This window comes from Heptranchias perlo, chromosome 25, assembly GCF_035084215.1.
Source record: "Heptranchias perlo isolate sHepPer1 chromosome 25, sHepPer1.hap1, whole genome shotgun sequence".
Taxonomy (NCBI): Eukaryota; Metazoa; Chordata; class Chondrichthyes; order Hexanchiformes; family Hexanchidae; genus Heptranchias; species Heptranchias perlo.
In genome coordinates, this window is record NC_090349.1 from 5695910 (window position 1) to 5807510 (window position 111601).

Here is a 111601-nt window from a genome sequence, read left to right on the forward strand (position 1 = left end):
GCTGCCAATTTGCTATGGGCCCATTTCGTCCTACTTGCAGAGACCAATTTCACTTTCTCTGTATCTACTCTATTGAATCCCTTAATCATTTTAAGGACTTTGATTAGATCTTCTCTCAACCATCTAAACTCAAGGGAATGCAAGTCAAGTTAATGCAACCTTGCCTCATAATTTAACCCTTTAAGCCCCTGTATTGTTCTGGTGATGTAGGCCAATGTATCCTTCCTGATGTTCAGTGCCCAAAACTGAATGCAGCACTCCAGATGGGGTCTGACCAAGGCTCTGTATAACTGAAGCATAACTTCCACCCCTTTGTATTACAGCCCCCTTGAAATATAGGCCAACATTCCAGTAGAACATAAGAACACAAGAAATAGGAACAGGAGTAGGCCATATGGCCCCTTGAGCCTGCTCTGCCATTCAATAATATCATGGCTGATCTTCTACCTCAACTCCACTTTCCCGCCCTATCCCCATATCCCTTGATTCCCCTAGAGTCCAACAATCTATTGCTTTCAATCTTGGATATACTCAACAACCGAGCATCCACAGCCCTCTGAGGGAGAGAATTCCAAAGATTCACAACCCTCTGAGTGAAGAATTTTTTTTTTCTCATCTCGGTCCTAAATGGCCGACCTCTTATCTTGAGACTATGACCCCCTAGTTCTAGACTCTCCAACTAGGAGAAACAGCCTCACTGCAACTGTCAAGCCCTCTAAGAATTTTATACGTTTCAATGAGATCACCTCTCATTCTTCTAAACTCCAAAGAGTATAGGCCCATTCTACTCAATCTCTCCTCATAGGACAACCCTCTCATCCCAGGAATCAATCTACTGAACCTTTGTTGCATCCCCTCTAAGTCAAGCATATCCTTCCTTAGGTAAGGAGACCAAAACTGGACACAGTACTCCAAATGTGGGCTCACCAGAGCCCTATATAATTGCAGCAAGACTTCCTTACTCTTATACTCCAACCCCCTTGCCTTCCTAATTGCTTGCTGTACCTGCATGTTAACTTTCTGTGATTCATGTACAAGGACACCCAAATCCCTCTGAATATCAACCTCTCTTTGTCTCTCACCTTTTAAAAAATATTCTGCTTTTCTATTCTTCCTACCAAAATGGGTAATTTCACATTTCTCCACATTATACTGCATCTGCCACCTTCTTGCCCACTCACTTAACCTGCCTATATCCTTTTGCAGCCTCTTTATATCCTCCTCACAGCTTACTTTCCCACCTAGCTTTGTATCATCAGCAAACTTAGATACATTACACTCGGTCCCCTCATCTAAGTTATTATATTGTAAACAGCTGAGGCCCAAACACTGATCCTTGCCGCACCCCACTAGTTTCAACCTGCCAACCTGAAAATGACCTTTTTATTCCTACTCTCTGTTTTCTGTCCATTAACCAATCCTCAATCCATGCTAATATATTACCCCCAATCCCATGAGCCCTAATCTTGTGCAACAAGAAACCAGGGGGCATAGATTTAAAGTAATTGGTAGAAGGAATAGAGGGGAGTTGAGAAGAATTTTTTTCACCCAGAGGGTGGTGGGGGTCTGGAACTCACTGCCTGTAAGGATGGTCGAGGCAGAAACCCTCATCACATTTAAAAAGTACTTGGATGTGCTCTTGAAGTGCCGTAACCCACAAGGCTGCAGACCAAGAGCTGGAAAGTGGGATTAGGCCGGATGGCTGTTTTTCGGCCAGTACAGACACGATGGGCCGAATGGCCTCCTTCTGTGCTGTAAATCTCTATGATTTTATGATTCTATAACAAACTCTTGTGTGGCATCTTATCGAATGCCTTTTGAAAATCCAAATATGCTTCATCCACTGGTTTCCCCTTTATCTACCCTGCTAGTTACATCCTCAAAAAACTCTAATAGATTTGTCAAACACGATTTCCCTTTCATAAAACTGTGTTGGCTCTGCCTAATCATATTATGATTTTCTAAGTGCCCTGTTATTATGTCCTTAATAATTGATTCTAGCATTTTCCCTACTACTGATATCAGGCTAACTGGCCTGTAGTTCCCTGTTTTCTCTCTCCCTCCTTTCTTGAATAGCGGGGTTACATTCGCTGTCTTCCAATCCACAGGGACCGTTCTAGAATCTAGAGAATTCTGGAAGATCAAAACCAATGCATCCACTATCTCTGCAGCCACCTCTTTTAAAACCCTAGGATGTAGGCCATCAGGTCCAGGGGATTTGTCGGCTTTTAGTCCCATTAATTTCTCCAATACTTTTTCTTTACTAATCTTAATTTCTTTAAGTTCCTCACTCTCATTGGACCCTTGGTTCCCCACTGTTTCCGGTATGTTTTTTGTGTCCTCTACTGTGAAGACAGATACAAAATATTTGTTTAACGTCTCTGTCATTTCCTTATTCCCCATTATAATTTCTCCTGTCTCTGCCTATAAGGGACCCACGTTTACTTTCACTAATCTCTTCCTTTTTACATATTTGTAGAAGCTCTTACAATCTTGCTTTTATATTTTTTTGCTAGTTTACTCTCATATTCTATTTTCTCCCTCTTTATCAATTTCTTGATCATCCTTTGCTGATTTCTAAAACCCTCCCAATCCTCAGGCTTACTAATCTTTTCGGCAACATCGCAAGCATCTTCTTTTAATCTAATACTATCCTTAACTTCTCTAGTTAGCCATGGTTGACTTTTCCCGTGGAATTTTTATTCCTCAAGGGAATGTATATTTGTTGAGAATTATGAATTATTTCTTTAAATGTTTGCCATTGCTTATCTACCTTCATATTTTTAAATCTAATTTCCCAATCTACCTTAGCCAACTCACCCCTCAAAACTATGTAATTGGCTTTGTTTAAATTTAAGATCCGAGTTTCGGACTTAACTACATCACTCTCAAACTCATTATGAAATTCTATCATACCCCAGAGGATCCTTAACTATAATGTTATGAATTAACCCTGTCTCATTACACAATAGTAGATCTAAAATAGCCTGTTCCCGAGTTGGTTCCTCGACATATTGTTCTAGAAAACTGTCTCCATGAACTCGTCCTCCAAACTACTTTTGCCAATTTGGTTTGCCCAGTCTATGTGAAGATTAAACTCCCCCATGATTATTGCATTAACCTTGTTACATGCTCCTCTAATTTCCTGATTTATACTCTGTCAAACTCTATAACTATTGTTAGGGAGCCTGTAAACTACTCCCACCAGTGTTTTCTGCCCCTTGTTATTTCTTAGCTCCGCCTATACTGATTCTACATCCTGATTTTCTGAGCTAAGATCCTTTCTCACCACTGCCTTCATCTCATCCTTTATTATCAGGGCTGCCCCTCCCTCCTTTTCCATTTTGCCTATCTTTTCTCAGAGTCAAGTAATATTTAGTTCTCAACCTTGGTCACCCTGCAACCATGTCTCATTAATAGTTACCAGATCAAACCCATTTATCTCTATTTGTGCCATTAATTCATCTATCTTGTTATGAATGCTTTGTACATTCAGATATAGCGGAGGGAAAATTGGATAGGGCCTGTTTTTGTGCGGGAGTAACACAATCCGCTATTACCCCGCGCCCAGTGGTCACTGCGCAGGCAGGACGAGATTTTCGTCAGGCCTGAGGACTCACCTGCAATCTGCGTTGGAAATCAGCGTTGAACGAGGATTCCATGCAATTTGCACTTTCCAACAGCAGAGGGAGCTCCAATCTCTTAAAGGCAGGCTGTCTGTTAGAAATCTCTTAAAGGTAGCTGGTGCCTGTTATTTGCTGAATATAACTGCACGGAGTCTGAACTGAGATCAGACATCACACACTTAAAGGATGCAGATCCCATCCCTATGCTTACATACTGATAAGTTATGTAAACATAAGGGTAACATTGAATAAAGGTTGCACACCACTAAATCCCACATCTTCCAATCTGCACGCCAGACCTCACCAATCTGCTGATCTGAGTTGGTACCAGGCCTGCGAGAGTGCGTGCACCAAGGTTCTCTGCTGGTGCACTAGAAACCTTGGGTGCAAAAGCTGGACAGAAGGAGGGACATCCTATATCCACAGGGGGGGCAAGAGGCCCTCCAGACATACACTCAAAAGGCAGTGGGAGGCAGCAGGGGACGAAGTCAATGCTAGGCGCACAGCATCATAGACATGGATGCAGTGCAGGAAGAAGTTCAATGCTTTGACATGAGTGGTCAAGGTGAGTGAGGTCAACTGTCAAGTGGTGTCTCCTACCAACTGCAGCATGCACTACACACCCCCTCACCCACATACCAATAAACTCTTTCCATCAGTACTCAACTCTTCCAATCAAATGCTTCCTCTCACTCTTACACATTACCACTGTTGCAAGCCGCCCACCCATAACTCACAGGCCACACACACTGGCAGCTATTCAACATGACAGGCAAATCACCCAGACACACGTCCCACTTTCTTGCAGGAGAAGGTGGCGCATATCAAGAGGCAGCAAGTGGCCTTTAGCCCCTCGAGCCTGTTCCGTCATTCAATGAGATCATGGTGGACCTGTGCCCTCACTCCATATATCCGCCTTAGCCCCATATCCCTTAATACCCTTGGTTCACAGAAATCTATTAATCTCAGATTTAACATTCACAAGTGAGCTAGCATCAACTGCCGTCTGTAGAAGAGCGTTTCAAACGTCTCCCACCCTTTGCGTGTAGAAGCATTTCCTAACTTCACTCCTGCACGTCCTGGCTCTAAATATTAAGCTATGATCCCGCATCCTAGTATTCAAGTATAGGAGACCTCCAAAAAAAGTTGTAAATGTCTTGGCAGCCAGAAGCAATAATCCAGCCACTAACCTGAATAATCCTGCATGGTCCCTTTAAATAGCGCAGGTGGGGGGTCCTCCAGGCACTCTGAGACACGTGCAGATGGTTGGGGTTAAGACTGTGCGTTGAGTTGAGCGTTAAGTCACAAAATGGTGTCTATCACTTTAAATTAACGTTGCACACTGATTAAAGCCATTTTCTCCCTACTTTACATGATTCCAGTATTCGTTATCTGCGCCTGTGCTAACTCCTATACCAAGATGGCGTCTGGCGCATGTCATGCTGGAAACGTGCGTGCGCATCCAAGACGCCATCTTGGACGTCAGAGAGGCTGAGTAACACCGAAACAACGGGCGCTACATGGCCCAATTTAGCGCCCAGCATCTTTAATTTTAACTTTTTGCTATCTTTCCATGATGTGACCTTAGTCACTAATACCCTATTACCTTTGTTAAACTCTCTGTCCCTTCCTGACGCACTCTGATTATTTTTACCAAAATCACTACTCTGCTCTACAGCCTTGACTTTTCTCTTTAGACTTATAAATTTACCCTTACCTGAACCCTTCCCCCGCTCATTTTAGTTTAAAGTCCCATCTACCGCCCTAGTTATTTGATTTGCCAGGACACTGGTCCCAGCCCGCTAAGTGGAGCCCATCCCAACGGAACAGTTCCCGCTTTCCCCAGTACTGGTGCCAGTGCCCTAGGATTTAAAAAAAATTTATTCATTCATGGGATGTGGGCATCACTGGCGAGGCCGGCATTTATTGCCCATCCCTAATTGCCCTTGAGAAGGTGGTGGTGAGCCGCCCTCTTGAACCGCTGCAGTCCGTGTGGTAAATGTTCTCCCATTTGAATTGAAACACCTGCCTCCTACACCACTCTTTCAGCCATGCATTTAACCATCTAATCTGTTTGTTCCTATGCCAATTTGCGCGTGGCTCAGGTAGTAATCCAGAGATTATTACCTTTGAGGTTCTGCTTTTTAATTTTGACCCTAGCTCCTCAAACTCCCTCAGCAGAACCTCATTCCTAGTTCTACCTATGTAGTTGGTTCCTAAGTGGACCACGACAACTGGATCCACCCCTCCTGCTTCAAGTTCTTCTCCAACCACGAAGAGATGTGCTTAACCCTGGCACCGGGCAGGCAACACAGCCTTCGGGACTCCTGGTTGCACTGCAAAGAACAGTATCTATCCCCTGGCTATACTATCCCCTAATGCTGCCACATTCCTTTTCACTCCCCCCACTTGAATGGCCTCCTGTATCACAGTGCTGTGATCAATTTGCTCATCCTCCCTGCAGTCTTTATTCTCATCCACACATGTAGCAAGTACCTTGTACCTGTTTCACAAGGGAAAAGGCTGAGGCTTCTCCATCACTGTATCTGGGGTTTCCTTACCTGCCTGACTTGTGGTCACATCCTCCTGTAGCCTTTTTGATTACTTTTTGTATCTGTGCACTAGCTTTTAGTGATTTTTGTACATGGACACCTAAATCCTTCTGCTCCTCCACAGTTTCTCACCATTAAGAAAATATTCCAATTTGTCTTTCTCAGATCCAAAGTGGATGACCTCACACCTCCCCACATTGAACTCCATCTGTCATAGTTTTGCTCACTCACTTAATCTTAATTTGTAACTTTCTGCTCCCATCCACACAACTTACTGTGCTTCCTAACATAGTACCATCTGCAAACTTGAATATACAACTCTCTATTCCTTCATCCAAGTCATTAATATATATGGTGAAAAGCTGAGGCCCAGTACAGATCCCTGGGGAAGTCCATTTGTCACATCCCTCCAATCAGAGCACATTCCCTTTATCCCCAGTCTGTGTCTCCTACCTCCTAACCAGTTACCAACCCATATCTCAAGGTTACCTCCCATTACGTGCGCTTTCATTTTTGCTAATAATCTCTTTTGCGGGCCCTTACCATATGCCTTCTGGAAGCCCATATAGACAACATCCATACACACTCCCCTATTCACCATGCTAGTGATCTCCTCAAAAAATTCAACTGGATTAGTTAGGCATGACCTACTCTTCCCAAATCCATGCTGAATCTCCTTGATCGACTGTCACTAGTGCTCAGTTACTGAGTCTGAGTAACTTCCCCACAACTGATGCTAAACTGACATGTCTGTAGTTACCTGGTTTCTATCTCCCTCCCTTCTCAAATAATGGAGTGAGATTTGCAATTTTCCAATCTAAAGGCATAATTCCTGAATCTAGAGAGCTTTGAAAATTTATTGCATCTTCACCTATTTCTTTAGTACCCTGGGGTGGAAACTACCAGGTGCTGGAAAGTTGTCTATATTAAGTCCCATTATTTCCTGCATTGCCATTTTTTAAAACTTATATTAAATCCACTAAATCCATCCCCTTATTTTTAGGTTCCCTTTTACAGCTGGTATTTTGTCTACTGCGAAAACAGATACAAAGTACTCATTTAATGTCTGCCTTTTTCATATTATCCAGTCTCGCCTGCATCTGTCTTTAATAGGCTCAAATTCCCCTTTACCACTCTCTCTGAATATATTTATAAACACCTTCGCTGTTAGCTTTGATATCTGTGGCAAGCTTTTTTTCATATTCCTTTTTAGCCTGCCCCACACCATTAAGGCCAGACCATCATGGCTTAACACTTCTTCCCTCCCCTGACCTCCCCCCTCACACCATCCTCTCCCCCATGCCCCCGCAGCCATGTAATCTCCTGGGAGAGACAAAAAAACAGAAAATACCCAGGGCCAATAAGGGAAAAAATACACTGTAAAATTCATCTCCGACCCCCTCAGGCGATCAAAACCATTCCAGGAGATCACATGGACCAAGTGTTATCCTCTATATGATGCAATCTCTGCCCCAGTCAGAAACCGGTCCAGCTCCGTCTTGAAGGCAGAGAGTCAGTACCCACCAGACCAGCCGGCAATGTATTCTAGAGGCTCACAATTCTCTGAGAAAAGAAGAACCGTCTAATATCCAGTCTATTCCTCCTCTTCCATAGTAAACTCGTGTCCCCTGGTCCTCACCCACCTGTTAAACTGGAAAAATCTATCAATAGGGACGTTATCCATCCCCTTAATTATTTTATAGACCTCTATCAGGTCACCTCTAAGTCTACGCTGCTCAAAGTAAATAGACCAAGATCCTTGAGCCTATCTGAGTAGCTAGGAATCATTTGTAGCTCTTCTTTGGACCTTTTCCAAAGCCGCTTTCACCCACCATGTGGGGGGACCAAAACTGGGCACAGTACTCCAGATGTGGACTGACCAATGACCTGTAAAGTGTCAACATGGTGTCCTTTGATTTATACTGATTGGTTCTATTAATACAACCCAATACCTTATTAGCTTTAGCTATAGTTCTCTACTTTGGTCATGAACCACACTTGGACGAGTGTGGATTGATTAGGGAAAGCCAGCACGGATTTGTTAAGGGCAAATCATGTTGAACTAACCTGATAGAGTTTTTTGATGAGGTAACAGAGAGGGTAGATGAGGGCAATGCAGTTGATATGGTGTATATGGACTTTCAAAAGGCATTTGATTAAGTGTCGCATGGTAGGCTTATCATCAAGATTGCGGCCCATGGAATAAAGGGGACAATAGCAACATGGACACAGAATTGGCTAAATGACAGGGAACAGAGAGTAGTGGTGAATGGTTGTTTTTCAGACTGGAGGGAGGTGTACAGTGATGTTCCCCAGGGGTCGGTGCTGGGACCACTGCTTGACATATATTAATTACTGGGACTTGGGTGTAGAGGGCACAATTTCTAAATTTGCAGATGACACAAAACTTGGAAGGGTAGTAAACAGTGAGGAGGATAGTGATAGACTTCAAGATGATATAGACAGGCTGGTGGCATGGGCGGACACATGGCAGATGAAATTTAACGCAGAAAAATGCGAAGTGATACATTTCAGTAGGAAGAATGAGGAGAGGCAATATAAACTAGAGGGCACAACTCTAAAAGGGGTACAGGAACAGAGAAATCCGGGGGTATATGTGCACAAATTGTTGAAGGTGGCAGGGCAGGTTGAGAAAGCGGTTAAAAAAGCATACAGGATCCTGGGCTTTATAAATAGAGGCATAGAATACAAAAGTATGGAAGTCATGATGAACCTTTATAAAACACTGGTTTGGCCACAACTGGAGTATTGTGTCCAGTTCTGGGCACTGCACTTTAGGAAAGATGTGAAGGCCTTAGAGAGGGTGCAGGAGAGATTTACTGGAATAGAGTCATAGAGTCATAGAGTTATACAGCACGGATAGAGGCCCTTCGGCCCATCGTGTCCACGCCGGCCATCAAGCCCTGTCGACTCTAATCCCATATTCCAGCATTTGGTCCGTAGCCTTGTATGCTATGGCATTTCAAGTGCTCATCCAAATGCTTCTTGAATGTTGTGAGGGTTCCTACCTCCACAACCCTTTCAGGCAGTGAGTTCCAGACTCCAACCACCCTCTGGGTGAAAAAGTTATTTCTCAAATCCCCTCTAAACCGCCCGCCTTTTACCTTGAATCTATGTCCCCTTGTTATAGAACCCTCAACGAAGGGAAAAAGCTCCTTCGTATCCATCCTATCTGTGCCCCTCATAATTTTGTACACCTCAATCATGTCCCCCCTCAGCCTCCTCTGCTCCAAGGAAAACAAACCCAATCTTCCCAGTCTCTCTTCATAGCTGAAGCGCTCCAGCCCTGGTAACATCCTGGTGAATCTCCTCTGCACCCTCTCCAAAGCGATCACATCCTTCCTGTAGTGTGGCGACCAGAACTGCACACAGTACTCCAGCTGTGGCCTAACCAGTGTTTTATACAGCTCCATCATAACCTCCTTGCTCTTATATTCTATGCCTCGGCTAATAAAGGCAAGTATCCCATATGCCTTCTTTACCACCTTATCTACCTGTTCCGCCGCCTTCAGGGATCTGTGAACTTGACACCAAGATCCCTCTGACCCTCTGTCTTGCCTAGGGTCCTCCCATTCATTGTGTATTCCCTTGCCTTGTTAGTCCCTCCAAAGTGCATCACCTCGCACTTTTCCGGGTTAAATTCCATTTGCCACTGTTCTGCCCATCTGACCAACCCATCTATATCGTCCTGCAGACTGAGGCTATCCTCCTCGCTATTTACCACCCTACCAATTTTTGTATCATCAGCGAACTTACTGATCATACCTTTTACATTCATATCCAAGTCGTTAATGTAGACCACAAACAGCAAGGGACCCAGCACCGATCCCTGTGGTACCCCACTGGCCACAGGCTTCCAGTCACAAAAACAACCTTCGACCATCACCCTCTGCCTTCTGCCACTAAGCCAGTTTTGTATCCAAAGTGCCAAGGCACCCTGGATTCCATGGGCTCGTACCTTCTTGACCAGTCTCCTGTGGGGGACTTTATCGAAGGCCTTACTGAAATCCATGTATACCACATCCACTGCGTTACCCTCATCCACACGCCTAGTCACCCCCTCAAAAAATTCAATCAAATTAGTCAGACATGATCTTCCCTTGACAAAGCCATGTTGACTATCCCTGATTAATCCTTGCTTCTCCAAGTGGAGACTAATTTTGTCCTTCAGAATTTTTTCCAATAATTTTCCTACCACTGATGTTAGGCTCACTGGCCTGTAGTTCCCCGGTTTTTCCCTACTCCCCTTCTTGAATAATGGTACTACATTAGCGGTTCTCCAGTCCTCTGGCACATCCCCTGTGGCCAGAGAGGTTCTGAATATATGTGTTAGAGCCCCCGCAATCTCCTCCTTTGCCTCACACAGTAGCCTGGGATACATTTCGTCCGGGCCTGGGGATTTATCCATTTTTAGGCCTGCTAAAACCGCCAATACCTCCTCCCGCTCGATGTTAATATGCTCGAGTATATCACAGTCCCCCTGCCGTATTTCTATGTCTACATCGTCCTTCTCCATAGTGAAAACAGATGCAAAAAATTCATTTAGAACCCCTCCTACAGCTGCCGGCTCCACACACAGATTGCCATTTTTGTCCCTAATGGGCCCTATTTTTTCCCTAGTCATCCTCTTATCCTTAATATACTTATAAAACATCTTAGGATTTTCCTTTATTTTGCTCGCCAGTGTTATTTCATGGCCCCTCCTTGATCTCCTAATTTCTTTTTTAAGTATCCCCCTGCACTTTTTGTACTCCTCTAGGGCTTCCTCCGTCTTTAGCCTTTTGTATCTGCCAAAAGCCCTCCTTTTTTTCCTAATCCATTCTCGTATATCCCCTGACATCCAAGGTTCCCTGGAGTTCTTGGAACCACCCTTGACCTTTACGGGAACATGTTGCCATTGTATGGTCTCAATCTCCCTTCTGAAAGACTCCCATTGCTCCGATGCGGATTTTCCTACAAGCAGCTGATCCCAGTCCATTTTGGCCAGATCCTGCCTTATCCTATTAAAATCAGCCTTCCCCCAATTTAGAACCTTTATTTCCGGCCCCTCCCTGTCCTTTTCCATGACCACCTTAAATCTCACCGAATTATGGTCACTGTCACCAAAGTGCTCACCGACTAGCACTTCTTCCACTTGGCCGGCCACATTCCCTAGAATTAGGTCCAGTACCGCCCCCTCTCTTGTAGGACTTTCTACATGCTGGCTCAAAAAGCTCTCTTGGATGCACGTTAAGAATTTTGTACCCTCTAAGCCTTTTACACTCTGAGTATCCCAGTTAATATTGGGGAAGTTGAAATCCCCCACTATTATTACCCTATTATTTGCACAATTTTCTGAGATTTGCCTACATATCTGTTCCTCTATCTCCCCCTGACTGTTTGGGGGCCTATAGTACACTCCCATCAAAGTGCTTGCCCCCTTTTTGTTTTTAAGCTCCACCCATATGGCCTCATTAGAGGAACCTGCTAATATATCATCCCTCCTTATGGCAGTAATTGATTCTTTAATTAATATTGCGACCCCCCCTCCTCTTATACCTCCCCCTCTGTCTCGCCTGAAGATTCTGTACCCCGGAATATTGAGCTGCCAGTCTTGCCCCTCCCTCAACCATGTCTCTGTGACAGCAACAATATCATACTCCCATGTGTTTATCAACACCTTCAGTTCATCCACCTTATTCGCAAGACTCCTTGCATTAAAATAGATGCCATCCAGCCTTGCCCTCACATATTTGCCCTGTCTTCCAAGCTGACTTGTTTTTTTCTCTATATTTGGCTGCACATCACCCCCTATTGTAGCTCCACTCTGTATCCCATCCCCCTGCCAAGTTAGTTTAAACCCCCCCCAACAGTGCTAGCAAACCTCCCCGCAAGGATATTTGTCCCGCTCTGGTTCAGGTGCAACCCGTCCGACTTGTACAAGTCCCACCTTCCCCAAAAGCAGGCCCAGTGATCCAGGAAACTGAAACCCTCCCTCCTGCACCAACTCTTTAGCCACGCATTCATCTGTTCTATCCTCCTATTTCTATACTCACTAGCCCGTGGCACTGGGAATGATTCCTAGTTGTGGATAGACTGGAGAAGCTGGGGTTGTTCTCCTTGGAGCAGACGGTTGCAAGGAGATTTGATAGAGGTATTCAAAATCATGAATGGTCTAGACAGAGTAGATAGAGAGAAACTGTTTCCATTGGCAGAAGGGTCAAGGACCAGAGGACATAGATTGAAGGTGATTGGCAAAAGAACCAAAGGTGACACAAGGAAAAACCTTTTTACACAGCGAGTGGTTAGGCTCTGGAATGCACTGCCCGAGGGGATGGTGGAGGCAGATTTAATCATGGCTTTCAAAAGGGAACTGGATAAGTACTTGAAAGGAAAAAATTTGCAGGGCTACGGGGATAGGGCAGGGGAGCGGGATTGCTGTTGCATAGAGCCGGCATGGACTAGATGGGCCGAATGGCCTCCTTCTGTGCTGTAACCTTTCTATGATTCTATGATTCTATGAACCTTTAGTGATCTGTGCACAATAACAGCAAGATCGTTTTGACACTCAACCTCTTTCAGCATTGTTCCCTGCAACTGATACGTGTATTCTGTGTTGGCCCTACCAACATGCATAACACGACATTTATCTAAATTAAATGCCATTTGCCAATGTGTGGCCCAATCCCATAGTACCTCATTACTTTATTTGTATCCCTTTAATGCTTCAGATGTTATGGTCGTATTGCTGAGAGAGGCTTCCCTGATGCTGTCACCATTTAAACATAGAATTACATAGAATTTACAGCACAGAAACAGGCCATTCGGCTCAACAGGTCTATGTTGGTGTTTATGCTCCACACGAGCTTCCGCCCATCTTATTTTTCAACAGTCTAATGAGAATGACTGATAAAAGCAGGGTTTATTATGTAGGAGTTTCCCATCACCTGCACTTCCAGTCTCAGATTAAAATATTTATTACAATGCTCTTCTGCTTTTTTTAATATTGTGTTTCAGCATTAGGACACGGATTTAAGGTAATTGGCAAAAGAACCAGAGGAGAGATGAGGAGAATTTTTTTTATGCAGCGAGTTGTTATGATCTGGATTGCACTGCCTGAAAGGGCAGTGGAAGCAAATTCATTAAGAACTTTCAAAAGGGAATTGGATAAATAGGAAAAGAAAAACTTTGCAGGGCTATGGGGAAAGAGCAGGGGAGTGGGACTAATTGGATAGCTCTTTCAAAGAGCTGGCACAGGCACGATGGGCCTCCTTCTGTGCTGTACGATTCTATGGTTCCATGAGGATATGAGGATATGTTGAGGATATGAGTAGTATCAACAGGCCTCAGCCTCCATTATTGCTAACAGTAGGGTGGGACTATATACATTGCAATACCCCAGAGGTGGCAACAGGAGCTTGAGAATTAGGCTGATCCCTAAGAGTGGAGAACTGTGGCTTTGTACCCATTGAGAGACAATACCGTGTATATGGCTACAAGAGGGTCAGAAGCCCAATTCTGGATTTAGTTTCAGTGGGAGTTGACGGGCACATAGAGAGAAAGAGAAAGAGACGTACAGGAGAGAGGAGACAGAAGGAAGGAGAACTTTACAGATTGAATGATAGAGATACAGTGAATAAAAGACATGATGTGGAGATGCCGGTGATGGACTGGGGTGGACAAATGTAAGGAGTCGCACAACACCAGGTTATAGTCCAACAGCTTTATTTGGAATCACAAGCTTTCGGCTTTCACCTGACGAAGGAGCAAAGCTCCGAAAGCTTGTGATTTCAAATAAAGCTGTTGGACTATAACCTGGTGTTGTGCGACTCCTTACATGAATAAAAGAGTCAGAGATGGAGAGGCAGAGATAACAAGAGAAAGTGTGCGAGAACCATAAAGAAAGAGAGAGACAAAGAGGAAGACAGTTACAGAAAGAGACACAAATATTATTTTCTTTTTATCTGTGTGCAATGCCTAGCATTAATTATAATTTCAAGCATTATTAAATTTTTGGCTAATTTATTTGTTTTTTCTGTCACCAAATCACCAGGACTTATTTAGCTATATTTTGTATATGTATAGTAGTGGGTTTTCCATGACAATGTTTTTATTTGTTTTTGAAATGTAGGTGACATGAGCAGGGCAGCATTTATTGCCCTTCTCTAGTTACCCTGAGGGCATCAATAGTCAACCATGAAGTGTGGGACTGGAGTCACATGTAGGCCCAGACCGGGCAGGTGTGGCAGGCTCCCTTCCCTGAAGGACTTTACTGAACCAGTTGGAGTTTTACAACAGTCTTGCAGCTTTGGTGGTCATTTTTTTTCTGGTGCGGTCGTCTGGAGCACTGTCATGATAATTAGCTGCTAACCTGGCCTGACCATTTATGGTTAGATCTCAAATATTCTCTGTCAGGAGATGCTTTAAAATAGCCAAATGCAGTTAATTGCAGCTGCTAAGGTCAATCAGAGGGCAATTGTAACTGACTATAGAATTCTAATTCCAGGTCAGAAAAAAAATCTTCTTTCCCTTGTTTTTAAAAAAATTTGATGTGTGATGTCTGGAGTGTGATATCTTGGGTGTGACATCTGGAGTTATATGTGTATATTTGCCATGATATTGCTCATGGTAAGTCTGATAATATGCTGTTTTATAAAGATGCCAATGCTATACTATATAATGGACAATGTATTATTCTGCTAAGTGTCCCATTTTCCAAAATGACAAAGTCTAACTGTTGTTACTAAAACAGAGGTCAACCAGCACCTAGTTATTGCTAGTTATTGTTTGGTCAGGGAGCTTTGCGAGTTGGAATGCACTTGTCAGTTTCAGGCTGCAGATCATAAACACCCAGCATTTTAATATTATTTTGTTTCTGTAACAAAACATGGTGTATCTATGTTCCATCTGAAGTGTGGCATCTGGGCTTGCTAAATGTACCTTTTTAATAAATTACTAGCATAACTCCTCTGTCTTTGCTTATAGTAAGTTGGATGATGCAATGTTTCATAAAACTAAAAGAAAAAGCATACAAAAATGCAAAAAAGAGCACAGATCCTGGTGACTGGGGGAGATATAAAGAACAGCAAAGGGTGACAAAACAGATAGTAGGAGCTACAAAAAGGGAGTATGAAAAGAAACTTGCAAGGGCTATCAAAATGAACACAAAAAATTTTTTACAATTATATTAGGAAAAAGAGGGTGGTCAAAAGCAATGTGGGCCCCTTAAAAACTGATAATGGTGATATTGTAAATGAAAATAAGGAAATGGCGGACATGTTAAATAATTATTTTGCATCAGTATTTACGGTAGAGGAAGAGGATAGCATGCCAGACACCCCAAGGAAACTAATTTTGAATCAGGGACGGGGACTCTCCATAATTAATGTAAGCAAATTAACAGTAATGAAGAAAATAATGGCAATAAAGAGTGACAAATCCCCAGGACCAGATGGTTTCCATTCCAGGGTTTTAAATGAAGTAGGTGAGAACATTGCAGAATCCCTAACTATAATCTTCCAAAGTTTTCTCGATTCAGGAATTGTTCCTTTAGATTGGAAAATTGCACATGCCACTCCGTTATTTAAGAAAGGTGAGAGAGGGAAACCAAGGAATTTTTATACACCAGTTAGCCTAACATCTGTTGTCGGGAAATTACTAGAGTCTATAATTAAAGATAGGGTGACTGAACACCTTGAAAATTTTCAGCTGATCAGAGAGAGCCAGCATGGATTTGTAAAGGGTAGGTCATGCCTGACAAATCTGATTGAATTTTTTGAAGAGGTGACTAAAGTAGTGGGCAGGGGAATGTCTATGGATGTTGTTTATATGGACTTCCAGAAGGCATTCAATAAAGTCCCTCATAAGAGACTGTTGCTAAAGTTGAAGCTCATGGAATTGAGGGCAAATTATTGACTTGGTTAGAAAAGTGGCTGAGTGGCAGGAGACAGAGAGTAGGGATAATGGGCAGGTACTCAAATTGGCAGGATGTGACTAGTGGTGTCCCACAGGGATCTGTGTTGGCGCCTCAACAATTCACCGTATTTACGACATAGATGACAGGATAGAGAGCCATATATTCAAGTTTGCCAATGACACAAAGACAGGCAGCATTGTAAGCAGTGTAGATGGAAGCATAAAATTACAGAGATATTTTAATAGATTAAGTGAATGGGCAAAACTGTGGCAAATGGATTTCAATGTAGACAAGTGTGAAGTCATCCACTTTGGACCTAAAAAGGATAGATCAGAGTACTCTGTAAATGGTGAAAAGCTCCAAACAGTGGAGGTCCAAAGAGACTTAGGAGTCCATGTACATAGATCATTAAAATGTCATGGACAGGTACAGAAAATAATCAAAAAGGCTAATGGAATGCTGGCCTTATATCTAGAGGACTAGAGTACAAGTGAGTAGAAGTTATGCTACAGCTATACAAAGCCCTGGTTAGACCACACCTGGAGTAATGTGTTCAGTTCTGGGCACCGCATGTTAGGAAGGATATATTGGCCTTGGAGGGAGTGCAGTGCAGATTTACTAGAATGAGACCTGGACTCCAAGGGTTAAATTATGAGGAGAGATTACACAAACTAGGGTTGTATTCACTGGAATTTAGAAGATTAAGGGGTGATTTGATCGAAGTTTTCAAGATATTAAGGGGAACTGATAGGGTAGATAGAGAGAAGCTATTTCTGCTGGTTGGGGAGTCTAGGACGAGGGGACATAGCCTAAAAATTAGAACCAGGAGTTTCAGGAGTGAAGTTAGGAAACACTTCTACACGCAAAGGACGGTAGAAGTTTGGAACTCTCTTCCGCAAATGGCAGTTGATTCCAGCTCAGTTGTTAATTTTAAATCTGGGATTGATAGATTTTTGTTAATCAAAGATATTAAGGAATATGACAGGTCTCATTGGCGGGTATATGGAGTTAGGTCACAGATCAGCCACGGTCTCATTGAATGGTGGAACAGGCTTGAGGGGCTGAATGGCCTACTCCTGTTCCTATGCTCCTATAAGAAGAGGAGCATTATACCACGTAATGCACAATACTCTGCTGCTGAGGTGAAGCTATGTCCCTTTATGTCTAATTGATGTTAAATAAACACCGGGTGAGTTCATTCAAAAGTTAATTAGCATTCAGACTGGCTATCAGAAGCCTTGCTTTATATGTGAATTAGGGTAGATAGAAGCAGATTGTTTCCAGTAGTTATGGGGTCTAGAATGAGGAGCCATGGATACAAGATTAAATGTAAGAGATTTAGAACAGAGGGCAGGAGAAACTTCTTCACTGCACCCCCTCCAAGGTCAATAGATCCTTCCTGAGGTGCGGTGCCCAGAACTGAATACAGTACTCCAGATGGGGTCTAACCAGAGCTCCGTACAGCTGTAACATAACTTCCATCCCTTTGTATTCCAAACACCCTTGAGATAAAGGCCAACATTAATTATTTTTTGTACTTGTCCACTAGCTTTTAGAGATTTCTGTACTTGGACCCCTAAATCTCTCTGCTCATCCACAGTTCCTAGCTTCTCACCATTTAGAAAATACTCTGATCTATCTTTCTTAGGTCCAAAGTGGATGACCTCACACTTTCCCACATTGTACTCCATCTGCCACATTTTGCCCAATCACCTAATCCATCAATGTGTCTTTGCAATTTTCTGCTCCCATCTACACTATTTACTGTGCCATCTAACTTAGTGTCATCAGCAAACTTAGATCTATGGCTCTCTATTCCTTCATCTAAGTCATTCTAAATATAGTGAAAAGCTGCGGCCCCAATACAGATCCCTGGAGGACACCACTAGTCACATTCTGCCAATTTGAGTAATTCATTATCCCTACTCTCTGTCTCCTACCTCCTAACCAATTCCTTATCCAAGCCAATAGGTTGTCTCCAATTCCATGCCTCTCATTTTTGTTAACAGTCTCTTATGTGGAACCTTGTCAAATGCCTTCTGGAAGTCCATATAAATAACATCCACAGACACTCCCTTATCCACGTTAGTTACCGCCTCAAAAAAATTCAATTAGGTGCATTGGTCATGAATTACCCTTTACAAATCCATGCTGGCTCTCTCTGATCAGCTCATATTTGTCCAAATGTTCAGTCACTCTGTCCCTAATAATAAATTCTAGTAACTGCCCCACAACTGACGTTAGACTAATAGGCTTTAATTTCCTATTTATCTCTGTTAACCTTGTTAAATAGTGGAGTGACATTGGCAATTTTTCAATCCAAGGGGACAATTCCTGAATCGAGAGAGTTTTGGAAGACCATGACTAACACATCAACAATTTCTTTACCTACTTCTTTTAATATCCTGGGGTGGAAGCTATCGGGTCCTGGAGATTTGTCTCTTAATAACATTAGTTTCTGCATCATCATGTTTTTACTTATATTGAATCTATTTAATTCCTCCCCTTGATTTATTTTTAGTTTTCCTTGTGTCTCTGGTATTTTATTCTCATCCGCTAGTGAAGACCGATACAAAGTAGCTGTTTAGTAAGTCAGCCATTTGCAATTACAATGTCTCATTGCGGCTTGTGGAATCTTTCTATGTGCAATTTGGCAGCTGTGTTTGCCTACATAACCGCAACAACACTTCAAAAAAGTAATCTATTGGCTATAAAGCACTTTGGGATGTCCTGAGGATGTGGTAAGGTGCTATATTAAATGTTTCTTTATTGCCTACAGTGCTATTGTGATTCATGATTTGTTGATTAATATTACTGACTTTTAAAATAGTTGGCTACGTATTAACATTTTCATTTAAAAATTCTCTTATTGTGCTGGAGAGGGTGGCAATAAGTGGTTGTCCCTTTAAGAGATTGCACCATATGATCTGGTGCAGCCAAACAAAGTGCATCTTTGGGCGAAGCACAGCGCGTGCGCGGCTAAGCCCCACCCACCGGGCTACAAAGTCCCGTTGAACGGTTAATCTCGCGAGAGTTTCGTTGCATTGAGTGAGAGTCCGGATCGGCCGGCCCCTGTGGCTGAGGAGAAAATTAAATTAAATTAAATTAAAGCGGATCATCGGCCGGGGCTCGGGACTGGGAGCACGGGGCGGCCGAGATGAGCATCCTACAGAAAATATCGGAGATCGAGGCCGAGGTAAGGCCGGGTGGGCCGGGCTCGGAGTGTCTGTCGGGGAGCGAGGCTGTCAACGTGCGCCCAGCGGTGGGCCGCAGCCTGGTTCAGCCTTACAGAGAGAGGCTGGGGCCTGTCACTGGGCAACCCCGGGAGTGAGGGCCGACCCGTCACTGAGGAGGAGCCCCCGCCCCCCCCCCCCCCTTCCCGGTCACTGAGGAGGAGCACCCGCCCCCCCCCCCCCCCTTCCCGGTCACTGAGGAGGAGCACCCGCCCCCCCCCCCCCCCCCCTTCCCGGTCACTGAGGAGGAGCAGCCCCCCCCCCTTCCCGGTCACTGAGGAGGAGCAGCCCCCCCCCCCTTCCCGGTCACTGAGGAGGAGCAGCCCCCCCCCCCCCCCCCTTCCCGGTCACTGAGGAGGAGCAGCCCCCCCCCCCCCCCCCTTCCCGGTCACTGAGGAGGAGCAGCCCCCCCCCCCCCCCCTTCCCGGTCACTGAGGAGGAGCCGCCGCCCCCCCCCCCCCCCTTCCCGGTCACTGAGGAGGAGCAGCCCCCCCCCCCCCCCCCCCTTCCCGGTCACTGAGGAGGAGCCCCGCCCCCCCCCTTCCCGGTCACTGAGGAGGAGCCGCCCCCCCCCCCCCCCCCTTCCCGGTCACTGAGGAGGAGCCCCCCCCCCCCCTTCCCGGTCACTGAGGAGGAGCCCCCCCCCCCCCCTTCCCGGTCACTGAGGAGGAGCCCCCCCCCCCCCTTCCCGGTCACTGAGGAGGAGCCCCCCCCCCCCCCCCCCTTCCCGGTCACTGAGGAGGAGCCCCCCCCCCCCCCCTTCCCGGTCACTGAGGAGGAGCCCCCCCCCCCCCTTCCCGGTCACTGAGGAGGAGCCCCCCCCCCCCTTCCCGGTCACTGAGGAGGAGCCCCCCCCCCCCCTTCCCGGTCACTGAGGAGGAGCCCCCCCCCTTCCCGGTCACTGAGGAGGAGCCCCCCCCCTTCCCGGTCACTGAGGAGGAGCCCCCCCCCTTCCCGGTCACTGAGGAGGAGCCCCCCCCGCCCCCCCCGCCCCCCCCTTCCCGGTCACTGAGGAGGAGCCCCCCCCGCCCCCCCCTTCCCGGTCACTGAGGAGGAGCCCCCCCCGCCCCCCCCTTCCCGGTCACTGAGGAGGAGCCCCCCCCCGCCCCCCCCCTTCCCGGTCACTGAGGAGGAGCCCCCCCCCGCCCCCCCCTTCCCGGTCACTGAGGAGGAGCCCCCCCCCGCCCCCCCCTTCCCGGTCACTGAGGAGGAGCCCCCCCCCGCCCCCCCCCTTCCCGGTCACTGAGGAGGAGCCCCCCCCCGCCCCCCCCTTCCCGGTCACTGAGGAGGAGCCCCCCCCCGCCCCCCCCTTCCCGGTCACTGAGGAGGAGCCCCCGCCCCCCCCTTCCCGGTCACTGAGGAGGAGCCCCCCCCCCCCTTCCCGGTCACTGAGGAGGAGCCCCCCCGCCCCCTTCCCGGTCACTGAGGAGGAGCCCCCCCGCCCCCTTCCCGGTCACTGAGGAGGAGCCCCCCCCCGCCCCCCCCTTCCCGGTCACTGAGGAGGAGCCCCCCCCCGCCCCCCCCTTCCCGGTCACTGAGGAGGAGCCCCCCCCCGCCCCCCCCTTCCCGGTCACTGAGGAGGAGCCCCCCCCCGCCCCCCCCTTCCCGGTCACTGAGGAGGAGCCCCCGCCCCCCCCTTCCCGGTCACTGAGGAGGAGCCCCCCCCCCCCCTTCCCGGTCACTGAGGAGGAGCCCCCCCGCCCCCTTCCCGGTCACTGAGGAGGAGCCCCCGCCCCCGCCCCCCCCTTCCCGGTCACTGAGGAGGAGCCCCCCCCCCTTCCCGGTCACTGAGGAGGAGCCCCCCCCCCTTCCCGGTCACTGAGGAGGAGCCCCCGCCCCCCCCCCCTTCCCGGTCACTGAGGAGGAGCCCCCGCCCCCCCCCCCTTCCCGGTCACTGAGGAGGAGCCCCCGCCCCCCCCCCTTCCCGGTCACTGAGGAGGAGCCCCCCCCCCCCCTTCCCGGTCACTGAGGAGGAGCCCCCCCGCCCCCTTCCCGGTCACTGAGGAGGAGCCCCCGCCCCCGCCCCCCCTTCCCGGTCACTGAGGAGGAGCCCCCGCCCCCCCCCCTTCCCGGTCACTGAGGAGGAGCCCCCGCCCCCTTCCCCTCCCTTCCCGGTCACTGAGGAGGAGCCCCCGCCCCCCCCTTCCCGGTCACTGAGGAGGAGCCCCCGCCCCCCCCTTCCCGGTCACTGAGGAGGAGCCCCCGCCCCCCCCCTTCCCGGTCACTGAGGAGGAGCCCCCGCCCCTTCCCCCCCTTCCCGGTCACTGAGGAGGAGCCCCCCCGCCCCCTTCCCGGTCACTGAGGAGGAGCCCCCCCCCCCCCTTCCCGGTCACTGAGGAGGAGCCCCCCCCCCCCCTTCCCGGTCACTGAGGAGGAGCCCCCCCCCCCCCTTCCCGGTCACTGAGGAGGAGCCCCCCCCCCCCCTTCCCGGTCACTGAGGAGGAGCCCCCCCCCCCCCTTCCCGGTCACTGAGGAGGAGCCCGCCCCCCCCCTTCCCGGTCACTGAGGAGGAGCCCCCGCCCCCCTCCTTCCCGGTCACTGAGGAGGAGCCCCCGCCCCCTTCCCCTCCCTTCCCGGTCACTGAGGAGGAGCCCCCGCCCCCCCCTTCCCGGTCACTGAGGAGGAGCCCCCCCTTCCCGGTCACTGAGGAGGAGCCCCCCCTTCCCGGTCACTGAGGAGGAGCCCCCGCCCCCCCCCTTCCCGGTCACTGAGGAGGAGCCCCCGCCCCCTTCCCCCCCTTCCCGGTCACTGAGGAGGAGCCCCCCCCCTTCCCGGTCACTGAGGAGGAGCCCCCCGCCCCCTTCCCGGTCACTGAGGAGGAGCCCCCCCGCCCCCTTCCCGGTCACTGAGGAGGAGCCCCCGCTCCCCCCTTCCCGGTCACTGAGGAGGAGCCCCCCGCCCCCCCTCCCCCCCCTTCCCGGTCACTGAGGAGGAGCCCCCGCCCCCCCTCCCCCCCTTCCCGGTCACTGAGGAGGAGCCCCCGCCCTCCCCCCCCCCCCCCCCTTCCCGGTCACTGAGGAGGAGCCCCCGCCCCCCCCCCCTCCCCCCCTTCCCGGTCACTGAGGAGGAGCCCCCGCCCCCCTTCCCGGTCACTGAGGAGGAGCCCCCCCCCCCCCTTCCCGGTCACTGAGGAGGAGCCCCCCCCCCCCCTTCCCGGTCACTGAGGAGGAGCCCCCCCCCCCCCCCCCCTTCCCGGTCACTGAGGAGGAGCCCCCCCCCCCCCCTTCCCGGTCACTGAGGAGGAGCCCCCGCCCTCCCCCCCCCCCCCCCCCCTTCCCGGTCACTGAGGAGGAGCCCCCGCCCCCCCCCCTCCCCCCCTTCCCGGTCACTGAGGAGGAGCCCCCGCCCCCCTTCCCGGTCACTGAGGAGGAGCCCCCGCCCCCTCCCCCCTTCCCGGTCACTGAGGAGGAGCCCCCGCCCCCCCCCCTCCTTCCCGGTCACTGAGGACGGAGTGTGGGTCCTCTTCCCTCCTCCCGGCCTGGTCTCCAGCCTCCATACAATTCCCAGCTTCTGTATTATTTTCTCTCCCATCTCCTCGGGTACACTTCCATGGGAGTTGGGTGCCTCCGGTACCTCAATCTGTGCCTGCTCAGTGCTTGTGCCTAGACAGTGTGTGAGCCAAGCCTGATCCTCACTTCAAAGCACTTTTACTTTCCAGTAGAGGTCATGGTATAGCAATCAGGCCTATGAAACCGGGCTAATTTTATCCTTCCTTGACCTGAGGATGATGAGGTCAATTGTCGCACCCCTCATAGTATCATAGTAGGTACACCAGATGGCATGTGCCGGGTCTTTGAAAGATCTATCCATTTAGGCCCATTCCCCTGAAAGTTACTATTGAATTTGTTTCCCCCCACCCTTTCAGGCATTGCATTCTAGTTCATAACAACTCGCTGCGTTAAAAAAAAAGTTTCCTCATGTCGCTTCTGGCTCTTTTGCCAATCACCTTAAATCTGTGTCCTCTGATTACCGATCCTCCTGCCACTGGAAACAGTTTCTCCCTATTTACTCTATCAAAACCCTTCATGATTTTGAACACCTCTCAAATCTCCCCTTACCCCTTGCTAAGATCTGCTAACTCAATGTAAACCTGGCATCTTCTGGTGTGACTCAATACAGTACCACATAGTGTATTAAGCTCTTGGTGAGCCCCAGCTAATGCATATATAATGCTGCACATTGCAGCTGTCAGTGTAGAACTAGCTTAATTGGAGTATGCACAGAATTCTAACACATGGCTCTATCTTTCTAAAGATTTTTAAAATTGAGGTCTCAAAAGGTACATTCGTGTATATACTTTATGAAGCCTTGTGCTGTTAAATGTATATTCACCTATATTTTGAGACCACTTTACATTTAGCTGTACATTAACATGCATCATGAAAGTGTACATTCTTGTATAGTGTAAGGTGTCAACCTTTGTTCAGTGGTAGCACTCTCCTCTTGAGTCAGATGGATGTGGATGAGTGCTGTATTGTCGGAGGTGCCGTTTTTCGGATGAGACTTTAAACAGAGGCCCCATCTGTGCACTCGGGTAGATGTAAAAGGTCCCAAGGCACAATTTCGAAGATGAGCAGGGGAGTTCTCCCTGGTGTCCTGGCCAATATTTATCCCTCAAACTAACATCACTAAAACAGATTATCTGGTCGTTATCTCATTGCTGTTTGTGGGACCTTGTGTGCAAGTTGGCTGCCACGCTTCTTACAAAACAACAGTGACTACACTTCAAAATATTTCCAAAGTTGGGACCATAACGTTGGAACTAAACTGAGGATTTCTGTTTATTACCTATTAGCCATAATGAATAATTAATGCATAAACAACCCAGTCTGGCTGTGGTTGTTGGATAAATATTGTTTTGTGTTTCTAGTTTATACCATGACTACAAACACAGTTGTATTTCAAATGGTATAAATACTGTGAAATTACACTTGAGATCCTAGAGATCTTTGTTTCTTTTTGGGGAAGGGGACTGTGGGAACTGTTATGTTGTATCATACAATTCTAAATCTGGTGGTGTTTAAAAACAGATGAAGTTCATATTGTGCTCTTGTACCAGAATGATAACGGGGATGAGGGACTTCAGTTATGTGGTGAGACTAGAGAAGCTAAGATTACTCTTAGAGCAGATAAGGAGAAGCTGAGATTGCTCTCCTTAGAGCAGAAAAGGATAAGGGGAGATTTAAGAGGTGAACAAAATGATGAGGGGTTTTGTTAGAGTAAAAAGGGAGAAACTGTTTCCACGGGCAGGAGGGTCGGTAACCAGAGGACACAGATTTAAAATTAATTGGCAAAAGAACCAGAGGAGATGAGAATTTTTTTTAACGCAGTTAGTTATGATCGGGAATGCACTGCCTGAAAGGGTGGTGGAAGCAGATTCAATAGTAACATTGGAAGCAGATTCAATAGTAACATTCAAAAGGGAATTGGATATATATTTGAAAGGAAAAATTCACAGGGCTATGGGGAAAGGGCAGGGAGTGGGGCTATTGGATAGTTCTTTCAAAGAGCTGCCACAGGCTCGATGGGCCAAATGGCATAGGAAAATAGTGGTTGAAGTGCAATTCATGAATGTCATTATTCTGGGAGTTATGAATCGTCAGTGCTTCTGGTCAGAAGTGATTTCAGATGTTGTATGAGTGGAGAGTTCCAAATGGATGTGTTTTCCTCATCACAATGGCCAAGTGAGATCACAGTGGTCTTCACTGACTCTCCTGGTATATAGAAAGCAATGTCAATTTTCTCAGTTGAAAATGTCCTGCAGGTTCATAAGTGGAGGACATGTCATGGCCAGCAGTATTTTCACTTGTAAAGCAGACTGCACCTCTCTTGTGACTCTTCTCACTTGTGGAAATATTTCTCGCGTCACACTGCCAGGTCGTGGCATACTCTTTATTACACACAGTGTACCTGATCTGATTCGAGTTAATTAAATTAGAGGATTGTTGAAATTAATGGGATACACTGCAGGGAAAACTTCTCGAGGGATGATTAATTAGACTTGGCTTAATAATCCAGCAATAAGACACCTCTGCATCACAGGTCTCTTCTTCATGAGATGTTGTCGGTAACACTTGTGGAGAACAGCCTGGATGATTGTGGGCTTTTCTTCGCAACAGCAAAGAACAAGGAGCCTTGAGAGTTAATTTATTAGGTACAGTAGGTATGAAAAAACTTGCTCCATTTCTCACTGTGCTGGATCAATTTGTGATTGATGTACACAGCAAGTTGATCACAACAGATGAATGGGGGGCGGGGGGGTGATGTTTACTAAAAGCAGATGTATTCTGAACATAGGTGTGTTTTAATCTTTGGAGAATTTAATAATTGTATGTGGACGTAAGAGTATTCAGACCCTTCGATCTGAAGAACGATCTTTCTCTTCATGTGCACGGGTTGCTGTGTACTCTTGAGTGCACGATAAGAAAACAGTTCAGCAATTTGTGATTTTCAATTTATCTTAATATTTGAGTGAGTGAGCTAAGATAACATGGCTGCCAGATGTTCTAATTAAACGAAAACAGTAAACATGGATGTTTGCATTGACGAAAAGCCTTAGATTTATACCAATATGTTCCCAAATTGCTGACTGTGATCCATGGGGAGTGGTGACTCAGGATATGGAAACCGCTGTTTGATATGCCAGCATCCTTTCATGGGTTAATTTCAAAGTGTGGTTGCGCCAAGTACCAACCACTTCATACAGCATTCAGCTGTCCCAATATAACATGATTGACTCTTAACTGCCCTCTGAAGTGGCCTGGCAAGCTATTCAGTTGTATTGCCACCTTTTCAAGAGCAACCAGAGATGGGCAATAAATGCCAGCATTGCATGTGATGCCCACATCCTGAGAGAGAATTTTAAAAAAATTCAGCAGAGCTTATAAAATCTCATTTTGTGACTAGGTTTAGTGTATTATACAAAAAAAACAGGAGCTCTTGTCAAATAGCAGCCTATTTTAAATCAGGAGCTTTTTATAATCTTTAATTCAGGTGAGGAATATTCGTCAATGTTCTTTTGGCTTATATGGATTGATATTTTCTTGCAAGTAGTTGATTTTCTTTGATGCACACGGAGTCAAGGCCAAGTGCAGTACTTGGAACAAGCAGAATTAGAGGGTTGGAAGGATAATAGACCCATCTCTCTATCTTCCAATGTTAGGAGGCGTGGGAGATTGAGATACACTCCTCGTAAGGCACCTACTGTGTGTGACACCAGGTATGGGAAAATTTGTGACTCCCTTTGACATTCAAACTCCTACCACAGCACCATCTACTGTTGTAACTGGTATTATAGACACAATAAATGAGTTTACTGTCATTTGTCTCATCACCTCTGTGCAAGTAAGCAAGTATGATATGGTGCAATGGTTCAAAAAATCTCTTTCTTGGTCAGATGGCCCGCACTCAGAAGAACAAAGCAACAGCTCACCACTTGGGGCTCCTGAAAGCCCGTCTGGCCAAACTACGGCGAGAACTTATCACTCCTAAGGGCGGAGGCGGAGGAGGCCCCGGTGAAGGTACAGTGACTGGATTTATGTGGGATCGTCTGAAATACAATGAATGAACAAGGAGTACTCTAATCTTCGGATGGCGGGGGTGAGGGCGGGGGTGAGGGCGGGGGTGAGGGCGGGGGTGAGGGCGGGGGTGAGGGCGGGGGTGAGGGCGGGGGTGAGGGCGGGGGTGAGGGCGGGGGTGAGGGCGGGGGTGAGGGCGGGGGTGAGGGCGGGGGTGAGGGCGGGGGTGAGGGCGGGGGTGAGGGCGGGGGTGAGGGCGGGGGTGAGGGCGGGGGTGAGGGCGGGGGTGAGGGCGGGGGTGAGGGCGGGGGTGAGGGCGGGGGTGAGGGCGGGGGTGGGGGCGGGGGTGGGGGCGGGGGCGGGGCGAGGGGGGGGCGGGGGAGGGGGCGGGGCGGAGGGGGGCGGGGCAGGGGAGGGGAGGGGCGGGGCGGGGGGAGAGGCGGAGAGGGGGGGCAGGCGGGGGCGGTGGACTCATCAATCTTATTAGTTTGAGGGTTGGGAGGAGACACTGGGGAATGGGGGGAGTAGTGGCTAATTTGGGAAAAGGCAGGGGAAGGGCTGGAAGTTGTCGGACAGGGGAGGCAGATGCAGCTGTGTAGAGCGTCCTGATTTTGGGTGATGTGGTAATGGCAGAGTAGCTTGATCTGACACTGGCATAAAGTTGCGAATATGTAGACCACTTCTACTATCACAGTAAAACTCCCAGTTAAAATGTAGAGTGGCATATCTTTAGGTTTAAAATGAAACAAACAAATCAACTTGCTCACAAAAGATCCATTGCCTGTAGACCAGGTTTTTCGGTGTGCCACGTTTCTATACTGTAATTACAAGAAGAAAACCTGAGGGGAAAGAATGCAACTTCAAAATTGGGTGTTAATTCTTCGTGTAGGGTCCTCATTTGTAATATTAACTGGAGTCTGTGGTCGTAGAATACATTGTTTATTGATGCATACTGTGCAGTTATATTCTGTTTAGTGCAATGTTCATTGGTACACAGTGCAGTTATGTTAAACTTATTTTTGCGATGTGTGTTTTCAAAATGCTTGCTGTGAAAATCAATGGCTTTTTAAATAAAATATTTAATAGTTGAAGGTATTTACTGTTTTGTACGTGATCCTGTTTTTTATTACAATTCATCCTCCACTATTATGGAATATTCCCTCTAAATAATGTTTGCCGATCCTCTACCATGATGTGATATTTATTGTTTTTCCCCCCTTGGTGCTAGGGTTTGATGTTGCCAAGACTGGGGACGCCCGGATTGGGTTTGTGGGCTTCCCTTCTGTTGGGAAATCGACATTACTAAGTAACCTGGCTGGAGTGTACTCTGAAGTTGCAGCCTATGAGTTTACCACTTTGACCACAGTGCCAGGTGTGATTCGCTATAAAGGAGCCAAAATACAGGTATGAGGTGGAAACAGACCTGGGGCACCACAGGCAGAGTTAGGCTGTGCAAAGTTAGACAAAAACGTCTCTTGCTTTTCCTTCCAGATTTGCTAACTCTACTCGTAGAGTACGAGCTTGGTATTGTGAGTCAGTTAGCCCCATTCCCTCTCTGATTACAGTGTGTGTAGGGAGCCTCCATTCACTGCAGCCAACAGTAAACACATCGTTCTCCCTTATTCGACTGCAATCCACAGTGTAGACAGTCCGACGTTTGGGCATCCAGTAGCTTTGTACACCCATGAAAATATCGGTCTAAGAACGTGCTGTCAGGTTAATGCCACTTAAAAAAAAAAGTAAAAAAGCAGTGTATAGAGGCCCATAAACACTAAAAAAGCAATGTATAGAATTGCCATAAACACACCATATGAAAGCAATGTATAGAGATTACTCCTGAAAAATTCAGTAAGTGTAAAGGCGTGGTTAAAGGTTTAACAGTACAGACTGTGGAAATGCATTATCTCGAAGTTAACAGGAGGCCTGAGCTGGGGAACAGGGTAGTGAATAATGAAAGGAACGGTGGATTTGGAGTTTCCATTCCTGGAAATGGGGCAAGAGGTGGTTGGTTGGAAGAGACCGAGAAAGGAGAATGATTACGAAGAGGAGGCTGTATGCGATGGTGAAATGCCGTGTCAGTGTGGAATTTGAAAGCTTTTTAATTAATTTCAGCTGTTGTTTGGCCACCGATGCTTTATATGTGCTTGTATTTCCTGTCCAGCTGCTTGACCTTCCTGGTATCATTGAGGGAGCCAAAGATGGCAAAGGCCGAGGGCGACAGGTTATTGCCGGTAAGTTGTACACTTCAACTGGTGTTGTATGTTTAAAAATTAAATGTAATTATTTTGAGTAAAGGACTGTTATGAACCCTTAAGTATTTGTCACTGCACACCCTCTATGCAGAGTGAGGCACCAATAACCAGTGATTCTCTGTTTTCTGGGAGGAGGGATGACGAAGATAAACCTCTGCATTTTTTTTGGAGGACCAGTTGATTAAACTTGACCAATCCTCGCCTCTTTCAGTGGCTCGAACCTGCAACCTGATCCTGATCATACTGGACGTGCTAAAGCCACTGGGACACAAGAAGATAATTGAGAACGAGGTGGAAGGGTTTGGAATCCGGCTCAACAAGCAGCCACCCAACATTGGGTTCAGGAAGAAGGACAAAGGAGGCATTAACCTGACATCCACAGTGAGTGAGAAAAATTGGAGAGGGCAGCAGGTTGAAATTAGATCAAAATTGCACAAATCTATGACCCAGTTTGATCAGTAAGGTGCAGTGAGGGAGTTGCTGGAAATCAATCTAAGCAATTGCTTAGTGATGGGTTGTGCTGTGCTGTAGGGTTGGGATGTGGTGCGGTGCAGTGTGTTTGTGCTGTATTATCTAAGAATATTCTGGCCTTTAAATTATGTGGTGTGATATTAGTGTGTGAACACTTAATGAGTTCATTTGAAGTTTCTTTGCTATTTTAAAATGCATTAAATGGGTGAAAATAGCAGGCCAAAGGAATTTTACACAAACACATCATAGGAAGTTAAGGCACAGAGGAGGCCATTTGGCCCATCATGTCCATGCTGGCCAAAAAAGAGCTATCCAGCTTTATCTCACTTTTCAGCATTTGGTCACTGACCCCACTGCTAAGGGAAATAGATCCTTCTTATCCACTCTATCTAGTCCCGTCATAATTTTATATACCTCAATTAAATCACCCCTCCGTCTCCTTTGTTCCAAAGAAAACAATCCCAGCCTATCCAATCTTTTGTCCTAGCTAAAATTCTCCAGCCCTGGCAACATCCTCGTAAATCTCCTCTGTACTCTCTCTAGTGCAATCACATCTTTCCTGTAATGTGACCAGAACTGTACGCAGTACTCAAGCTGTGGCCTAACCAGCATTTTATACAGTACTAGCATAACCTCCCTACTCTTATATTCTGTGCCTTGGCTAATAAAGGAAAGTATCCCGTATGACTTTTTAACCACCTTATCTACCTGTCCTGCTACCTTCAGGGATCTGTGGACATGCACTCCAAGGTCCCTTTGTTCCTCCCATTTATTGTGTACTCCCTTGCCTTGTTTGCCCTCCCCAAATGCATTACCTCACACTTCTCTGGATTTAACTCCATTTGCCACTTATCCGCCCATCTGACCAGTCCATTGATATCTTCCTGCAGTCTACAGCTTTCCTCCTTACTATCAACCACACGACCAATTTTTGTATCATCTGCAAACTTCTTGATCCAGCCCCCCACATTCAAGTCCAACTCATTAATATATACCACAAAAAGCCTAGCGGGACCCCACTGGAAACGGCCTTCCAGTCGCAAAATCACCCGTCAATCATTACCCTTTGCTTTCTGCCACTGACCCAATTTTGGATCCAACTCGCCACTTTTCCTTGGATCCCATGGGATTTTACTTTTTTGATCAGTTTGCCATGTGGGACCTTGTCAAAAGCTTTTCTAAAATCCATGTACACTACATCAAATGCGTTACCCTCATCGACCTTCCCTGTTATCTGCTCAAAAAATTCAATTAAGTTAGTTAGATGTGACCTTCCCTTAACAAATCCATGCTGACTGGTCTTTCTTAATGACTATTTATCCTGTCCCTCAGAACGGATTCCAATAATTTGCCCACCAGCGAGGTTAGACTGACTGGCCTATAATTACTCGCTGTATCTCTTCCTTTTTTAAACAACTTCTAGATCACCTGAAGTAACCAAGAACACTGAATATTCCATATAAACTAAAGGGTACAATTCTAAAAGGGGTGCAGGAACAGAGAGATCTGGGGGTATATGTGCACAAATCTCCAATTAGCGGTGGGGGGGGGGGGGGGGGGAGAGAGAGGAGGAGGAGGAGGAGGAGGAGTGTAGTTAATACAAAGGAAGAGGACATTAGTAAACTTGTAGAATGGGTGTAAGATGGTGCATTTTGGTAGGAAGAGTCAGGAGGCAACATACTGCTTGGATAATAAGAGTCTAAATGGGATAGAGGAGCAAAGGAATCTAGGGTTACAGTTACACATCACAAAGTAGCGATGCAGGTTAATAAGGCCATAAAAAAGGCAAATCAAGCACTAGGGTTCATTCTAGAGGGATGGAATTGAAAAGCAAAGAAGTTATGTTAAACTTGTATAGAACCTTAGTTAGACTACACTTGGAGTATTGTGTGCATTTCTGGTCTCCATATTATAGAAAGAATATAGAGGCATTGGAGAGGGTGCAAAAAAGATTCACAGGGATGATACCAGAACAGAGGATATACTTATCAGGAAAGACTGAACAGGCTGGGGCTTTTTTCTCTAGAAAAGAGAAGTCTGGGGGGTGACCTGAGGGTAGATGTAGAGAAAATGTTTCCATTTGTGGGGAGTTCAAAACTAGAGGTTATAAATGTAAAATAGTTGCTAATAAATCCAATAGGGAATTTAGGGGAATCAAAATCATAGAAAGTTACAGCATAGAAGGAGGCCGTTTGGCCCATCTTGTCCGTGCTGGAATAAGGACAGTGGTAAGAATGTGGAACGTGCTACCACAAGGAGTAGTTGAAGTAAATAGCACAGATGCATTTAAGGGGCAGCTGGATAAGCACATAACTGAGAAAGGAATAGAAGGGTATCCTGATTGGGTTAGATGAAGTAGGGAAGGAGGAGGTTCGTGTAGAGTATAAACATTGGCATCGACCAGTTGGGCCGAATGGCCCGTTTCTGTGCTGCAGTTTTGATGTAACTCTATGTAATCTGTTCTCCACTTCTCCCTGCCATAGCCAGGGGCCTGTAGCCAATTTGCAAGGGACCCCAGTGTCACTGTTGGCCAGCCTGCAGGATGTGCACATTTTACATGAAGACTTCCTATCTCTCTCCTTGTCCCCTTCCTCCTGTGTGGAGCATTTGCACCTCTCTCTCTCCAGTGGAGTTTGAGATCAACCCTTCAGTCCACTAATCTGCAGTGTTAAGTGTTGGTGCTGCAGCATATGTCACTATTCTGATTCTAAGGAGTTCAATCAGTGTGACACATGCTGCCTTCAGATGTAAATATATTGTTAGGGATCAGAATCAGCCTGTGTTTGTAATCCTCCTGTTTGGAGCCCCCTGATGCTAAAGCATGTGCTCTGTAAGCAAAGTTTTACTCAAAATGATTATGGTTGATTAGCATTAAAGTTTAAAGATGGCCACAACAGCAAGTCTCTACGATCGACCAGCCTCTTTTTTTTGTGTGGAGTCTTGGTTCTTTGTAGAAACCTATTGTTCCTGTGACTATACAGAACAATCTCTTTTGGGCTCCCCTGATGTCTCATTGATAAATGCATTGCTTGGTGTAGTACTGAACTACACTGACCAGAAAGGTTCTGGGTTCCATCCACCAGCTGCTGAGTTAGTTGACCTCGGCTGGGGGGACTGTGGAGCCTTTGCTGTGGTCCTGAGAGGGGAAGTAGCAGCCCTGGCTACTATTTAGTGTCCCCTTGGTGAAGGCTGGTTTCTGCCTTGGATACCCTGCCAACTTGTGCCGTCTAAGCTCACACATGGACAGCAACTTTGGTGAGGTACTGGAGGACGCCTGCTGGAAAGTAGGAACATGAGGAGGCCATTCAGCCCCTCGAGCCTGCTCTGCCACTCAGTTAGATCATGTCTGATCTGTTCCTCAACTCCATTTACCTGCCTCTGCTTCATATTGCTTGATACCCTTACCCAACAAAAAGCTATCGATCTCCGTCTTGAAAGCTCCAATTGACCTAGTATCAACAGCCTATTGGGGGAGAGAATTCCAGATTCCCATTACCCTTTTTGTGTGAAAAAGTGCTTCCTGATTTCACTCCTGAATGGCCTTGCTCTAATTTTAAGATTGTGCCCCCTTGTTCTCGATTTCCCCCACTAGAGGAAATAGTTTCTCTGCATCTACCCTATCGAAGCCTTTTATTATTTAAAACAACCCAATTAGATCATCCCGCAATCTTCCAAACGCGAGGCAATACAAGCCGTTTATGCAACCTGTCCTCATAATTTAACCCTTTTATACCTGTTACCATTCTGGTGTATCTACACTGTACCTCCTCCAAGGCCAATATATCCTTCCTGAGGTTCAGTGCCTAAAACTGAAATCAATAATCCAGATGGGGTCTAACTAAGGCTCTAGACAGCTGAAACATAACTTCCTCCCCATTTGTAATCCAACCCCTTTGAGATAAAGGCCAACTTTCCATCAGTGTTTTTGATTACTTTTTGTACCTGTAATTTGGTGTCTTTGGAACCAAACCTCAGTAAGAGTCTGTGCTTTTGATAGGGGGGGAGAGCTAGGCCATGTTCTTGTATAGAATGTGCTGGAAGTAGTAAGAAAGTGGTAGTGACTAAGTGAAGTTCTAAAAAAAAAGTTTGCGCTGTCCGAATACTTAAAGGAAAATTTGTGGCATGATTCGAAAACAGACTCAAATAGCAATACCAGTAGAAAGCAGTGTCTCAGACTGGAGAAGAGAAGGGCAAATCTGCAGCATCTGTACTGGTCATGCAAACGGGTTGAACGATTGACTGATCTAATGTTTGATCTTCAGGTGTTTAGCTTATCACTTGGCAAAACTATGCACGCTTAATCTCTGGATACGTTGTGTTTAAAGTCCTGTGTATAATCTGGCAATATTTGCGTTTCTGTCGCTCTAGTCTGCTGATCTCATGTGATCTCTCTCTCTCTCTACAGTGTGTGCAGACTGAGTTGGACATAGAAACTGTGAAAAGTATCCTTGCTGAATATAAAATCCACAATGCTGACATCACATTACGCAGTGATTCGACAGCAGACGACCTGATTGATGTGGTTGAGGGTAATCGGTAAGTTCTCTGTGACAGTGTCTGCACCAGGTGCTGCCCTGTTAATTACTAGGGCTGGTAATCTAATTAAGTACCCATCTCTATCTAGAAATAGATTATTACATGTGGCCCTTACTGTACAGCTGTTTTTGCTGAGATTAAGTGTTCTCAGAATACAATAGAGCAGCATAGCCCATCCTGTAGTCTTTTGTGTACCATGCTGGAATAGGGTAGCAATTTAGTTGATTGGTCTCTGTCAGTAGCTCATTTACCTGGCTGCTGGGAGGTGCCTGGGGCAACTGGTCCTCTGGTTCCTCCTTTCTTCCCTTGCTTACTGGGAACCAGAGGTAATCCTACATCTGCCTACTCTGTGAAGTTGCAGCTTGCTGTGCCACTGTGCTGCTGTCAACATTTAAATTAACTTGTCAACCTCCTGTGGCATTGCAAACAGGGGCAGTAAGGCGGCGGGGGAAAACAAGTGTAACTTTCAGGTGAAGTTTGGGGATTAGAGGTCAGATAATTTAATGAGGGTAGACAGATATAATTTGGTCCCCATTTTAAAACTTACATTCTGACCTTATCTTATGTTTCCATTATAAATTCTTATGTCCCCATTATAAATTCTTATGTCCCCATTTATAACAGAAACTGTCTACATAAACATGTCATGCTGCACTCCTGGTACTTCAGCTCCTCTACTGGCAAGAGGGTGCAATTACAGTGTGATGAGTTTACATAGGCAGTATCCATTGTAAATGTGGATATTGGAATTTATAATAGGAAAAGGTTGAAAGGAATTGTGTGTGGATGTAAGTTTTTATTTAATCTAGATATTTTATTTAAAAAAATCTATATCCTTGCTGCCTCAGCACCATGATACTTTGTGTAGTAATGGGAATGTTGATGCTTCCAGATGTTCAGCTGGTGACTTTCATTCTTTATAATTTATACATCCTTCACTGCAAAGATCTTTCAGTTCAAAGTGAGGTCGACATCAGTTATACCAGGATCAAGAACCTCAATGTCCAGTTCTTGAAATAAATTAAGAGGTGTTAGTCAATTAGAATGAGGAGTAAAATATCCATTGACTAAAATTAGTATTTGAAGTAAATTTTCTTCTGAAGATAAGTTTAAAATTTGAGATCAAGATGAACCTAAAACCATAAATGGACTTGTATTGGCTGATACTATCAAACACTATGAAAGTATATTTCAGCTTTTCTCACGCATTACGGTTTGGATAACATGCTGACTCACTATCCTGTTTTATGTGCTGCAGGGTGTACATCCCCTGTATTTATGTTCTAAACAAAATTGACCAGATCTCTCTGGAGGAGCTGGACGTCATTTACAAAATACCACACTGTGTGCCAATCTCTGCACACCACCGCTGGAACTTTGATGATCTCTTGGAAAAAATATGGGACTACTTGCAACTTGTACGCATGTAGGTATCAGCTGAATGAGGATGGTGATTCATCAACTCTTCTGTTTTGTTGAGATTCTTTGCCAACTATGGTCTGAACTTTTATTGTTGCAGTTACACCAAACCCAAGGGTCAGTTACCTGACTACACTTCCCCAGTTGTGTTACCGCATCGAAGAACTGCTGTAGAGGATTTCTGCATGAAAATTCATAAAAACCTTATGAAAGAGTTCAAATAGTAAGTTACTCTTCTAGCTTTGTCCATGTACAGTTCCCTGCTCTCCAGTTCCGTTGTAAACTGCAGGCTCCTGGCACCTTATCCAAGGTAGTTGGTGAGTGGTCTGGGACTAAGAAAACAGATGTGGTGAGTAACAATTGTCTTTTTTGTTCCAGTGCTTTGGTGTGGGGTTCCTCTGTGAAATACAATCCACAGAAGGTTGGCAAGGACCATGTGATGGAAGATGAGGATGTAATTCAGATAGTCAAGAAGTAAAATAGGACACGTGATTTCCATTCTTGATCGAAGCTCCTTTATCCTGTTTCCCTGGTGGTTCTAATCTCCATCGTACCTTGCAAGATGAACTGCTATAAATTAGACGAGAAATCATTTAATAGGGAACTCTTGCAAAAGTGAAGAACTGGACTGAAAATCCCACCGATTTAAACTGCAGCCAATTGTTTCATCCAAAATTGTTGCAAAAGAAAGTGGAGACAGCAGAATCTTGCCTTTTATCAACCAGTTGCTATTGTATATTCAGCTAATAAAAATCCAGGGAGACATTGTGTCTGAGGACTAGGATGGAACATTACTGCTGAAACATTGTGAAGTTATTGAAATTAATTAGCAGCAATAATCTTTTTATGGCTCCTTAAAGACAGTGGTAGTAGTATGCTGAATTTATCATTCCTGCTGGTCTCTTGGTAAATAGAGGTTGGTTGTGGAGGAAATTGACATCCTGAACATACGCCAAATCCCTTAACTTCTTGTAGAGTAGTTGAGGGGTATCTACATTGCAAACCCTGGCTCCTCGGTTCCAGTTATGGTTTAATTGCTGATTTACCCTGCCTGAATGTCGTGGCCATGGAGGTTTAGAAAAGAGCCTCAATGGTGGATAAATCCTAAATTACAACACTGAGATTAATATCAGTAACTTAGAGTGGATGCAACTTAATGGGAACATGGATTTAAACTTGTCACTCCCATGAATGGAAGTGGCCCACCCAGCCAAACTAAAATACTCCTGTAGTAATCTGCCAAAAGCAGGCAGGGATCCTTTTTGTATTTTTGCTGCATTTAGCTGTTTGGTTCACATTATCCCTCCTCTCTTCCCCACTCCCTCTAAACAGTGTTCCTTTGTGCCTTCCCATTGTAAACATTCTGCTGTTCCTGTTTTGCATATTTCTAGCCTGAGCATTAGTGTCAGAGGCTGCATGCTCAGGCTGCTTAGAACCTTGCAACATTTAGTAATTCTTATTTTAGTACAGAAATCCTTAGCCAGGAGGATACATAACTTTGGCAAAAACAAGCACTCACAGGGCCAGTAGTGCTTGGTCTAACTGAGCAGGGACCACATGTAATTGGGCTTGTACAGAACCAAAGTTGGCTAAGAACATAAAACTCCATTTAATAAGACAATAATAAAGCAACCCACACCTCTTAGAAACAAGTGGAAATGAACACTAGACCATAGGAACAAAGCCAATCTACTCTGGTATATTATAATCTAGAAAGCAGGAGTAATGTTGAGATTGCCTTGTGACAAAAGCACAGCTATGGAACTCAGCCTGTGAAAAGTCCATTAGTGATCAATCTATATATGAGTCATCATTAGAATCTTTACCATTGTTGTTAAAGTGTATCGAGGCTCTATTAACATACTGAAGAAGCAAAAGAAGTAAATGAGGGATATGTGAGGGTGAAATGAAGTAAGGTGGTAGGAGCATAGACCTGTTTATTCTGTAAAAGTCTCTAAGCTAGGCTAAAAGCCTATAGACAAACTCCCCCATGGAGCATCTCAACAAACTGCATTTGGTGGCACTTGATAAATTATTAGACTAATAGGATATACTGCATAGCATTTATCACAAACCCTAGCACCTGCTGCTAGGAGTCATTACCAGGGTGCTCCCAAATACCCCAATCTATTCAAAAATCAGCACAAATGGCAGATACCTGTAACTGCAGAATTTGTGCTAAGGTAGCTGCCCTGAGCAAGGGTCTTGCTGTCCATTGGTTCAGAAGAAAAGTACACCAAGGTACTGACTTCTAGTTACTGTGCAGAAACCCTTACTGTTAAAAGGTATGAAGACAGCAGATTGAGCTGTGCTGCCTTCAACAGTTAAATAGTTTGCTGACACTGTCAAGACTGGCACCTACAGAATGTTCACTGGAGCATGATGGCAGCAGCACTAATGGAACTGTACCTTAGCAAGAAACAGGAGAAAGTTCATGAAGATGAAACTGTCTCAATCATTTCAACTTCAATCCAGGGCTGGTCTCATACTTCCATTGAGTGATAGACCCACTCTACTCTAAGACAGTTGTGGTGCTGGCCCTCTTGCAAGAAACCTGGCAAGGTCCCTATCAGAATCTCAGCTCTCCCCAGAAATTAGGGAGCCAGAATTTCTTCTACCACCTCATTGCTCCAAAGGTTGATTATGGGATCATAGAACCAAAGCAGGCTAAGTTAAGACAACTGTTAAACTATATGGGATCATGGGCTGTATTAATAGAGACAGAACAAAAGTAAAAATTATGGTAAACCTTTATAAAACACTGGTTAGGCCTTAGCTGGAGAATTGAGTTCAATTCTAGGAACCACACTTTAGGAAGGATGTCAAGGCCTTAGAGAGGGTACAGAGGAGGGTGCCAGGGAGGAGGGACTTCAGTTATGTGGACAGTGGAGAAGCTGGTGTGTTCTTAGAACAGAGGTGGTGAAATTTGATAGGTGCTCAAAAATCAAAACGGTTTTGACAGTAAATAAGGAGAAACTGTTTCCAGCAGCAGAAGGGTCAGTAATGAGAGGACACAGATTTAAAAGGTAAATCAACCAAAGAGCCAGAGCCGACAAGGAAATATTTTTTTATTCAATGAGTTGTAATGATGTGGAATGTACTGCAGATTCAAAAGCAACTTTCATAAAAAAGGGATTTGGATAAATACTTGGAAAGGAAAAAAATTACAGGATTATTGGGGGAAAGAGTAGGGGGATGAGATTATTTAGATAGTTCTTTCAAAGAGCCTGCACAATGGGCCGAATGGCCTCCTGTGCTGTACATACTATGACTTAAGTTTTTAAAATCTCTGAACAAAAACAAACTTCCCACTTCAAAGCTACCTTACAACCACCTCCACTGTCATTTGTCACGTTGCTAGTTCGATATCAGTACTGGATGGGCAAAAATTTCCTCCAACTAAAATACTGTGACGACCGAAGCCATTGTCTTTAGTCCCCACCTCAAACTCCATTCCCTACCAACCAACTCTCACCTGGCCACTGAGGCTGAACCAGACTGTTTGCAATCTTGGTGTCCTATTTGATGGAGATAAGCTTCCGACAACATATCCTCTCCATCACCAAGACTACCAACTTCCACCTCCGTAACATCGCCCATCTCCGCCCCTGAAACCCTCATCCATGCCTTTGGTTACCTCTAGACTTCTGTTCCAATGCTCTCCTGGCTAGCGCCACCCCCAATCTTCCATACTCAACTCTGCTGCCCGTATCCTAACTCACACCAAGTCCTGTTCTCCCAGACCTATATTTGCTCCCGATTTGGAAACACATTGTAAAATTCTCATCCCGGTTTTCAAATCCCTCACTCCTCCCTATCGCTAACCTCCGATTCTTGCCTCTTGCACATCCCCGATTTTAAAACCACTCCACCATTGATGGTTATGCCTTCAGTTGCCTCGACCTGAAGCTTTGGAATTCCCTCCCTAAACCTCTTCACCTCTATCCTCCTTAAAACCTACCTCTGACCAAGCTCTTGGTCACCGGTCCTAATACCTCATTGTGGCTCGGTGTCAAATTGTGTTTGATAATGCTGCCACGAAGCACCTTGAGACATTATTCTATGTTAAAAATGCTATATAAATGCCAGTTATTGTACGAGAAGATTTAGAAACAAAGTAAAAGAATATTCAAAGGAATGGTGGGGCCGATTAGGGACAAAAAAAAGGAAATCTTGGAGGCAGAGGGCAGGACAGAGGTACTGAATGAATACATTGCCTGTCTTCACAAAAAAGGATGAAGTTGATGTTGCAGTAGAGATATTGGATAGATAGGAGGATCTAAATAGGTTGGCATCACCGAGCTAACAAGACACTGTCAAGATTGGATGCATCCGAAGTTGCAGAGGGAAGCTCGGGTGGAGCTACTTGAAGCTCTGACCACAATCTTTCAATCCTTCTTGGATATGGGAGTGGTGCCAGAGAAATGGAGGATTGCAAATGTTACACCCCTGTTCAAAATAGGAGGGAGCTGGATCTGTTAACTACAGGTCAGTCGAACGTCAGTGGTGGGAAAACTACGAGACCCCGTTGTCAAGGACAAAATTCATTCTCTCCAAGAAGCATGGGTTAATATGGGACAGCCAGTATGGATTTGTTAAAGGCAAATAGTGTCTGACTAACCTGATTGAGTTCTTTGATGAAGTAATAGAGGGTTGGAGGAGGTAGTGCAGTAGATGTTGTATATAAATACTTTCAAAAAATGATAAAGTACCACAACACACTTATTCAGAAAATAGAAGCACATGGGATTAAAGGGATGGTGGTAACTTGGGTATGTAATTGACTAAGGGATAGGAGGCAGAGAGTAGTGGTGAACAGATGTTTTTCTGACTGGAGAGAAGTATGCATTGGGATCCCCCAGTGGTTAGTATTAGGACCATTGCTTTTCTTATCTATAATGACCTGGACTTGGGTATAGGGAGCATAATTTCAAAGTTTGTGGATGATACAAAACTTTGCAATGTAGTAAATAATGAGCAGAATAGTAACAGACTTCAGGAGGATGTAGCCAGACTATTGAAATGGGCAGACAATTTCACACAGGTAAGTATGAATTGATGCACTTTGGGAGGAACATGGAGAGGCAGTATAATCTAAAAATGGTACTATTTTAAGGGGAGTGCAAGAGCAGAGGGACCTGGGGGTATATAAGTCACAAATCTTAAGGTGGCAGGGCAAGTTGATAAGTATCCCATACACTTAACTGTCTTAACATTGTGAAGGTTTAGCATAACATCCTTGTTTACAAACACTAGTTAGGCCTCAGCTGGAGTATTGTGTACAATTCTGGGCACCACACTTTAGAAAGGATGTCAAGGCCTTGGAGAGGGTACAGAGGATGATACCAGGGATGAGCGGCTTCAGTTATGTGGAGAAGCTGGGATTGTTCTTAGAGCAGAGGAGGTTAAGGGAAGACCCAGTAGAGGCATTCAAAATTAAAGGGTTTTCATAGAGCAAGTAGCAAGAAACTTTCCTTTGGCAAGTGGGTCAGTATCCAGGAGGCAAGAACATAAATAGTAAGCCAGATGGTCCCTCAAGCCTGCTTTGCCATTCAATATCATGGCTGATCTACCTTAACTCCACTTTCTCACCCTCTCTCCATATCCCTTGATTCCCTTAGTGTCCAAAAATCTATCAATCTCAGTCTTGAATATACTCAACGACTGAGCATCTACAGCCCTTGGGTAGAGAATTCCAAAGATTCACAACCCTCAGTGAAGAAATTTCTCATCTCAGTCCTAAATGGCCAACCCCTTAGAGACTATGCCCCCTAGTTCTAGATTCACCAGGCAGGGGAAACAACCTCAGCATCTATCCTATCAGGCCCTCTTAGAATCTTGTGTTTCAATGAGATCACCTCATTCTTCTAAACTCGAGAATATAGACCCATTCTCTTCAATCTCAGAACACTAAGATTTGAAATAATTGACAAAAGAACTAGATGTGAAATGAACCCCCCTGCCCCCCCCCCAAACACAGAGGGTTGTTAAGATCTGCAATGCACCAGTTGAGTGCATGGTGGAATCAGATTCTATAGGAACTTTCAAAAGGCAATTGGACATGTACTTCAAGACCAATTTGCAGGTTATGGGAAAAAGCCAGGGTGTGGGACTAAATTGGACAGCTCTTTCAAAGATCCGACACAGGCATGACAGGGCAAATGGCCTCCTGTGCTGTAAGATTCTAAGCAAGCTGCAGGTACTAGTTGGGGCAGTAATGTTGGAATGAAGAATCCCAGGGGTATGTGCCAGGATGGAGATTACAGAAACATTGCAAGTTGGTCAAATTCATTACTCAAGTGGAGGGGGCAAGGGAGGTGAAAGATTAAAAGTCAAGCCTGAAGTAGCCAAGGAACCACAGCACAGCCAGAGGCAAAATTAACATGTGGGTAGAACCACAGCACATGAAATTCAATACAGATTAAGTACAAATAGTTGCATGTTGCAAGAAAGAAATGGGGGTCCTACTTACTGAATTGAGTGTAATCCAGGAGTCAGACTAAACACCCTTCATGTCCAGTGCAGCAAAGCAAACAGGACCCAAAAATCAGCTAGGGCCATAGGAATTACTGGACAAAAGACCAAGGTCCATCTAGTTCTTCTACCATCTTGATACAATAATGGAATTGTTGACTAATCATAGCAAGTGATCCCTCTGTTAGTCTACAACAGACTAAAGAGGGTAAACCCTAGTGGTGGAGCACTTTGGGAACCAGAGATCCAAAGTCACCTTTTTCCTCCTAAGCCTGTTACACTTGCAAGTCATGTCTCATTACTTATGCTGAATCCCAAAATTGTTTGAAAATCTAATTTGCATTTACATTATCAGGTTCCACAGATTCACCACTCAAATATTGTTCCCAGATTAATTTTGAATTTACCTCCACCTCCCAGTGCAAACCATGTCCTCTGGGTCTTGACAAGGTGAAACGGATTATCCCTTTAAAATTCTAAAAAACAATCATACCATCTCTCAACCTTCTCATCCAGGTGAGAACTTGCCAACCATGTCACTTCAAAATATTGAATTCTGGTTAGCAAGGTACAAGGAAAACATCCAGGCCCTGGAAGCAGTGCAGAGAAGGGCCACAAGGGTGTTAGAGAACAGAGCTGTAAGGAAAACTTGGGACTAGTCAGCCTTGAAAAGGAGATAAAGTGAAGGGTGGGTCCTGCAAGGGTATACAAGATACAAATACAGCAGGAACCAGTTGACATGGAGCACTAAAGTTAAACCATAACTGCAAGATAAGATAGCACAAAAAAAAAACTAGTAAAATGGCAAATTCAGCATGGAGATTAGAAGGAACTTCAGTGATTACTGTCCAGTCCATCCCAGGCATTAGAAGCAAAAACTTTAATCATTCAAGAGGCACTTAAAATGCTGAGTTCGGGAATGAGGAAGAATAAATACTTCCACAAAAAGGTGAGCTTATCGCCACTTATGTTGAAGAGCTAGCCTCATTAGACTCAGCTGTAGATTTATACAGATGAGCTTTCAGACCAGGTTCCTTGCACACATGCTAGCATGTTATGAGATCTGTAGGTGACAGGAGTAGAATAGTAACTCCTGTTGAGAAGTGAGAAAACCAATGACCCGGGCTGGGTTGTATTTACCTGCAACATTAGTTAGATAGTGAGCCTTCAGCTCCGTTCTCCTGGCTGGAGAGTCTAGAACTAGGGGGCATAGTCTCAAGGTAAGGGGTCAGCCATGTAGGACTGAGATGAGGAATTTCTTCAAAGGGTTTGTGAATCTTTGAGCATCCACAGCCCTCAGGGATAGAGAATTCCAGTTGTTGAGTACATTCACAACAGATAGATTTTTGGACACTAAGGGAATCAAGGGATATGGGATAGGGCAGGAAAGTGGAGTTCAGGTAGATGACCAGCCATGATCTGATTGAATGGCAGAGCAGGCTTGAGGGGCTGTATGGCCTACTCCTGCTCCTATTCATGTTCATGTTAGTGAGCATTCCTGCTTTGGAGTCAGAAGCTGTAGGGTTTGAACCTCACTCCAGCAAGTAGAGACTGGAGCTCTGGCTCTGAATTCTGGGTTGACATCCAGTGGGGATACTCACATCTGGTAGGTGTGGTCCCATGGCACTATTGAGAAAAAGCAGGAGTGTCCTGGCCAATATTTATCCCTCAACCAACATTATCACATTGCTGTTTGTGGGAGCTTGCTGTGCACAAATTGGCTGCCACATTGCCTACATTACAACAGTGCTCGGGGACATCCTGAGACTATGAAAGGTGCTACAGAAATGCAAGTCTTCCTTCATTTTCACCCAATTTCAGCAATTCCCATCCCAGAGTTTCTTGTATGGGGGCATGTGAAAGTTGGCAGCTGTGAGAATTTTATTGAACTAAATGTATACAAAGATAGGGCTATAAAGATTTCCAAGCTCAGTCGACTATAATACAACTGCTTCAGATCAGTGTAAACTGCCATTTCCCAAAACACTGCTTTAATGCAGAGTTCCAATTGGAAGTGCAGCATTTCTGGCAACATGGATATTTCAGCAGTTTACATGCAGTTAAAGAAAAAAGCAGCAAAACATTGTGATGTGAAATTTTATTCAGTCTTCATTTTGTAAATCACCTTTGTGCTTTTCCCTTCCCTAAAACAGCAAATTCTTGTTTAGACAATTCCTAAAAAGTCAGGGGTCACATTTCTGGACAATACAAAGCAGTGCTTTCAGCGTGGTAAAGGGGCAGTACATATTAAATTGACAGGGGGGGGGGGGGGGGGTCAGAAAGAGAAAAAGGAGGGAGAGGAAAGGAAAAAAAAAGAAAGCATTTCAGCCACAGAACAGAAAGGCACACAAAGTTACTTCCTGTCAGTTAATGAGCACAAGAGGCAACACATTGTGTGTACTGGTGCTATGGGGGAATAGCACCCCCTACTGGTAAGCAAGTGTAGGATTCCAGAGCCTTCAGCCATCCATTTGCAAAAACAGTTACTGAAATCTAGCCCCACACTGTCCCTTTTTGTGGACATCAGGGTCAAGTAGCAGAGTTGAAGACTTCATGCTGAAGGCCTTCAGTTCCCAGCCCAACAGCGATGTAAACCTGATCCAGTCCGACCTAATTTCTCCAAAATAATTTACATACAGGGGTTTGGTTTTTTTTGCCTTTTCCTGCTCCCAGTATTAAAACAAATCTAGTATATACACAAACACTCCCAGTACAGCACTGCCTGCTTAATTCCTACCTACTGGTCACCCGGCCGACAGACTTGCTCAGGAACCATGTAGTGCATCGGAAATTTAAAAAAAAAACTTTCCAAGTTGCTCATGCTGCAAATTCCAAAAAAACTTACAAAATATATTTCAGCTAAACTGGAGTACAAGTATCATTGCATTCATCCTTCCAGCAGTGTTTTATGTACACAGTCATAGTCAACAAAGTCAGCCACTGCAGATGCTTATGTACAGATGTAAGCAGTGTTATTTTACACGAGTTTCTGTACACAAGGGTCTATACAATTCTCATGGCGGCTTATAATGTTCATAAAGTCAAAAAAAACAAAAACAAACCTTTTTTGCTGCTTTTTCACTAGAACATTAAATAAAAGTATCCAATGTTTATTGCAGGCATTTGCCCCACACAATAACTGACTGATCAGACCATTCCCCACCTTCTGTTCGACTGGTACGATTTAGTTATGATCCCCAGGTGGTGCTGCTCCCAAGTAGCTTTGCCTCCTCAGTCAGGAGAAGTCAGAATAAGGGCCAAGAAACACTGGGGTAACAAAAAAAAAAATCCATTCTCAGGGCCACCCCCCCAGTACTTGGATGCCTGCAGGTACCTTATTAAAACTGTCCTTCCAAATATTGTGTTCTATATTGCCACACTTCTATTGATGGAGCTCAAGTTCATCCACACTAATTACTTTGCTGGGCATAGACGGTAGGGGCTGCTGAAGAACGTCATTGCCGAACCACTTGGAGAGATTGACAGGGGACCCGCTTCTCTGATGGAGGGGCCGCAGTGTGGAATTCTGCTGGTTCAGGTGCAGATGGGCTCCAGGTCCTTGGGCACTTGCACTGGGAGACTGCAGCACTGAGGGAGAGAGAGGAAGCAAGAGTTACACTTTCAAAACAAGACACATGAACTTGGGTGATGCAAAGTAACTTCACCTTTCTACAAATTGATGGCTAACTTAAATCAGGTGTCTAGAAACAGGTCACCTTTACAAGTGACCTGAAATTCCCACTTCCCTGCAAGTGATATTCCCCAAGTGTTGCACTATTATAGCAGTGATAGGATGCAGGTTCAGCTCCAAGGTCCTGCAGGGAAACACTAAGGAGGCAAGAAAGGCAGTGTTCAAGCCACTCATGTACCATTATCAGGAGCAAGTACCCATCACCCCAGTGCACGTATGGCTGAAGTGGACAGTGGCCTTGCAGCTTGAGCAGATTACTTGAGGGCTAGGAGAAAGTAACTTTACAAACTGCATCAAACACTACTTTGATTTTTCAGTCGACAGAGGCGGATTCAGTTTCAGTTTTAACTGATACAGGTCAAGTTAGTATGTCAACTGGAGAATAGTCTGAATTGTGCTTCAATTTAATAGGACATTGCTTCAGCATCTCTTTTGCTTTGCCAAGTGAACTTCTGACTGAAGAGTGTTGGGATTCATGGAGCCAGAGGGCTTGGATAGAGCACTGCTGTGATATTCCACACTGAGTTTCTAGTGACAAATGGAACACGAGGCAGAACTGCTGTGGGACTCAGCTTTCCTGCAGAAGCCAACTTGTTACAAAACATGCCTATCCCATCAAGAGAAAGCAGGAGCGCAAATGTAGAATGGCAAGGCCAAAGTAAAGAGAACCAGCACCTGTTCTAGTCCCCATAAAGCCCAGTTACATTGCAATGGCTCCCTGAGCATTTTATAAACATTAGAAACAGTAGAAGAGGGTAGCATGCCAGAAATCCCAAGAAAACATGTTGAATTGGGGACAGGGACTCGATAAAATTAACACAAGTAAAGCAACAGTAACAAAGAAAATAATAGCACTAAAGAGTAACAAATCCCCAAGACCAGATGGTTTCCATCCCAGGGTTTTAAAAGGAAGGGGAGCAGATTGCAGATGCCCGAACTATATCTTTCAAAGTTCTCTAGATTCAGGAACTATCCCTCTAGATTGGAAAATTGCACATCACTCCGCTTTAAGAAAGGAGGGAAACTGGGGAATTATAGACCAGTTAGCTTAACATCTGTTGTGGGGAAATTGCTGGAGTTTATAATTAAGGATAGGGTGACTGAACACTGAGCATTTTCAGTTAATCAGGGAGAGCCAGCATGGATTTGTGAAAGGTAGGTCATGCCTGACAAACCTGATTGAATTTTTTGAAGAGGTGACTAAAGTAGTGGACAGGGGAATGTCAATGGATGTTATTTATATGGACTTCCAGAAGGCATTTGATAAGGTCCCACATAAGAGACTGTTAGCTAAGATAGAAGCCCATGGAATAGAGGGAAAAATATGGACTTGGTCAGGAAACTGGCTGAGCGAAAGGCGACAGTCGGGATAATGGGTAGGTACTCACATTGGCAATATGTGACTAATGGAGTCCCGCAGGGATCTGTCTTGGGGCCTCAATTATTCACAATATTTATTAACGACTTAGATGAAGGCATAGAAAGTCTCAGATCTAAGTTTGCCGATGATACAAAGATTGGTGGCATTGTAAGCAGTGTAGATGAAAACACAAAATTACAAAGGGATATTGATAGATTAGGTGAATGGGCAAAACTGTGGCAAATGGAATTCAATGTAGACAAATGTGAGGTCATCCACTTTAGATCAAAAAAAGGATAGAACAGGGTACTTTCTAAATGGTAAAAAGTTAAAAACAATGGATGTCCAAAGGGACCTAGGGGTTCAGATACATAGATCATTGAAGTGTCATGAACAGGTGCAGAAAATAATCAAGGCGGTTAATGGAATGCTGGCCTTTATATCTAGAGGACTAGAGTACAAGGGGGCAGAAGTTATGCTGCAGCTATACAAAACCCTGGTTAGACCACACCTGGAGTATTGAGAGCAGTTCTGGGCACCGCACCTTCGGAAGGACATATTGGCCTTGGAGGGAGTGCAGCGTAGGTTTACTAGAATGATACCCGGACTTCAAGGGTTAAGTTACGAGGAGAGATTACACAAATTGGGGTTGTATTCTCTGGAGTTTAAGGTTAAGGGGTGATCTGATCGAAGTTTATAAGATATTAAGGGGAACAGATAGGGTGGATAGAGAGAAACTATTTCCGCTGGTTGGGGATTTTAGGAGTAGGGGGCACAGTCTAAAAATTAGAGCCAGACCCCTCAGGAGTGAGATTAGAAAATATCTACACAGAAAGGGTGGTAGAAGTTTGGAACTCTTCCGCAAACGGCAATTGATAATTTAAATGAGATAGCTTTTTGGCAACCAAAGGTATTAAGGGATATGGGCCAAAGGCGGGTATATGGAGTTAGATCACAGATCAGCTATGATCTTATCAAATGGCAAGGCAGGCACGAGGGGCTGAATGGCCGACTCCTGTTCCTATGAAAGTTTGTCCGTTTCAGGAAAATACAGATTTTGCCCCATTAGCAGTTAAAATGAAAGGTCAAGTCACTTCAGTGCACCACCACCCTGTTCAAGTGGCAGTGAAAACCTGGCTCCAGACTAGATACTTGGGTGAGCAAGTGAAGAGGGAGAAAATGAGGTAGACTGGGAACAAAGCAGAACACTGCTCTTAGTGAATGCTTATATACATTTTTCAGGTGCCAAACACTTCATGCCTTTATCTTCATGTTTGACATATTGGTTGAAAGTACATCAGTGTCCAAACATTCTGCAACAGAATCACAAAAGCAGTTCATACAGGGTTTTTTTTTGGGGGGGGGGGGGGGGGGGGAGGAAATCTGGGACTCAGCAGAGGTCATGATGGATGGGATGTGCTCTCAGGCTAAAGTCAGTTCAAAATCTGGGTGAGAGCAGGAGGATCAATGAAGGTAGAACTATTTCCAAGTTCTACCACTAACTCATTACTTGTGTCAGCCATTTATTCTTTCATTTAAATTTACAGCAGCAGCATCCAAGCTAAACCCACCCTTCAGTCCCTTGCTTCACACAGCACTGGTGTTCAGCCTCAGCTCTTCAAACTTAGAGGATTCGAAAAGGTTGTGGGATTCAGACCAGAAGGAGCAGTCTCGTTCTACCAGTCAAGCAGCAGCCTTTACTGGTCCTCCAGGCCTCAAACTGCATACAGCAGAGGGGTCAAGCTTTTTGAGAGGGCACAGCAGCAGAAAGAGAAGATGGCAGTGAAGGAAAATAGCAGAGATCACAATGGAGGGCCGATAACACTGGAGAATAACTGACAGCACTGGACCAAGCCAAGACAGGTGTGAAGCCATGGTCTTGGGCCCTGCCACAAAATGCTCCCTAGCCACCGATTCCATCCTCCTCAGTCTATTGCCTCAGGCTGAACTGAATGTTCATGACCTCTGCATCCTACTTGATCCTGAGCTAAGCTTTCAACCTCATATCCTCTCCATCACAAAGACAGCTTACTTCCACCTCCGTAATATTGCCTGTCTCTGCTCCTAAACCCTCATCCATGCTTCTGTTACCTCTAGTCTCGACTATTCTGATGGTCTCCTGGCCGGCCTCCCATCTTCCACCCTCCATAAACTTGAGCTCATTCAGAACTCTGCTGCCTGTATCCTAACTCACACCAAATCCCGTTCACCCATCACCCCATGTTTGCTGACCTACACTGGCTCCCAGTCCAGCTTGCCCAGAGTTTAAAATTCTAATCCCTCCATGGCCTCTCCCTTCCCTATCTCTAACCTCCTCCAGCCCAACAATCCTCAGGATCTCTGCTCCTCCAATTCTGGCCTCCTGTGCATCCCTGCTTTCCAACACTCCACCATTGGCAGCCGTGCCTTTAGCTGCCTAGGCCCTAAGCTCTGGAATTTTCTCCCTAAACCCATCTACCTCTCTTCTAAACACTCCTTAAAGCCTACCTCTTTGACCAAGCTTTTGGTCACCTGTCCTAATACCTCTTCTATGGCTGTCAAATTTTGTTTGTTAACACTCCTGTGAAGCACCTTGGGATTTTTACTATATTAAAAAGGTGCTATATAAAAGCAAGTTGTTGAATGGGAACAGTGTAGCAGAGCATGCTGACAAAAAGTGAAGAGAAACTAAGTGAGGCACAGGCAGTCAGCTACTGCTTCTCCTCCCCTCCAAGGGGGAGGGCTTGGACGTGTGTTTGGAGGTAAAGAGGCTGTGTTACATATAATAAGCAGCCTCCCCTTGGGTTGTGACACAAATACCCATTCCAGAGTTTGGCCATCTTGGTGCTTTAGTAGAGTCTAGTACTGCAGACTGGATGAGGATAGAGGTTTTAAACAAGCAAACACTATTAGAATATGCATTTAAAAGTTGTTGGGATTTGTAAAAGTAGGTTTTAAGACATGTTTCGCACAGCTACAATTACTTCAGTTGGCTGAAGGAGGCAACAGTTCAACGGAAGAACTTCTAATGAGCAACTTACACATGACTTGTGAAATGGCTACTGAGCCACAGGCACTTCCTGTACTGAGCCCAAATGCCTATTCATGTGGATAGGCATGCTCTTCAACCATGGGGGCATCAGATCCCAGCCACACTTCAGCAAGAGACATTCCATAGCGATCAGGAGAATTGGCAGTTTGTCCCCTCCTCCCCCAACCCCCAAGGCCAGAGGCATTGAGGCCAACTGTTGCCCTCCTACAGCTAAAGTCACCCAACAGAGCACCAACCCAAAACCTTAAACGGAGTAGCCTCGAACTCCAACACAGCTGTTGGGGGAAGCTCTCATTTCACACAGCCCTTTGGTTTTAAACAAACACATTCATAGCCAAGAGGCTCGAAGCCTCGAGTTAAGTGCAAACTGGACTCATTACCTTGTCTCATCATGGCCAGGTGCTGTAGGGATGTTCCTGATGCCTGAATTTGTGCTGCAGAGAGCGTAGCTCGAGGATTCAGCAGAGGGAGCCCACTTGTTGGAAGAGGGTAGAAAGTCTGCCCAAGGAGGGTTGGAGGGATGTTCTGCAAATGGGACAGATCCACACCTGAAGGAAACAAACCTGCCAAGGTAGATTCAGGAGACAAGTGTTAAAAGGTTTCAGATTACCTAGTCAGTATACAGTTCTCCCTTACATTTAGCATAGATTACTGGAGGCTACAGCTGTTCCCACAGAGCAGTAAGCTGCATTCAGACGTGGAGCAGTCAGTCCTCCACTCAGACATCAAATGTACACACGACACCTCCAGCTTAAAAGCACTGCTCTGGATCAACAAGCGAGTTAATGCAAGTTCTTAAACATGCTGCTGGGCATTGCAGTTTTTAAACCAATGCAACTCATTTGCCACTGGGGAAGACTCACCTCCCCATCCAACCCCACTGACTAACCTGACTGCTGGTCAGCTCAAGGAACCCCAGGTGCCTCCAGGCTGGCTGATTTTACCATGAATTATGAAGCTGCTCAAAAATGAGGAATCACCATAGTAACCCTTGTGACAAAATTACATCAACATTTCTTAACTCCATATGTGCTCACTCTGGCTTTTTAAATCTACTCAAACGTTAGTTTTAATTTTACTCTTCTGTACCAATAATTCCTCCTCCATTCTTAACTCTCATTCCTTCTGCCTCTGCTCCCATTGATTTAAGGTGGTAGGACTTCAAAAAGGTGTTTCCAGTCAGTGAACAGAGAGGCTGGCTTTCTAGTCAGATTGTAAAAATTCAGTCACATCACAGATGCAGCAATACAGATCTGAAACATCTTAACCAAGAGGCTCACAACACTGGCAAATGTTAATCAGCAGTCCAAAAGCTCCCAGATATAACTAAGGTTTTACAGTGCTGTAATTCTGTGGAAAGCATTTGGAAATCTGGATTGCAAGCCTTCAAATTCTCATTTAATCCACTAGATTTGGAGCAGTAATTTAGCAGCAAATCCTGGATAATATGCAGTGTTGATTTACATACAAACTCTTCAGTGCTTGGAACTGCTACATAAAGTGGTTTTGAAGAGACGCAGCACTTCAGGACATGTTCTGAGATTTCTTCCTGCTGAAGGGAACAAGGTCAGTGTTGGGAATTTCTTTCTTGCCATTCACATCACTAGGGACACACTTCTGGGTGAGTTACAGCAAAGGCTGAAGGAGACCAAAGCTGTGTCCAAAATGTCTGCACCTAAAAATAACACTGAACTCATCTTCCTTTCTCCCAGCTGTAGCCAATTGGTGGTAAATTAAGGGTAGTTTTGTACTGTATGGTCACAGAATTGAAGGAAGCATAGCAGGTGGGGTAGTATCTGGAAGAGGGATTATAGTTTCAAGTGGAACCACATCAGAACATTGTGCCTTGCATCATAGGGAACATAACCAGCCATTAGACCCATTGATGAAAGGTTAGCAGATTGGAACTAGATAGGTTCTCTTTTTGCTTTGCATTTTGGTAAGGAACATAGAAAATAGTGGGCCATTCAGCCCTTCGAGCCTGTTCCGCCATTCAATATAATGGCTGATTCTCTCAATACCATATTCCCACTCTTTCCCCATACCCCTTGATGCCTTGTGTCTGGAAATCTATCTAGTTCCTTAAATATATTCAGTGACTTAGCCTCCACAGCCTTCCGTGAGAGAATTCCACAGGTTCACCACCCTCAGTGAAGAAATTTCTCCTCATCTCAGTCCTAAATGTCCTATCCCATATCCTGAGACTGTGACCCCCTCGTTCTGGACCCCCCCCCAGCCAGGGACAACATCCTCCCTGCATCCAGTCCGTCTCGCCCTGCCAGAATTTTATACGTTTTAATGAGATCCCCTCTCATTCTTCTGAACTCAAATGAATACAGGCAGAGTCTACCCAATCTCTCATGACAGTCCTGCCATCCCAGGAATCGGTTGGGTGAACCTTCGCTGCACTCCCTCTATGGCAAGTATATCCTCTTAGGTAACGAGACCAAAACTGCACACAATAATCCAGGTGTGGTCTCACCAAGGCCCTGTATAACTGCAGTAGACTTCCTTGCTCCTGTACTCAAATCCTCTTGCAATGAAGGCCAACATACCATTTGCCTTCCTATCTGCTTGCTGCACCTGCACGTTTGCTTTCAGTGACTGGTGTACAAGGACACCCAGGTTGATGTACAAAGGGACATTTCCCAATCTACCACCATTAAATTGTGTTTTTCCTTCCGAAGTGGATAACTTCACATTTATCCACATTATACTGCATCTGCTATGTATTTGCCCACTCTCAACTTGTCTAAATCGCCTTGAAGCCTCTCTGCATCCTCCTCACAACTCTCAATAGTTTTGTGTAGTCAGCAAACTTGGAAATATTACATATGGTTCCTTCATCCAAATCATTGATGTGTTTAGCTGGGGCCCAAGCACTGATCCCTGCAGTACCCCAGTAGTCACTGCCTGCCACCCTGAAAGAACGATTTATTCCTACTGTTTCCTGTTTTAATCAATTTTCAATCCTTGCCAGTATATTACCACCAATCCCATGTGCTTCAATTTTGCACACTAACCTCTTGTGGGACTTTATCAAAGACCTTCTGAAAATCCAAATAAACCACATCCACTGGTTCTCCCTTATCTATTCTACTAGTTACATCCTCAAAAATCTCCAGTAGGTTTGTCAAACATGATTTCCCTTTCATAAATCCATGTTGACTTTGTCTAATCCCATTGATATTTTCTAAGTGTCCTGTTATCACATCCTTTACAATAGATTCCAGCATTTTCCCAACTACTGATGTTAGGCTAACTGGTCTGTAGTTCCTCGTTTTCTCCTTTTTAAAAAAAAGTGGCGTCACATCTGCCACCCTCCAATCTGCAGGAATTGTTCTAGAATCTCTCGAATTTTGGAAAACAACTAATGCATCCATTATTTCCATGGCTACCTCTTTTAGTACTCTGGGATGCAGACTATCAGGCCCTGGAGATTTAGCAGCTTTCAGTCCCATTAATTTCTCCAGCACTTTAAAAAAAACTAATACTAATTTCCTCCTTCTCACTAGTCCCTTGGTTCCCTAGCATTTCTGGGGAGTTATTTGTGTCCTTTTCCATGAAGGCAGAACCAAAGTATTTGTTTAAATTGCTCTATTTCTCTGTTCCCTATAAGGCCATAAGAGACAGGAGCAGGAGTAGGCCATTTGGCCCCTCGAGCCTGCTCAGTCATTTAACTAGATCATGACTGATCTGATTTTTAACCTCAACTCCACTTCCTGCCCTTTTCCCCATATCCTTGGACTCCCTTGCTGATCAAAAATGTGTCTAACTCAGCCTTGAATGTAAATCAATGACTCAGCCTCCACAGCTTTTTGGGGTAAAGAATTCCAAAAGATTCACGACCCTCTGGGAGAAGAAATTCCTCCTTATTTCTGTCTTAAACAGGCGACCCCTTATTCAGAGACGATGCCCCCTAGTTTTAGATTCCCCCATGAGGGGTAACATCCTCTCAGCATCAACCCTATCGAGTCCCCTCAGAATCTTGTACGTTTCAATAAGATCTCCTCTCATTCTTCTAAACACCAATGAGTATAGACCCAACCTGTTCAATCTTTCCACATAAGACAACCCTTCCATACCTGGAATCAACCTAATGAACCTTCTCTGAACTGCCTCCAATGCAAGCAGGTCCTTAAATAAGGGCACCAGAACTGTATGCAGTACTCCAGGTGTGGTCTCACCAGCACGACTTCCCTGCTTTTATACTCCATCCCTCTAGAAAAAGGCCAATATTCCATTTGTCTTCTGGATTACCTGCTGCACCTGTATGTTGACTGTTTCATGTACAAGGACACCCAGATCCCTACCATCACATCATTTTGTAGTATTTCTCCATTCAAATAATATTTTGCTTTTTTATTTTTCCTCCCAAAGTGGGTGACTTCACATTTTCCCACATTATATTCCATCTGCCAAATTTTTGCCCATTCGCTTAACCTGTCAATATCCCTTTGCAGACACTGTGTCCTCCTCGCAACTTGCTTTTCCACCTTTGTATCAGCAGCAAATTTGGCCACAAGACACTGTTCCTTCATGCAAGTCATTGATATATATTGTAAATAGTTGAGGCCCCAGCACTGAGCCCTGCGGCACCCCACTAGTTACAGATTGCCATATTTGAAAATGGCCCTTTTATCCCGACTCTGTTTTCTGTTAGTTAGCCAATCCTCTATCCATGCCAATATATTACCCCCAACACCATAAGCTCTTGTGCAGTAATCTTTTATGTGGCACCTTATCGAATGCCTTTTGGAAATCCAAATATACTGCATCCTTTGGTTCCCCTTTATCCACCCTGCCCGTTACTTCCTCAAAGAACTCTAATAAATTTGTCAGACATGATTTCCCCTTCATAAAACCATGTGGACTCTCCTCAATTGTATTATGAGTCTCCAAATTTCCTGCTACGACTTACTTAATGGATTCTAGCATTTTCCCAATGACAGATGTTAGGCTAACTGGTCTATAGTTACCTGCTTTCTGTCTCACTCCCTTCTTGAATAAATTCTCCTGTTTGACTAAGGGACCTACATTTGTCTTATGTTCCTTGCAAGTTTACTATTTTTCCCCTCTTAAAATCGATCTCTTGGTCCTTTCTTGCTGAATTCTAAACTGCTCCCAATTCTCAGGCTTGTTACTCTTTCTGGCAACTTTATAAGACTCCTCTTTGGATCTAGTACTATCCTTAATTTCTTTTGTTAGCCATGGTTGGACCGCTTTTCCTGTGTTTTTGCGCCCGAAAGGAATATATAATTGTTGCAATTCATGCATTCGTTCCTTAAATGTTAGCCATTGCCTATCTACCGTCATGCCTTTTAATGAAGCTTCCCAATCTATTATAGCCAACTCACTCCTCATACCTTCATAGAATTTATTAAGATGGAAAGTGAAGTAGTCCAATCTGAAACTAGGATCCTAAATCTAAAAAACTGTTAAGGTGACTCTTCCCTAAAGGACCCCACACATAATAATTAACCCCTTCTCATTGCACAATACCCAATTGAGGATAGCTGGTTCCCTGGTTGGCTCCTCAACATACTAGTCCACAAAACCATCTTGTGTACACTCCAGGAATTCATCCACTATAGTATTGTTGCTAATTTAGTTTGGCCAGTCTATGCAGATTAAAGTCCCCCATGATTACTGTAGTACCCTTGTTACATGCATCTCTAATTTCCTGTTTGATGCCATCCCCTACATTACCACTACTGTTTGGAGGCCTATAGACAACTCCCACCAGTGTTTTCTGCCCCTTGGTGCTTAACTCCACCCAGACTGATTCTACATCTTGATTTTCTGAGCCAATATCCTCTCAGTATTGCTCTGATTTCATCCTTTACTAACGCCACCCCACCTCCTTTTCCTTTTTGCTTGTCCTTCCTAAATATCGAATACCCTTGGATATTCAGCTCCCAGCCTTGGACACCCTGCAGCCATGTCTCTAATTGCTATATCATATCAGTTTACATCTATTTGTACTGTTAATTCATCTACCTTATTACGAATGCTTCATGCATTCAGACAGTGCCTTTAGATTTGTCTAACATTTTTAGACAACAACTTTTTTTTGTACTATGGCCCTATTTTTTTTATTACCATTCGCAACCCCTCAGATAATGAAGCAGTCCGTGCCTGCGTGCAGCAAGACCTGGACAAGTAACATTCGCCCCAGACAAGTGCCAGGCAATGATTATCTCCAAGAGAGTCTAACCACCTCCCCTTGACATTCAACAGCATTACCATCACTGAATCCCCCACCAACATCCTGGGGGGTCACCATAGACCAGAAACTTAACTGGACCAGCCACATAATTACTGTGGCTACAAGAGCAGGTCAGAGGCTGGGTATTCTGTGGTGAGTGACTCACCTCCTGACTCCCCAAAGCCTTTCCACCATCTACAAGGCACAAGTCAGGGGTGTGATGCAATATTCTACACTTGCCTGGATGAGTGCAGCTCCAACACCACAAGCTCCACACCATCCAGAACAAAGCAGCCCGCTTGATTGGCACCCCATCCACTCTCTCCCTTCACCACCGGCACACTGTGGCTGAAGTGTGCCCCTCCCAAACCAGTGACCTCTACCACCTAGAAGGGCAGCAGGCACATGGGACCACCTGCACGTTCCCCTCCAAGTCACACACCATCCAGACTTGGAAATATATCACCGTTCCTTCATAGTCGCTGGGTCAAAATCCTGGAACTCCCTTCCTAATAGCACTGTGGGAGAACCTTCACCACATGGACTGCAGTGGTTCAAGAAGGCAGCTCACCACCTTCTCAAAGGGCAATTAGGGATGGGCAATAAATGCTGGCCTTGCCAATGACGCCCACATCCCATGAACGAATAAAAAAATTTCTAGTTCTGAAAACATTCTATCCAAATGACCTTCATTTTTAGGTACTGAGTGACATTATATTTGCTGTTTATTTACACCAGGAATTGGGCTCAGAGACTCCAAATATTCGACACAGGTCTGCTTTATCCTGTTTTTTTTTGAGGGGGGTGGCAAGGGGAAGAAAAAATTCCCCCCCCCCAAATATAACAATGAACAAGAACTAAAGAGCTGTGATCCAAGATTAAAATACTAAATTGCTCAGACACTCACCTGTGTGTAGAAGTGCTGGATGCAACTGCTGTGGCGACATGCCCTGTGCCAGCATCCTCTGAACTACACCTGGTGGTAGGTGAGGGGGTGACTGACGCACAAGTGGTACATGTGACATCAGGGGTACAGGACAAATGGGACGAGGAAAGGGAGACCCAGGAACTGGAGAAGCCCTGGTGGGAGTTTTCCTTCCTGCGGACCTGGGTCTATAGTCTTGGTCTTTGGTGAAACGCATCTGGTTTAACTGGGGAGTCGTACAAGCAGATCTGTGGTAGGTTGACCTTGTCCCTCCTATTGGAGATGCCCCTCGGTCTGCGTTTTCCAGTGAAGAGCCAGGAGACAGGTGGCCTGCAAGAGTAGTTATAGTGTAGTGTGAAGTAACAAAATATAATTGGCTGTAAACTCATCTCTACAATAGTTAACACATTGTAGCTCTCCAATATGTGCAAGGAATCTTACAACACCAGGTTTATAGTCCAACAAATTTATTTTAAAATCACAAGCTTTCGGAGATTATCCCCTTCGTCAGGTGAATGAGTGAAAAGGTTCTCAAATCGCATATCTTATATTAGGCTGGGACAGCATCACACCAATCAAAAGGTGTCGTTGGTGTTCAGACAGATTAGTCTGAGAGAACAGTACGTCCCAGTACACTGAATATACATTGTGTCCAATTACACAGACAGAATTAAAAACAGATAACTTTTTTTCCCCCTTGCTGGTGGGGTTACGTGTAGCGTGACATGAACCCAAGATCCCGGTTGAGGCCGTCCTCATGGGTTAATTGATAGCCAAGTTCCGCACCCATGAGGACGGCCTCAACCGGGATCTTGGGTTCATGTCACACTACACGTAACCCCACCAGCAAGGGGGAGAAAAAGTTCTGTTTTTAATATTCTCTCTCTGCCATTTGGGTCTCTTTCTGTCTGTGTAATTTGACACAATGTATATTCAGTGTACTGGGACGTACTGTTCTCTGTGGCTAATCTGTCTGAACACCAATGACACCTTTTGATTGGTGTGATGGTGTCCCAGCCTAATATAAGATATGCGATTTGAGAACCTTTTCACTCATTCACCTGACGAAGGGGATAATCTCCGAAAGCTTGTGATTTTAAAATAAATTTGTTGGACTATAACCTGGTGTTGTAAGATTCCTTACATTTGTCCACCCCAGTCCATCACCGGCATCTCCACATCATGGCTCCAATATGTGGTAAGAGAAGTTGAAGGAACCAAGACTGAAATCAAATTTAGTGGTGTGGTCAGTCTACTCAATTATAGAGAAGCTAGACTGGGAGTGCTTCATATCCATCTAAACTGGGTAAGAGGCAACATGCCCAGACCAGATTAGATGGATAATTGTATAATTTAGAAGTTAGATAGCTGCACCAATAAACTCAGCATGAACTTGCACAAACAGAAGGTACCAGGTCTGTGCTGAGTTAACTGACAGCCAAGGGGTAAAAGCACAGCAACTGGCTTTAGTGCATTAGGCAAAGGAACATCAGCTGGAGTTCCCACTCACTCAGCAGTCTGCTTTTTTGGGGGGGGCGGGGAATTAAGAAAAACAAAATAAAACTCATAACAGAAATTACTGCGATTAGTGTTCTGCTATCCAATACCTTCAATTAAGTTGTGTCCATCCTCGGCACAGTCTTTAGCAGGATGGTTCTCCTTCCCATCCTTGCCCTTGTCTTTGCTTTCAAACATCTTCCGGATTACTGAGGTAGGGGTGAACGATGGAGAAAGCTAAATAAAAAGGGCAAAAATGAAAGTCACAAGGACTTCAATTCTTTTACATAGAAATAACAGGCCATTTGGCCCAGTCTGTGTTGGTGCTCATCTTCCACATTAGTCATATACCCATGTGTCCCTGTTCCCATTTCCCTTGATTCCTTTTCATTCAACCACCTATCCAACCTATTAGAATGTTGACATGGTCTCTGCTTCAACCACTAACTAGTAGCTCATTCCACAGATTCACAACCCTCCAAAAACAAAGTTTCTCACACTCTGTCCTAAATCTTAGATATCTTGTGCCTGTGTCCATGTTCCAGACCCCCTCATCATTGGAAGCAGTCTGTTTCCATCTACCTTGTCCCATCTCAGCAGTGCATCCAAGTGGAAAAAAGTCAGCTGTAAACTCTTACCATGTTTGTAAATGAGGAGGCTTGTGATGGCGATGCTGCATTTAGTCTGTGCTGACTGGCTGGCCCAGGTGATCGGCTAATTCGCTGCGGCCTAGAACCAGGATAGATTGTTAGAACATGACCCAATACAGGTTGCTACCTGAAAGTGGTAATTGGTACAGCAGTCGAGACAATTAGTTATTTAAAAAAAAACTTAGTATCAAGGAATACTTCAGGCACAGGACAAAGTGGAACCACTTCAATTATAGTGTCATGGAATGATGTACAGAGGGCAGCTATTATCCCATGCCTGCTCTTTGAAAGAGTTCTCTCATTAGTCCCCTCACCCTTTCCCCACAGCCCTGCAAATTTTTCCCCTTCCAGGTATTTATCCAATTCCATTATTGAATCTGCTTCCACCACCCTTTCAGGCAGTGCACTCCAGATCATAACTCATTGGGTAAATCATTTTTTCCTCATGTCATCTGAGCAGAACCACTTATGTACAAATAATTAACTATTCACCAATTTATCATATGTAAATTTAAGAAATTTGATGACAAACCTATTTGCTGACTTTTTAAAATCATATCAAGGAACTTGCAGGTTAATAGAGTTGCATATTGATTGCAAATAACTCAGCTTTCAAATTATGCCAAGTGAAAGATGGCACTTGTGACCAATAATTAAATGCCCATTTCAGTTTAGCCTTCATGAAACAGATCGATATGGTGGCTCAAAGCAGAATTTATACAAATTCCAACTAGGAAATTTAGGGCTGAGATTAGAGATCGAGGGGATCATTGTTTCCACAGGTTTTTTGGGTTATCTTTTGCATTAATGATTTCACATACAGCTGGCTATCACACAGCAATTGTGCATTCTGAATTCCATACCTGACCCGATAGCCATCTCTGCTGTGGTCATAGTGCATCTTTCCATATCCGGGTTGGTAAACATCCCCACCTGGCATGTGCAAATCCTGTGCGAAGGGAAGGCCTTCCATGGCCCCCTGTCGCATATCCAGTTGGGACGGACTAACAGCCTGGAAGAATACATCAGGAATGTATTTAAAATACTGGTCACAAACTGGATGGAAAAAAAGTGGCATTTAGTAGCATAGACCAAAACTGATCATCTCTTCCAAACTTAGCTGGTTAGATATTGTAGCAATTTTGTACAACACCACCAGATTCAGAAATAGGTTGGAAGGAAATGTACATATTACACAAGTTACTGACAACTCATTACTGCAAGTAGGCAGAACAGTTACCTAAATATTTCAATCTTAGTTTGCAAAGTGCTAATCATGCAAAATTATCTGGTCATTGTGGAAAGTAGTTCATTATGGGCCTTTAATAAATCAACCTACTGTTCCACACTAATGGTAACGAGAGTCTCTCCTCAGCCAGGTCAATTAGTTGCTTCCAATCATACAGAAGCAACAACAAATTTGGAGTAAAAGATCAGGAGTCACATTATGCTTTGGAGCACCTGTCTGGCAGTTTTGCCTTGGGGAGGGGGTTTGAAAGAACCAAGTTTGAATGTGCAGCAAGGGTGGGGGGGAAAACAAAAATCAGCTAATCGACCAGAATGATGGATGCAGGTCCTATGTGCAGTTATTAATCTGAAGTCTATTCCTCATGGGAGGAAGTGCATGATCCAACTTAATTGAATAATGGGGCAGTGGCAGCATGGATATGAAATTGGCTAAGTGACAGGAAACAGTAGTGGTAAATGTGTTTTTTGTACTGGAGGAAGGTGTACAGTGGTGTTCCCCAGGGGTCAGTACTAGGATCCCTGCTTTTCTTGATATATATTAATGACTTGGACTGGTGTACAGGGCACAATTTCAAAATCTGCAGAAAGAACTTGGAAGGGTAGTAAACAGTGAAGAGGCTCGTGAGACTTCAAAAGGACATACAGACTGGTGGAATGGGCAGACACATGGCAGATGAAATTTAACAGAAGTGTGAAGGGATACATTTTGGTAGGAAGAATGAGAGGCAGCAATATAAACTAATGGTACAATTCTAAAGGGGGTGCAGGAACAGATCTGGGAATATATGTGCACAAAATCACTGAAGGTGGCAGGGCAGGTTGAGAAAGCAGTTAAAAAGCATATGTGATCCTGGGTTTTATAACTAGAGGCAGAGAGCACAAATGCAAGGAGGTTATGAAGAACCTTTATAAAACACTGGTGCGGCCACAACTGGAATGTTGTGTCCAATTCTGGGCACTGCACTTTAGGAAGGATGTGAAGGCCTTAGAGGGGGTGCCGAAGAGATTTGCTAGAATGGTTCAAGGGATGAGGGACCTCAGTTACATGGATCGACTGGAGAAGCTGGGGCTGGTCTCCTTAGAGCAGAGAAGGTTGAGAGGAGATTTGAGTGTTCAAAATCATGATGGGTTTAGATAAAGTAAAGAAAGAGAAACAGTTCTCATTGTTGGAAGGATTGAGAACCAGAAGACAGATTTAAGGTGATTGGCAAAACAACCAAAGGCGACAGGAGGAAAAACATTTTTACACAAGTAGTTATGATCTGGAATGCACTGCCTGAAAGGGTGCTGGAAGCAGATTCAATCGTGACTTTAAAAAGGAATTGGATAAATACTTAGAAAAATTTGTAGGGCTACAGAGAGGGAATGGGTCTAACTGGATTGATCTTAAAGAGCAGACATAGGCCCGATGGGCCAAAATGGCCTCCTTCTGTGCTATAACCATTTGATGATTCTCGGAGGTCAAGAACTTTCTATGATGGAAAATTCAAAAGGAAAACTACAAATTCAGCAATATCACATCAGGATAGGCTAGTTGGCTGTTGCACTCCCTAAGTCACAATGAATTTTGAAGAGTCAAGTCAAACCAAAACCTGGTCATTATTTTATCAGGGTAAGGACACCAATAAGTTGGTCAAATTATGTCCCCAGCAACATTTTGAATCATTGACTGGACACACTTGAACATTAGTCAACTTCCTGGAGAAAAAAAAGTCAGATTTCATAGAATCAGAAGTTACAACATGGAAACAGGCCCTTCGGCCCAACATGTCCATGTCGCCCAGTTTATACCACTAAGCTAGTCCCAATTGCCTGCACTTGGCCCATATCCCTCTATACCCATCTTACCCATGTAACTGTCCAAATGCTTTTTAAAAAGACAAAATTGTACCCGCCTCTACTACTGCCTCTGGCAGCTCGTTCCAGACACTCACCACCCTTTGAGTGAAAAAATTGCCCCTCTGGACCCTTTTGTATCTCTCCCCTCTCACCTTAAATCTATGCCCCCTCGTTATAGACTCCCCGACCTTTGGGAAAAGATTTTGACTATCTACCTTATCTATGCCCCTCATTATTTTATAGACTTCTATAAGATCACCCCTTAACCTCCTACTCTCCAGGGAAAAAAGTCCCAGTCTGTCTAACCTCTCCCTGTAAGTCAAACCATCAAGTCCCGGTAGCATCCTAGTAAATCTTTTCTGCACTCTTTCTAGTTTAATAATATCCTTTCTATAATAGGGTGACCAGAACTGTACACAGTATTCCAAGTGTGGCCTTACTAATGTCTTGTACAACTTCAACAAGACATCCCAACTCCTGCATTCAATGTTCTGACCAATGAAACCAAGCATGCCGAATGCCTTCTTCACCACCCTATCCACCTGTGACTCCACTTTCAAGGAGCTATGAATCTGTACTCCCAGATCTCTTTGTTCTATAACTCTCCCCAACGCCCTACCATTAACGGAGTAGGTCCTGGCCCGATTCGATCTACCAAAATGCATCACCTCACATTTATCTAAATTAAACTCCATCTGCCATTCATCGGCCCACTGGCCCAATTGATCAAGATCCCGTTGCAATCCCAGATAACCTTCTTCACTGTCCACAATGCCGCCAATCTTGGTGTCATCTGCAAACTTACTAACCATGCCTCCTAAATTCTCATCCAAATCATTAATATAAATAACAAATAACAGCGGACCCAGCACCGATCCCTGAGGCACACCGCTGGACACAGGCATCCAGTTTGAAAAACAACCCTCTACAACCACCCTCTGTCTTCTGTCGTCAAGCCAATTTTGTATCCAATTGGCTACCTCACCTTGGATCCCATGAGATTTAACCTTATTGACAAAACCATAGTTTGAAGTCAGGTTCCTCATACCTGTGGAGCTGGAATAGGAGATACATTTTTGGGCAATGGCATTCCTTGAAAGTGATCTCGCATATGCGGAGCGTTTTGAGCATAACCTACAAAACAGAACAAGTAAAATTGGAAGGGGAACATATCTGTTCATGTATTGACAGCAGGTAGTTTTTAAAAAATCTTGTCTAATTAGTTTCACAAAAGTACAAAATCCACAAGACACATTTATGTTGGAGCTGTGGGACACAGCAGAGGGAGATGGATTTACTTGCAATTTTCCACAACAGGTTTTCCCATCTCAACTGTGCCATTATAGGAACTGCAATGCACGTATGGAATAAAACTTGCCTTCAGGATAGCAAAGGACCCCACAACCTAGCTCCTTCATGAGAGGAAATGAGAAGGCCATTGAGCTTCTAGCTCATTTCTTTCCAACCACGTGCTTTTTAGGGCAAGCTCTACTCCAAATATTTTGAAGAAATTCTGCAAAACTTCACCCCAATGGGTAACTTGATTTGTCCTTAAATCTCATTCACCAGCTTGTTCTGAAGTTCTTTGTTCCATGGAATATTTGACAGTCTACTTGTCCCTAACCAGTTGTTATAGAAAAGACATGATCTCAATCTATTCTAAGGAATGATTACTGTGGGAAGCTTCCATTTCGGATGCACTTCAACCTCAGTTTGTGCTTGTATCCTCTATTTATCAAGCTATTAATGGCAATTGTGCTCACTAGAACAGAGTGAAAAGAAATTCAAAGAATGGAAGGCCCTTTTAAATTGATCAGTACAATTACTGAATTGTAAATAGGAACTCAAGCAAGGGATTACAGACAAAGTGGGGGTTAACATTTATTTGCTTAGATGAAGGTATTCCAGTACTGTATACTGAAGCATCTTCAATGTTAGCCCTACAAGATTAGAGATGTTTTATACACCAAATTCCATTTAAATACCTAAGTAACTTTGTAAGTTATGTCCGAGTACAGATTGACTGTTACAAGAGTAGAACAAATGTTAATCTCAGCTGGATTAGTAGGTTCTTCAGAACCTTTGTCATCTCTGTTAAAGGCACAAATACTTTGAACTGGTTTCAGATGCTACTATTGTAATCATAAATTGAGGATTTTACACTCACCGATTGGCGACTTGACTCTGAAGAATTCTGAAGGGGACGGCTGCCGGAATGTTGGTATCGGGGAGGAGCGGCCTCGCTGACTTAGTAAAGCTGATGCATGATGATTCTGACTGCCAAGCAGGTCACCTAGAATATCTGGCGATGGAGGCCCCATTACATGAGGCGGCAGAACCTCCTGTACAAAAACGCAAAGTTTGATCCAAGCGGATGCACAACATGGAACTCTTTAAAAACCAGGCCGAGAATGGGCCACAGACCATTTCCAACAGAAGAGTAACAAGACTGCCAGATCACAGAAGGGGAAAGTCAGCAGCTGACTTTAGAAGTGGTCACATTCTGAAATTCCCCATGCTTCCTTGTAGCCACTACAGTGGTTGAGAAATGTATGTTCAGAGCTTGCCTGCATCACATGCAATGGTGCTTGATTTTACTTCTAAAAATTAGTATGAATTTAGCATGCTGAATGAGACAGTTAAAACCCCACAGGGCTTAGTGAAAGAGTGTTTCTGCATCCAAGCAGTGCAACAAATACCTCAAAGGCAAGAACCTTATTAACAACCTTTGCCTCATTTAAAAAAAAATCAGGAATAATTCTGCAAATTGAGCAACAGCATCTATTTCAGCAGTGCCAATTATATTCGAAAGTCTGTACAACACAATAGCCAGCAATTTCCAAAACTAAGTCTGGAGAAAAAAAAACACAATCTCCATTTTGTATACAATTCTCCCCCCATCCCCATTACTGGTCAGACATATCCATAAGGAAAACCAAAAGCATTAATGAACTGTGGCAAAAATAGTAAGTCATGAGAAATTGGGTTGCATTTCAATTCCAGACAATGGAATGATTCTCAGCTTTTACATGTTGATAAGCACATATCCAAGACGACTTTGAACACATTGCAACTACAGCTATATTCTGGCCAGATTGCAATTTTGCTCACTTACAGCAACCTAAGTAGAACATGCAAAGACAAGCCAACATTCAGTAATAAACTGGACTGGCTTAGCACACTGCCCTCCCATCTCTGCAACCCAGGTTTCAATTATAACAAGAAAGTTGGGATGAAAGTCTACCAGCTACAAGGGTCACATGCTCCAGCTCAAGACAGTCCCAACCCAGTTCCTGGGTGCACAAAGATCCACAGCACAGATTCACCTACTATAAATAGGGGACAACCAAAAAGTCATAAGGTAATGGGAGTGGAACACTGAGGCCTTGGGCAATGCACAGAGAAACACTAGGCAGAATACAACTAAACAACCTACATGGTCAGTCTGCACAGCAAAGGAATGCCCAAAGTTGATACTAGGCATCACATTCAAGACCACTAATCCTGAATCCTCTGTGCATTGAAATTCCCACTCCAAATATAGAATACAATAGATGTTGCAAACAGTGGATTCATGAGGAGCCACATTTTAAGAAAGTATCTCAGCAGGAAAAACATCTTCCATGCAGGATATCTTTATAGGAAATTAAAGTTACAAAGCAGCTGCACATCAGAGAAAGGGCTGAATATAAGGGCTACATCACCAGGGCAGAAGGTTCTCCCATGAAGTTGCAAGATTGTTCTGCATGCATACTACCACTACCTACCTTTAAATATAGATGCCTCTAGGTGCTTCAGGGAGGCATGTGAAAAAATGAATGCCAAGCCACAGAAGATTAGTGACTAAAGGTTAGTTTTTAAAGGGTCTTAAAGGAATTGAGGATGGACAGGCAGAGGGGTTCAGGGAGACAATTCCAGAACACAGGGCCTAGATGACTGAAGGCACAGCTGCATATGGTGAGGAAATAGAAGGAGAAGAGTTTATGGGGGTGGGTGGGGGGGGAGGGAGAGAGAAGAGAGAAAGGGGAAGTATTTAAAATCTGAGGCAGGGGAGCCAGGAGTCAAGTGCAGATCAGCAAGGGTAGGAGTGATTGCTGATCAGGACTTGAGGGATTGGGTCTGGACAGTAGTGTTTTGGATGAGCTGAAGTTCACAGAGGCAGGCCAGGAGCACATTGGAAATTTGGGGGTGACAAAAGCATGGATGAGGATTTCAGTAATAGATGAGCTGAAATAGGGTGGAGGCAGGTGTTGATCAGGGTGGAAGTTAGGCAGTCTGTGTGATAGATACAAGGTCAGCAGCTCAGGTCAAAAATTATGAGGGGCCCAGATAGAGTAGACAGGAAGTACCTGTTGCCCCTAGCGGAGAGTTCAAGAACTCGAGGACATAGATTTAAGCTGCTTGGCGGAAGGATTGGAGGGGACATTAGGAAAAACCTTTTTACCCAGAGGGTGGTGGGTGTATGGAATTCGCTGCCTGAATTGGTGGAAGAGGCAGGGACCCTCAACTCTTGAAAAGTACCTGGACTTGCACCTAAAGTGCTGTAAACTGCAGGGCTACAGACCAGGTGCTGGAAGGTGGAATTAGAATGGGCACCTGGTTGTTCTTTGAGCCAGCACGAACATGGGCTGAATGGCCCCCTTCTGTGCTGTATCTTTTCTTTGGTTCCAAATTGCCTAGTCACAAAGACTATGGAAAGAGGCGCCATGGGGGGGGGGGGGGGGAAGGGAAGACAACAGAAGGGCGATGAATTTCGAAGACAGGAAAAGGAGAGACAAGTTGAAGATTGACATCACAAAAAATGTGTTGCTGCTCAGTGCGGAGGAAGGATATCTTGAACAAACAGGACGGGGCAGTAGACAGGATTTTTTTAAAAATGGAATGAGGGCGAAATGCTCAAAAGGGGGAAGGTGCAATGAGTCAGGGGAGGTGGAAACCAAAAAGGTGTGACTTGGTGATGTGTCACAAGGGTACTGTGGCAGGGAAGAAACCAGAGTCAGGGTAAGAGGCTTCAGTAACTAGCAAGGTGTCACCACCCATGAGCTAAGTTTGTCAAAGCTACAAAGTCAACACAAACATCCACAAGATTGTGGATACTAAGGGACTCACGACAGCACAGACATTTGGGAGGGAATTGCAGAGAGGGACAGTGATTGTTGATCCATTGGCAGAGTCTGAGAGGACAGTATTGGGCAAGGTGAGTGAGGCAGGAAGGAGGTTGTCAGCTCACAATGGACGAGAAAGATAGGTTGCTGCTTGTAAGGAAGCAGCACTGGGTGTCTTGATAGACCCTTCGGTGAATGCTGAGAGGCACACAGTCAGCTGTTGATAAAGGGATGGATTGAAGAGCTGTTCGAGGGGGAAACCTGCTGCAGAGGTGCCGGTGGAGGTTGTCCAGTGGAATCAGGGGGCTGAGGAGCAGAGCGATGACCGTGAGCCAGCAGAGGTTGATCCTGGGGTCCAACAGGGAAAAAAGGCCCATCTTATCCACTGTTATGCACCCTGGTGGACCAGCATAGTGGGAATGAAACCACAACATGAAGGGTAAAGGGCACATCCACAGAATCAGTGGATATAAAAGAGCTGGTGAGGAACTGCTGCAGAGCAGCAAGGAGCATGCACAATCTGGAGCAGCAGCTCGAAGAGCTGGTCCAAGCCAGGCAAGCAAATGGTTGAGTACTTCTGAGGGATGAGTGGAGCAGAAACTGCAGTCCCAGAAGCATGCAGACAACAGCAAAGCAGTGATCACTCAGCAGCAAGGGAGCAGCCCAGTGAAAAGTCCCAGCTGAGACACAGAAACTGAGCCCACAAGCACAGCCAGGTGGTGGAAAAGAGGCAGTCCAGCAGAGAACAGTCTCAGTAGAAAGCAGCAAAAGTTGAAGTCACAGTAAGGCCCAGGAGCCAGTAGAGAAATGGGATTTAGCCCAGATCCAGGACCCAAAACAGCAACAGACTAAAGTGAGAAGCCAGGAGTGCATTGGCGTAGTCCTGAAGCCCAGTAGTTAAGACAAGCATGGTCACCTAGGCTGGAACAGGTTACTTTAAACTCGGAGTGGTAGAGCAGAATTATGGAAGCCAAGGCATACTGTGCAGTTCCAATAGCAGGAGTCCAGGACATCAAAGTATGATTATAGAGTTCCAGCTAAAAGTGGTGCTGATGTCAAAGAGGTTGGTTTATGCCAATTTTTTCCACTCATACATTTGCCATGTTACAGTACATTTTTGATCCAACTACAGCCTATTTCAATTTGACCTTCAATACAAGTGTGAACAAATTCATTGCCCAACTTGGTAAATTAGTGAATGCCTCTGAACATTTAAAAGTCTATCTTCAGAGACATTCTTCAACTATGCACCTCAATGAGTTACAGAACATAGTTACTATTTAGTAATCAGATTCAGTGATCAGAGTTAGAAAATCAGCTATCCATCACCTTGAACAGTCTCAAACAGAACTCCAGAAAGATCACCCATCTGAATTGGGTCAAAAGTATCTTCACAGCTGAATCTCATTGCAAAAGTAACAGGCTTGCAACTAAGGCCTGACATTTCAAAGAACACCTGCTGTTCTGAGCCCCATTCTAATCTGAACTAGTTTCAACAGATGAATTCACAACACCTGGGTCTTACTAAAAAAAACATGTATATACAAGTCACCAGGAAGCAATGATTTAAATAGTTTCCATATTATTTTGGTTTTCACAGTGACCTTGCATTTCTTGTCACAATATTCAAATATTGTTATGCCTTTAGTATGAAGAGACATTTAAGAAAACATTTGGTTAACACTAGACAGTGACTGTTCAAATATTGCAAAACCAAAAAAGGAACAAAAAAATGGTACTGGCTAATAAGTTCAATGTCACAGATGCCAGGTTAGAGTCAGACCTAAAGTTAGCTTAAAAGCAATAACCCAGCCCAGTGTTGAGGGTTCATAGCCACAACTCAAATAGTGAGGTTCTGTTCAATTTTTCTACTAAGATATCAACCTTTCATTATGCCCATCACTACATGAACTATGAAATACATAACCACTACAAAAACCAAGATCTTCAATTCAAAGACTTGGATCTACAGTCAAGCTTCTACTTACAGGGGGTTTTGGTTGCGAAGGCAGAGTCCCACTTGCCTTCATACTGTTAACCAGTTTATTGAAAGCAGTCATATCAGTGTCTCTCTTTTGTACTGGTTTGGGGCCTGACGACGCAGTCAAAGCCTGTTCTAGATGTTCCACCATGAATGGGGTGGCAAGCTTCCTTTCTGGTTCCACTTTGAGACCTTTTAGCCCTGCCTCCACCTCCTCTACAGACAACACCACTCCAGTCTGTGCTGTAAAGCAGAAAAAGATGATTATACACATACATCTAGAGACAACTTTGTGTTAACATTTGTAGCAATTTAAATCAATCGTTTGAGTTAGAGGGTGGACACCTCAGTTCATGCTACAATAGAAACATGCAATTTTCACAAATATGAGTGCCAAAACAGACAAAAAGTCTGTGAATCCTGAAAAGGCCACAAATTTTCACTTCAATCTTATTCAAAACAAAATGTCCAAAAGAACCAATGCTGGACATAACCTTAAATAGGGAGACAAGTTTGAGTTGTCAAGACTTCTTTCCACTATAACCGACAGGAGTAGTTATTTCTGATTTTCCGCACTGATTTTTAAAACCTTGTTAGGCAGTTTATTCTTACAATTAGCTTGTTCTACCCCACCACATTTTTCCAGGATCATTCATATTCTGATTTGTAGTCAAGTCTATTCACAATGCATTTGGCTTCAGTTAGCACATTCAAACTAATGAAAATATGTACACCTATATTAGCGATCACAAGGGATGGCTAAACTGTAGGCCATGCTAAAGTCTTTGGATACAAGAGAGCTTTTGAATAAGTCACAACCTACTTTAGGTGGACGCTTATCCCAATAGCTACTAGAAGCTTGGCATTTTCATGATTCTCAAAAGGTTTCCACAAAACACTACAAAGCAATAGAAACATTTGCCAGAAAAGGCTTCAATAACTGGCTGCAAAAACAGACCCAGTGTCTTTGCATGATCACTGAAACTGCCTGTAAAGTGTATTGCATTGACAAACGAGCCAAAATATCTCCACAACACAACTCAGCAGGAGTACCAAGAGGTCTTTTCACAGATACCATCTTCAAGAAAGCAACAGATAACTAATCAGCTCATTTTTGGAAGGTGTGGTTGGCAACTCAAATTCAAAACAGTTATGAAGAGCCACTGGGTCGGTTTAAGTGACTGCCTTAATGCAACCATTAAAATTGTCACAACTAAGAATCAAGTACAAAAATAGACACGTACAACTCTCCTTTAGTTTCTCCTTGTTGGCAGTGAGACTGGACAGCAGTGGTTTCACATCCACATTTGCTTTTCGCAATATCTCTAGAATATCAACTTTTTTATTAACCTCCTTATTATCTTCTCTCGACTGAATGGGAGCAAAGTAGTTCCCGAGCTGTGAAACAGGTGTTGGGATCCTCTGCTCCAGACCTGTCCAAAGCAAGAAGAATGCTTAGGGTTCTTTCCAAGGACAAAAAGGTTTACCTATCCACAGACTAATTCAAAACTCGAACACAAATACAGCACGTTTAACAATACAAACTGCACAGTGTATCTATTACAACTTGAGGTATTGCATAGTCAGAGTGGGTTGGGCAGGTATCTAATCAACAGGAGTTGAGGATTCTCTATACATCAGCACTGCCAAAGCTAGGGCAGCAATGCTGCAAAAATATGTTGGGGGGGGGGGGGGGGGGGGAAGAAAAGAGGGGAAGGAAGGTGGGGCCTTCTCACCTCTGGAAGCACAGAGCCACCCATAGTAGCCATTTCCAACACCTCAGGAGGCAGCAGCATTGGAGTGATAACAGGCATCACTGGTTTGCCTTATAAGTTATCACTTTCGTCCCTGGCTGCAGGCAAACTAGTCAGTGTCCACAACAGAAACTGCAGCATTTCTATTCCTGACCTATACTGCTCCTCCCTAAACACTGCAACTGTCAAACAATAGCACGTACAGTCATTTGCTGCCTGTGCTGTGAAACACAACCTGCCATGCACCAGTGAATTTTGCAGCATCAGAAGTCCTGCAACCTAGCTGTAATGAGCTGAAAGGCTCGGACAGTTGAAAAAAGTCCTTAATTGGAAGTAAAGTGCTTTGGGACATCTGAAGTCACGACAAGCGCTATATAAATGCAAGTCTTCCTTCTTTCCTTAAATTGGTGAACTGCTTCAATTTAAAAGTAGGTTCTTAATATCCTGGACCTGTCAGTTTTGTGGCATTCACCTCACTGACTTGAACTGGTGTTTAAATTGTGCTGATGAGGTCAGTGTACACTAAAGTGCTTTATCAGTTAGGCAAATATGGCAGCCAACTTGAGAACATGGTCCCAAAAGTGAGTGACCAGATAACCTGTGTTTGTGGTTGAGATGGTCAAGAAGGGAATGTTGACCAGAACAGTGGTGAACTCCCTGCTCCTCTTCAAAATAGTGCCATGGGATCTTATGTCCAGTTTAATGTTAGATTAAAAAAGGCACCTTTTGTCAATGCAACACTCCCTCACTACAGCATTGGAATTATCAGTCTAGATTATGTGCTCAAGTTCTGGAGTGGGGCTTGAACCCACAACCTTCTGCCTGAACTTAAACTCAACCTGTTAACTACTGGTGGAGGAAAGTCCATGTGGACCAAAGAGACAACTTGTTTGCATGGCAGGTTGAGTGCTCACCCACATTCAGCACTTATGTCAGCTATTGACATTCACCAGCACTAACAGGGTGGCCCAAATGTTAGGTGAAAATTTGGTTAGCAATGAATTGAGCCCTACACTTTTAGAACATGGTAAAATCAGGAGCACCCAAGTGTGATGTGGTAATATAAGTAACAAAAATCAGTGCCAGCTTACCCCTTCAATCCCATTACAGTTACATTAAACCTGGCATTTAGCATTTTAACCAGCTGAACTTCATCCACAGATTTCTTCAGTTGAGCTTTACTAGAATCATTGGCAACAGGACAAGAGCAATTTTGTATTCAGTCCTTTGCAAAAATGGTGTGAAGTTTGACCCCCTTCCCCCAACTCCTTTTACAGTTGGGCTGTGAAAAACAAAGGTTTGCTTCTTCATGCCACAGGCAAGGTGGCTCAATATTTGAGAGAAATTAAAGGGAGGATCAGATTCAATCTTTCCCAATGCATGAGATTTAGTACAGCAGCTACCAAAAATGCTAGCATTAAAAAGGTTAAGCTTCAAAGTGGGTACAAAATGTTCACAAAGTCCAGCACCTGGGGATCAAAATCTCAGTAACTTGAGTAAACTCCATTAGATGAGTCCTAGGAACACCATCATCTTTGCCTAGTTTTTCTGGATGATATTTTGTAACAGGATACCTTTGCAACAGTTACAAGTTCTATCTAGAACATGTGGCGTGAATAAACCCAAATGTTTAAGTGGAGTTCGACTGCTTTATACTGGTGTTAATTCTGAAAGAGAAATACTCTCCTAAAACAGGACAACTGCATCTTGATTAAAACTTAATTTTCCAGTCCAGAAGTGGTAGCACATATTCTGTGAGCATTGAATGAGCGAATTTTAAAATGGGCAAGTTTGGGGGGGGGGGGGGGGGGCGGGGAGAAAAATGCTAATTTCAGCACAAATTCTAGAAGCTGAGCAAAGAGTGTACTGGATTAATTCGATAGGTAGTTAAATGTGTTCCTCCCTCTCCCCCTCCAAAAAGAGGGGGCAGGGTGAATTAGGATACTTTTTTCTCCATAGTAATTCAAGTGAACTCTAGTCAACGACCTCGCTTGTAACATTCTACTTTTCCTTGAAACTGGCTTCATACAAGGGGTTCTTCAATAGACTTAGAGAAAAGGGATCAGAGAACCCTCAAAGCTTGTAAAACATCTATGCAAAGTCTTAAAGTTATGGTTTTAGTTTGATGCTTCACAATTCACTATTAAGGGATTGACACTTAAATTTGGATTTGGTGAGGACTAGCATAATGAACTGCAGAATGTAGTTTTAGTTGCTCTATACTGAACTAGAGGATACTTTTGGAAAGCATCAATAATCCTCCACATCTCAGTGCCAGAATATTATCCTCTTTAAAACTGAGACACCAAGGCAGGACACCAAGGTTAAAAAGGACAAATGAGGAATTAGACCTGTAAATATTACAACCTGACCATTGTAGTTAAACAGATTAGATGTTGCATAAAATCAAAGCACCCATGTACAAGAGAAGGATCCAGTTCTCAACAGTTATGGCACACTTTCTGACCATGTACAAGATGAACTAGCACCACAGTGACAATGAAGCATGCCAAGATAAATCATATGGCATCTTTAGGTAGAAGGGAACGGAATAAACCTAAGTCCCAATTAAACGCAACCACTGCCAAAAGCAGTTTCACATTAAGGTTCTACAAAGATCTCATTCAATCTGGACCTGTATAACAAGCAGTCAAAAGGTCATTGAACCCAACTCTTCCACCCATCAACTGCATTTTGAACACCATGTTTTTGGAAAAATCCACCATGAAGTACACATTCATTCATCACCCATTTGCTGAAAACAACCTAAATTTTTGTCCTCTGCTTCCACTAACCTTGTGAAATATTCCAGGTTTTTAGTCTATACAAGAAATCCCACAAACTCCTCAACCACCTATTCAGACTGTACAGCTCAAGCTTCAGCCATAGCTCATTCCCAATAAACAGTTTTGCTTGCAGCCTCTCCACTGGTACATTCTTTTTGCAATATGACCAGAGCTGAACATAGTACTAGTGTGATCTGACTTGCATATTGTAACACCTTGGCAAAAGCCTGGAAGTATGCACTCCACTGGCATTATTCAAACAATCTCAAACATTATTCCACTAAATTCCAAGTGACAAGTCTATTACTCCCAGTTCAAGACACTGCTCATTATATCCCACTGTATATTGGGCATATGAAAAAAGCAATTTTTATTATAAATTTACCATTTGCATACTTGATCTAAATGCTTCTGCAAATCTTTTGCTACTCTCCACTTTGTTGGTCGCAAATTTGATGAGCTTTAGTTGATTAGAATCAAGAGTACAAGCACCAACTCCACTTAATACCTCCCTCAAAAGCTCACCTAATCATTGGGAGTTCTACCTATCTACTTTTAGACCAGACAGGATTTAAAAACACTTGCTTTTTAATCTATTGCTGTACAAGTACTCCCCAGTATAGTTATGGTTCCTTATTTTACCAGTTACTGGTTTTAGACTAGTTCAGATTTATTTCCTTTTAATTGTTTCCACACCTTGTGCTCAAATGAACCCTTCAATAGCAAACCCTTCACAAGTTTGTTTCCTAGGATCCATGCCGTAAGTCATTCTGCTTATTTTGTTTACATCCCCTTTTCTTGGGGTATAGATTTAAAAGTGCTCCCAGCTTTCAAAATCTGCACAATTTGATTTGGCTCAAGTCAGATTCCCACCATTATACAGCACATCCCAGTTTGGATTTGGCCAAGACAGCCAATAAAGTTAAGCCATGTGCTTTTGCCATGGGCCTGACAAAAACCTTGTATTCACAAGTCTCTTACCAGCAAGTCTTTCAAGTTCTTCATGTGGGGTAGATCGCAAGCTACTGGATCGACTGCCTGGTCTACTCAAGTTACTTGAGAACCACTGGCTGAACCGGCTGGATGAGACAGATCCTTCACCCAGCACCTCTTCAATCATCTAGTTAAAAATCAAAAAAAAGAGAATAAAACATTAATACCACAATCAAGTTAAATGCTATGAGAAAGCTACATAGAAGAGTTTTGAACTTACGTAATCTCACAGCCCCTTGGCGCTAAATTTTGGAAGATGCGTTTGAACTCCATTTCCCAATACGAAGGATTGGGGCTGCTCTGACTGCATCTCCACATCGCTGGGTTGGCTGCTTTTGAGTATTAATGCAACAGACATCACCCCCTCCCAAAAAAACTGCAACACCATTTAAGTTTAATTACACATCTATTCATAATTAGTGATGGGCATAACAAGTAGACATTCAATTGAGCTTATTAGCACTTAAATTTTACTAATTTGATATTTAACTTTGTTATTACACCAAATCACAGTTAAGAGTCTAAGAATTAATATTTCAAGGTCAGAGTTGGAGTGGTCTTGCTAACCCTGTATCAATGGCACTGGATGCAGCAATACCTGTGGCACCAGTTCAACACCCTGAGAGTTAAACATTTATTTTAGGTTCAAATGTCAGAAATAAATTGGATAGTTTTAGAAATGCATATTGGAAGCATCCAAATTAAGATTCACATACCCTGAACATGCAATTCTAAGCTATCAAGGTTTGTTGATTGTAATTCTTCAACTGAGTTTGGCTAATATATCGGAGTGTGTCTTCTGGTTTTCAAGTTTCTCTATGCAATAAAGCAGTTATTGCCAAGGTGCTAGATTCCTTTCTATAATCTACACTACCTTGGAGGCTCTGTTGATGCAAACACATGAGGCCTTCACACATTTGAAGTGTTACAACATTCAACTGAAGTCACAGGAAGTTTCTACGAGACATTTTCTTCTCTTCCACTCCCCACCAATTTACACATTTAACATTTGTAGCACAGTTTAATTGCATTAGGTATACACAAAAGTTAGAACAAAAAGCATCAGCTTTTAGCTTCAACAGAAAGTACATAATAGATTTAGGTGTATTGGTCAAATCCACCATGGTAAACTGTGAAACTGAAGTAAAAAAAAACCTGCCAATTCATGGGTTGGCACTAGAGACCTTGAAAGCTGCCGGATTGTTGTACAAATCCAAATGGTTCAGTAATGTTCAGGGAAGGAATCTGGTCATACCTTCAATGGCCTATATGCAACTCCAATGCCACACTATGTGGTTGATTCAAGGGCCTTCAAAAGTAATTAACAACAAACAAATAAATGTTGCCTTTCCAGCAATGCCCACATGCCAGGACCAAGTTTTTAAAAAAATTGTCCTCGTTACGGATTCTCATCATATAGTCTTAAACTTGGATGGATTTTTTTTTTTTAAAAAGCCCTACAATAAGTTGAGCTTATTCAACACCAAGATACATTTTAGGTTCACTGGAAAATTCAGTACATCTTAAAGCACTGCAAATCCTCTCCTCCAAGCTGACCAAATGCCCAACACAAGGAGTTCATGCATTTTTCCAAAGCAGCACGAGTACATCCACCTGCTCCACTCCCTCTTAACTCAAACTCCCTGCACTTGATATCTTCACCCATCAAACTTATCCCCTTCACAAATCCCACCAGCTGTTCACTAAACCTTCTAGTTCCTGACTACCCAAGTTATACCTAGAGCCCATGCTCAGCTACTTAACATCTGGCATTAGCCCCACCCCTTGATTCACAAGTGCTCCATTTTTTCCCCCAACTATCACCCTATTGCTAGTCTTTCCTTTAAGATCCTTGAATGAGTCCTTAACTCACTTGTCTATGCACCTAAAGCATAAAAACTACCCTGGTCAAAATCAGTGTCACAGACTTGCTGTTTCCCCCGCTCCCCCCCCCACCTCCCTCAGCATTTGACACCAACTGACCACTCCATTCTCCTCCACCACCTCTTCCATGTTCCTTCAGTCCCACTCCTACTTGGCAAATTTGATCAAATTTGTGCCCGGTGTTTCATCCTTGGTCCCAGTTGCTATTTTCACTGCCTAGCTAACATCCTGGATTTGCTTCAGGGGAAAACTTGAAGGTATCCCATTCAGTCCCCAGCAACTGGCCAGACTCAAACCTTCCCGGCTGCCCTCACTAAATCAGGTGCTGTACAAGCACAGCATGCACCAGCTGAGCCTTCTAAAGCCCAAATTCAGTCTGTTTCAGGGACTGTCACCAGCACACAGATGCCTCAAATTTCTGAAGTCCTAAACCACACCATGACCTCAGAATATTGGTGTTTTGTACACTTGCTAGTTTCCCCCTTCACAAACCAGCGAAGTGGAATTCTGCACACAAGAGTCCTTTCTACCAAGGAGCAAATGTTGGCCCTTGCACAACAACTTCAACAAATCCCTGCAGCCCCAGTAAACCAAGATCGCTATTTGATCTTTCTTCCCACCCCCCAGCTCATCAGCCATGTCCCTGCCCGTTCCTTTCACCACACCACTGGAGACACTGCTGCCCTCTGGAATAGTCTCCCTAATTCACCATTACCTCCCTTCAACAAATTCTTCACATGTTCCCACCCTCCAAAAAACCTTCCTCATGCGAGGACATTTTTGCAGGACAAGCAAGGAGCACCATATAAACAAATAGCATGAATGGTAAAAATTGCAGGTACAGCAAATGTTGTGCACTGTGATCAGTTTGAGCAATTGGGGTGAGAAAGGTGAAACCAGATTAGTTAATTCAGTGTAACAAAAATGAGCTTGCAGCTGATTTTTGAGGGAGAAGGAAGCCCAATCAAGCCTGCAGCAACATTGGACCCAAATCCAGAGTGTTTGAAAATGAAAGCCAAAAGCTTATCAACTTTTTCTTTTGGCTATTTCTCAGATAAGAAGACATTAATCTTTTGGAATGGGGCACATGGAAGCAAAGTGACCAGAACCAGCCCATCCCTCTTCCATCTCCTCCCCCAAAAAAAACTTCAGCTAGAGTCATACTAACAGCCATGTGATGTGACCCAACCATCCCCTCCCACCCCCAGAGCCCCAATGTGGAGTCAGAACAAGCCACCTATTACCCCTAGTTGCCACAGCACAATCAAAAAGTAAATTTACTTGGATTTAAGTTTACTGTTAATTACATTGAAACACTTCCTTGTGCATCAAACCTGCTACTTGTAACAAAAAAAGTGTACTTTATTAATGCCTTACATGCAGCTACTGAACCATGTGGCAAATTAGCATGTTTCTGTAGTTTTAAAGGAGACAAGTATATGATCCTACGTTAAAACCTTTTCAAAACTCAGACTCCAAATAATACCAGTCTGTTCAAAGAGATAGGATACTGTGTTAGCAATCCAGCTAGAATTTGGTAATCAAAACAATGAAACACTCAATCAGCAACATGGATAGTCCTGTTCACTTATAACAGAAGGCTGCAATACTCGTTACAAATAGCAGCATAGGTTAAATCTTGCATACTGGGAATACCCACCACCTTAAACGCACCATGTGTACTCAGTGGATATTTACTGTGCAACATCCTCACCAGTACCTACATCCAACATCTTTGAGTTGGGTCTTCTAGGCATTTTACAGGCCTAGAGATCTGTTTTGACAAATCCAATTGCCATTTATAATGACATTGCACATTAAGTTACCACTCCAAGCTGGACATGAATGGGTGCTCCTTGGTAGATACATAACCACCCACAATACGACAAATAACCAAATACCATTGCAATGATAAATAAAGCCACCAAGTCAAGGCTGGAACATTCATATGGCAGGGGGTGGTAAGCAGGAGAACAGAATCAGCAACAAACACTGCCATTGCTGGGTCTTCAGAGGATTGCGAATCTTTGTAATTCTCTACCCCAGAGGGCTGCAGATGCTGAGTCATTGAGTATATTCAAGACGGAGAGAGATTTTTGGACTAGAGGAATCAAGGGATTATGCAGGAAAGTGGCAGAGGTAGAAGATCAGCCATGATCTTATTGAATGGCAGGGCAAGCTCAAGGGGTCATATGGCCTATTTCATATGTTCTTATGAAAGGGGGCAGAAATTAAGTGAAGCGTGGCTAGGACCAATTAGAGCCTTTTGATAAGTAATCTGAATGCACAGTTGGTTCAATTGATGTCAGTGTAACAGACCACATCACTAGTTAGTAAATTTTGCAAACTAGTACCTACCCCCAATCACAAACAACGTCTTGAAGACTAATTTCAACAGCTCTGTGTAGCTTCCGCATTCAGATGACCTTCCATTGCCTCAAAGCACCCTCCACACCACTCAGCAACAAATTCCAATTCTTACTCAATGCTAGGTACAGCCATTGCACTGGGTTGAACAATGCTGGGAAGTCAATAGATACGCCATCAGGGAGTGAAGTGGAGAGGGAAACAAAAGTTAAATACCAATGGGAATCAATATTTGCTATGATTGTAAGATTTGGAGATGGCAATGTACAAGATGGTGTGAACTGCATCACCACAAAAACCCAAGTATTAGATTATGGATTCAAGGGAAAGATCATGACCAACGACAGGGGTTTACTCCTGGTGGATTGAAATATCATTGCACTTTTTCCACCCAACACCAGAAGTGTCCTCTTACCGATGCCAGTCCAGGTACACTCTTCTCCATGTTGAAGAACTCATTGAAGTCAAAATCCCCTGGTGTTGGTTCAGGTAGAACGGTTTCCCGAGGAACTTCTTGGTCAGCTTCTGTTGCAGAAACGGTGGATATATCCGCCGCTTGAACGCCACCGTTACATTCTACACCTGAAAAAACCATGAACTTCACTCAAGGTTTTAAAGTCAATTCATGTTTCAGCATGATTAAAATTAACCTCCAAACACATTAGGCAATCCACTACTCCATGGAACGGGAGCAAAACCACACAATGCTGGGGAAAAACATTTAAATTCTTGGGCGGCATTTCACCAATGGTTTGGAAGCATTCAAAAAACAGCACATTTTTGAACATTAAGGATTAACAGAATGCAGACGCTTAACCTTAGAGTTGGAAAATTATTACAATAAAAGCTAAGGTGAGGAGGATAGTAATATACTTCAGGAGGATGCAGACTGGTGAAATGGTCAGACACAAAGCACATGCAATTTAACAGAAGTGCACAGTGGTGCATTTTTGGTAGGAAGGAGAGGCAATATAAACTAAATGGTACAATTTTAAAAAGGATGCAGGAACAGAGACCTGGGGGTGTATGTACACAAATCTTTCAAGGGAGCAAGTCAAGTTGAGAAGGCTGTTAAAAAAGCATCAAGATCCTTGGCTTTATAAACAGATACAGTATAAAAAAAGAGCCAAGTTAAACTTTTATAAATCACTGGTTAGGCCCCAGTTGGAACACTGTCCAATTCTGAGCACCACACTTTAGGAAGGATGTCAAGGCCTTAGACAGGGTGCAGAAGAGCTGGCCAAATGGTACCAGGGATGAGAGACTTCAGTTATGTGGAGACACAGGAAAAGCTGGGGTTGTTCTCACTAGAGGTTAAAGGGAGATTTAGATAAGGGTTTAGATAAAGAACTTAAGGAGAAACGGTTTCCAGTAGCAGCAGGGTTGGTGACCAGAGGACACAGATTTAAGGTGATTGGCGAAAGAACCAGAGGAGAGATGGAGAATGTTTTCCCCCCCACAGCAAATTATGATCTGGCATGCACTGCCTGAAAGGGTGGTAAGAAGCAGATTCAATAGTAACTTTCAAAAGGGAATGGATAAATACTTGAAGGGAAAAATTTGCAGGGCTATGGGGAAAGGACAAGGGAGTGGGACTAACTGGATAGCTCTTTCAAAGAGCTGGCACACAAACAATGGGCTGAATGGTTACAGCACGGGCAGAGGCCATTTTATGATTCCTGGAATGTTTAGAAAATTACTTCAAGGTGGTCGATTAAGCCACCATTGCTCATCCCACTAGTATAAGCTTCTGCAGTCTAGTGACAACTGTTTGAATGGCCAATGTCTATGTGCGCAACACAGCCAGGCAGTCTAATGGACATTTGCCAGCCTGTGAGTGAAGTTCATATGGCTAACTGTTCCAAGTTTATTTTCCCTCATGTTGGTTTATAAATCACTGTTCATCACTTGAAAATTAGGCAAACTCAGTCAGGATTAAACAATCTAAGCCATAAATTTTGTTTCCTCTTCTCTAGGTTGTAGAGATTAAAAAAGTTTAACCTTTCCCAGATCATCCCCTCTCCCTCAAAATAATCGAACATTCTTGTTGCTCATTTCTGCATCCTCTGATGCTTCCACATGCCTATTATAGACCAGAACTATACACAATGCTCCAAGATCTAACCAGTGCATTGTACAGATTCAGCATAGCTTCTGCAGACTTATAGAAATATATACATAAGTATAACAGGTCATTCAGCCCAGTGTTGGTGTTCACCCTCCATGCTAGCAAATTATCTGAATCTCATACCTACCCTGTACCCATACCCCTTCAACCACCTATCCAATTTTCAATGTTGACATTGTTTGTTGACTCTTTCTGCCTCAATGACTAACTCGAAGTACTTTACACAGTTCTGAAGCTGTGGAAATAAGTTTCTCCAGTCCCCTGTTCTAAATCTTAAATCCAATTTTGCATCTATTGCCCCTCATCCTTGACCCTTCAACTACTGGAAACAGTCTGCAGCCATCTACATCCTCAGTTTTAAAAACACTTCATTATCATTGTTCTGGTTGGCTATTGTGCGAATATAGTTTTAAAACCACCTCATCACAATCGGCCAGAGACTGCTCCAAGTGTCAGCTCAGTGATACCACTTTTGCATTAGTCAGAAGGTAAAAGATTCAAGCCTCACTCCAGAGACCAGAGCATGTAACCTAGGCCAACATTTCCATGTAACACTGAGGGAGTGCTGCATTGTTGAGGTGCTGTCTTGAGATGTTAAAATGAGATCCATCTGCCTATTCAAGTGGACACAAAGAATCCCACAGCATATGAAGAACAGTAGGGGAGTTTGCTGCTTGTCCTGGCCAATATTTATCTCAACCAACATCACAAAAAATGATCTTGTCATTTATCTAATTGCTGTTCCCAGTGTGGCTTCCATGTTTGCCTACAACAGTGTCCACACTTCAAAAGCAATTCAGTGTGTGAAGCACTTTCGGACATGGAGTATATAAGTGCAAGCTTTACACTCCCAAGTCATGGTTACTTTGAACTAATTCTACTCCATTCATTTTGGAAAGGTGTCATTATTCAATCCAATGTGAATCACTCTGCACTTGCATCAGTATTAAACTGCATCTGTTTGTGCAATCTATTGATAAACAGGTTAATAAACAGATGCTGCAAACACTTAATCAGGTTGTTGAAAGTATAAGATTAATCTCTTGCTTGTTGAATTGAAATATTGGAGGGAAGGTAGTGCAGCTTTTCCATAAACAATTCTTCAATTATGAGCAATTAACTTGTCATTGACACTAACATCTTACTCACCAAGATAGGCCCACTAGGTTGCCCAAATAGCTCAGCAAGTTTATTCAACAAGTTAGGGAAAGCACAGAGACCTGGAAAGACCCAGGTTCAATCTCTAATTTGTACTGAGATGGTTGACCTGAGCAACAGGTTAGGGAGGAGAGAAAAACCTGGCAATTACCACTACCTCTGATTTGTCACACTGGCTGTTCGACATCCAGTACTGGATGAGCAAAACGTTTCCTCCAATTAGATATTGGGAAGACCGAAGCCATTGTCTTCGGTCTCCACAACTAACTCCATCCCTCTTCCTGGCCATTGAGGCTGAACGAGACTGTTCGCAATCTTGACGTCCCAGTTGAGCCAGAGATGAGCTTCTGACCACATATCCTCTCCATCACCAAGACTGCCAACTTCCACCTCTAACATCACCCATCTTTGCCCCCTGCCTCAGCTCATCTGCTTCTGAAGCACTCATCCATGTCTTAGTTACTTCTAGATTTGTCCATTCCAATGCTCCCACCTTGCACCCTCTAAACTTGAGCTCATGCAAAACTCTGCTGCCCTTATCCTAACTTGCACCAAGTCCCATTCACCCCATACTTCCTGACCTACATTGGTTCCTGGTCCAGGGACATCAATTTAAAATGGTCAGCCTTATTTTAAATCCTCCATGGTCTTGCCCCTCCCTACATCAAACCACCTCCAATTCTTGCCTCTTGTGCATCCTATTTTGATTCACTCCATCATTGGCAGCCATGCCTTCAGCTGCCTAGGCCCATGTTCTGGAATTTCCCTCCCTAAATTTCCCCACCACTCCTTTAAACCTAGCTCTTTGACCAAGCTTTGTCACTTGTCCTAATATCTGCTTATGTGGCTCAGTGTCAAATTTTGTTTGATAATCACTCGAAGCGCCTTGGGCTTGTGTGGACGAGATTGTATTCACCCTCTTTGGTCAAATAGCCAGCTGACACGCAGTCAATTCACAAATGAGCAATAGCCACGTGGGAAGTTAAGAGGCACATGTGGAACCATACCCTAGCAAGGAGTCAACTGAGTAGAGAAAATTGAGAATGACAAGTAAAATCAGTTTGACCAAGCAGACATCAGCATCTCTGAACAGAATTAATGAGCCCAACTAAAAGAGCTGAATCAGAAAGGAACGACTGAGCAACAGCTGTGCAAACTCAACTCTTTCCTCCTGCACCCACCCAGACATACTGAATAATCCTTCAAAAAAAGTCAAACCATTCCATGTTAAAAGTTTGAAAATACACAACTTATTCACAATACAACCTCCACTGCCCAGCTCTAACTTTTGCAGGACAAACCAGATTACACACATTGGGATTTCTATCTGCCTTGTACTCCTTTACCTCATTATCAATGCAACACATGTACAAGACCAAAATTTGGCAATTCATGAATGTGCCAATTTCCATTTTCTTCTTAAACCGGCTGTCCCTACAATCTATTGTATATTAGATTTGGTACACAGTAAAAAGCTTACATTTATACAGCATCTTTCAGGTACTACATGTACAACCTATCAATCTTGTAAGTGTTGCTGTGATATATCTAGTATTAAAGGTCGCACACAGACAATAGCTGGTACTTTATTGAGCTTATCACCATGATTTTACAACATAGCCACTGGTTTCCCATAGATTATTAAATGTTTTTGAACTTGTTCATCCACCAACTCAAATTTTCATTATCCAAAGGATTTAACAAAAGTCCAGAAAATTAAATATTTTACAGCAATTACATTTGTTCATTGCCTGCATTAAAAGGTTTCATTTGACGGCCCCAACCTCTCCCAAAAGCACAGGCTTGGAGTTGACATTTGCCCAGAGCAGTGATGCGGAGCTAAATTTGAATTGTGCAATCTGAGCACATGTATCTAATGGGAGAGGGGGAAGGGAGGAAAAAGGGAGTCAAGCAGGTAGTTCTTAGGGGTAAGAGGAAAGGGACACAATGTGAGCTGAATGCCACATTTTCCCTGCCACCTCCCACCTGAAAAAAAATGGATAGAGAAAGAAAACATGAAATATGGGAATCAGTTACCAAGAGACTAACAAAGATTAAGAATGCTTAACAGCCAGATGTTTAAAATTCATGTAAAACTCAATGCATAGCCTGCACCAACTTCAGTCAAACCTCGGACTACTTCTGTTAAAGTAAACTTGCCTTCTTTTAGGGTCTCTGACCGCTTCCTCCATCTCTTTGGTCGTCTTGGATCCTCCATTAGCACTTTATCATCAAAGCCAGTCAGCTCTATGGTTTCCGACTGACTGGTGGGGCCATCGGAGAACCATTCTGGCTCCTCCTCAGTGTAGGAATCGCATCGTCTCCGCTCACCAAAAATGCGTTTACCATCACCATACTCCCTCTGCAATGGGAGCGAAGAAAAAAGGTCAGGAAGAGTTCATTTTCTGCAAACTGTATTTGGAGGATGGTGGGGGTACACTGCAAGCCAGTTAACAGAGGATTTTAAAAAAAAAACTGAAAGCCAGAGCATTTCAATACCACAGTTCCTGTTATAATGACCACGTGGACATTTCAGTTTACAAGTTTGAACCTTCATGAATCAGTTTGATAGTACCAGGGCTGTACACAAGAAATAGCAGGAGCAGGCCATACAGCTCCCACAAGCCTGCTCCGCATTTAATAAGATCATGGCTGATCTTTAACCTCAACTCCACTTTCCCGCCCGATTCCCACATCCCTCAATTCCACTAGAGTCCAAAAACCTCAGCCTTGAATATACTCAACGACTCACCATCCACAGCCCTCAGGTAGAGAATTCTGAATATTCGCAACTGAGGGAAGTCCTCATCTCAGTCTTAAATGGCTGACTCCTTATCCAGCGACTATGCGCTCTAGTTCTAGGCTCTCCAGCCAGGGGAAACAACCTCAACATCTATCCTATTAAGCCCTCAGAATCTTATGTTTGAATGAGATCACCTCATTCTTCTAAATTCCAGAGTGTAGAGGCCCATTCTCTCCTCAGGACAACCCTCTCATCCCAGGAATCAATCCAGTGGACCTTTGTTGGACCATCGCTAAAGGCAAGTATATCCTTTCTTAGGTAAGGAGACCAAAACTGTACACAGTACTCCAGGTGTGGTCTCACCAAAGCCCTGCACAATAGTAGTAAGACATCCTTACTCTTGTACTCCAATCCCCTTGCAATAAAGGCCAACATTCCATTTGCCTTCCTAAATCACTTGCTGCACCTGCATGCTACCTTTTTTTTTTTAAAAGTGTTTCTTACACTAGGGCACCCAAATCTCTCCACATTTAATAGTTTCGCATTAATAGTTTTGCATTTATAAGATATTGTTTTTCAATACTTCCTACCAAAGCACTCAAGTGGCCAATGTTCAAATGAGCCATGGCAAACACGTATCCAGCCAAACTCAACGAACATTCACTCCCATCCTTCTCCCCCCCGCCGCCCCACCCCGGTCCCCTTGTCCTGTCCTATTTTCTCATCCAGTGGCCAATGATCAGGTCCTTTCTCCCCCCCCCCCACCTCCTATGCAATACCATAATGTTGCCCTGAGAAATTAATTTCAGTGTAGATAAGTGAACTTGGCACCCAAATAAAATTGAGAGGCTGCTTCCCCTAGCTGCAGAGACTAGAACCAAGAGGCATAGTCTCAGGATAAGGGGTTTAGGACTGAGATGAGGAATTCCTTCAGAGTTGTGACTCCTTGGAATTCTCTACTCCAGAGGGCTGTGGATGTTCATTGAGTATATTCAAGACTGAAATCAATAGATTTTTGGACACTAGGGGGATTGGGTGGGAAAGTGGAGCTGAGGTCGAAGATCAGCCATGAATGGCTGAGCAGGCTCAAGGGGCTGTATGGCCTACTGCTATTTCTTATGGCTCCATGCCACACCAGTGTATCCACTGGCCAATCTTTCCAGTCATACAGACAACAGTGCACAAAAGATGAATAGAATCTGGGAACAAATCTAACCCTGAAGCGTCTTTCCTTGTAGTCTCGATCTCTTCCCTCTCGCACATCTCTGTCACGCAAATCTTTGTCTCGGCCATCTCGATCAAAGGTCCTCGATGTAATTATCCGTCCACTGCCAATTCTCCGCTGGCCCCCCAACCCGCGGATATTTTCGTTTTCTTTATTTTCTAACGGGCTTCCAGATCTCCGGGAATTAGAAGTATTAATCACATGACAGCCTCCACCAAAACTCCGGCGTTGCGGACTGAGCACAACGTCAATATCTTCTTCCTTTATTCTCTCTCGTGGATCTAGAGTCAAGACAGACAACTGATCAATATACTTCTACAGGAAAGGAACTATGGGTTTAAAAGACATTCTGCTCAACAGGAAGATCCAGCTCTTTGCAGGTTTTCCCATTTTGAAGTCACTGACTGTTGAATAGTGCCACAAGCACCAGCAGTCCTCTGATGCCTTAATGACCAAATATAGGCTATGCAACATGTGAACCAGACAGCAAGTTTGACTGAAGGGGGTGGCAGCACTATAATCTGAGCCCAAGCACTTTTAGCAGGAGTTACGTGATAATTATCACCAGCACAAAACAGACCGGAGCTCAAAGCTGGGACCTTCAGGTCTCTATGGCTTAGTAACAGCACACTGCACAATTAAGATGTCAACTTGTGAGTAGGCACCAAATGCTGAACACTTCCACATCCATTAAGAATGAAATAGCATTTATGTAGTGCTTGTTCAGAAGGGTAAATCATGTTACTGGGAAAACATTCACAATCCATAATGCAACATAAAAATTAGTGAGTTTTAGAAATGCACAGGTTGCCTGCAGATTTCTTAAAAGGCAAGTTGTATTTAACTAGTTTTTTTTGATGGTGACCAATGGGATTAAAGGAATGCAGTCGATGTAACAGATTTTCAAATGGAGTTTGATAAAATGTTGAGGCTGGTTAGGAAATTTCAAGCACACAATACAAGAGGAAATATAGCAGCACTGATGAAAGTTGGTTGACTGATAGGAAACAAGAACTAGGATAAATGGATGTTACTTAGTTAAGGGTTGGAAGTGGTGTATCCCAGGGCTCAGTCCCAGATCAATTTTAGTTCTTGGCATACAAGGACTATTTAGACATGCACATAAGGATCATTATCTCAGAATAGAGTGCACAATCTTATGACAAAAGCAAGGACCGTAAAAAGACAAGACAGGTCAGCAAAATGATAAATAGATGGATTATTTGGGGAGAAGTGTGAGGAAATAAATTTTTGCACGAAAAGCAAGGACTGAGTATGCAAAACAAAAAATGGAAAGACACTTGAGGATTTAGAAGTGATTTGAAGGTTTTAATACAAATTCTCCACAATTGCAAGTTGAGGTAGTTAAAGCCATAACAAAAATGCCAACAGCATTTTTGGTTTTGTAAGTAGGGGCATAAAGTAATGATGAATTTGCACAAAAAATTTGTTAGGCCACAATACTGGGTGCAGTTTTGGGCACATCCTAAAAAGGCAGAGCATGCAGCCAAGGTGATACCAGGGATAGAAAAACTGCAGTTATAAAAAGGAGACAATACTAGGAATGTTTTCACTGAAGCACAAGGTTTTTCAGGCAATTTAACAGGCTTTTAAAGTTATGAAGTGTTCTGAGAGTGAATTGAGCATTGGGCAGGATTATTTGAGGGCTGGGGAGTCAGAAGGGGACATCAATTTAAAATAACTAAGTGAAGTGAGGCACCATAGAAAGGTTACTGCAAAGGAGGCCATTCAGCCCATACAGGCTCTATGCAAGAGCAATCCAGCTAGTCCCACGCCCCTGCCCTATCCCCAGAGCGCTGCGATTGTTTTTCCTTTCAAGTACTTAACCAGTTCCCTTTGAAGTGCGGTGCCCAGAACTGGACAATACTTGAGTTGTGGCCGAACCAGTGTTTCATAAAAAGGTTCATCATGACTTCCTTGCTTTTGTACTCAATGCCTCTATTTATAAAGCCCAGTATTCCGTATGGTGTTTAAACCACTTTCAAACTACCCTGTCACCTTCAACGATGTGTACGTATCCCCAGATCTGTTCCTGTACTCCTTAGAATTGTGCCTTTTATATTGCCTACCGAAATGTATCACTGCATTTAATTTCATCTGCCACATGTCTGCCCATGCCTCCAGCCTGTCTATATCCTCTTGAAGTCTATCACTATCCTTCTCACTGTTTACTACCCTTCCAAGTTGTGACATCTGCAATTTTTGAAATTATGCCCAGTACACTATATCTGTATAGAAGCAGCGGTCCTAGCACCAACCCCTGGGGAACAGTACTGTACACCTCCCTCTAATCTGAAAAACAGCCATTCACCATTACTCTCTGCTTCCTGTTACTTAGCCAATTCTGTATCCATGCTGCTACTGTACCCTTTATTCCACAGGCTTCAATCTTAATGACAAGCCTATTATGTGGTACTTCATCAAACTCCTTTTCAAAGTCCATACACACATGGACTGCATTGCCTTCACCTACCCTCTTACTTCAAAACACTATCAAGTTAGGAGACATTTCTTTGCACAGGGGTGTTGAGCATGGAATACTTGACTTCAGTGGTTGAGAGGCCATTGCATCTTTCAAGGAAAAATTGGATAAACATTTGAAACACAGGAAGATACAGGGAAAGAGCAGGGCAGTGGGATTAATTTTGGATTGCTCTAAAGAGCTAGCACAGATACAATGGGTCAAATGGGCACTGTGTTGTAAACTTGTATTATCACCACATGCTCAGGGACATCAAACGCTGAATAGCCAGAGTTACTATGTAGGTAAATACAACAGCCAATATACATAAAACAAGCTCCTGCAAAACAGGCGAGATGAATGACCAGTTAATATATTTTAAGTAATGTTGGTTGAGGACACATCTTGCCAAACACCAGACTAACATGCTCCAGTAATAGTGATATTTTATATCCATCAGAGCCACCATTCAAATATCTCTTCTGAAAGGCAGCACTTCAAATAATGCAGCACATCCTTTTTGCACTGAAGTGCATGCTTAGTTGTGTTCAAATCCTGGTCTGGGACTTGATGCCATCACCCTTCTGACTCAGGTGACTTACCAATGAGCCAAGCTGACACCTGGCAAAGATCAGGCCACTCAAACATCTAGCAGCCAGTTCAGATCAGAGGTCTGGAAGCAAACTTCTGTTTTCAGCCAGCTGACATATGGTCCGTGGGAAAAAAATCTGACGAGCATACATTTTCCTACATCTCAACCATTAGGGGTCCCTGCCTGAAAGTCTCCATAGTCAGCAGTGGCTCAGTTGGTAGCACTCTTGCCTGAATCAGAAGGTTGTGGATTCAAGTCCCACACCAGAGACTTGAGCACAAAATACAGGCTGTCACTTCAGTGCAGTACTGTCAGAGGTGCCTTCTATCAGATGAGATGTTAAACAGTGGTCCTGTCTATCCTCAGGTGAACGTAAACGATTCCATGGCACTACTCCAAGAGCAGGGGCATTCTCCCTTATGTCCTAGGCAATATTTATCCTTCAACCAACAAACAGATTATCTGGTCATTATCACATTGCTGTTTGTGGGACTGTAATTGGCTGCTGCATTTCCTACATTACAAGTGACTACACTTCAAAAAAGTACTTCATTGGTTGTAAAACACTTTGGGATATCCTGAAAGGCACTATATAAATGCAAGTCTTTCAGTACACTGTTCAGACAATTTCATGCTACAAGCAAACTCACCTTCAAGTTTTCCTTCTGAAGTTCAGGATTTTGCTGTTAAATCTGGAGTCACAGGATGGGGCACTCCCATTTACAAAGATTTCTGCTTAAAAATCACTAGCTTTGATTTATGTAAGTTGTATTGGATACTGTTCAAGCTAGACTTAACACCTCAGCTTGATCAGAACATTACAGTTCCTGAATTACAAAACATCCAAATTCTAACCAATTGTACCATCTGGAGTTTAAGCCTATTACAATATTTGACAGTAATTTTGCCAACCTGTCATACTAATTTCAAGACCGTAAAGCTGCTAGCATAATTGTTATACCACTTCTACGAGTGCTCAAAAAGCAACAATCTCCTGTTCTTCTATTGGAAGTATAGAAAAATATCCCTGCAATGTAGCAAAAATGAAATACACATTTGAAGTCAATGTGACCAATGCAGTATGTAACCAGTGCAGCAGTTTGGAGAAGGTGGTTCGCAAACTGCATTTTATGGTGCTGTGGTAGATTGTGTTGATTCAAACATTTACCACAGTAAAAGTGTTCTGCAGTCTGGCTGGGTGAATAGCAGAGAAAAAGATGGACATGGAAGATGCAAGTTGTCGAAGAGGATGGCACATCTTGCTGTGAAACAAAATTCAAGCTTGCACTGCCCCATGGCATTTTCTACTTATGATGTGGAGATGCCGGTGATGGACTGGGGTTGACAATTGTAAACAATTCCACAACACCAAGTTATAGTCCAACAAATTTATTTTAAATTCCACAAGCTTTCGGAGGCTTCCTCCTTCCTCAGGTGAATGGCGTGGAAATGAAAATTTCGAATCCTTCGCATTTGAAAATCACAGAACAATGCCTGGTGATTACTGCTCGTTGCCAAGGCAATCACAGTGAGCAGACAGAGAGGTGTCACCTAAAAGGCCACCGAATATACAAACCCCCCAAAAAAAAGGAAGACAGTCAATGACCCGTTATATTAAAAACATAACATTTGTTCGCTGGTGGGGTTACGTGTAGTGTGACATGAACCCAAGATCCCGGGTGAGGCCGTCCTCATGGGTGCGGAACTTGGCTATCAATTTCTGCTAGACGATTTTGCGTTGTCGTGTGTCTCGAAGGCCGCCTTGGAGTACGCTTACCCGAAGGTCGGTGGCTGAATGTCCATGACTGCTGAAGTGTTCCCCGACGGGGAGAGAACCCTCCTGTTTGGCGATTGTTGCGCGGTGTCCGTTCATCCGTTGTCGCAGCGTCTGCATGTTCTCGCCAATGTACCATGCTCTGGGGCATCCTTTCCTGCAATGTATGCGGTACGCAACATTGGCCGAGTTGTCTACCTCATACATTACAGGAAAGGATGCCCCAGAGCATGGTCCATTGGCGAGACCATGCAGACGCTGCGACAACGGATGAACGGACACCGCGCAACAATCGCCAAACAGGAGGGTTCTCTCCCCGTCGGGGAACACTTCAGCAGTCATGGACATTCAGCCACCGACTTCGGGTAAGCGTACTCCAAGGCGGCCTTTGAGACACACGACAACGCAAAATCGTCGAGCAGAAATTGATAGCCAAGTTCCGCACCCATGAGGACGGCCTCAACCGGGATCTTGGGTTCATGTCACACTACACGTAACCCCACCAGCGAACAAATGTTATGTTTTTAATATAACGGGTCATTGACTGTCTTCCTTTTTTTGGGGGGTTTGTATATTCGGTGGCCTTTTAGGTGACACCTCTCTGTCTGCTCACTGTGATTGCCTTGGCAACGAGCAGTAATCACCAGGCATTGTTCTGTGATTTTCAAATGCGAAGGATTCGAAATTTTCATTTCCACGCCATTCACCTGAGGAAGGAGGAAGCCTCCGAAAGCTTGTGGAATTTAAAATAAATTTGTTGGACTATAACTTGGTGTTGTGAAATTGTTTACAATTTTCTACTTAGTCAGAAGCCTACTTCTGAAGGACAGGCAAAAAGGAGGTGGGGTGGGGTTGTTAGTAAAGGATGAAATCAAAGCAATATAGTTGAAAGGATAATGGCTTAGAAAATCAAGATGTAGAATCAGTCTGGGTGGAGTTAAGAAGCACCAAGGGGCAGAAAACACTGGTGGGAGTTGTCTATAGGCCTCCAAACAGTAGTGGTAATGTAGGGGATGGCATCAAACAGGAAATTAGAGATGCATGTAACAAGGGTACTACAGTAATCATGGGTGACTTTAATCTACATTATAGACTGGCCAAACCAAATTAGCAATACAGTGGAGGATGAATTCCTGGAGTGTACACAAGATGGTTTTTTTAGGCTAGTACATTGAGGAGCCAACCAGGGAACTGGCTATCCTAGATTGTGTATTGTGCAATGAGAAGGGGTTAATTAATAATCTTGTTGTGTGGGGTCCTTTAGGGAAGAGGGACCATAACATGATGAATTCATTAAGATGGAAAGTGAAGAAGTCCAATCTGAAACTCAGGTCCTAAATATAAACAAAGGAAACTGCGAAGGTATGAGGAGTGAGTGGCTATGATCGATTGGGAAGCTTCATTAAAAGGCATGACAGTGAATAGGCAATGGTCGACATTTAAGGAACAAATGCATGAATTGCAACAATTATACATTCCTTTCTGGTGCAAAAAAAGGGAAAGCAGCCCAACCATGACTAACAAAAGAAATTAAGGATAGGATTAGATCCAAAGAGGAGTCATATAAAGTTGCCAGAAAAAGTAGCAAGCCTGAGGATTGGCAGCAGTTTAGAATTCAGCAAACAAAGGGACCAAGAGATGGATTAAGAGAGGAGAGAAAAAAAGAGTAAACTTGCAAGGAACACAAAAGTGGACGGTAAAAGCTTTAAGTATGTAAAAAGAAAAAAGATTAGTGAAGGCAAATATAGGTCCCTGACAGTCAAACAGGAGAATTTATAATGGGGGGGGGGGGGGGGGGACAAGGAAATGGCAGAGCAATTTACAAATACTTTGGCTCTGTCTTCACAGAAGAGGACAGATAACTTCCCAAAAATGCTAGGGAACCAAGGGACTAGTGAGAAGGAGGAATTAAAGGAAATTAGTAAAGAAGTGCTGGAGAAATTAATGGGGCTGAAAGCAGATAAATCCCCAGGGCCTGATAATCTGCACCCCAGAGTACTAAAAGAGGTAGCCATCGAAATGGTGAATGCATTGGTTGTCATCTTCCAAAATTCTATAGATTATAGAACAGTTCCTGCAGATTGGCAAATGTAACCACTATTTTAAAAAAAGGAAAAAAATCAGGGAACTACAGACGTAGGGAAAATGCTGGAGTCTATTGCAAAGGATATGATAACAGGACATTTAGAAAATATCAATGGGATTAGACAAAGTCAACATGGATTTATGAAAGGGAAATCATGTTTGATAAACCTACTGGAGTTTTTTGAGGATGTAACTGGTAGAATAGATAAGGGAGAACCAGTGGATGTGGTTCATTTGGATTTTCAGAAGGCCTTTGATAAAGTCCCACATAAGAGGTTAGATTAAATTAAAACAAGATTGGTGATAATATACTGGCATGGACTGAAAATTGGTTAACAGTCAGGGAACAGTAGGAATAAATGGGTCTTTTGCAGTGTGGCAGGCAATGACTCGTGGGATACCACATGGATCAGTGCTTGGGCCATAGCTATTCATAATATATCAATGATTTGGATGAGGGAACCAAATGTAATATTTCCAAGTTTGCTGACGACACAAAACTAGGTGGGATCGTGAGTTGTGAGGATGCAGCAAAGAGACTTCAAGGCGATTTAGACAAGTTGAGCGAGTGGGTAAATACATAGCAGATGCAGTATAATGTGGATAAATGTGAAGTTATCGACTTCAGAAGGAAACACACAAAAAGGCAGAGTATTATTTAAATGGTGGTAGATTGGGAAATGTTGATGTATAAAGGGACCTGGGTGCCCTTGTACACCAGTCACTGAAAGCAAACATGTAGGTGCAGCAAGCAGTTAGGGCAAATGGTATGTTGGCCTTCATTGCAAGAGGATTTGTGTACAGGAGTAAGAATGTCTTACTGCAGTTATACAGGACCTTGGCAAGACCACACTTGGAGTATTGTGCAGTTTTGGTCTCCTTACCTCAGATATACTTGCCATAGAGGGAGTGCAGCAAAGGTTCACCAGACTGATTCCTAGGATGGCAGATCCTAAGAGATAGGAGCAGGCCATTCAGCCCCTCAAGCCTGCTCTGCCATTCATTCAGATTATGGCTGATCTGATTTTTACCTCAACTCATTTTCCCACATCCTTTGACTCTCTTGCTGATCAAAAATGTGTCCAACTCAGCCTTGAATGTATTCAATGACTCAGCCTCCACAGCTTCTTGGGGTAAAGAATTCCAAAGATTCACAACTCTCTGGGAGAAGAAATTCCTCACTTCCATCTTAAACAGGTAACCCCTTATTCAGAGACTATGCCCCCTAGTTTTAGATTCCCCATGAGGGGTAACATCCTCTCAGCATCTACCCTATTAGGTCCCCTCAGAATCTTGTATGTTTCAATAAAGATCTCTCATTCTTCTAAACTCCAATGAGTATAGACCTAACCTGTTCAATCTTTCCTCATAAGACAACCCTTCCAATACCCAGAATCAACCTAGTGAACCTTCTCTGAACTGCCTCTAATGCAAGTATGTCCTTCCTTAAAAAGGGCACCAGAATTGTACACAGTACTCCAGGTGGGGTCTCACCAGCACCCTGTACAGTTGTAGCATGACTGCCCTGCTTTTATACTCCATCCCCGAGAAATAAAGGCCAATATTCCGTTTGCCTTCTAGATTAACTGCGGCACCTGTATGTTGACTTTCGTGTATGAGGACACCCAGATCCCTCTACCACAGCATTTAGTATTTCACCATTGAAATAATATTTTGCTTTATTTTTCCTCCCAAAGTTGATGACTTCACATTTTCCCACATTATATTCCATCTGCCAAATTTTTGCCCATTCGCTTGACCTATCAACATCCCGATCCCATAGCAGACACTGTCCTCATCGCAACTTGCTTTTCCACCTATCTTTGCATCAGCAGCAAATTTGGCCACAGGACACTCTGGTCCTTCACCCAAGTCATTGATATATATTGTAAATAGTTGAGGCCCCAGCACTGAGCCCTGCAGCACCCCACTAGTTACAGATTGCCATTCTGGATTGTCATGAGATTGGGTCGACTAGGCCTGTATTTACTCGAGTTTAGAAGAATGAGGGGATCTCGGAGGATATTTCCCCTGGCTTTTGGAGGGAAGGTGGGGGGGGGGAAAAAAGAGAAAGAAGAGGTCCAGAACAAGGAGTCAGTGTCTCAGGTTACAGGGTAGGACATTTAGGACTAAGATAGAGAAATTTCTTCACTGAGGGTGGTGAACCTGTGGAATTCTCTACCACAGAAGGCTGTGGAGGCCAAGTCATTGAATATATTAAGGAAGGAGCGAGATAGATTTTAGACACAAAAGGCATCAAGGGACATGGGATGAGAGCAGGAATATGGTATTAAGATAAAGGATCAACCATGATCATACTAAATAGCAGAGCAGGCTTGAAGGGCCAAATGGCCTGCTCCTATTTTCTATATTTCATCCATCTGGTTACATCCATTGACCGGTTTAACTTAAAATACAGAAGCAGGAACAGTGATCTGGTATTTCTGGTTGCTTAAGTACACAAGTCTTCCCACACAATCCAGTTTGCACTCGGAAGAGAGGACCAAGTTGTTAGGACTGAAGCATGTATGTATGCCTTGAAAGCTCTGTTGGTAACCCATCTATTTTGATGGCATTGATAAACTGGCTACAGTGATACTGCTGGTTTGCTTCTTGACAACTGCATGACCTACACCCATTCACAAGCTGATAAAATTCTTCTAGTTTTAAATGGAGTTTTATGGAAACTTTAACTGCATCCAGCTCTATTTCACCACCACCTCGCTCAACCCTTCCACTGTCTGATTTGTCATGCTGCTTGTCTGATATCCTCTCCTGGATGAGGAGAAATTTCCTCCAACTAAACATTGGGAAGACTGAAGCCATCGTCTTTTGTCCCTGCCACAAATTCCATTCCCTAGCTACCAACTCCATCCCTCTCCCTGGCCAGTGTTTGAAGCTGAACCACTGTTCACAACCGCAGCGTCTTATTTGATAGAGATGAGCTTCAGACCATATATCTGCTCAGTCACCAAAATCACCTCTAACATCTCCCGTCTCCACCCCTGCCTCAGCCAATCTGCAGGTGAAACCCTCATCCATACCTTTATTACCTCCAGACTTGACTATTCCAATGCTCCCCTTGCCGGGCTCCCATCTTCCACCCTCCATAAACTTGCTCATCCAAAACTCTGCTGCCCATATCCTAACTCACACCAAGTCCCGTTCACCCATCATTCTTGTGCTCGCTGATCTACAATCGCTAGACGAGGAGCCAATGCTTCAATTTTAAAACTCATCCTGGTTTTCAAATCCCTCTATTGCCTCGCCAGTCTCTAACCTCTTGCACATCAAATTTTAATTGCTCCACCATTGGCAGCTGTGCCTTCAGCTGCATCGGCCCTAAGCCTCTCCTTTAAGATGCTCCTTAAAACCTACCTCTTTTGACCAAGCTTTTGGTCACGTGTCCTTATGTTTAATGTGGCTCAGTATCAAATTGTTTGCTAATGCTAGTGAAGCATCTTGGGACATTTTACTAAGTTAAAGGCACTATATTAATGCAAGTTATTGCGATTTCAGTAATACGATAGTGTAGTGACTACTGAGATATATAGGATCCAAGCAAACTGCAATCCATAGTCCATAAAAGATTAACTTCTGAATTGAGCCACTAGGACTCTGGTTTTGAAACTTGAGGCCTCCTTCACAAATCCAAGGCTCCAAAACTCAAATGGCAACGTAATGGGTGTTCACAACCTAGCACCCTCTGGTAAATAGAGTTTCTTAAACGCAGTGTGTTAAAACGCCAAGTGTTTTATTGCTGTTTTACATTTTAAAAAAAAAGTCACATAGCAAACTCAACAGGTGAAAAAAGTTGAAATGGAATTTGAAATGCCAAGGCTGCCACATGTGCAATGTCTGCTTAAAGCTCTGAAAGCTGCTAACAAATCTATGACCACTTACACATTTCAGAATTAGCCCTCTGGAGCTCAGTCTGAAAGTGAAGGACAGAATGAAACTGCCAAGGGGAAGAGCTTAATGGTTTGTTCTACAGAGCATGGCTATTTGAACCTTGGAAATGCACAAGGAATGATATACAATTGAATTCAGAGATTTTATGAAGTATTTGAAGGACACTATCTGTTTGACACGTGTCCCTCCATCTCCCTCAGTCAATTTTGTATATTGACAATCACTCAGGAACCTCTCTGGAGCTCTGTCAGGTGTCTCCGTATAGACGTTTGGAAATCACTTCAAGAGCCATACATACTACAATGCACAGGTTCAATTCCCAGTCTGTTAATATATCAATTAGGGCAGGGATGGGGAGCTAGAATTAACTTCCTGGGTTAGGAACCAGATGCTGATACGGGGCAACAAATTTAGTTGCTATCTTCAAAGCATCGTAACCTCAAGAATCACGATTGACCAATGATTTGTATACCAGAGCTGCATTACTCACTCAATAATTTCAGATTCTCAGTCGTTTTTCAAGAGTTCCCTCAAAAAAGGTGAAATCTCAGCCATAAAAATCCAATTTGACCCTGCCAAATAAGTGAAGCCATTGTGTTTTACACCACACTCACCTGCAATTCTGCGTTTTAGAACTGCTCGGTCCAGATCTGAAGCATAATCTTTCTTTGTTCCATCCAATGGTGAACTCCTGCCCGAACTGGGATACAAGGACGCATGCCACTTTTCAGGGTCCCAGATACCTTCGCTACAGAAAACCAGAAGCACCAGTTGAAAAATGTGCTAACCTGAAAATTGATTGCTTAGTTTTGTGGAACACAATTGAGGATTTCACTGCTCAGTATTTGATAACACTATGCAAAATGAAGCTAGGGTACAAACTCAGCTGAGAATTGTAAAATCTCCAGTCAATGCATACCACTGAATACAACTAATTCAAGCATTCCCAACTGACATCCTGTAGAGAAGTCCACAGTAAACTCTACCACCAGCAGCTGGGCCACCTCACTCAAGAGCTCGTAAGGACATGAAATGGAAGTCTCCTGAGTTTTTCAAAATTGCAAAACCTAGCCCAATAGTGCTGGGTATCAAATAGTGATGGTGATAACCAAGTTTACTTAAAACCCTTCAGTTTGAGGAAGACAGAGGAAAGGATTTCAGTTTGAGCATCCTGGGAAAGAATGATTTAGAGTAGAAGACAAATATTAATAAAGACTTAATGCACTGTGTGTTGTAGGCAGTCATGGCTGTACATAGGGCTCCAGACTGCTATCTACACACCTGGGTGGCCAACACTGGAGGATTTCTAGCTTAATAAGTACTTGCACAAAACAGACACCAATGATCAATATATTCTAACCTAAATCCCCAGTCAAGAGATGCTGGCATTAAATTAGTCACAAATGTTCCTGTCTTCGAAATTCAGGTTAAGCATTTGATTTGATCTTACAAACCTCTGATGAGGTACTCAATGCTTAAATAAAATAAAGTTTTTAAAAATTAAGCTACTTAAAATATAAAATTGCAGCTTTGAGCATGCTGGTATATTCTTATATCTGCTGTTTTAAAGCTTCAGCAATTTGCTGTTCTTTTAGGTGGTTCAAGACAGTTTGGACATACCCATCACCAATGGAATTGTACAGAAAGAAACTTACAATGTAAAAAATTCACTTCACTGAATTTGATTTACATCTAACTACAGCATCAAATTGAATAACATTTTACAAAAAAAAGTGCTATATAAATGCAAGTTGTTGACTAAGCACAGCGATGTTTACCACAAGCATTTCTTATATCGATTGTGAAATGGATAACTAGGTTTGAGTTACGCAATCAAATTCCTTGGAATCCACTCGTCACTGACCAAATTCCTTAACATAGCATTTTGTTAATGATTTATGAATGTTTACCTGTCATATCTTTCCAAAAGGCATGCTGGTCTCTGCTTGGCATATGGGTACTCTTTGATTTCTAGTAGTTTTTCCTGCACAAAGGATAAGTGTTCAGACCCTTTAAAGATATTTTTACTTAGCTTTTGTTTTAAGCATTCTAAAAAGTCTGGTAACATGGCTCACAGTTTGCAAATACATGCTCGAAGCTATTATTTAACATGTTACATATTTCAAATATGTTAGGTTGGGATGTGTATGTAATTACACTGCAATACTACAGGGCAGATCTGGCATCTGCTGCAATTAAATCAGTTTTGTATTAGGCTTTATTTTCTACAAACTAACCATTACAATGCACCTTAAGAGTCAACTTCTATAAGCACTTCAACTGCGTGACACTGAACCACACACCAGGAAGATACCAGGTTCAGTCAATCAGCTCATGGTACAGATCTCAACCAAGGTAGATGTGGGGCCATGACAAAAAGGGTTTAGGAACCCTGCAACAGGGGGTGTCCAAACTTTTTGTTCTTTGCAGATCAATTACTTGTCATCCTGGAGTCCATGGGCTGTGAGTAAGTTGTCTGCCACCACCAGGAAGCTTAGAGTGGCCCAGAATTTCACAGCCCTTCCACATTCATTTGATGCTTAGTATTTTTCTCGCTCAGTTTGAGGTGGCACTCTTGCACCCTCCCAATTTCAAGCTGGCATTGTTACTGCCTCCGTTCCTCCAATTTCCAACTCTTTCATCCCCTCCACATGCCAATTCCTACCTCGTTACTGCTCCAAGTACCAAGCGACCCAACACTACAAACTTTGAATGGGAATTCCTGTCCATAGCCTGCAACAGCAATCACGTGTAGCACCGGAGATGAAAAACTGGCCCTGAAGGAGTCGGGGTGTGATGGGGGGGGGGGGGGGGGGGGGGGTGGTGATGGTGGTGGTGGAGGGCAGTAAACAGAGGAAATGGAGTCTTCAGCTGTACTGAGGTGGGTGGGGAGAAGTAGCAGGGCTGCTACTCATTTGCAGGCCAGACCTGGACCTGTAGGTTGGATGCTCCAGTCATAGAATTGGGGTGGTGGGATGAAATTCAACCAAGGTACACAATCCAGTGATCCCTGCCAGGAAAATGCATGTGTGGATGTTGGGCAGGGACAGGATCCAGTTCATTTAAGAGATCTTTCATAACCAGTGTGCCAACACAATTTAGGCTCACACCAGAAAGAATGGTTACTTGAGACAGACACCAAGTGTTGCAAGCACTTCATGAATAATGGCCTTCATCAGAAAAAAAAAAGCATTTTCACCAAGGGTACTCCAACGAAAAGGATAGGCTCATCAAGTTTTAATTCTTGCAAGTTCAACAATCAGTCCCTGCATTAACAGTTTACGACAAGAAACCCAAATGTTAAAAGCATACAGGCATTGTCGAAAAGTTTAATAATTTCAGCTCTTGCTCTGTGGCAATTCATATGATAGGCATTGTGTGTAACTGAGCAACAGGAGGTTAAGCTTTCAATGCCTGATTTGTGCCAAGTTTTGATCTCAACCAGAGCAGTGAAGAAACCACTGTCCTGGATGCCCCAGGTTAGGAAGTGGAAGGCAAAAAGCCAGGGTTTCTGACCTGACCCCATGTTGGAAAGTCCATAGACATCAGACAAGGAGGATCAGACTTGGCCTTGATGCCCTCCATGAACAAAGCTTCTGATGCTGTCTAAGCTCAAATGGGCAAGGTACCTGAGAGCACTCAGTACTTGTGGAACTATGCTCAGTACAGTCAGTTGCCAAGGAGGGAAACATTAATCTGAAATTCAGTAATTCACTTTAAGGGAGGCACCAGCTTTTGATGTCAACTGACAGGTCCAAAAAATTAGTTCTTGAGCTTCCAGTTAAAGCAATCAAGTTACTAAAAATCACTTGTCACCAACCTTCAAATTTGGGTAGTACTGGACACTGCATTAACTCTGTAGTTTTGCCGTTCACTGGTTTGCTCCATATAAACCAGATATGACAGCAATTAGCAGTCTTTTCACCTTTGGATTCTTCAGTTCGAATCGTGCCAAACAGAAATAAAACTGTTTTTCCAATCAGCACTGATGTCCCAATGACAGATTTACAGAATGAGGGATAGCAAGAAAGTCTGATATATGAACAAAAGGGCCAAAGACATCCACAAAGAAAATAATTTGTTATGTGAGCAATGCCAGGGAAATCAAGAAATTACTTCCTATTTTGGCTAGATTATACATCAGAACTCCACTTCTTCTGAAAGAAATCTCAAATCCTGCAGTTAATGTCACAGCCAGTTGAAGAAGCAAGTAGCCAGATTAAGGCCCTTGATCAGTACTGTTCTAAATACTGGACAATGCAACCTTCAATCCAGAAAACTAGGCTCTGATCTATACCTCCCAACTAGCAAATGGGTTGGAAATGTAGTAAACATTGTGGGGGGATAGTAACAGACTTCAGAGGGACAGACAGATTGGTGAAATGGGCAAAAACACAACAAATGAAATGGGATCATTTTGGTCAGATGAGCCAAGGCAATATAAATTAAATGGTACAATTTAAAAAGGGGGGGGGGGGTGTACAGGAACAGAGACACCTGGGGGTGCACATACATGAATCTTTGAAGGTGACAAATGAGGCGGCTGTTTAAAAAAAGCATATAGGATTCTGGGCTTTATTGGAGGCATAGAGTACAAAAGCAAGGACGTTATGCTAAACCTTTATAAAACACTGGTTAGGCCTCAGCTGGAATATTGTATTCAATTCTGGGCACCAAACTTTAGAAAGGGCATCAAGGCCTTGAGGGTACAGAGAATTAGAATGGTGCCAGGGTTGCAGGACTTCAGTTATGTGGAGACTAGAGAAACTGGGGATGCTCTCCTTCGAGCAAAGGGGAGATTTAATGGGTGTTCAAAATCATGATTAGTTTTGATAGTAAGTAAGGAGAAACTGTTTCCAGTGGCAGAAGGGTTGGTAACCAGAGGACACAGATTTAAGGTGACCGGCGAAAGAACTAGGTAACAAGGAAACTTTTTTGTTTTATATAAATGCAAGTTACGATCTGGAACACACTGCCTGAAAGGGCGGTGGAAGCAGATTCAATAGTAACTTTCAAAAGGAAATTGGATAAATACTTGAAGGGGGAAAAATTACAGGTCTAAGGGAAAAAAGGGTGAGAAAGACTAATTGGAGAGCTCTGTCAAAGAGCTGGCACAGGCACAATGGGCCAAATGGCCTCCTCCTGTGCTGTACCTATGAAATGCAGGTGGAAATCCATGTCCCTGGTGCCCTCAAGGCAGACCCCTTTAATACAAAATGTCAAAATTAAATCTCTAGCATCACAAACAATTTAGCAATTTCCTGACAGATTAATCCACAGCAGAAAACCAACTTCAACATTAGTGTGGCTAACTCCAATCCAAGTGGACTATGGAAAACCAAATTTTACAACGATTCAAGAGGATACAGTGCTTAAAAGGCACTCAGAATACTGAGAGTTATTGAAAGGAGTTCTGGATAATTCAGCCTGCAGAGCACCCCAGCTCTGAACAGTCTTCCATGAATTTATTAGTCCTTACTTTAATAGTACTGTACACAGAAATTTATGGCATGGCTTGGGAAAGAGGAGAGGGATGATTATCTTAAATGCAGTGGCCTGTTGCTGGGTTTGAATTTGAAGAAAACCAATTAGCTGCAGTCATAGTCACCTAGACTGCAGTTAAAAGTGGGATAGAAGAGTTCCCAATTAAATCCCACAACTGGGACGGTGGAACAATATTCAATAGCAACATACAGGCTCCCGCTGCCAACTTCAAAATCTCAAGTACCAGCAGTATAGATATGGGAACAGGATTTAAAAATTGGCGCCTGGTATTTTCAGTTCCACGGTCACATGAAGGTGTGAATTTTGGGGATAAAAGCACCTCTACTTGTAGGATAAATCAGAAGTTCTATTTTGGGGGGGGGGGGGGGGGGGGGGGGAAAGGAAGGAGACGAGAAGAGGAAGGAAAGTTTATCCTACACCTGCATCACCTTGTGACTATGTACAGTAGGCATGGTGTGAAATCTTTTTTTGTCCAATTCTATAATAAATCACATCTACACTTCAACCCAGGAGTTTTACATTAATGCATTCACAAAATGTACAGAGATACAGGTAGCCAGTGAATCATACCACAGTAAGACTACTTACTGTACTGCAAGTGAGTGACTCAGTAACAGGACCACAAAGAGGAAATGCCTAGTCATTTACCACTTAATGCAGTCCAATACAGCAATTGACAACTTATTCTGAACTAGGCACAGGAAAACATTTCCAGATACTATAACAGAAAATTGTCACTTGGAAAAACATGGCTTAAGTGACAGTCAACATTGGTTTGCTGAAAGCAAATAATGTCTAATCAAACTCAAATTTGTCAAACGGAGAGTTGATGAAGGTGGTGCAGATGATGTGGTGTATATGGACTTCCAAAGGTGGTCGATAGAGTGCCACATATTAGACCCATTAGTCAAACTGAAGCAGATAGGAATAAAAAGGGCAGTGGCAGCGTGAAGATGAAATTGGCTATGAGACAGAATGCAGAGAGTAGTGGTGACCGGTTGTATTCGACTGGAGGGAAATATAGCAGTGTCTCCCAGGGGTCAGTATGAGGACCGCATCTCTGATATATAATTCATATGGACTTGGATATAGGAGACATAATTTCAAAGCTTCAGATGACAAAACTTGGAAATATAGTAAACAGTGAAGCGGATAGGAACAGACTTCAGGAGGACACAGACTGGTGAAATGGGCAGACACACGACAGATGAAATTTAATGCCGAAGTGTGAAGTGATCCATTTCGGAAGGATGAGGAAAGGCAATATAAACTTAATGGTACAAATTTGAAGGGGATGCAGGAACAGAGACCTGGAGGTGTATGTGCACAAATCTTTGAAGGTGGCATGACAAATTGATAAGGCTGTTAAAGAAGAAAACGGGATTACCAATAAAGGCAGAGAGTACAAAAACAAGGCAATCATGTTAAACTTTTATAAATCATTGGTTAGTCTTCACAGAAGAGGACACAAGTAACTTCCCAGAAATGCTAAGGAACCAAGGGACTAGAGAAGGAGGAATTAAAGGAAATTATTAGTAAAAAAGTGCTGGAGAAATTAATGGGACTGAAAGCCGATAAATCCCCAGGGCCTGATAATCTGCATCCCAGAGTACTAAAAGAGGTAGCCATCGAAATAGTGGATGCATTAGTTGTCATCTTCCAAAAGTTCTATAGATTATGGAACAGCTCCTGCAGATTGGAGGGTGGCAAATTTAACTCCACTACTTTAAAAAAGGGAGAAAACAGGGAACTACAGACCGGTTAGCCTAACATCAGTAGTAGGGAAAATGCTAGAGTCTATTATAAAGGATGTGATAAAGGATACTTAGAAAATATCAATGGGATTAGACAAAGTTAACATGGACTTATGAAAGGGAAATCATGTTCGACAAACCTACTGGAGTTTTTTGAGGATGTAACTGGTAGAATAGATAAGGGAGAACCAGTGGATGTGGTTTATTTGGATTTTCAGAAGGCCTTTGATGAAGTCCCACATAAGAGGTTGTGCAAAATGAAAGCACATGGGATTGGGGGTTATATACTGGCATGGATCGAAAAGTGACTAGTGGGGTACCGCAGGAATCAGTGCTTGGGCCCCAGCTATTCACAATATATATCAATGATTTGGATGAGGGAACCAAATGTAATATTTCCAAGTTTGCTGACGACAAAACTAGGTGGGATCGTGAGAAACGAGGAGGATGCACATGGTGGCTTCAAGGTGATTTCGACAAGTTGAGCGAGTGGGCAAATACATGGCAGATGCAGTATAACGTGGATAAATGTGAAGTTACCCACTTCGGAAGGAAAAAACAGAAAGGCAGAGTATTATTTAAATGGTGATGTACAAAGGGACCTGGGTGTCCTTGTACACCAGTCACTGAAAGCAAACATGCAGGTGCAGCAAGCAGTTAGGAAGGCAAATGGTATGTTGGCATTCATTGCAAGAAGATTTGAGTGCAGGAGCAAGGATGTCTTACTGCAGTTATACAGGGCCTTGGTGAGACCAATCTGTATTGTGTGCAGTTTTGGTCTCCTTACCCAAGAAAGGATATACTTGCCATAGAGGGAGTGCAGCGAAGGTTTACCAGACTGATTCTTGGGATGGCAGGACTGTCATACGAGGAGAGATCAGGTCAACTCAGCCTGTATTCAGTCGAGTTTAGATGAGAGGGGATCTCATTGAGACATAAAATTCTGACAGGGCTAGACAGGCTGGATGCAGGGATGATGTTTCCCCTGGCTGTGGGGGGGGGTCACAGTCTCAGGATGCAGGGTAGGACATTTAGGACTGAGATGAGGAGAAATTTCTTCACTCAGAGTGGTGAGCCTGTGGAATTCTCTACCACTGAGGACTGTGGAGGCCAAGTCACTGAATATATTTAAGGAGCTGGATAGATTTCTGGACACAAAAGGCATCAAGGGATATGGGGAGAGCGCAGGAATGTGGTATTGAGATAGAGGATCAGCCATGATCATACTGAATGGCAGAGCAGGCTCGAAGGGCCAAATGGCCTACTCCTGCTCCTATTTTCTATGTTAAGCCCCAGCTCAAGTTTGTGCCCCATTCTGGGCACCATACTTTAGGACAGATGGCATGGCCTTAGAGAAGGTGCAAAGGAGATTTACTAGAAAGAAAGACTTCAGTTATGGGGAGACTGGAGAAGCTGGGGTTGTTCTCCTGACAGAACAAAGGATAAGGGGAGATTTAATAGAAGTGTTCAGAATTATGAGGGGTTTCGATAGAGTAGATCGAGGGGGAGAAACTGGTTCCACTGGCAGGAGGGTCAGTGACCAGACGACACAGATAGATGATCGGCACACGGACCTGGGGGGGGGGTATCTCAGTCCTAAATGTCCTACCCTGCATCCTGAGACTGTGACCCCCCCCCACAGCCAGGGGACAACTGGCATACATTGGGACAAATGCAAATGATTTTGATGGTTATGCAGCTAAACTCAGGGGGAGGCACTTTAATTGGCTTTGGCAACGGCAACCATGTGCTAGAAAGCAGTAAGAATAAGACACACCGAAGATTCCTACTCCTAATCGTTTGCCAGTGACACTTGTGGGAATGTAAGCATATGGAGATGTCTGGTCAGGCTCAACTGAGAGGCTTCCTCAGTCAAATATCCTAGTGGTACCACATCTAAGCTCATACATAAAGGCATGAGCATGTAGTCAAAATACTGGAGGACAGCACCAACTGTGAAACTGTACACAAGTGCCATTGGGATGGGCGATAAGAAATAAAAAACCTGATTTAACATAAACAGGAAGCCAACCAGTGTGTAACAATCTGCACAAATGCTAACGTATATGATGAGCACAATACATTATTGAATTAACTCATTTGGCTCCCAGGCCAACACTGAGTCCAACCTAGTAAACACGACCAATACTCATGGCTTGGTATAGTCTTAATAGGACTAATTTCCTTGTGCAGACTGTATTTCCACAATAAAAACTGAAGTGAAGCACTAGCTGGTTATGCCAGTCTCAGATACTTGAGATGTTGCTTTCCTGGGGATTAAGTGTTCCCAAATAGAAAAGTTGTTCTTTGTACTTAAGAAAATTTGAAGCCACTGTTCTGTTATCAATACAACAAAGTTTTATTTCTGTAAGATTCACATGCAATAAGGAGTGCTCTTCAGTTCAAAGTAAATGGAGCTTTATTCCACATTTAGGTCATGGCACTCCTGACCTAGAAGACATAAGAAATGTCCTATTTTCCAGCACTGCCATATTCTGCCTTAATTAGCATGAAAAATTTCTACTACAGTATTGACATTCCCCATATAAGCAATATCTTAAAGCAACCCTTCACTTCCACAATCTAATTCTTCAGCTAGTACACAAGTGCCAGTGGGTACATTTAAACCAACTGTACCCAGTGTTCAAGCAAAAGTGGTTCTACTTCACACCAACACTAAAATTAGTGTAAAAGCACTCAGATACTGGACACACAATCTGAGCTAGCGCTCTAAAAAAGGACCACACAAACTGGTTCCACATTAAAGACCTAGCCACATCAGCTTCTGATATAGCATCTTTAACTACATGTATATGCGACAGGGATTGAGGTGATCGAAACTGTAGCATTTCTATTTTGTGCAGCTTACTGTAGAACAGGGACCCCAAGTAACCACTGGCACCAGATAGTATCATGACATCTACTTTGAATCATGCTACAACTCTACATTTAGCTATTAAAACTAACTCAATGCAGCTGAATGAGAACAATTAAGGAGATTTTTGTAACTATACCCCCCCCCCCCCCAACACAAAAAAGTTAGGGGGGGGGGGCAGGGAAACAAAGCATTAACAATGTTTTACCATGCAACTTACTGTTTTACTGGCTTAACTTGCTATTAAGTGACATTTATATTGTGGCTCACTACACAATCCTACAGTTGCAGACTCCCTAAAAATGACCCCTGCATAAACAGACATTGCTACACAAATGTCCATATCCCAGGATATGAAAGTTACAAGGCTTCAGTACAAATCATAGACACAGGTCCAGCTCTTCAAAATAGTTCCTGACCAGTATAACAAGTTGCCTCAGCCTGAATATCATTCTAACCCATTCCAAAATCAAAGCCCACACAACATATCAAAGCCTACAAGCATCTCAACAGCATAGCACTCACATAGGAGAAAAGGTCTATCAACCATGTCAGTGCCTCACTATGAACAGAGTACAATTAATATTCAAAAAAAGTACCCACTCCTGCATTATACTTACCTTTGAATATCTATATGGTCCTTTCATATCACACATTTTCAGTGCATCAGTTAATGGTTCTCCATTTTCTTCAATCCATTCTTTTTTATTCATGGCTGCCATAAATTGAGTTCATGAAACAGACCTTTAATACAAAAAAAAGCTTCTAAATTCACAAGGAAATCAACTTGGGAGTTAATTTATCTAGATATGACAGGATATTTTAAGACAAGTTAATCTGCTGACAATAAATACTTCAAGAAAACAAAAACAATCACATCCACCCAATACCCCTGTAACAAATAACTCAACAGTGGTGTTGCATTATATAGTACAGACACAAACTGTATCCTGAAACTTCCTCAATGCATATAGAAAATACTCAATTCTCGACAATGCCATTTCAGCCAATGAACACAAAAAAAGCAGCCACAACCAGCCCTGCAGTCAACAAATAAAGCCTTAGCACAGGCCAATCTAGCCCAAAAATACTTTACCTACAATGTACAAAAACAGCCAAGACAAAGCAGAAACCTTCCCACACTCTGCTTCGGTCAACTATTTTATTTAAAAAGTCGGGAGAAGCTGTAGATGAACCATTGTATAAAGTACAAAAAGGGAGAAAAGCAGCTTGAATTACAGGATACAAAGACTATCCCCTCTCCCACAGCACCGAGGCCAGACTACTTCCTATAATATATAGACACATACACATACCTGAAGAGAAACAGAGCCTCTCAGTCTTATTTATCAGGCCTCTGGGAGAAGAGGGGGAAATTAAAGCCGGGGAAAGGGGAGGAGGGGAAAAGGGGAAAAGGGGGGGGGGGGGAGGGAGAAAGAAAGCAGGGGGTAAAGTTTCCTATGTGCAGGGAGGAGGGAGGTGGCGGGGGCACAACTACTCCCCGGTAACCCAAGGGCTGCCGGCAGGTTCTCGAGAGGCTAAGTGGCGGCCCCAGGCACAGGGGGCAGCCCGAAGCCTCCCACAAACCCACTCCCCCGAGAGAGAGAGAGAGAGAGACACACACGACACGGCAAACAAAACGGCCAGGGAGACGGTGGCGCTAACGGTCGGCGAGTGCTGGTAGGCAGGCAGACGGGTTGACCGGCTGGCAGGCCGCAGGCTCTAACGGCACCACGAACACTCCCCTCCCCACCGCCAACCCTCAGCAACAGCCGCCGACGCGCCGCTAAGAACCCCCGCAGTCGCGTCACGCGCCCGGATGTACATACCGCCCGCCAAGCGCCTGCATGACCTCAACCAAGAAAAATATATTCAAACAACAAGTAGGGGGGAAAAAAAACACACCGAACGTCTTCCTTCCAAATATGCGTTACTTCATTTTTTAAAAAAAAACTCAGTTTCAATCGCGCTGATTGTTTTTTTTAAAAGGCAAAGGACCCTCAGGCGAATGTGGTTGTCGGCTCGGCTTTACTTCACTCAGCCAATCAGAGCGAAGAGGAGGCGGGGTCTCGCGTGCCGCGTCACCAAGCCAATCTCATTGAGTTTTTCTTTGAAAGTGATGCAGGAAGTGGGGAACTGCTTCCAAATGGGACAAGGGGTGAAATCACAAAATCTTTGTTGATCAAGTTTAATTAATTTCACATGATAGTCCATGAGCGGGTGGTGTTTTATATTAGTAAGAATTGGAGTTTTAGAGTCTGATTTACATTTTAGAAAGAAATAACTTGCATTTCTGCAGTCTTTCACGACCTCAGGGCGTCCCAAAGCGCTTTAGAGCCAATTAAGTACTTTTTGAAGCGGAGTCACTGTTGTAATGTAGGGAAACACGGCAGGCAATTTGAGCACAGCAAAGTCCCACAAATAGCTATAACATAAATGACATTTATTCACCAAACAATTTCTGATCATTTTATTTTTAAGACATAAATGATTCTTTCAGTGCCGAGTCAGTGCCGAGCCAGCCTACAAATAAGTCCAAAATAGTAATCAACTCTCATGAGTAACAAGTACTTTTGAAGTGTTGTCACCGTTGTAATGAAGTAGAATTGTGTTAAAATATTATGTAATTTAAAAAAAAATTTCAGATTGTGCTGAAATATGTACAGAAAATGAATGTCCCTTTTTTCGGGCACTCAGGCCCTGGTCAACAGTGGCGATCAGCACCCTTTTTGTTGATGTTGATTGTCACTGGGAGTGGTGCAAAGTAACTGGTCTGATGAATTCCATGTGGATAACTCCCTAGCCTTCACTCAGTACATCCCTGGAAAACACAGCCAGTATCGTGAACTTATCACGTGGGAAATTAGGTTACATTCTCACGTTCTACATTTGCAGTAATACAATATGTTTATATTTCACAACCTCAGGACGTTCCAGAATGCTTTACAGCCAATGGAGCACTTATGAAGTGCAGTCACTGTTGTAATGTAGGGAAACATGGCAACCAATTTGTGCACAGCAAGGCCCCAAACACAGCAGTGAGATAAATGACCAGATCATCTGCATCTTTCTGGTTGTGTATTGGCCAGTACACCAGGAGAAATCCCCTGCCCTCTATAATTCAAATAGTGCCATGGAATCTTTTATGTCCACCTGGGTGGGCAAACAGGGCCTTGGTTTAATGCCTCATCCTAAAGATGACACCTCCGACAATGCAGCACTCCCTCGGTGCTGCACTGGAGTGTCAGCCTCGATTTTGTGCTCAAGTCCCTGGAGTAGTGCTTGAACTCCAGAACCTTCTGACTCAGATGCAAGAGTGCTACCACTGAACCACGGCTGACAAGATTATGTAACACAGCAGAACTATTTGTGGCCTGCAGCCTTAAAGTAGCTCATGGCTGGATAACGAAGTCCAATGGGGCAGATTCTGCCATTCCTGCACGTGGGGTTATTGAAATGCCTGGGTGTCACAAATACAGGGAAATCGGGTGGGGGAGCAATGCATGTCAGTAAGTAAGCCCACTGAATTTCTGCCCAGTTAATTAATGGAGGGGAAATTGTGTGGGCTCCGTTCGGCTGTATTTTATGCATTTGATGCGCCAGGCAAAATGATAAGGCCAGCGGCAGGCTCAGGAAAATCTGCCTCCTTTTCCCCGTCTCTGACAACTTGACCAATAACTGAAAGGGTCTTTAGCTCCCAAAGGGGACCCTTGATCTCCATTCACATCATGGAATGATACAGCACAGAAGGAGGCCATTCGGCCCATCGTGCCTGTGCCAGCTCTTTGAAAGAAGTATCCAATTAGTCCAACTCTCCTGCTCTTTCCCCATAACCCTGCTATGTATTTATCCAATTCCCTTTTGAAATTATTATTGAATCTGCTTCCATCATCCTTTCAGGCAGTGCATTCCAGATCATAATAACTCACTGCATAAAAAAATTACTCCTCATCTCACCCCTGGTTCTTTTGTCAATTACCTTAAATCTGTGTCCTCGGGTTACCGACCCTTCTGACTTTGGAAACAGTTTCTTCTTATTTACTCTATCAACAC

The 111601-nt window shown here is 43.8% G+C and overlaps 2 protein-coding genes across 4 annotated transcripts; one reads left to right on the top strand and one right to left on the bottom strand.

Annotated features, from left to right (window-relative positions):
• The first annotated feature begins 19111 nt into the window (after window positions 1-19111).
• On the top strand, window positions 19112-36316 carry drg1 (developmentally regulated GTP binding protein 1). The gene is made up of 9 exons (XM_068005501.1): window positions 19112-19290; window positions 26724-26847; window positions 28073-28248; window positions 29006-29075; window positions 29308-29477; window positions 33973-34103; window positions 35362-35529; window positions 35623-35745; window positions 35901-36316. The coding sequence occupies exons 1-9, from the start codon at window positions 19252-19254 to the stop codon at window positions 35998-36000; spliced, it is 1101 nt and encodes a 366-aa protein (XP_067861602.1). The 5' UTR covers window positions 19112-19251; the 3' UTR covers window positions 36001-36316.
• Window positions 36317-44079: 7763 nt separating this feature from the next.
• eif4enif1 (eukaryotic translation initiation factor 4E nuclear import factor 1) lies at window positions 44080-109346 on the bottom strand. Of its 3 annotated transcripts, XM_068005498.1 has the most exons (18): window positions 108865-109346; window positions 108169-108292; window positions 99325-99398; window positions 98029-98162; window positions 86561-86850; window positions 84762-84963; window positions 79731-79897; window positions 75053-75191; window positions 70776-70964; window positions 69539-69774; window positions 64613-64787; window positions 63494-63579; window positions 60222-60370; window positions 59347-59437; window positions 58819-58945; window positions 57194-57541; window positions 50459-50641; window positions 44080-45584 (listed from the first exon to the last, which is right to left on the bottom strand). In XM_068005498.1, the coding sequence occupies exons 2-18, from the start codon at window positions 108268-108270 to the stop codon at window positions 45379-45381; spliced, it is 2898 nt and encodes a 965-aa protein (XP_067861599.1). In that variant the 5' UTR covers window positions 108271-108292; window positions 108865-109346; the 3' UTR covers window positions 44080-45378. The 3 variants fall into 3 exon arrangements, with proteins under 3 accessions (XP_067861599.1, XP_067861600.1, XP_067861601.1); XM_068005499.1 differs by lacking the exon at window positions 70776-70964; XM_068005500.1 differs by lacking the exons at window positions 69539-69774; window positions 70776-70964; window positions 75053-75191.
• Between the last annotated feature and the right edge of the window lie 2255 nt (window positions 109347-111601).

Excerpts from the sequence above, each read along its gene's own strand:
- drg1 (XM_068005501.1), top strand. The coding sequence starts at position 19,252 with ATGAGCATCCTACAGAAAATATCGGAGATCGAGGCCGAG. Across the intron at positions 19,291-26,723 it reads TATCGGAGATCGAGGCCGAG|ATGGCCCGCACTCAGAAGAA; the intron begins GTAAGGCCGGGT and ends TTTCTTGGTCAG. Across the intron at positions 28,249-29,005 it reads ATAAAGGAGCCAAAATACAG|CTGCTTGACCTTCCTGGTAT; the intron begins GTATGAGGTGGA and ends TTTCCTGTCCAG.
- eif4enif1 (XM_068005498.1), bottom strand. The coding sequence starts at position 108,270 with ATGGCAGCCATGAATAAAAAAGAATGGATTGAAGAAAATGGAGAACCA. Across the intron at positions 84,964-86,560 it reads ACAAGGAAAGACGCTTCAGG|AGGGAGTATGGTGATGGTAA; the intron begins GTTAGATTTGTT and ends CTCCCATTGCAG. Across the intron at positions 75,192-79,730 it reads GTGTACCTGGACTGGCATCG|ATGATTGAAGAGGTGCTGGG; the intron begins GTAAGAGGACAC and ends ATTTTTAACTAG.